Here is a 144,179-nt window from a genome sequence, read left to right as displayed (position 1 = left end):
CTTGGTGGATGTGAGCTAATACTGACTTACCAATCAGGGTGGATCGCATATCATTCTGGGTAATATTCTTAAAGATATAGATTCACTTATTACACACGGCGGCCAATTACAAATACAAACTCATTTTTTCAAAATGTTCACAAGCAGAATTTCATTCAGTATGCTGGATCAACTGGTTTATGGCCCATTCCTAGAATGGTTAAAACTATCAACCCCTTGCAGACCCTGCCATCCACATCAATGTGTAAAGGGCATCCTTCTTTTATTAATTGGGATCATTACACTGAGTGAAAATTTGTCATGGAATTTTAGCCTTGCTCAGTTTAATCCTAGTGGTATATTTACTCCTTGTAATATCTTTACACCATATAATATTAAAGTTCAAAAAGATAATTTTTGGATATTGGATCTTTTTGTAGCTATGATCTTGCTATTTAACTTGTTCTCCTTTACGCTATCAATGAACATGAATTCCTCTTGTAATAATAATGCTTATTACTAAGTAAGCATCTGAAATTAAACAAATATTTCACCCAAGTATTTTTAAAAGAAGAAACAAATGGAATGCCATATGTAGAAGTAACAACACTCTCTGAGTTACTAGATTTTAAATTAGAAGAGTAAGATGTGCTTCAAGCCCTAATAAAACCCCTGGACCTAATGGATTTTCACCATCTGTATTGACAAAAATGAAAGATGCCATCTATAAACTCTTGTTACAAATATTTGTGCAGTCAGTTGAGAAAGGAGAACTAATGGAGGACTGGAAAGTTGCAAATAGGATTTCATTCTTCAAGAATGGAGACAAATTGAAATCTGATAATTACAGACCAATGAGTCTTCTGTACCATGCAACATTATGGAAATTATATTAAGAAACAAATTAGAAATGCACCTGTATGAAAATAATATACTAAATAACATTCAGCATAGGTTTATGACAGGAAGATCCTGCCATACCAATCGTTTAGACATTTTTAACAGGCCTGTGGAATAGTTGATAAAAGCAAAGCGTACTTTAATTAGACTTTCAAAAACCCTTTGATATGATCCCACACCAAATATCAATTCTGAAACCACAAACTTGGGCATCAGAGGTAACCTATAAAACTGGATCTCAAGTTGATTAACCGGCAGGAGACAAAGAGTACAGATGAATGAGGAGAATGCTCCTCAGTGGAGTCCCTCAGGGGTCTGTCCTTGGACTGTTACTTTTATTGATTTATATTAATGGCTTTGATAATGGTAAAATTAGGAAACTTGTGAAATTTGCAGATGCCATTAAAATTGGAGGAGTAACAGGCATCAAAATAATTCAAAAAGACTTGGACAAGCTTTAGAACTGGAAAAATGTAGTTTAATAAGTGTAAAGTTCTACACATGGGAAACAGGAAAGCTAATTATAAACACAAGATGGGAGATGGCATCCTAGAAGAAGAAACCTCTGAAAAGCATTTAGGGGCTTATGTTGACACAGCATTTTTATCATCTAAGCAATGTGCAGAAGCAATTAAAAAAGCAAATAAATCGTTGCAGTATGTTGTTAAAACTGTTGAATGTAAATTGATGGATGTTATGTTCAAACTATACAATGCAATAGTGAGACTGCATCTGGAGTATTGGTCAAAAGAGACATATCAGCTGAGCAGTGGGGAGCAACCAAGTGCATCCCAGGACTTAAAGATGTGTCATACTCTGACAGACTTAGCAAATTAAAACTGTTTAGTTTTGAGCAGAGGAGACTGCCTGGAGACCAAATCCAAACCTTCAAAATCCTCAAAGGCATTGATAAAGTAGATCCAGCAGAATTCTTTCAGCTTAAGGGTGAATCATGTACTTGAGGACACCAGAGAGAAGATGTGCATTTAAGACTATAGCCAGGAAGCACTTCTTTAGGCAAAGAGTTGTTGGAATCTGGAACAAACTACTGAGACACATAGTTGAAGCTGAAACATTGACAATGTCTAAGAAGTATCTGGATGAGATAATGGGAGAGCTCTACTATTAGCTAAACAAACTGGCTTGATGGACTCTCGTTTTTTTTTTCAGATTCCTTATGTTCCTTTGTAGATAGATAGATAGATAGATACTTAGATACTTTATTAATCCCAAGGGGAAATTCACATGTATCTGTTATTTAGAAGATTATGCAGAGAAATATATTGCTAAGCTTCAATTGTTTTAATGTTTTGTCTTATTTTTGTATTCTTTTCAGAATAAATACAACTGTGGCCCCGTTATTCTTTGCAGATCAGTTCCTCCAGATATCAACCATCCTGCCATCACAATATATTTATGGGTTAGGAGAACACCGAGCTGGCCTTCTTCACAGTGTGCAGTGGAATACCTTAACGTTTTGGGCAAGGGATGTGCCTCCAACGGTAAATTAACAATTTATTGAGTGTGCCTGAATGCTGGTGTAGCATTTTTTGTTGGGGCTTATACAACACAATTGCTGGTCCGCCTCTGCCTTTGTAGGTTTTTTAATTTTATTTTTGGTTTGTTTTTATTCTTACTGTTCTGTAAAGATCAGAACATTAACGCATCACAATTCTGGATCATTGATTGGCTGAAACACAGTAGAAAAATGACACTGTTGAGTAGGATGTTAATTGTAGTTTTTACATTATAACCTCTCCCTAACTTAGATGGTTTACATTTAACTCTTGTGTGGAACATCCATTGTACTGGACATTTGTTATTTTCTCTAAGCGCTTGTATGTGTTGTTATATAAGCACCCTCACTGCTGAATTTATGCATTAGTACATACAGTGGTGTGAAAAACTATTTGCCCCCTTCCTGATTTCTTATTCTTTTGCATGTTTGTCACACAGAATGTTTCTGATCATCAAACACATTTAACCATTAGTCAAATATAACACAAGTAAACACAAAATGCAGTTTTTAAATGATGGTTTTTATTATTTAGGGAGAAAAAAAATCCAAACCTACATGGCCCTGGGTGAAAAAGTAATTGCCCCCTTGTTAAATAATAACCTAACTGTGGTGTATCACACCTGAGTTCAATTTCCGTTGCCACCCCCAGGCCTGATTACTGCCACACCTGTTTCAATCAAGAAATCACTTAAATAGGAGCTGCCTGACACAGAGAAGTAGACCAAAAGCACCTCAAAAGCTAGACATCATGCCAAGATCCAAAGAAATTCAGGAACAAATGAGAACAGAAGTAATTGAGATCTATCAGTCGGTAAAGGTTATAAAGCCATTTCTAAAGCTTTGGGACTCCAGCGAACCACAGTGAGAGCCATTATCCACAAATGGTAAAAACATGGAACAGTGGTGAACCTTCACAGGAGTGGCCGGCCGACCAAAATACCCCAAGAGCGCAGAGACGACTCATCTGAGAGGTCACAAAAGACCCCAGGACAACGTCTAAAGAACTGCAGGCCTCACTTGCCTCAATTAAGGATTAGTGTTCACGACTCCACCATAAGAAAGAGACTGGGCAAAAACGGCCTGCATGGCAGATTTCCAAGACGTAAACCACTGTTAAGCAAAAAGAACATTAGGGCTCATCACAATTTTGCTAAGAAACATCTCAATGATTGCCAAGACTTTTGGGAAAATACCTTGTGGACTGATGAGACAAAAGTTGAACTTTTTGGAAGGCAAATGTCCGTTACATCTGGCGTAAAAGGAACACAGCATTTCAGAAAAAGAACATCATACCAACAGTAAAATATGGTGGTGGTAGTGTGATGGTCTGGGGTTGTTTTGTTGCTTCAGGACCTGGAAGGCTTGCTGTGATAGATGGAACCATGAATTCTACTGTCTACCAAAAAATCCTGAAGGAGAATGTCCGGCCATCTGTTCGTCAACTCAAGCTGAAGCGATCTTGGGTGCTGCAACAGGACAATGACCCAAAACACACCAGCAAATCCACCTCTGAATGGCTGAAGAAAAACAAAATGAAGACTTTGGAGTGGCCTAGTCAAAGTCCTGACCTGAATCCAATTGAGATGCTATTGCATGACCTTAAAAAGGCGGTTCATGCTAGAAAACCCTCAAATAAAGCTGAATTACAATAATTCTGCAAAGATGAGTGGGCCAAAATTCCTCCAGAGCGCTGTAAAAGACTCATTGCAAGTTATCGCAAACGCTTGATTGCAGTTATTGCTGCTAAGGGTGGCCCAACCAGTTATTAGGTTCAGGGGCAATTACTTTTTCACACAGGGCCATGTAGGTTTGGATTTTTTCTCCCTAAATAATAAAAACCATCATTTAAAAACTGCATTTTGTGTTTACTTGTGTTATATTTGGCTAATGGTTAAATGTGTTTGATGATCAGAAACATTTTGTGTGACAAACATGCAAAAGAATAAGAAATCAGGAAGGGGGCAAATAGTTTTTCACACCACTGTAAAAGTAAATATTGGAATGGTTGTCATATGTGAAATATTTATATTGGTGTATGTAACAACATATAAAATGTATCTCTAAAAGCAGTGGAGGAGGAGTGGTGGTTAGACAACATTTGATATTAATGATATTATTTGACTTAATGATAAGCAGTGTTACTTTCAAGCATCTCCACTACCTCCAAACTGTCAATGCCAAGCCAGAAGGTTAAGCAAAAACCAACAAACCTGATGAACTGAAAAGTGTATTGTATTTCTAAAATTATATATTGCATGTGTTGAATATGCCATATAAATTATAATTTTCAGTAAGTTGGACGTTTGGGAGACAAAGTCAGAGGGGTGAGATTGCATTGGTTTGAACATGTGCAGAAGAGAGATGCTGGGTATATTGGGAGAAGGATGGTAAGGACAGAGCTGCCAGGGAAGAGAAAAAGAGGAAGGCCTAAGAGAAGGTTTATGGATGTGGTGAGAGAGGACATGTAGGTGATGGTGTAACAGAATAAGATGCAGAGGACAAAAAGATATGGAAGAAGATGATCCGCTGTGGCGACCCCTAACGGGAACAGCTGAAAGAAGAAGGAGAAGAAGAAGTATGCATGTTTATCAGTTGTTCCTCGATGTACTTGATAAGGTGGGGTGATTGAGTTTGCTGGGCTAAGAACAATTTTGTATCTAAATACAATTTGACTTAAAATACTAAAGATATATCCCCAGATGTAGTACCACACATCTAGTGATTATAGGTTTGAAGATTTTTTACAGTTGTGTACAGATAGGAAGCTAGTGATTCACCATTTGCTTACAGTACATCCAGCTAGCACCACTATCACCACAATAACTGATTTTATTTCAAAACCAACATACAATGCTACAATGTGTTTTACATTTTTATTTTAAAAAATACATTTATTTTTCTGCATGTCTAGTGTGGTTGATGGAAGGTTTGCAGGTTCATAAGTTGAAATGTTGCCAACCTGGTTGTCTCTGTTTAATCAAATTAGAATTGTAAACAAAACATGCACTTGATGGTGCCAAAACAAATAAAAAGCTCCGTATCAAGTGACAGCTTCTTCCTTGAACCGTAATTTAACCCTAAGTTAGCTGGGGAACTGGAAGGGGCGGAGTCAATTGTCCTCAATGGGAGTTATCTCAGCGCTGTGGAGCAAATAGAAGAGCATAAGGTTAGCGCCAGCACCCCATTTCAACTCAATATGGTAGTACATACCACAGAAGGGCCCGGAGAATGACCCACTGACCCACATGCATGACGCTAGCTGTAGGTGGCCATGCAGTACAATGCGCAGAAAAGACTGCTCATGTCTTGTCTAGATCTCAGACGCAAACAGTTAGGACAACTTCCCCAGATAATCTATATATATAATTCGCTAAGGCAAGACACCCATGGAAAGCACGCCGGAAGGGGCATGGATTCACTAAGCCGCCGACAAGTAAGACACCTTTGGCGCACGCAGGATGGAGCCTTGCCCACCAACTCCTAGACCATTGGATACGACGACAACTCTCAGAGTCACGCCCACCAACTCGGACGAGACGACACAGAAAAAACGGCATCATTTATATTCGTCTGTCGTAGAGGCCACATGCAACTCCGACTCGGAGTCTCCGAGCCACGTTGACTGTTCATAGAGGCGTGTTTCTCGCGGAGGTGAATTGCCATATGCAGCGTGTAAAACGGTTTGCGAGGGGTATCCCATGGGATTAAACATTCTCTTACAACTGAGGTTAAAACACAATGAAGTGAGCAGTCTTTAAAAAACGAGTTTTCGGTTACGACGTACGACCGCGTGCACCATAGCAAACTGTTTTACATGCTACATACAGCAAATCGCATCCGCGACAAACATGCATCTTCTTAGATGCTCCTGCACTTTGTTCACACCCCTCTCCCAACTCGCTACTACTGTGGTCGGGTGTTTTGGTTGATTATATATAGAAAGGCAGCCAAAACCGCACAGAACAATGAAAAGTCTACGTGAGTCACAGGTGCATCTGGACTGTAAAAAGACGACAACTACTCGAGTGACGAGTTGAAGGTGGGCACATGAGCAAGCAGTGCATACTGAACGAGAAATCAGCAGACTAGCATGACGGAGGGAGAGGAGTGGACGTCCTTCTCCTCTCCTCCCATTCCACCCTCCGCGCCTGAGCGCCGCACAGACGATTGTGTGTTGGTTCATTCTGTGCATTGTTACAATGTTGCTTTTCTTGCTGATTTATTACATTACCGATTTTTCAAATGTTAATTTTCTCCCTGTGCTTAAAAAACATTAAAAAACCGGACTGATTATGCGGTGTATGGTACGCTGCGGGTTAGCTAGTATTTTTTAAAATTGTTATCTTATTTTTTTTGACTGCATTTAAAAGTTATGAAAAATCTTTTAATAAGATACAACACATAATGTCTCGTAGACAAATGTAAAAACTAGTAGCAATGAGTGAATGAATCTATTTTAACCCATCAGATTCACCAGTATCTAAGGTGATTCTCAAGGTTATAAGGCCTTATAAGCCTTGAAGAGCCTGATACTTTAATATCAGAAGAGGTCAGAGCATGTTGTGCGGCTGTAGATGAGCTGTGAGCCTGGTTGGACATTGTGCTCTTAAACAACAAAGGTTGTTTTTCATCATTGTCCTTGACTGTGTACAATGTAAGCATCTACCAGAATATAAAAAGAAATGTAATCCAGAACACATTATGACTCGATTTTTGCAATATCTACAGGGCACAAGCAATTCTACAGAGCTCAAAATAAACACAATTATTACCTGGTGTATAAAGAACATATTAACAGGTTGTATTGAAAACATGCAAAGATGTCAAATAAGAAAATGAGACTTTGAATTCTAAATTATTACCTGCGCCTACAGATTTTGAAAATAAAGTTTGCAGGTATAATCAGTGTTTAGTTGGGATCCTGGAGGAAAGAGAAAACTGGAAAACCAAGTTAATTCATGTCCGTATTTTTCACATAAACCCAAATGTTATTAAGGAAAATCCAGAAATTGATATTGCTTAGCTGGTAAACATTTTTTTTTGGTATTTGGTATTAATCCCCGATGGGAAACTGTCTTTTCACATGACCTTTAGGGGTCAGAGCAGAGGGTCAGCCATTGTACGGTACCCCTGCAGCAATTTTCAGGTTAAAGGCCTTGCTCAAGGGCCCTACTGAGTAGCATCCCTTCTGGCAGCAATGGGATTTGAACTGGCAACCTTCCAGATACCAGCACTGATCCTTAGTCTCAGAGTCACCACTCCGCCACTTTCTTGAGAGATTTCTTGGCTGGCACACTCTTTTATGAAGGCAACCAAGTCAGCATTTTTTTTTATTTTTAAAGCTGATACTGCAGGAATGATATCTTCTTGTGATGCCATTAAACAATGGCAAAACATGTCAGGAATACACTATAGCATTATATACCCATCTACAAAGAGGGGTAATAGCCCTGTTTCCACCTAGCTTATTAGTGACTGGATTGTATTTGTATGGAAGCCATGTGTGTTACAATTGTAGTTAGTTAAGTATCTTAACTAGATAATAGTCATTCCCGGAGTGCAACCTTGAATGAACTGGTGCGAATAATTGGAAAGTATCTAATACTGTAATTACACTGTGAAGTGCATGGGGTCATCTCATGTCCTATGTATTTAGAGGCAGACAGCATGAAAAATTTGTATTAAGAACAAAAGTTTAAGGTCACATTCTTATTACCTACTTTATCAGCTACAGAGGTGAAGGGTGAGACACTGTGAACGTGAAGATAATTACATAGAATTTTTATTAAATTGAATTAGGAGTCCCTTTCTGTGAGTACTGAGGATCAACCTGCTTCACCTTTGTTCAAAGCCCAAGTCAGCTAACACATCTTAAAAGATGCAAGCTATCCATCCATCCTTTATCCAACCCGCTATATCCTAACTACAGGGTCACGGGGGTCTGCTGGAGCCAATCCCAGCCAACACAGAGTGCAAGGCAGGAAACAAACCTCTGGCAGGGCACCAGCCTACCGCAGAGATGCAAGCTATATATAGTATTCTCTTTTTTAACGTTGTTGACTTTGAATCACACCGGCCTCTGTGCATCTTCAGGGGAACTGTAAATTGCCTATAATTAAATTAAGTTTAGTCTCCAGGCAGTCTTTTCTGCCATATTTCATGCATCAACACTAAATAAGTTACAGTTAAAACGTATGGAAAATAATGAAAAGAGAAAATTACACAAACCATCGCAGAAGCAAAAAGATACCAGTACTTGTTGTGCATGGCCCTCTAATTTGGTTAATTTATAGGAACAGTTTCAATATCGAGAAGTGCTGAGAGTGACAATGAGTGTGTAAAAAATCATAAGCCAGTCAGAAGCAGTTAGCTAGCATGCTATAGTGAGGGAAAGTGGAATAACTAGATTAACAATCATTATTGCTAGATAACTGCTTGATTTACATGCTGCCTCTGGGTATAATTTTACACCAGCGCAAAGTCTCTTTTCATTGCTTTGCTGAAAGAAACATAGCTTTATTTCCAGATCGCCCCAAAAGAACATGTGGAGTTATCACACGCCACCAAATTCTTGAGAGATACCCGGTACTTGATGAGATAATCTATTCTTCTGGGTACTCCATGCCAGATAAAAAAAAAATCTGGTTATACTCATATTACTTTAATTGGCTAAATTCCAATATCCTTCAAAGTTATAAGCCTAGCTGTTGTGCTTGACCCCACTCTGTTTCCCATAGACTGTCTAAGACAGCTTTCTATCACAACAAGAACATTTCCATACTCAAATCATCCCTGTCAATTCAATGCTGAGAAGGTGGTCAATGCTTTTACATCATCTGTAGTTTTAAACTTTTATTACTAAAGCTGAAAGGTTTGACATACTTCAAACACAGATGAGATGAATCCATAATCATTTCTCTAAGCAAAATCTTTTAAACACATGCTAGATTTAATACAGAAGTCATACTTAAACCTGATATTGAAGTATAGCATGGACTTCTGTGCTGAGTTTGCAAAACAGATTTTTATGTGTTAAGAATTGAAGGACAAGAGTACACTGTATGGATGCTTGCATCAATGTAGGAACCTTTGAAAAATTGTCTAATGTAATGCTGTGGAAAAGCACAACATCTGCTAATGCGGCATACAGGTGCAGGATAAATTAGCATGTTTGGCAAATGGAAAATCCCATTGAACTTACATTGCCTACCACTTGCTTTAACTACTTGGTAAGTTTTGACACTAACAGCTAAAAATGCAGGAACAAAATGAGCAGATATGCAGTGTGGAGGATGGCCGGCCGTTTATACCGGCCAATACCCCCAAGCCGCCAGGTGGAGCCCTCCTTGCAGCATGAAGGTCCCCAGAAGACCAGCAGGGCATCATGGACAATGGAGTTTTTATGCACAGCCCTGCTGGATGTCATGGGGGCCACTAGGAGACGCTGCAGGGAGGAGTAATGGATATTTTCCCTACGCCCCGGAAGCACACGTGGACAAGAGGAATGATGTGCTTCCGGGGTGAAGAAAAGAACTTGTACCTGACCTGGAAGTGATTGAGAGTCACATGGACTGGGGATTAGGAACACTTCCGGGTCAGGAGATATAAAAGGACTGTGGGAGCTCCCAGACGGCGAGCTGAGCTGGGTTGAAGGGTGGCAACATGTCTGGAGGATTGTTTATTAGTGATTATTGTGTTTGTTTATGAGTATTGTGGAGGAGAGGGTGCTTTATGCACTGTGGCGATTAAATAAAGTCAATTTGAGGACATTTACCTGGTGTTTGGAGTCGTGGACAGGGGTTCAAGGGAGCGAGAGCGCCCCCTATCTACCACAGCAGAAAGGTCTCAAATTATGAATGATTTCCATCCCTGTGGGTATTCATAACTCGAGTTTATATGTAAGTTCAAACTTGCTCTGACAAATGTATGTTAAGAAGTATTGGCCTTTTTAGCTGGTTATTAATTTACTCGCATATAAGTCGGGTCTTGAAACCTAAAAAATCGATCATAAAATCAGACCCTGACCTATACGCCCGTTTAAAAATGCGACACTTACATTTTTTTTACATCTTCTTGCCTCCTCCGATCTCAGACCAGTTTCTCAGACACATCGAATTTTGTTTGCGACAACGCAGTTACCAATTTCTTCCTCCACTTCAACGACTTTTAATTCAAAACCAGCTTTATATTTTCTTCTGATCGAACGCTTCATCATAGATAAGGAATGCTCTTACGATAAAGGTGTATGAGGGTGTGAGATATAAAAAACACAAAACAGTGTAAACGTCGCTTCGAAATTGTTTCGGTATTACTGTGTGGTCAAGCAGGCAGAATACATAGGGAAAAAAAGGCAGTGTGTTCCATGGTTACTCTCTCAAGTAGACGTTAGCATATCATAATCTCCTGGATCAATATCGTGAGTTTTCCGGATTCGACTTTTACGACGACATTATAAAATACCGGAAATTACAAGGTAAAGTCAAGCCCTGACTTATCTGTGGTAGAACTCAAACGTGAGTATATACGGTATATATTTTTAACGTATACATTTATTGTTATTATTTTGATTATTTTTTTTACCAGCATTAAGCTGCAGTTGTCACAACACTTAACTAGTGATAATCTGACTCCAATTCATTATTAATATTTAAAGATTACTTTTGCTGTGAATTATGAATTGATTATAAGTTGTTGAAATGCTTGAATTACCATTGGCTTAGTGTTGTTTTTGAACCTTTATGTTATATACCCTTAGGAAGAAATATGATTATTGCTAATAGTCACTTTTTATATGTAACCTCAGAGGTTAAGCTCTGTTTAACTAACATGTGCTTTATACTGAAACCTCATGAGCTAAATAACATTATTAGCGTGTTTTACTTAAATAATATTCCACATGCAACCTAACCTCGGAGGGTAGGGAGCTTAACTTAATATGTGTTACATGTAATTCAAAGCCAATACTCACCAATTATGAATATTCAGAGGCTGAGTTTCCAGCATGTGTCCACAGAGAAGAAATGTTATACCTTTCCACTGTTAATGCTCTTTATAGCAGAGTCAATGATCTGACATGGTTTGCAGTAACGTATTTAGTTCATTAAACAGCAAACTTGAAATTATATACAGTACAGTAACAGAAATAGTATTATTACATGCATACATTAAATGGTGGATAATGGTTAAGAATGGTTAAATACTGATATGTATTTTGAGAGATTGCCTTAGAATATTCCAGATTGCCCTTGTGTTCCAGTCTTCTTATATTCTGTTGTGCAGCCTGAGGCAAGTTCTCAGAATAGTTTTGTACCAATTGAAATCAAAGAATGTGATGCAATTATGAAAACCTTTGCAGGTCAGTAATAATAATAATAATTCTTTGCATTTATACAGTAGTTACCAGATGGAATGAGGTACGAGTCTCTGACTCCTGTAAATGCGTAGCAGTGATGTCCAAAAAAATTAAGACAAGTGTGTTGTGTAATCAACAGTTATTGTCTTCAAGAAAGGGCTAGAAGCTAAACTGAACATTAGTGTATCTTCCAAGGAAGAGACTGCTTTCTTAAGAGTCTCTAGGGATGATTACTTAGTTGTCTTTAATTGTCCAGTCTCCATCGTGGTTTATCTGAAGCAGGAAACAGTGTCTTTGATTCACAGACAGGGTTGCTACTGATGCAATGCCTAGAATAGGCATCTGTCCACTGGTCATTTTTGGTTAGTCAATTATTAAAATATTCCCCTGTCCACATTTGCTCCAATTTCCATCAAATGAAATCAACTAAAAATGCATAATGCTTTATTACCTGTTTTGCTGAAAAACATTTCAGACTTTTTAATAAAATGAAAAATGAAAGTGAAGCAATATTACTGTATTTACCATATATACTCATGGATAAGTTCTCCCACGGATAAGTCGGGACTTGATTTTACAGTATAATTTCTGGTATTTTATAATGTCGCACGTATAAGTTGAATGCAGAAAAATCTCGCTATTGGTGCAAGGAATTATGATATGCTAACGCCCACCTGAGAGAGTAACCACAGAGCACACTGCCTTTTTTTTTTATGTGGCAATGCGCTGTATCAGCATGTGCTTCTAACCTCACTCTCTCTATTGTGCCTACATGACCACACGGTAATACCCAAACTATTCCAAAGCAACGTTTGCAGTTGTATCTCACACCCTCATACACCTTTATCGTAAGAGCATCTCTTATCTACGATGGAGTGTTCGATGAGAAGAAAATATGAAGCTGGTTTTAAATTAAACATTGTTGAAGTAGCGAAAGAAACTGCGCTGCTGCAACAAAATTCGATGTGTCTGAGAAACTGATGTGAGATTGGAGAAAGCAAGGAGATGTTAAAAAAAATAAAGATGTGTCGCATTTTTGAAAGGGTGTATAAGTCGGGGTCTGATTTTATGATCGATTTTTTAGGTTTCAAGACCCGACTTATACGTGAGCATATACGGTAAATCATAAAACACAAGTAATCTAAATTAAATTGAACCAAGGGTGTGTGGCGCTTCCGATATCTATGCAAAAGGACGAAGGTCCAAGTCTTTAGAGTCCTGGTGCTTCCTGCCTTGCTATATGTTTGAGAGACATGGATGTTATCCAGTGACCTGAGATGAAGACTGGACTCCTTTGGTACTGTGTCTCTCCGGAAAATCCTTGGGTACCGTTGGTTTGACTTTGTGTCGAATGAGTGGTTGCTCATGGAGTCCCGAATGAGGCACATTACCTGCATTATGAGGGAACGTCAGTTACGGCACTACGGCCATGTGGCACGTTTCCCCGAGGGTGATCCAGCTCGTAAGATCCTTATTGTTGGGGACCCGAGTGGCTGGACCAGGCCAAGGAGTTGCCCACGTAACACCTGGTTACCGCAGATAGAGGGTCATTTCCGAAGGGTGGTACTGGACTGTGCGTTTGCCTGGGAGGTTGCAAACCGGGATCCTGAGTTGTTTTGTTGTGTAGTGTGTGTGGCAACGCACTGTACCAGTGTATGCTCCCCAACTTGACTTGACTTGACAAGGATATGCACATCATGTTGTATCTGTAGAATTACCTTTAAGAAGAGACTGCTTGCATAAGGAATAAATACAAACGAAAATTTTAAACTGAAAACAGTTAGGTACTCACATTTAATGTATGTTGCCTCGCAGTAAGAAGACCAGGGTTTGCGTCCCAGGACTTCACTACATGGACTTTTCATGTTCTCCTCATGTCTGCATGGGTTTCCTCTGTATGTTTTATTTTCCTCCCACAGTCCAAAGCCATGCAGGTTAGGTGGATTGGTGATGCTAAATTGTTCTGTGTGTGTGTGTGTGTGTGTGAGTGTGTGTTCGCCCTGCAATGGACTGGTGCCCTGTCCATGGATTATTCCTGCCTTGAGCCCTGTGCTGGCTGGGATAGGTTCCAGCACTCCTGTTCAGAAATAAGTGGGTTAGAAAATGACTGACTGGCTTAATGTATGGCTTTATAAAGTAAAATATAAATTATTGTCATTGGCTCTTTTAATTATTGTGAGTAAAACACTAGGTCTATATTACCCATTTCTTCCATATGTCATTTTCCCCTAAACCCTCCTATCTGTAGCCGTTGCTAAGTAATGCCTATTATTAAGCAGTCATAAGATGAAGGGGACCTCTGAAGGTGCTTTGGCTCAAGCACCGTGTGTTCTCACCTATTGTTTGTAAAAGTCCATCTATAGTTTCCTATGTTTTGAACTTTTTTTTCTTGTGCTTTTTTGACCTTAGTTTAGTTTCTATTCTCAAGTGTTGTCAAATTTTTGTATCTCTTTTCATTTGTTGTGAATTCAGTTTGTTTGGATTAGTGTTTTTGTATTTGACTGTTTTAACTTTTACATTGTAATCTATTACTTGATCAGTGTATGGTCTCCTGTCTGCTTAGTGGTGCAAATTTCTTAAGTTATCATCTTAATTTAATTAGTTTTAATTTAATTTAGTTTAATTTAATTAGTTTTACTTTAACCAAAATGTATGCTTCATCGTAGACTGGTATGGAATTGTATTCCATTTTGGGTGTGCAATGTCAGTTGTGCCCTATGGAATGGTGCTTAGTGCTGCACTCTCCCTGCCTGCTCTTGTTTGATGCAGAGCTGGCACTGGAGCTGGCTGTGTTGTGTGCGCTTCCATTCCTTTCAATGCTTTGAGCCAGTGCATGTCTGACAATTACTTGGCTAGATTGCACTTTTATTGTGCCTGTTTTATATCAAATGAGGAAGTTTAATTATTTGTTGCAAATCCAGCACACTGTACATTAGTCTTCCTTTGCTCTATTTTTCAGGAGATGACAAACCTTTACGGAGTGCATCCATTTTACCTGGGCATTGAGCCAGATGGATCAGCCCATGGAGTTTTTCTCTTAAACAGCAATGCTATGGGTGAGTTTACAAACCAGCACAGATGACTTTTTTGCACAGTTAGTTTTCATTTTCTGATTTTGAAGTATCTCAAAAAGAGCCAAAAGTTAGCATATATTTAAAGATCATCTTGAACATCTACTTAAATGATAATGTAACTCAGAATAGTAGCAGTGTACAGCTTCTCAAGAGGATGAGAACGGCCCATTTAACCACAGGCGTACCGTGCCCTCCATAATGTTTAGGACAAAGACACTGTTTTCCTTGATTTATTCCTCTGCTCCAGTTACAAATCAAACAATGGTTAAAGTGCATATTGTAGGCTTTCATTTAAGGGTATTTGCATACATTTCGGTAAACCATGTAGAAATGATAACACTTTTTATAAATGGTCCTCATATTTTAAGGCACCATGATGTTTGAGATACAGTAATGGTACTTTGTCACATATCCCTTGCATACAATGACTGCTTGACATCTGAGTTTCATAGATAACACCAGATGCTGAGAATCCTCTAATGCAGCCATTTTCAGATCCTACTTGTTTCAGGGGCTTGTCACCTTAAGTTTTCTCTTTGGCATATGGAAGGCCTACTTATTTGGATTGAAATTAGATTATCGGCTTGGCCATTCAAGACTTTTCCTTTTTTTAGCTTTGAAAAACTCAAGTGTTGCCTTAGCAGTATGTTTGGATCATTATCTTGTAGGACAAAGCACCAAAAAATGAATTTGGAGGCATATATTGGAACTTGAGCAGAAAAAATGTTCCTATACACCTCAGAATTCATTGTCAGCAGTTCCATCCTCCATGAGGATAAGTGTGCCAATACCTGTGGCAGCCATACATGACCAAGCCATAACATTCCCCCCACCATGTTTAACAAATGAGGTGGTATGCTTTGGATTTTGGGCAGTTCCTTTTTGTCTCCACACTCTGTTCTTGTCTTCATTATGATGCAGGTTCATCTTTGTCTCCTCTGTCCACAAGACATTTTTTCAGAATTCTGCAGGCTCTTTTAAGAACTTTTTTTTCACAATCTAGAATCTGATTCATCATGTACTGTGGCCTAACTAGTGGCCAGAGTGGCCACTGGTTTTCTTCTGTGGATAGTAGTCTCTAACACATCCACATCTGCCACCTGAAGACTGTTTCTGATCTGTCTGATGGGCGTTTGGGTCGTTTTCTTTACCATAGTGGGGATTCCTCTGTCATCAGCAGTGGAGGTCTTCCTTGGCTTACAAGTATTCCCCAACGTAATGACACGATACATTTTAAAAGTCTCACATATCATCATCTTCTTTTTTTTTTTTTTTGCACCTTCACAACAGCATCAGAATGTACGGCAGCATATTTGAGCCACAGAGAAGAAAATTAGAACATGGTGAAAGTCTATTTTGTGATTAAAGTGGAAATTTTGGCTTTAATCTCGAAATGTCCACTTTAATCTCGTAGTTTATCATTAAAGTAGACTGTCGTAAATGTCATTTTAAAACCGACCCAGTTAATCGCTATGTGCTTCTGGTGCTTTCTCCTGAACTGACAGCAGCAGCAGGCAGCAATTGCCACACAGAACAAATTAAATGAGCTCTCTGCACATTTAGAATCCTTAGATTTATACTTGATATCACTTTGATGATGAAATGCATTAAAGTATGTATGTTACATTTTACAAATAAGTCATTAACTTCATTTAAATAATAAATACTGTTAATAATTATACATGTAGGGGTGGCACTGTGGCAGTGCAATAGCGCTGCTGCCTCGCTGGGAGTCACGTCCCTGGTATTCCCTGCCTGGAGTTTGCGTGTTTTCCTGATCGGTTTCCACATTGTGCTCCAGTTTCCTTCCAACGACATGAAGGTTTGGGGATTTGGTGACTCTAAAATGACACTAGTGTATGTGTATGCTTGTGTTCACCTTGTGATGAGCTATTGCCCCGTCCAGGGATTGTTTCTGTCTCGCACCCAATGGAATCCCTGGACTGATGGATGTAATCATTAAACATCCTTTTCAGAGATATTGTGGAAAGGTGTCCTCAGAATGTAATGGATGTTTCAGGCCATTCACAACACAGCGAACCTGAATGTTTTCTCACCTTGATGATATCTTGCACTGCCACCTGGTGGAATCTCCCAGATTTACGTAAAGTATGTGCGCAAGTATAAACAGTACTTTGCTTGCGTAGCAGTAGTGTCCGCTGGAGCACGTGTCGCGTTGCGTGAACTATTAACCCGGCCTTAGACTTTCATTGGCACAACCCTTGTCCTCATGTTGAACAATGGCAAATGCAGACTCCTCGGCGTAGAAGCAAGCCGAGGTATCTTATGAAGCAACAAAACACGCCTGAGTATTCGCAAACACCTGTGACTCCAATTGTCACAAACATTTTGGTGCACTGAGATGGGTGGGGGGAGCCATATCTAAACAGTCATTCCTTCATGGTGTGACCAAAATGTATACCCTTAAAATAAAGTCTGCAATTGATTTGTAATTTTAAACTGTGGAGCAGAAAATAAAGGAATTTGTGTTTTGTTCCACACATTATGGAGGGTACTGTACATTGATTTAGTGAGGCAGTAACAACATACAGTAAGTGTTAATATTACTCTTGTTTCCTCCTACATCCACATTTGGGATATAATTTGTTGCTGCTAGGTTATGATAAATGTTTACTGAAATTTTTCAGGTATGGAAGACAAACATTTTGAGGTAACGTTGTTACAGTCATTACTCATGGTGTCAAAGAGTGGCAATATGTTGCATGTTAAAAACACACACAAATAAGAGTTTCACTGTCCTCTGTACATAAACCTTTAAACAATTTGTGTATTTCCTTGATGTATGTCATTGTAACTGAACATCTGAAGACACCACACAGCATTTGTGCGTTTAGTTTTTCTTCCTCCTAATACAGTGGCCTTTATGCAATTTTTATTTGATATACATGTTTTTTCTTCATTATTGACAGCGATTTTCATTGCTTTTTAGATGTTGTTCTTCAGCCTGCTCCTGCTCTTACCTGGCGAATGATAGGTGGAATCCTAGATTTCTATTTCTTTTTGGGCCCTGACCCTTCTTCTGTGATTCAGCAATACCTTGAGGTTGTAGGTATGTGAATTTTTTGACCAGACATTTTTTATGGATATATTAAGAATATAATTAATTTTTTCATATTGCTGATTAAGGTTATCCATCAATGCCTCCATTTTGGGCTTTGGGATTTCACCTGTGCCGGTGGGGATATAAGACAAGTAACAAAACTTGGGAAGTAGTAAGAGCTATGAGGAATTATGGCATTCCACAGGTAACCAAAAATTCTACATATTTAATCTGTTCACAAATGTTTATGAAACATTTTGTACATTCTAACTTTTGGATATGTGACACAGTTTGCCTAATATTGTATTTAAAAATCTAAATTTATAGGCATGGTAAAAATTACTATATTAAACATTGTAGCAAAATGTGAACCAAAAAGCAGAATATACACCAAATAAAATTTGAAAGAGTAGAAGGTGTATTGGGGTCTTATATAGGCTGGTTATTAGAAAATATTCTTTGATTTTCAAATGTATGCTTATAATTAGCATCATCTGAATTTGTTGAAAAAATTGTTTATTTAGGATGCCCAGTGGAATGATATTGATTATATGGAAGGCTTCCGGGATTTCACCTTTGATGCTCTGAATTTTAATACCCTTCCTGAGATGGTGAAGGACCTGCATACACATGGGCAGCATTATGTTATGATTGTGGTAATAATATTTTAATCTTCAAATTAATAAATACATTTTGGGTGGTAGTGGGGTGTGTTGTAAAATTATGCTGCAATGTTGCAACTGGGAATGGTGTCACACCTCAGTTGCCTGTGTTCCAGTAAAACATTCTAAAGTCAATATGGACACATCTAGGAAATCCTTTGTTTTACTCGCTCCATGAGAATAAATAGCAGGTGATAACAATGCTTTATACAGCATTTTGCATATTCCAAACACTGTAGTAACATGTCCACGGATAGAGATTGAACAGTACTGTGTGTGTGACTGATTTAATGAGACACAAATAGACAGAAGTGCTAATAAACAATATAATACTACAACTTTCACTAATGCCTGTGGTGTTTGTCGTCATTTTGGATTCATGTCATGTCCTGAAGTCAGACAAACTTGGACTTGACAGATGAGCCATATGTTTCCAAGATGAAAATCCAACTTAAGAGGGTGTTCCAGTTGAAAAGTCCAACTAGGAACTCTGAAATTGTGACTTCCCACTTCAAATGGAACGCAGCATTAGCTCTGATTTAGATTTAATTTAGTCAGTAATGGACAATTCTTACATACAGTTGTATGGAAGAGTGGTCCGAGATCAGTGTGTGCAGAAATACTGTTTGTGAGCATTATTTATGTTGTGATTGACTGCACTCTGAGATTATACATCATGAATTTTAACAAAATACTTTTCTGTTACAGGATCCTGCTATCAGCAGCACTCAGCCCACTGGCTCATACTGGCCTTATGATGAAGGGTTGAAAAGAGGTGTTTTTATCAATGATTCTGATGGTGAAACTCTTATTGGAAAGGTACTGTAATAAAGCTCTTTTTTACATTTGGAGCCTAACAGAGTTATCTGATTATATACATTCTTACTTACATGGGCCCACATTGTCAATTTGTGAGCCTAACAAAGGTATCTTATTATATAAATTCTTAAGTGGGTCCACATCATCATTGGATCCTCATGCATTGTCTGTTGTAACTGTTTTAGTCAGGTTGCAGTCCAATGTAGAATCTTCTATACCAAAGCTCACACTTTCCCCAGTTACTTAAGATTTCAATCAGGCCTTTAACATATGGTAATTATCAGACTTATTAATGTCATTTTAAACTCTAGAGCAGACGTAAAGGCTGCTACACTCTCTGACAGGCTTTAATATCAGGAAATATTTGACTTGTTATGATTTAAATGTACTGGGAAAAGGAAACCGCTGGTGGTTGTCAGATCTAATCATTTTTAAAATAATTTCCCCAAATTAGATTTTTAAATCTTTGAAGTTAACAGTTGTTTAAATAACCTGCCTTAGATAGTCTCTTCTCCCTTCTTTGTAACTTGAGCATGTGCTTCTCCTTTAAAATCAACCATTTGTTTATGGATATTTTTCCTTATATCATTTGTATCCCTCTTTATATTATTCTTTAGCTCCTTTATGTCCCCCCTAAGATCAGTGATCATTGCAGTGATTGTTACCTTCAGCTCGGACTGTTCGTTTCAGTCTTCTCCGTGCTCCACGGATGTGGTAGCAATCCCATTTGGAGTTGGTGTCGCTGGCTCACGAGGGGTAGTTGACAGCGTAGATTATAAGGCCATTGTCAGTCAGCAAGTACTCCTAGCTGGTGTCACGAGACTGTCCGTCGAAGCACTCCTAGGCAGACGTCCCATAAACCAGGGACCATTAATCCTTTAGCGCCTCCTGGTGGCACCCACAGAATCCAACAGGGCTGTTCCATGGGAATACAGTTCCCAACATACCCTGTGGATATCCGTAGTGTTATCGTCACCCAGGGACACCTCCACCTAGCGTTTTAGAGGAGAAAATAACCTGAGTAACTTATCTTCCCTTGTCCTTCCTTTGTACTGGCATCCCTGCCATTTAAGGATCCTTTATCAAGTCCTTCCGGGATGCCAGCATATCCATTCCTGCCCATCTCTTGGCTGTGACAGGGACCACCTGGCCGAATTGGTGGGCCAGCCCCTGTCCATGTAAGGAATCTCGAACACACCTGGCCAGGGCACCAACCCATGTCTGTCATCCACAGAAAAGGATAAGTTCTGTATTCTTTAAGTCAAAGTAATTTCTTCACAATCATGGTATATATTAATTTATCACATAAAATTGTGTTCCAAAGTGAATCATTTTTTATACGTTTTACAAATACTTTGTTCTTACAGCCTACAATGGGTCTTAAGGGTACCCAGTACTCTTACCATTACTACAACTTACTGTTATATACTTTGTATACTGAGCCTCTTTCTTCAATACCTGATTCTTATTACTTTAATTCATGGAACTTTGAAGCCCATTTATTACACACTGCATTCAGGGCATCATGTCATTCTGTCAAAGGCCATAAACACATACCAGTGCTTGCAGGGACGGTATATATAATTTATCTTTAGCTACACAAATTCACATTGAAGAGTGAGATGGAGGTTAAAATTTACATTTGCCATTTTCACATTTTTATCCCCTGGCCTTTTTTGTGTTTAGGTTTGGCCTGGATTGACTGCCTTCCCTGATTTCTTAGATGCTGCAACTCAACAATGGTGGTATGAAAATCTACAGATGTTTTATGCCAAAGTACCCTTTGATGGCTTGTGGATTGTAAGTAAACAATCATATTCCTGTTCTGTATTCTGCTATTGGAAACATAATATGAATGATTTTTACTACACAAACTAAAGGTCTAGAGCAGGGGTGGGCAAACCTTTTGGCTCAGGGGTCACATTGACTTTTAAAATTTGACAGATGGGCCGGGCCAGCACTAGATGCATACATATCAAACATAGACATAAAAAAGGCATTACAGTGTTAATATTTACATTCACTTTTAGTAGGAACAGTGTTGTTGATCGCCCTTTTTTGCCAGTGGATCGAAGTCTGGTGTTAGTTTTGTTGTGGCAATTCTCAGAACAGATCTGAGGTGTTCATCGCTCAGCTGGGATCTGTGGAGTGCTTTGTTGGAGTTCATCACACTAAAAGTCTCTTCACACACATACGTAGAGCCAAACAACACCAGCATCCTCTTTGCCATCTTCTGGATGTTTGGAAATTTGGCTGCGCTTAATGAAGCATAAAACTCATCCAGTTTAAGAGAGTTGAACTTCTCCTTTAAGACGGTGTCACATTGAGATCAATCAGTTCCAACTGCAACTCCTGTGGCACTGTTTCAGGGTCTTGTGTGAAGGAACATGACACCAGCTGAAGTGACTTATAAATTTTTCCAAAATCAGTGAACCGACGGTAGAATTCTCCATGCAGGTCGTCCATTGATTTCCTGTATTTTTTCACAAGTCGAGGGGCCTCTTTCAGCGTAGCCAGTGTGGGGAAATGAATGAATGAGTTGTTTGACATTTGCTTTGAGAATAAAGCTAGCTTGGTTTTGAAGACTCTGATGTTTGTGTACATTTCATGCACAAACTGGTCTTTCCCTTGTAGCTTCATGTTCAACTCATTCATGTGTGTCAGTATGTCCACAGCAAAAGCTAAATCACAAAGCCAATCTGTGTCACTCAGCTCAGGAAAATCGTCAGCTTTCTCAAGAAGCTCCAAAAATGAGATAATCTCCTGTTTGAGCTCCCACATTTGTCCACATACTTTCCCCAAACTTAACCAGCAGACATTGGAGTGTTAAAGCAAGTCCTGGGGCCTCATGTATAATGCCGTGCGTAGAACTCGCACTATAACATGGCGTAAGCACAAAAGCCGAAATGTGCTTACGCACAGAAAAATCCAGATGCAGGAATCTGTGCGTACTCCAACTTCCACGTCCTTCCGCTACATAAATCCCGATCAGCGTGAAAACTAACGCTCGTGCACGCGCATTTTGTAACGCCCCAAATCCTCCCAGAATTACACCTATTTGAATATGCAAATCAATATAAATCGCCCTTAAGCGCAGCCTTCTGTGAAAAGACAATGGGAAAAGCACGGGGAAAATATAAGAATTTCAGCGAATACCAAGTGGAGGCAAAGGAAAAACATACTATTTGTTCAAATAAACTGTGGTATAATCAACAAAATGAAGTTGATCGAGTGACATAGCGTGTTGGAGAAACTTGAAAGCTCACATTCACAAAATCGCACAGTGCCGGAAATAAAAAGAAGTCACATATCAAAGTTGCCGTGAAAAGAAGAGTTGTAAGCCCACTGTCTGAGTGTCATATGAAAGTTTATTAGGGTACAGAGAAAAAAGGCACACGGTGGGGAAAAAGCACGAAATATCAACTTCAATCTCGACATTTCCACTTTAATCACGAAGTTTATTTTGTCATTTAGTAGAACATTATAAACTTCATCTTAAAATCGTTTAATTAACCAGTTTCTCAAAATTACATCGTAATTAAAGTAGCACGTTAAATGCTTTGTTTTGTATTTGATCTTCTACTCGTATGTGATCTATGTGTGTGAATCACTACTTGCTTCTTAAACCGGCTCCCTTCCTCCAACTGGACACAGAGTCCATGACATTCGTGATATTACATTTCTCTGAATAACTAAAATACTGAGATGTATACGTGATGTAATTTTCATGAAGATAGGAGTTAAAGCACGTTATTAAACATGTGTTTCATGAGCCTCGTGCTCATGACAAGCATTTATCTTTTGTCGAAATTTGTCGCTGCGTTTTTAGCTGTGTTGTTATTTTCTCTTTCTGTTTTATATTCAATATATATTGGCGTGGCCGCCACAAGAGTCCTTGCTTTTCTTTCCCCAAGTAACCGATCGCCACACAATCAGCTCTGTAATAGACGTTAAGCCATTTGTAAGCTTAGCGCCGATTCTTCAAAACGTTTAAAGAACATTGAAATATCTTCGTAGTACATGTTTAATTATTCTATCCTTCACGACACTCCCAGTGAAGAATATAGATTATTTAAATGAAGTTAAAGTTTTATGTGTATAATTTAACAAACATATTTTGCTGCATTTCACCTTAAAAATGATATCGTCATCATATGTAAATACGCGCTTTATAAAGTGGCTCAGGTTGTGAGATATTATAACTATAGTGCAAGTTTACAGTGAGGTGATTGTACTTATAAGTACAAACCGTTCTACAAGGAGCAATTGATTGAGTGCATTTAAAGTTCTTGGGATTAAACTGTTTCTGAACCGCGAGGTCTGTATGTGTCACGAAATATGTTTTCGTTGCTTATTTATTTATTTCATTTTGTCCGTAACATTCCTGCAAACCGTCATGAAATACGGCTTGAAATAAAACTGTCACTTTCACTCGTCAAAGTTGAGAGGGTGGGCTCTAACACGCCCTCTAGTTACTGATTGGTGAATCGATAGCACAAGAATGAATTAGAAAAATGCTTACTACTGCCGATGAAGTGGATTCTGCGAAGATATTACGTATTTCAGAGAGAGAATTGAAGATTTATCGGAAGAAATTACAATGTTGGCGGCCCTTTTAGACTCGATATAGATGAAACTGTTTTGAAATTATCGAAGAACAGGTGGAACAGACTCTACTACACTCCAGTTCAGGTGATGCAGTGCCCTGCTCTGGACGTCCATCCTTTGACATTCCAGCTGAGTCAATAGAACACCTTCTGTTATGCGGTTTAAAAGTACAACAGATTGCAGATCTGTATGATGTATCAGAGAAGACGATCACAAGACGAATGAGCCAGTTTGATATACGGTAAGCTGCAACGGCTGTATTAGTTTAGGTACTTTGACATGGAATGCCCAAAGCAGCTCCACCTAATATTTTGAACTGAACAACTTTACCACTGATCAGAGCTGTACAGTTGTTTGAAAAAGTAGCTGCGAATATGCAACTGACTTTCTACTCGTAAAACAAGGGTCAAATACTCAGTTCTAAAAGGGCCGCCAACATTGTAATTTCTTCCGATAAATCTTCAATTCTCTCTCTGAAATACGTAATATCTTCGGCAGAATCCATTTAATCGGCAGTTGTAAGCATTTTTCTAATTAATTCTTGTGCTATCGATTCACCAATCAGTAACTAGAGGGCGTGTTAGAGCCCGCCCTCTCAACGTTGATGAGTGAAACTGACAGTTTTATTTCAAGCCGTATTTCATGACGGTTTGCAGGAATGTTACGGACAAAATGAAATAAATAAATAAGCAACGAAAAACATATTTCGTGACACATTTATTTATTTATGCTCTCATTTCATGACATATTTATTTATTAAGGCTGTCATTTCATGACACATTTATTTATTTATGCTCACATTTCACAGTACTTTTATTTATTTACGCATTTATTTATTTATTTCATTTTGTCCGAAATATTCCTCCATATTATACATCGCGATTTGAACGTGGAAAAGTTCTTACGCAACATTTCTGTGCGTACGCACCGTTTATACATGAGGCCCCTGGTGATCAGCATCAATTTCTTCAAGAAACTTAATAAACTGATGATACTGAAGTCCCTTTGCTCGAATAAAGTTGAGTTTTACAACTGGCTTCACTACGTAGTCAAGCTGCAATACGGATTTACACAGTCCTTCCTGGTGGATTAGGCAGTGTAAGAAAATTACATCCTGCTTAGGGATGTCCTCCTTTACCCTCTCCTGGATTCTTTTGAGCAACCCAGCGTTTTTTCCAGCCAGATTTGGTGATCCATCAGTGATAACGTTGGCAAGCGTACTCTAAGGTAGCTTCTGCCTATTGATGACCCCCGACACGCTGTCATACAAGTCCTCTCCCCGCATTTTCCCCTTTAGGGATTCCATGGCCAAAAACTCCTCCGTTATCTCAAAATTGTCATTAATCCCTCTGATAAAGATTAAAAGCTGAGCATTGTACTTTATGTCATTACTTTCATCCAGTGCCAAGGAATATAATGTAAATGACTCCATTTTTTTGTTTAACTTGCTAGCTAAGTCTTCGTCAATTAGCTCAACACGGCGAGTCACTGTCCTGCGTGATAAGCTAATTTTTTCAAATTTGTTCTTGCTCTCAGGACACAAGATACCTGCTGTCTCTACCATGCACTCTTTGAGAAACTCCCCTTCAGAGAATAAGGCTCGCTGGTCTTTGCTAATTTGAATGCCAGCACATAACTTGCCTTCGTGCTTGATTCTTGGATGGCAGTTTGTCGGATAAAGGTGTTTTGCTGAGCCTGCAAACTAGCTGCCAACCTCTGAGCGGTAGCTGTCCGTTCTTGCGTTGACTGGTTGTTAGCATAATTAGCATGCTTGGTGGAAAAGTGACGGCTGATGTTGTATTCCTTTAAAACCGCAACGGTTTTTTGGCAAATAAGACATACAGCCTTTGACCGGACTTCAGTGAAAAAGTATTTAGTTGTCCATTCCTTATTAAACACTGGACACTCACTGTCGACTTTTTTTTTCTTTGGCCCACTCATTGATGCAGATGGGTTCAGAGCAGTAGCAGAGTAATAACAGAGAGTAACTCAGGCACCGCAAAATCAAGCCAATGTATCACTGCGCCTAATGCGCCACCTTTTGGAACGCCAGGCATTACAGGACAAGGTCAAATGAATGCAGTTATAATCATGATATGATTTGATTTGGGCAATTTTGTACCAATCTTCGGCAGGCCGGATTAAAAAGACAAACGGGCCAGATGTGGCCCGCGGGCCGTAGTTTGCCCACCCCTGTCTAGAGACTACATGAGAATTACTATTTAAATACTTACGAAAGCATGACTGCAACACTCATGAACCAAATCTCTTTATTGCTATGAATGTCTTAATTATAAAATATGTGGGGTTATGAAGAGGTCAGCAGTAGTTTAAGATTTAGTTCAGGTTATGTTATAAGGTTTTTAATCATCTTTTGATCATGACTTTATTATTGTGTCATTAATTTCAATAATGATAGGCTGGAGCTCAGTAAATGTTTTTTAAAAAGTACATTTTCGAAGATCATCATTTTTATCCATCTATCGATTATTGAATCCACTTGATCCAGCTCAGTGTCACTGAAGCCTACCCTAGCAGCTTCAAACAAAGGGCAGGAATTAACCCCTGGATGGGGTGACTTTACAGGTAGTGCACACCCATGCACACATCCAAACTCATTTGGGGTCAGCTTGAGGTGGGTATCGAAAAATGGAGCTCCCAGAGATAAAAACCCCACAAGGACAGAGAAAGTCCCTTCAAATGTCACACAGACAGTGACCTGGCCGGTCACTATTTGAACTCAGGATTTTAGAGCTTTGAGGCAGCAGCATCAGCAACTACTTTTTCAAAATTTGATTGATTACGAGTATAATGTAGGATTAATTCAAATGTTTATGTACACATTTTATAAATTAGATGACCCCTCAGTACAATGATAAAAATACTATGCTGATTTGTTTTTTAGGACATGAATGAGCCATCCAACTTTGAAGATGGGTCAATTAAAGGATGCCCATCTAATGAGCTTGAAAATCCACCCTATACACCAGGTATAGTATAATTTAAGAGGAATGTATTTCATATACCCTTCAGTTAATTACTGATGTGCCTCTAAAACATTTTCACCCCCTGCATGTTTTCACATTTTATTGTTATACAACGGGGTGAGCAGCGTTAGTCCTAGAGGGCCACAGTGGCTTCAGTTTTTTGTTCTAAACCTAACTGCTTAATGAAAGACCAATTCATGCTGATGAAGCACTTATTTTTCAGGGAACATCCATCCATCCATCCATCCATTATCCATATATCCTAACTACAGGGTCACAGGGGTCTGCTGGAGCCAATCCCAGCCAACACAGGGCACAAGGCAGGAAACAAACCCCGAGCAGGGCGCCAGCCCACCGCACACACACTAGGGACAATTTAAGATCGACAATGAACCTAACCTGCATGTCTTTGGACTGTGGTCGAGGAAACCGGAGCACCCAGAGGAAACCCATGCAGGCACGGGGAGAACATGCAAACTCCATGCAGGGAGGACCCGGGAAGTCAACCCAGGTCTCCTAAATGTGAGGCGGCAGCGCTACCCATTGCGCCACCGTGACGCCTCAGGGAACATTAATTTGCTTAATTCTAGTTGTCTCGCTTGCCTTTAATTGCTTATTTTAGTCTTAAGTATCTGAATTCCCTGTTTTTAATTGCTCCTTATTAGCAATAAGGTGTGAAGGACGAAGGTGACAGCAGTTTTCCACTTGAGAAAACTAAATATTCCATTAGAATATTTAGAAGGAAAATGAACAGAAAAAGTAAAAGACTGAAAATTTCTCATCCGTTTTAGGCTTCAAATCATTTGGATGATAATCTTGGAAAGGAAAAAATCTATGATACAAAAATGACTGCATTGCAGAGTTAAAAGTTTAGAAGCCATATCTACTCTCTATATATAAAATCCTAAGCCTAAAAGTGCAACGATTTTGTGCAACGATTTTATGTGACATTTTTATGTCACGCTTTAAATCAGGCTTATTTTAAAACCTACATATACAGGTATATATGTTTGGTATCATTCTTTTCAGAATTTATCAATCTTTAATTTGATGTTAGATTTTCAGATTCTTATTCTGTTTTTAAATTATAAACTAAAAAATATCAAGAACTCACGTCCCACGAGATGAGACTTAGTGCCAAGAGATTTAACCACTCTCAGGGCAGGAAATAAAAGACAAAGAGTAGGACAGCTGCTGTACAGGCTTTTAAATGTTCGAATCCATGTGAGATGCAGATCACGCAGCACGGCAGCAGCAGCAAGCCAGCATCTGATTGAGCAAAGAGGAGGTTAAAAAAAAAACTGTTTTTGGTTCCCATTGTGTCACCGTCTAAGAGGGGATTTCGGAGGAGCGACCGCATCTCCTTGGGGTGCGTTCAGCCCCCCTTTTCACAGTGTGAGCGGCAGAGATGCGAAGTGGCTGGCATGTAGCGCAGAACTGGGGGGTTGGCGAGCAAATTGAGCAGGGGGCAAACCCCTAGTAATTACAGTAAGTAAGATCTGTCATTGGCAAGGATTGTTTTCTAATTAACCATCTGGGTTGGAACGAAAACCTACTGACATCTGAATTGATTGCACATCGGGACACTGCAGTTTCTCACCATTCTTATTTACAAAACCCCTAAAGCTCTGTCAGATTGCATGGGTTTGTGAGTAATCAGCTTTTATCAAGTCCACCGAAAAAATTCTCAGTTGGACTAAGGTCTGGACTCATTTTGAGCTTATCCATTCCAGGACATTAACGTTGTTGATTTTTAAGCCATTCCTGTGTAGCGCTGGCTTAATGCTTGGGATTGGTGTTTAACTGGAAACAAATCTTCTCCTAGGGTGCAGGTTTCTTGAACACTGCATTAGGTTTTCCTCCGGGGTTTCTCTCTGTTTTGCTGCAATCATTTTAATCTGCTCTCACAAGCCTTTCAGTGCCTGCAGCAGAGAAGCATCACCACAGCATGATGCTGCCACCAGGCTAAGGTGTCACCAGCTGCACTCGGGTCCCAATCCAGGTGGTTCGTTGTGTGGTGGGTGAGGCAACGTGCTATCAGCTCATGCTCCCAACCTCCTCCTCCTCCCAATGTATATTCAGTGACTTGAATATTTTCTTGTATCCATTCCCAGACATGTGCTTTTCAATCACTTTTTTATTGAGTTGTTTAAGGCAATCATTTGTCTTCATTGTGTAGGTTAGGCCACCATACTGACTCACCACAAGCTGGACCTTCCAGGTAAGGTGGATTAAGACTACAATCAGTTGAAACCATTGAGTACAGACAGCTGATATCTATTTAAGTAATTATATGACTTTCAAAACAGTCTTTGGACTAAGGGAGGAAACCAGAACACCCGGAAGAAACCCATGCAGACACAGGGAGAACATGCAAACTCCACGCAGGGAGGACCCGGGAAGCGAACCCCTGTACTAAATCTGGCTTTGCATTAGCTGTACATGTGAGAAGAAAAGAAAAGCAGATTTAAAATATCTGCACAGACCACAGTGACATATTAAACTTATATTATGATTACATATGCACGGACAACAAAACAGTGACCCGGTTAAGGGTTTGCATGGCCACATAATCGGGTTATTTATCGTGAAATTTACCTCATTTACTCAGGTTTGTCAGAAGCCAATCACCCGGCTTCTCTGACTGGAGTAAGGGTTTACATGGCATTTTAAAAATTAGGTTTCCGTGAGTAATCAGGTTGCTGAAGCCTATTGATGATCTAGGTGTGTTATATTATGGAATACTTATGCAGTCATTTATTTAGGGTTTTATATTTTTGGTTAGTTTAGACCACACAAAAGTCTTTTTTCTTTCGATCAGTGTCAAAAAAGCCAAAATAAATCCACTGTTATAAAATAATGAAATGTAAAAACTTTGTGGGGAGTAAATACTTTTTACAGGCACCATGATTATACCAATCATTCATTTACAGTTTCACTGCATAATATCGTGAGGCGTAAGCTTGGTTCAGATTTGTGAAGTCAGCAAAATAGTGTGGATATTTGGCACACACTGGACAGATCAAATACAAATAGAGCTTCATCACACAGTTAAATTCTAGCCACATATTCTTCTGCTTTTCTCTCTACTTCAAGTTATACTCGTATATATGTCTTTCTTTTTCTTCATAGGAATTCTTGGTGGAACTCTAAGAGGAGCTACTCTGTGTGCCTCAGCAAAACATAAAACAGAAACTCATTACAATGTGCATAGTCTGTATGGCCTGTTTGAAGCCAAAGCATCTGCCAAGTAAGTTAATATAAAAACCTTTCATATTTACCATGAAGTATCAAAAAATGATTTAGTGGACAAATATACAAGCACAGTAATTGACTTTTAATAGCAAAATACAATGATGGTGAGGAGTGGGGAACTGAATAAGATGCTGAATAAAAATTGTGCTGATAAAAAAGCAGAATCATAAAAAAGATCTTGAAGATTTAATGATGTTTTATATCTTTAAATAGGGAACTAAAATCTATTTTTTTTTCAAAATATAACATGTTTCTTTTATTATCAAGCCTTAAAAGGTTATAGTGTGAGCACTTATTTGTAGCTTTCAAATTAGTGGCATTACTAAACCCCCTTATGATTTTTTCCTTCTTCTTGGAGATGAATTTGTTTTTCTGTACGTTTTGATTTTCTTTTTATTAGGCAGGCAGTGTGGTGTAGTGTTTAAAGGCTTTGGACTCCAAACCCTGAGATTGCGAGTTCAAATCCCATTACCTGAGCAAATCCCTTCACCTGCCTGTGTTCCAATTGGAAAACCAAAAAGAAACGGAGCCAATTGTTTCAAAAATTTTGTAAGTTGCCTTGGATAAAGACATCAGGCAAATATGTAAATATTACCATATATACTCGTGTTTAAGTTCTCCCACGGATAAGTCGGGACTTGATTTTACCGTATAATTTCCAGTATTTTATAATGTCGTTCGTATAAGTCGAATGTGGAAAACTCACGCTATTCATCCAAGAGATTATGATCTGCTAACGCCCACCTGAGAGAGTAACCATGGAGCACACTGACTTTTTTTTATGTATTGTGCCTACATGACCACACAGTAATAGCTGAACTATTATGAAGCGATGTTTGCACTGATTTGTGTTTTTTGTACTTTGTATCTCATACCCTCATACACCTTTATCCTAAGAGAATCTCATATCTACGATGGAGTGTTCAATCAGAAGAAAATAGATAGATAGATAGATAGATAGATAGATACTTAAATATAAAGCTGGTTTTAAATTAAAAGTCATTGAAGTGGCGAAAGAAATTGGTAACTGCGCTGCTACAACATTCGATGCGTCTGAGAAACTGATGTGAGATTGGAGGAAGCAAGAAGATGTAAGAAAAAAAAATAATAATTAAGTTTCGTATTTTTGACCGGGTGTATAAATCGGGGTTTGATTTTATGATCGATTTTTTTGGGTTTCAAGACCCGACTTATACGCGAGTATATATGGTAGATATGTGTGACTTTCCGTACATAATGAAACCTGCAATCCAGGTACTGTTTCATTTTTTATCAAACAATAACTGAGTGCTATTAATGGGGAAGAACCATTTTGTAATCTGATTGAAGTTTTTTGATGTTGCTGTATAATATACTTTTTTCTAAACAATCTAACAATGCTCATACATTATAAACGTTTACATGTTTCTGTATTTACAGTAGTTGTGTTACATTTGCAGTGCTTTGAAGAAACTGTTGAAAAAAAGACCATTTGTGATTTCAAGGTCTACATTCCCTAGTCAGGGTCTTTACTCTGGACATTGGCTTGGGGACAACAAAAGTCAGTGGAAAGACTTATACATGTCTATTTCAGGTAAGGCTGAAATTGAATGCATGCTAGGCCAGCTGATGCTTTATCAGTGTTGGGATGTCAAGATAAGGAAGCACTCAAATGTGTTTTTCTATTGTTCATTACATTTAAAGTTCACCATAATACATTTGATTATGGCTTTTTATAGTGTTATCAGATGCACCTGATGCAAAAGGTACCAACAAATCTCTTTGGTTCTTTCCTTAATTTCCTTGGCATTAACCTGAGCATGACTTGGGCTCAGAATGCTACTGTACGTTATTACAGTTAACCTCAAGTTTAACTCGGGGTGATATTTAATGTTCCGCTTTACAGTGTAAAGCCCGAATATCTCTTGGACAGTTTTCTTCTGGCATCTAGTGGATGAAGTAGCATTGTGCTCCAAAAAATTGTAAATATTTCTATGTGTTTTGCCATTCTAAGGTAACTCATCAATATTCAGTGAAGCCTTCAACCAAAACACTATGGCATGTAAATGAGAAACTATAAATATCCAGTTTAGAACAAACTGAGAATGAACCATTAGTTGAGTCAAGGAATAGTGATGAGAATGTGAATTGGTCATCATATAGTGAACCTGATGCATACGGCACTGCACGACTGAACTGCCATTGAATTCAGCCCAGAGAACCTTCACCATGGTGCAAGTAGCTTTGTGGCAAAAAAGGCACAAACTAGTGGAAGGACAAGAAAGATGTTAGCCCTCTAAACACTTTTCTTCACAGTGTAGCAACTGTCAATATGTGTTTTAGGTGAAACATGGAAGTCGCTAAGCCATGTGCTGTGATAGCCTACAATAACACAAGGGGTGAGCTGTTCAGACACTGACATTCTAACCTCTCGTGCAAATAAGAGAAAAAATATAAGAAAAATGTGCAAAGAAACACACTTTTACTGCCCCAATTGTGACACTGGGCCGTGTGTTGGTGACTGTTTCAAAGAATATCACACAAAGCATATACCTTTCCTCCTGTATTAATGTTGATGTTTGGTATTTACATGTTTCTGTTACACATAATTACATTTTTTCTTGTGGGAAAAAAATCAGCGTTTTTGGAAAGTTTGGCTCAACTCAAGAATATTGAAGAGTTAACTTAGAGTGGCAAAATGTTATAGATATTTTCATGATTTTCTGCAACATAATGTTATTTTATGCACTAGATGGCCGCAGAATACTGTCCTAACTGTTATTCGGGTTTTACACTGTAATGCATATCATTGAATGTTACCCTAAGTCTGACTTGGGCTTAACCGTAATTATATAGAACTCTGAGCCTGGGTCACGTTTGTGTTAATTATTATCACACGCTCAAGGTTATATTTCCATGGGAATCAAAAGTGCACTTTCTAACAAACCAAAATACTATGAATCATGTTGTCCTTTGTTTCATAATTCCCAAATTTTGTTGCACTCCTGTTCAGCTTGTCAACCCTTTCGGGCTTAAGGTCTATTACCTGAGATGTGTCAGCTGCAAAGTATGTTCCATACATATGGGTTGAAGAACCTCAAGGGTGGTGCCTCATCTATAATTGACCCTGCATGTGACTATAGTATGACGTCTTAAGTCTCTAAAGCCTGGCTATTTTAAAGATAGTATGTCTGGCTTTAAAAATGCTTTTGTTGATTATTCTCTCTTTTTACAGGAATTTTGAATTTTAATTTGCTGGGGATTCCACTGGTTGGTGCAGACATCTGTGGATTTGGTGATAGCACAAGTGAAGAACTGTGCATTCGCTGGATGCAGCTTGGGGCATTTTATCCTTTTAGTCGTAATCACAACACCATTGAAGTTCAGGTGATTTTCTCTTCTAAATTAAAGTAGAGAAAAAAATAGTAAAACCAAAAGAGAATTTCTAATTGCTTAAGAATTAGAGCATTATGGAACTGTCACTAAGTCAGCAACTGAATCAACCTCTTTAGGTGCTGTCACATGGCATTGCCATTCTCTGTTTTATTGTGTTATATCATCAGTCCTCTCAACTTGTATGTTCTTATTCAAGGTAACAGGCTGAGCCAATGGAAATTTGCCAATCAACTTAATCAGTGAGCCTTTGAGGTATGGTGCAAACAGTACTAGCTAGAGAAAACGTACCCTGACATCTGGCGGACATGTAAACTCAAAACAGAGCATGCCAGAGCCAAATCTGGTACTGTAATGATAACTGCTATGCCACTGGGCCAACTACTTCTGATCTATTTTTTGGCATTTATGAATTTTCTTTTACAAGCCCATTGTACTTCTTAAAAACACTGAATATCTGAAGTTAAATCTATACATATAAAAGTGAAAGCCCTCACTGACTCATCACTAATTCTCCCACTTTCCATATAGGTGGGAAGCTGAAATTTCGCATGCTCATTCCTTGCAGTGTACTTACAAAAGTTGGGTATGTTTCATGAAACGGGTGTACCCCCTAAACTGTATATATAGATAGAGGAAACCCCTCCTCACTATTTCTGCGACTTCCAATATATGTAGGAAGCCCAAATTTCCTATACTCATCCTTTACACTGTACATACAAACGTTAAGTATGTTTCATTTCGTGCTGTGCCCCGTAACAAACTTTTGAAAATAACGTCTTCTTTTTGGCGGTTCTCACCATTATGCCGTAAGGAAGTTTCGGAACTGACCTCTCCTTTTGGGGGTTTCATTCCTTATTTCCGTTAACAGAGGATTTACTTCACGGCAGAGATGCACAAGGGCCGCCCCCGGTCTCCCTTTCTTTTTCTGCACGGCCACTGTCCGTGCACCTACCATGTGGTTGGCTCCTTGCCTATATACTTTAATGACATCCCACGCTCATGTGCCTCCTCACTCGCTTCCTTACTTTCCTCAGCTGTTCGTCGTGCTCACTGCTCCCTTCTTCTTTACACAACTGTTTCAAGCCTGTTATTGTTGGCCTTGCTTCACGTCTTCCTGCTGGTGACTCCTGCCTTTTCGTTTACTCTACGCTTCAAGGCTGACATTGTTGGATTTCCTTACTTCCTCACGTCTCCCTCCTCGTGACTGTTGCCTTATCTTTTACTCCACCACTTCAAGGTTGTCATTATTGGGTTTCCCTACTTGCTCACGTCTTCCTGGTGCTGACTTCTGCTTTTTATTCCCTGCTCCACCGCTTCTCGCCTTCCTTCGCACTTTCTTTCTCAACAGGTGCAAGTTTACCCCGAATAACATGTCTATTCCGGTGATCACTGTCGATCACAATTTCACCGACCCGTACCCAGTGGTTTCCAAGCTCTGAGATTGCGTCTGCCTTTTCCATTCTCTCTCTTACTTATTGCATGGCCATATCAGTCTCAGCCTTGATATCCGCAGAGACATTGTGTCTTATGTACTGAATGACTGGGACAGGTTCAAGATGTGGACTGATGACGGTACAGGAGACAACTATACTACACAGGACCACTATAGCAGTGAAATGCTTACGTTCTCAACCTATGGCTCTGCATGTGAACTGATGGGTGCCACGGAATTGTTTTGTTGTCACTTTCAAATGTATAGAAATGGGGAAATATTTTACACCTTTGGACAACTGGGAATGCCTGTTAAACGACATTTACAATCATAAATTAAACTCTTTACAATGATCAAATTCACTCTCAATACTAAAATAAGCCTACGGCAATTGCATTGATAATCATGTCACGTTATTTTTAAGATGTTTCCTTTTCTTTTTCATAACTTCTTTAACACACTACTTCTCCGCTGTAAAGCGCGGGTATTCTGCTAGTATAACATAAAAGCAGGAGTACCTACAAACTGTGCGTTTGTTAGGCTTTGGTAAGATGACAATGGAGAAGCGAAAAACAGACTTCCATTCATATTCACCCAGCTTTATTTCACTAGAATATAATTATATAAGTAGAAAAAAATTAAACGTGAACACCTTACTTTTTTGTGAAATGTATTCATATTCATGTTATTTTAATCTGCATAAATCTTTAGTCAAAGATGCCTTTAAGATTGTCTAAGTTTTGTTTATTTTTGCAAATGCTTAATTTTTGAATTAAGTAATTATATAGTAATATGTTAATTATAATAAATGTGATCCCAGAGGTGATGAATGTTGTTAAAATAAATTGTCAGCATTTTAGAATATTATTTTGTGTACTTTAGCCTTTGAAGTAGCTAACGTAACCAGTCAGCATATTTCTACAGTTTTAAATCTTATACTGATGTGCGCATTGAAGAATACAACTAATAATACTTTTATTAATATATATTTCAACTTCCAGCCTAACTGTGTTCATTGATGCTAAACAAATTTTGGTCATTCTGCTGTAATGTGGTAAAAATAGCAATCAGTGTTAAAGGTTTGCTTATTAACAATGTAATTTTAAATTTTGCAGGCACAGGATCCTACAGTATTCAGCCCTCTGGCACGTGAGGCTATGAAAGATGCCCTGCTTCTTCGTTACAGTCTTTTCCCTCTGCTGTATACTCTGTTTCACCATGCTCATATTAAGGGTCACACAGTTGCCAGGCCACTCATGTTTGAGTAAGTTTTTAATTCACCTATACACCTATTTTTGCTTTTAAAGCAAACACATACAATTTGGTTTAATATTTTCTCTTTCTAGTACTTCATTTACAGATCTAAGTCATAATATAATATAGCTTAGCATCATCAGCATTTGAATGAAATTTAATTTGATAAGAGTTTATAGTGATAGAATGGTAGACAGTGTTGTAAATTGTGTACTGAGATTTTTCAGCTAAGAAAGATGGATGTTTCAAGGTAAGGTTATTAGTTACTAATCATGGTGCTGGAAATTGGTGACATTTTATTAGCACATGCAAGTAAGAATTTCACTGTACTCTGTGCATGTGATAATGATGATCCAATAAAACTATAATAGGGTTTCCTTCTACCAAGTCTGTCTGAGCCAGCTGTCTAATATATACGTCTGGAGACAACCATAAGTGAAATTTGCTTAAAAGAGGGTAGAAACAATTAGACGGCTCCCTGAGTGTCACATTTCTAAACCAATCCAATGGCTCATGAAGGTGGCGCTCACAATAGGGCTGGTGATTTTGAACTGCAAAGAGATGTGGTGCTCTTTTTAAACTGGTCTGACAGAGAGAAAGCTTCTGATTATGATAAACTGTCTACTGCTGAAAAGTTTACTAAAAAAGACCCCTTTAAAACTTATAAATGTGTTTTCACATGTGTAGAGAGCACATTGCACAAGTTAAAAATTAAATGTAACCTATTTTAAGTGAAAAACCATTCTGTAACATCAGGTTATACATTGGCATTCAAAGACGTCAATGGACAAGTGGTAAAAGTGTTCTGTTGTTCACAGTGATAGATAGATAGATATTTTATTAATCCCAAGGGGAAATTCACATACAGTACTCCAGTAGCAGCATACTGATAAAAAGAAATATTAAAGAGTGATAAAAATGCAGACAAAAGGTAAAACAGATAACTTTTATATACAATAACTTTGTATAATGTTAACGTTAATCCCCCCCGGCTGGAACTGAAGAGTTGCATAGTGTCGGGGAGGAAAGATCTCCTCAGTCTGTCAGTGGAGCAGGACAGTGAAAGCAGTCTGTCGCTGAAGCTACTCCTCTGCCCGAAGATGATCCTGTTCAGTGGATGCAGTGGATTCTCCATGATTGACAGGAGCCTGCTCAGCGCCCATCGCTTTGCCACAGACGTTAAACTGTCCAGCTTCATGCCTACAATAGAGCCTGCCTTCCTCACCAGTTTATCAAGGTGTGAGGCGTCCTTCTTCTTTATGCTGTCTCCCCTGTACACCACTGTGTAGAAGAGGGCACTCGCCACAACCATTTGATAGAACATCTGCAGCATCTAATTGCAGATGTTGAAGTACGCCAGTCTTCTAAGGAAGTATAGTCAGCTCTGTCCTTTCTTGCACAGAGCATCAGTATTGGCAGTCCAGTCCAATTTATAATCCAGCTGCACTCCCAGGTATTTATAGGTCTGCACCCTATTCACACAGTCACCTCTGATGATCACGGGGTCCATGAGGGGCCTGGGCCTCTTAAAATCTACCACCAGCTCAGTTATGACAATAGTGTAGGTGTCAATGTAAGTTTGAGAGAATTGGCAGCTATGTTTGTGAAAATATGAATTGCAAAAAAAAATTTGATGTAAATGGTGTGTCACACTCCGTTAAAAGAGCTGTCTTTAAGAGAACTGATAACAAAGAGCTACAGGAGATGCAGATTTTAGTACTCAACACACACAAATCAACAAATCTGCCTACTATCACCAGTAAAATCAGGCAGAAGAGTACACAACATCCACCTTCTGACCACACGTCTAATTGAGTAACTAAGGTATGTTAACATTGCTGTCTATTTGGAAATGCAAGCATACCGTGACAAAATATAATCACAAGATTTTACCACGAAATTTATGCAATTATATGCATGAGTTTACATACCCAGGCAGAATTTGTGAAGCGTGGCGGGTTCATGAGGTCGCTGGAAAGGGGTGTACTGCTGGTTTGACTTTGTGTCAAATGAGTGGCTGTTCACTTAGCCCCAAATGAGGCACATTACCTGCATTGTGAGGGAGTGTCAGTTATGGCACTACGGCCATGCTGGCACGATTTCCTGAGGGTGATCCTTATTGTTGGGGACCCAATTGGCTGGACCAGGCCAAGGGGACACCCACGTAACACCTGGCTGCGGTAGATAGATGGTCATTTTCGGGTGTAGGGGGTTACTGCACCATATGTCTGCCTGAGGGGTTGCCTCATCATGTGTTGAGTGTGGCAATGCGCTGTACCAGTGCATGCTACCCAACCTCTGACCTAATCTGACCTGTATAAATAGTCAATATAAATTCATACAGAGCTGCACTGACTTTGCTGGATACCAGGCCATGGGAAAAATGAATGAACTGTCAAAGCACCAGCGAGAAAAGTTTGTAGATTTGTATAAATCAGTAAAAGGATATTAAAAGATATCCAAAGATCTGAAAACGCCTGCCAGTAGCATTCAGACTCTGATAAAAAATGGAAAGTTAGAGGTTCTGTTGTTACCAAGCCATGGTCAGGTAGACCAGCCGAGATTTCAGCCACAACTGCCAGGATCATTTATTCAGCTGCCAAGAAAAAACCACAAACCACCTCAGCTGTGATACAGGCTTCTCTGTAAACAAGTGGTGATGCTGTTTCAAGATGCACAGTAAGGAGGCACTTGAAGAAAAATGGGCTGCACAGTTGCAAGATAAAAAGCCTTTACTGTGCCAACACCATAAAACAGCCCATTTACAATATGCCAAATAGCATCTAGACAAGCCTCAAGACTTCTGGGACAAAGTCCTTTGGAGAGATGAGATCAAAATTGAGCTTTATGGTCACAACCATAAACGCTATGTTTGGAGAGGATGCAACAAGGCCCATGACGAAAAGTATACCATCTCTGCTGTGAAGCATGGAAGTGGATCTTTCATATTCTGGGGGTGTGTGAGCTACAGTGACACAGGTAATTTAGTGAAAATTGATGGCAAGATGAATGCATCATATTACCAGAAAATAGAGGACAACTTGGATTCATCAATCCGGAAGCTATGCATGGAACACACTTAGATCTTCCAACATGGTAATGGTCCAAAAGACAAATCCACGTTGACCCTTCATTGGTTACAGGAGAAAAATGTAAAGCTGCAGGAGTGGCCATAACAGTCTCTTGACCTCAGTTTCATTGAGCCACTTTGGGGAGATCCCAAACATGTAGTTCATGCAAGGCAACCCAAAAATTTATGGGCGCTGGAGGCATTTCGCCAAGAAGATTGGGCAGCTCTACCACCTGAGAAAATCAAGGGCCTATCACAAAAGACTGCATGCCATCATTGATGCTAAAGGGGGTAATAAACAGTAGTAAGAACTAAGGGCATACAAACTTTTGAACAGAGACCATCTCATTATTTTCCTTATTGCTATGTTTTGTTTAATGGTTGTGCTGTTCTGTGATGCCTTATAGTTTAATTTGGATTCCACTAAAAGTAAATGAAATGTGTTTTGCCTGATCAGCCATCTTTTCTTAAAAGTATGGTACAAATTGTACAAAATATGCCAGGATATGTAAACTTATGAGCACAACTGTACCTAGACCACAATGCATATCTAACCTCTATTTGCTGTTTTGCAATATTTAAAATGACAGAAAGATAATACAGCAGACAGATAACTGATGAGTGTGTGTGTGTCTTCTGTCGCAGTGCTCATTAAAATGTACAAATTAATCATTGCGCTTTAGTTACCTTGTGCTACTGGGCTCCTTAATGGATAACAGCAATTTTAGGTTTTTATTTTCACTCAATGCCAAGTCATTTATTCAATTTCCTTTGCTCTCTCTAAAACCCCAGCAGATTAAAGTACATGTACTGAAGAAGTTGGGGATGGGTGTTTTCGGAAGAAGCCCCATGGGCATAGCCTATACAGAGGTAGATTTCACTGCTTTTCACTCCCAGCTTTTTAAACGAGTTATTCCCAGATGTGTATTCTTGTTTTAGAATCACTTCTGGTCCTGCAAGACTACCTTGCACCCAAATCTCTGTTTTTCCTCTATTACTCTCATACTGTTTTTTTGGCAAAAGATTTATCTGCAAAATTGTCCTTGCTTTGCAAAGTATCTAATGATCCCCATCCTACAGAGAAAATATAGTCTATGGATTTCTTATCTGCAAATATTTAGTAATGTTGAAGTAATAGGATATGCCTCCAGAACTCTCCTGACCCATTTAGTAATCCACTAATACCAGACGTAAGCTAAACTCTGTAGTATGTTTCTTCATTCTTCTGACATTTCTTTTCACTCTGCCTTTCACAACCTTTGCAGATTAAAATTAGAATAATCTAAACAAGAAAAGGATATTCAGCCTGAGTTAATTCTCCTAAAAAAGCATCAAGTCTAATTTTTAAAGTCCCAAAAGTCCTATTGACTACCACACTACTTGGTTGCTTATGCCAAGTGTCTGTGGTTCTCTGTGTGAAGAAAAACTGTGTAATGTTTCTGTGAAATTTACTCTTAACAAGTTTCCAACTGTGTCCTTGTGTTCTTGATGAACTCATTTTAAAATAACAATCTTGATCCACTGGACTAATTCCCTTCATAATTTTAAACCCTTCAATCATGTCTCCTCTTAATCTCCTTTTGCTTAAACTTGCAAGGCTCTGCTCTTTTACTCTTTCTTCTTAATTCATCCCCTGTAGCCCTGGAATCAGCCTAGCTGCTTTTCTCTGGACCTTTTCTAATGCTGCTATGTCCTTTTTGTAGCCCAGAGACCAAAACTGCACACAGTACTCCAGATTAAGCCTCACCAGTGCATTAAAAAGCTTAAGCAGACCCTTCTTGGACTTGCACTCCACACATCAGGGCACTATATAATCTGACATTCTGTTAGGCTTCTTAATGGCTTCTGAACACTGTCTGGCAGTTGATAGTGTCAAGTCCACTATGACTCCTAAATCCTTCTCATGAGGTATACTCTTGATTTTCAGATCTCCCATTGTGTATTCAAATCTAACATTTTTACTTCACATTTACTGACATTAAATTTCATCTGCCACAAATCTGCCCAAGCCCATGTACAGTCAGTCCAAGTCCCCCTGCCAATTATCTACCAATCCACCTATCTTGGTATCATCTGCAAATTCAACCATCTTGTTACTTACATTCCTATCTAAATCATTTATATACTGTTTATATATATATATATATATATATATATATATATATTAGAAATAGCAGCGGCCCTAGCACTGACCCCTGTTGAACACCACTCTTAACGTCAGCCAATTCTGATGAGGTTCCTCGCACCATCAACCTCTGCTGCCTGTGTCTGAGCCAATTCTGTACCCATCTGAAAACATTACCCTGAACTCCCACTTCAATAAGTTTGACGCCCAACCTCTCATGTGGCACCTTATCAAATGGTGTCTGAAAGGCAAGATAAATTCTATGCCCCCTGCTCTTTTTTTTCCAATGACTTAAATTTTTTATCAAAAGAGAATAATTTCATTGAGTTACTTAGAAAACAAAACTTTTCAGCCACATGATGTAAAACCTCCAGACTTAGTTAATACTGGAAATGAAAATTCTGTTTTATTAGTTTTATTTTTTTAAAAATGCCTTCATCCAAAATAAATAAATGTGTTTATTTATATATCTATACACTTTTGTAGCAGGGCAGTCCCAAAACTTTTCGCTTTGTATACTTCCAATTATTAACTTTTTTTATTTCCACTGGCTTGATTCCATTGTGGTATATCACCTGTTTAATGCAGAGCCATAAAGCACTACACGATACAGTAAGTTGTCCCAGCTCCCTTCTGTTGATGAATTGTTTCATTTGGAAGGAGAAATGCAGAGCAAAATAATGGTGGGGGACTTTCAATTATACCATTTAATTACAACAAAAAAAAAGGCTGCTGGCAATAAAGAAAACGGCAAGCAAAGGGAGTGCCTTTACATTCCAGTAGCTGTCTAGGCTTGATTCTGAATGCTTATTGGGAAAAATCTGTCTCCTCAAGAAGCAGGCCTTGTAATGAATGTCGACTTCCAGGTTTAACTCCGTTTATGTGGCCGGTGGAGTGGAAAGGGTTGGCTTTCTGGGCTTTACCTGGAAGTGAGGTCACTGCTCCTGCTATATCTTGTCTTCTACACTATGCAGGGAAGAGGAGAGCACATGAACAATCAAGTTACCCTGCCCTTTTACCCACTTCGCGTGGCTCTGAAGACACTTCCTTGGTGTATGTGCTGGAAAATAACAGATACTGACTTAGAAAGGCAAATAGCATTATTAAAGATCTCTGCCATTATGCATAGTCCCTTTTTTTCCTTGTAAAGTCTGGATAACAGTTGTGATAGAACGGGGGCGCCAGTGAGCCCCCAAACACGAACACACAAGTACAGTCCCGGGTTCAAATAGATAGGTGTTTATTACAAAAATATGTCACCAGAAGCACCAGAGCATAAGTTATCTCTCCTGCAATCACCTTTCCTCTCTCCACCACGCTGTCCTCCAGCAGGGGTGTGTTGCTTGTCCTCCTCCCAGCTTCTATTCGCCTGAGGACCCGGGAGTACTTTTGGTGGCAGGACTACTGCCCACTTCAAGCACTTCCAGGGCGCACAAAAGTCCCACGTAATAGGGAGGGCTATTCCTTGCAATGCCCTCTTGTGGCACCCACAGACCCCAGCAGTGCTGTGCTGCCAGACTGCAACTCCCGGCATTCCCTTCTGGTTCCGAAATGGATGCAATATGGAGGGCCACTGCCTCTAGCGCCTGCAGGGAATAAACAACTCTCATAGACAGTCTTTCTTTCCCTTTCCTCTTCTTCTTTTATCCCAGCCAGGGAAGGTACTAGAAACATCTCTGGTCTGCTCACCTGCCCTTTTTCCCAGGAACTCCTGTCTAGGTAGGGAATCTTTTTCTCTGTTCATGATGTCTGTCCATCTACATGGGAAATTCGGGTATGGCACCATTCTCTTCTTTGGCCAGGATGCCTGTTAGTCCTGTTGGAGCCTTCTGTCTGTAAGGAGCCATTCCCTTTCCTGGTCGGGATGTCTGTCCAACCCATGTGGCACTTACACAGTACATGACAAGTAGTACTCAGCACCAGTAGATTCAGGAACAGTTTTATCCACAGGTGATAAGACTGTTTAGCAGCCACTCATATTGACAACTGTATGTGTTTCATCTGATGCTGATGTTCTATTTAATGTATGATGTTGTATTCTTGATTTGACGTTAGTGTTATGCTACTGTAACTAGTCAGTGACTGTGTATAATATGTACACTTGACAATAAATTTGAATTTGAGTGTGGTTTTGAATTACCCTATAATGTTCATGATCAAGCCTGAAGGGTGAGAGTAGATTTAGTGATCTCAAGAGGTTAGATAATATACAGAGCTAGTTCAGGAGATCACATTATGTTTAATAAAACAAGAAACCAAATCACAAGTCAGAAAGAAACAGTCTTCACAAGGAAGTAGTACTATTTATTGACAAGTAAGATGTATGCCAGCTTTATAAAAAACAAGCAGAGCAGTTGGGAATTCTGCACCATTTTATTTCATTCATTTTGCTTAATGTTCTTTAAAAACCTGTATGCAACAAAATCAAAGTATTATACTTTTCTAATATCACAATATTCAATAAAAGCACACATTATTTGATTTTCATTAAGCATGCACAGTATACAAGCATCATTACTTTCAGATGACAGGATTATGTTTGAATGTAATCGTTTTATTAGTTGCTGACCGAAGAGAAGATTTGCCAGTGTACCACTGTTCTATTGACTGACATAACCCGCACAAACAATCACAATCATACAAGCTCTAATTTAGAATCATACATTAAACAAACATGCCTGTTTTTGGGGATGGAAAAGAAAACCAGGAGTAACCAGGAAGAAATATGCATGAGAAGAAAACACATAGACACAGGGAGAAGGTGGAGACTCCACACAGGTACAGGATTTGAATCCAGGATGACGCATCTATCTGTGAGTCAACAGTGCAAAACATTGTGACATTGTGCTGCCAATGTTTGTAATAGTGTTGCTTTAAATTGTATTCTTGTGAGACTTTTAAAGTCTCAAACTCCATAAAAATTATGCAGGATTAAGCAACATCAAAAACAGATTTATGAGTGTTAGATTGATGGCCATAGTGACAGAGTAGCTTGTAAGACAAATTAGAATTAAACCATCAAAAACAGTTCTAAATAATAAAGTACTATCTATCTATCTATCTATCATATAGTGCCTAATCTATCTATCTATCTATCTATCTATCTATCTATCTATCTATCTGTGAAAGAAGCCCAGGTACAGACAGACACCAAGGACAGAAAATGTTCAAATGCACACTCTTATTTATTTCGCAGTTCTTACTTGCACACAACATAGTGCCCAAAACAGTCACAACAATTACTCAGTCCTTTTACTTTCTTTTACTTTGTTTGTTTGTTTGTTTGTTCTGCTGCCTGTACTCCACCCTGAATGGAGTGAGGTGGCCCCTTTTATAATGCACCCGGATGTGCTCCAGGTGCTCCCTGATGACCTTCCTGCAGCACTTCCTGGTGTGGCGGAAGTGCTGCATACCATGGCTTCTGAACCATCCAGATGCTCCCTGGCATTGGCCACATGTCCCCACAAGGTTCCCATGCAATTCCGGAGGGATGCCCTCTTGCATCCTGGGGTAGAAATTGCCCCTCTCCCGGTCATCCATCCATCCATCCATCCATCTATCTATCTATCTATCTATCTATCTATCTATCTATCTATCTATCTATCTATCTATCTATCTATCTATCTATCTATCTATCTATCTATCTATCTATCTATCTATCTATCTATCTATCTATCTATCTATCTATCTATCTTCATGGAGAATCCACTGCATCTAGAAAACAGGATCATCTCCAGACAGAGCAGCTTCAGCGACAGACTGCTGTCACTATCCTGCTCCACTGACAGACTGAGGAGATCGTTCCTCCCCCACACTATGCGACTCTTCAATTCCACCCAGGGGGGGTAAACGTTAACACTATACAAAGTTATTGTCTGTTTTGCCTGCATTTGTATCACTCTTCAATTTAATATTGCTTTTATTAGTATGCTGCTGCTGGAGTATGTGAATTTCCCCTTGGGATTAATAAAGTATCTATCTATCTATCTATCTATCTATCTATCTATCTATCTATCTATCTATCTATCTATCTACGTGTATAATACAGTGCCCTATCATCCATCTATCTATCTATCTATCTATCTATCTATCTATCTATCTATCTATCTATCTATCTATCTATCTATCTATCTAACATTGATAGATGCAGAAATTCATTGAAGAACTGTAAGACTGCTGATCTTTAAATGGGATGAGTCACATTAGATACCTTCTGCTGAGATCAACTATGTTATTGTGTAACTACCTGGTTACATTTAAAAAAGACAGACTTGCTTCCCACTGTTTTAGATCATTCTATCCCAGGATTTGTTTTTCATCATTAGTAATGAATTATATTATTTCTGTATTTTGGCTGTGCAGTTATTACATGTTTTGGATACCCTTGAATTTGTTGGGCTAGTGCAGGGGTGGGCAATGTCAGTCCTGGAGAGCCACAGTGGCTACAGGTTTTCATTCCAACCCAACTGCTTAATTAGAAATCAATCCTTGCCAGTCTCACATCTTATTTAATTCTATGGCTTGTTAGTCTGCAATGTAAGGTTCTTACAGTATATCATAGATTTTTTACTTTCCAAGGATATCATCCAAATGATTTGAAGCCTAAAACAGATACTTTTCATTGTGTCACATTTTCTATTACATTTTTATTTAATCAAACAGTGCATGATGAACACACACAGATGAAAATGAAAACAAACTTGATGGAGAACTGCTGGCTGTTTTGTCATTTACATTTTATTGCTAATAAGAAGCCATTAAAACAATGAATGCATCTGTTTAAGATTGAAATAAGCCATTGAGGGTGGAGAACCTTAACAAGCGAGACCACTAAAATGAAGCATCAAAATGTCACTTGAGCAATAAGCATTTCATCAGCAATAATTGTTCTCTCATTATGAAACAGGGTTAGAACAAAAACCTGCAGCCACTGCCGCTCTCCAGGAGTGACATTGCCCACCCCTGGGCTAGTGAATGGTAAACTGAATATGACAAGTAGCCCCTCTGTCTCTGTAGGTTTAATGATTAAAATTTCAGTACATCAATGAATTATAGAACTGCATCTGTAAAATACCCTTCATACTTCACACTTCATTCAGTTTATATTTCAAGTGTGCAGATGCATTGCCATACCAGAACTGTTATGGAGGAAGTGATGATGCTTTCAGTAACACCTCTTTAGTACTAGGGTGTTGTACCGTGTTAGCCATTATGAAGGTATTGAGAAGTCATGCAAAATGCCACCTTTTATTGGCTAACTAAAAAATTACAATATGCATCTTGCCTGAAGAAGGGGCCTGAGTTACCTTGAAAGCTTGCATATTGTAATCTTTTTAGTTAGCCAATATTTTGTTTGATGTAACACCTCTTTAAAACTATCAGCACTAATTTTGGGAGGGCAGGTTAAACATTTTAAGTTGACGAGAAAAACCATATGCTGCTGAGCTTTTCTGACCAGAGCAGTTGTGTTTTCATCCCATTTCAGACTGTGTGTGATAATGGTGCCAGGAAATGTAAAAGATTGCACCCAGTTCACACCATTATAACTAGGGAAGTATTAGGTGAGGAGTATCTCCTACAATCTGCAATCATTTCTACTTCTTTCAGGGAATTCAAGTTAAGATTGTTGAGGCTGCACCAACTGACCAGACAATCCACCTCCCTCATATATGGCATCTTATTCCTGTCTGTGATCAGTACAATAAGTAATTTGTAATACTGCTTAGTTAAGAAGGAATTGCAAGAGTAAATTATGAAAATGTGTCATAGTCAGCGTTCAGCTTCAGCTTTGGCCAGAACAAATATATGGCCTATTTTCATGTTAGGTACTAATGATTTTTATGCTTTTGCCTTGTTTTGATTGTTGTCTGAATATGAAAAAAATACACAGTATATACACAGTATTGTGTTGAACTGCTTTCTTATTACTCTGAAAAATTTCTTTGAGGTTAGGCGTCACCTCCCTCCAACTCTTAAATTGGTAGATAATTGTGGTGTATAAAATGGGCTTGAAAATAAAGAGTGTGTGGATCACGTATATTTTATTTTAAGTTGGCTATAGCTAATGAGGTTCTATTTATTTTCATATGACAAATAATTGTACAGGCGGCACAGTGGCGCAGTGGTAGCGCTGCTGCCTCGCAGTTAGGAGACCCGGGTTCGCTTCCGGGGTCCTCCCTGCGTGGAGTTTGCATGTTCTCCCCGTGTCTGCGTGGGTTTCCTCCGGGCGCTCCGGTTTCCTCCCACAATCCAAAGACATGCAGGTTAGGTGGATTGGCAATTCTAAATTGGCCTTGGTGTGTGGGTGTGTTTGTGTGTGTCCTGCGGTGGGTTGGCACCCTGCCCAGAATTGGTTCCTGCCTTGTGCCCTGTGTTGGCTGGGATTGGCTCCAGCAGACCCCCGTGACCCTGTATTCGGATTCAGCGGGTTAGGAAATGGATGGAAATAATTGTACAGTATTTATGTTGGTTTTGGTATAAGCAATTTATTCAATTGAATGTACAAGTTTATTTTTATTTATTTATTGATTGATTGATTGATTGATTTGATGTTGTGAGGGATGGCCAGGGCCATTACCTGCCCGGGATGCCAGCTGGGTGGAAGGACTGAGGGAGAGAGCACATTTGGGACATTATCTTCCCCAGGATGCTAGAGGGCAGTCCCTCTGGGTTGCTACAGCACAACGGATCCCCCCAGGGCATGCCGGGAGTTTTGTGGATGGCACCAGTGGGTGCTGCACATACAATTGAGCCCTTTGTGGCACTGCTTCCGCCACACCCAGAAGTGCTGCCGGATGAAGGTCAAGGAACACATGGAGGACTTCCTGGTGCATTATAAAAGGAGCCGCCTCACCCCTAGTCGAGGAGCCAGAGTTGGAAGGAGGTTGGCAAAGCTTGCTAGAGGGGGAAGTGGAGACAGAGAAAGAGGCCAGAAAAAAAAGAAGGGACTGTGTTAGATTAGATTACCTAATTCAATATACCAGAGGTCCTGCCCAGGAAATGATTAAGTGCTGTGCGTAACTGCCATCCAAAGATCAATTAGGGTAAGTCTCCTCTGAATTGGAAAAGGGAGTACTGGGAGTATTTTTGCTACAAGCACTTCCAACACTGCTGAAAAGGGGATTCAAAAAACCTCAGTCAAAAAGTCTTTAATTGCTATCTGTACGTTTAAAAAGCCTTATGTATTCTGCCGTGGCCAGCATACTCTGAATGTAGTAAAATCAAAAAACTGCCACATAAAGACAGAATTGACTTTCGAAAATTTAAAGGTAGGGCGGCATGGTGGCGCAGTGGTAGCGCTGCTGCCTCGCATTTAGGAGACCCAGGTTCACTTCCTGGGTCCTCCCTGCGTGGAGTTTGCATGTTCTCCCCATGTAGTCCTCCGGGTACTCCGGTTTCCTCCCACAGTTCAAAGACATGCCAGTTAGGTGGATTTGCGATTCTAGATTGGCCCTAGTATGTGGGTGTGTTTGTGTGTGTCCTTCGGTGGGTTGGCACCCTGCCCTGGATTGGTTCCTGCCTTGTGCCCTGTGTTGGCTGGGATTGGCTCCAGCAGACCCCCGTGACCCTGTGTTTGGATTCAGCGGGTTGGAAAATGGATGGATGGATGGATGGAAATCTAAAGGTTTATACTTTCTTTGTCTCCAAAAGGAGCACCTTGGTAAGCATGGTAAAGAAAGAATGAAGTGTCAGATATGATCTTTGCAGCACCCAGGTATCTTGTAGATCAAGAAAGAGGAAGGAGTGTCCTCCACTAAAGCTACATCCAGTGCTTATACTGTGAAGTGTTATGGGGGCAAAAGAAAAGCGCTTCCCCACTTAAATAAAAGCGTGTTGTGTTATAGGACTGGATTCTGCGTCTGTCTGTGGCAGGGTTGGGGAGCTGTATGCCCCCAGGTGGTTCACAATGTATTCTCTATCCTGTGAGTCTGTATTCCTGTTTTTTATATTTCTGCTGCTGTATGTGTTTTGAATTTCCTCATGGGATTAATAAAGGTATATCTAATGGAATTAAATCAAATCTAATCAAATCAAATCTAATTGAATCTAATCTGATTTAATGTTCAGGTTTCCAACTGATGTGACTACATACTCAATTGATCAGCAGTTCTTATGGGGAAAGAGTCTCATGGTGATTCCTGTTTTGGAAGAAAAGGCCACTTCAGTGACTGCTTATTTCCCAAAAGGAGTGTGGTATGACTTTTACACAGTAAGAATCATTCTTTGTTGACTTGTTTGAACCTATGTGTGGTGCGTATATGTGAATGGATTAAAATCTATAAATCATACAAATAAACTTAGTGATATAATACAATGTTTACAAAAATAATTACTTTTCAAAATACGGGTTTTTTGTTGCCACATTTTTTTGTGTTGCTATTTATAGTTGTGGAAGGGCATAGTCCTACGTGGGAAGTTAATTTTAACATTTAGAGTTAAAAAGTAAAGCTCAAAATTCACATTTGTGCTATATGTGCATATTTTTAGATTTACTGTATAACATGGAACATGAATTTGCATTTTTACCATTAACTGGTAAAATCTATTATTGTATATTAGCAATTATGTTTAATATTTTTTTCTGCTTCAGTGCTCCTCAATGACAAGTCATGGAGAAAAGGTTAAACTGGAGGCTCCCTTAGACAAAATAAACATTTATATACGGGAAGGGGCTATAATTCCCACACAGGTATGCAACTGAAGCATTGGCAAAATTCTTTTTATTCTTGCAATTCATCTTTACAGTCCCAAGATGTCAATTTTACTTTTGTATATTAACTGCATGTGAGAGAATATCAACGGTGCTGCTCCTACAGTATTTGAGTACAGTGAAGAATGCTGGTATAGTACTTTTTTATTTAAAGAGCAAAACACAATTCAATCAAAAGAAAATTGCAAATGTAATCCATCAAACTCAACAGTCAGCCCCATCTGGCTCAGACAGCAGAAAGTGGTTATTCATATAAAATAAGACAGGAAATAAAATTAAAAGGTTCAGCTCAGGCCTGGCATTCTTACTTTAGAATTACATTTCTAAATTCCTGCCAAATTCTGAAAAAAGTCTGAACAGATCCCAGACAGTGAATTTTATCTTCCAATTTAAGATAATATAAAACATCACTTTCCCATTGACTTATGGAAGTTGGATTCGGATTCTTTCAGTTGAGTAAAATTAGTCTATGTGTTGGACTGGCATAGTGCCCAGAGCGGGTTCCTTTTTTCCTTTTGCTCACCAGATAGACTTTGTTTCTTTTCAGTTCTGATCAGAAAGAAGAAAAACAGTTATATGAAAGTTCTGAAAATGTGCCCATATGTTCTCCTGTGCTCTGCTTGTTTTGTATGGCTTGGTATATTTAAATGAATGTCCTTTCCTATATGCCTATCTGAATCTCCTTGGTTTGGCAAGTGATGGAAACATTGATTAAGTGTGCAATAATGAAAAATAAACCATAGAGCCTAAAACCTGCTCTATTTCAGGTGGATCCTTACATTTATAAAAGGGCATTTACTAATACCACTTGTCTCCCGTCATGTTGTAGACACCCAACACTACTTTATGGTCAAGCAGTGGTAACCCCCTCCACCTTACTGCAGCTCTTTCTGAAAATGGAAAGGCCGAGGGTGATTTGTTCTGGGATGATGGAGTCAGCCTAGACACATATGAAACCAGCAACTATACGTATATAGTTTTTGACGTCTCTCAGGTAAGGAAACGCTTATTTAGACACCTGAGATTCACAAACGTTATTGTTCACAACTAAAATAATGGAGAATTGCTGATGTTTCAGTGATGTTTCTGTTTGATCCTACTTTAAATACTTCCTGAAAATGTTCCTTGAATTCTAGTATGCAATAAATAACTTTCTTATTAAATGAATTCCCAGCCAACTTGAATTGGATTAAGTAGGTTTGAGAATGCTATGTTGTTATTAACTGAAGTCACCTCATGAGGCTGGGTTTGTGATTGTGACTCAAACTGAATAATTTTATGACGAATCTCAGAATGAAACAGATAAAAATACAAGATGTTTTGAGCAGCATTGTAGCTTACAACTGATGGGGTGGACAAATATGAACACCTAAAAGTTACATAGAAGGCCAAGCCGTTTTTCACCAATGCCAGTGAGTTTACCAACCTCTGATATCACTTGTGCAGTATTCTATGTGTCACTGAAGGCCATAAATACCACTGTATTTGGAATCCTATCACTTGAATTATAAACCTTTGCAAATTCATACATTGTAGATTTAGTTTTGTTATTGGTATTTGTTTTTTAAATAGGAGCATTAAGAAATGTTAATAAAATGGGCCATTCTAACAGTTATTTGTATTTGATTGCTCATTACAGAGTCTGCTTTTTTCACTTATTCAATATAATTTAGACATTTCATTTACTTGTTACAGGTTAGTTCACATGTCACATTACTCAACAAAAGTAAGAATCCAAACTATTGTTTGCTAAATTAAAACATTTTTGAACCACTTTACAGGTCACATTAGTACACATTAGTAAGTAAAGCATTTTCCACATGCAGTATTAATGCAGAGGCAATTCCAGTATCTCTTGTAGATTAGCATAGGCCAGGGGTCTCTAACACATTGCTCGTGAACTACTGTTAGCTCGCAACCCCTTTCCAAGTAGCTCGCCAAAGGGTTAATGAATCCTACATAAATTTGAAGACTTGATTAGTCAAATTAGGGGTGGGCGATCCAGTGGCGTAGCTGGGGCAGGGGGTCCACCCCGGGCGGCACATTTTTGGGGGTGGCATTATTGGCCACAAGGCTCAGTACAGTACAATTCGTGTGTAAGCAGCAGGGTTCGGAAAAATATCACTCATGTATGAAAAAAAGTCAAATTCTCTGATTTGTAACCACAAATGCTTGAAAAATAATGTTCAGACTGTCCATCTGCATCAGACACAGCAGTTGAAATGTATGAGGCAGTGACAAAAATAAACATAAATGTTACACTGATAATAATTTCTAGGAAGATAAACAACTAATTTACAATTTATAATTTTGTTTCGTTATTAATCCGAATGCGTTCTTGCTCTGCGCAGAAAACATCCCCACCTATTGCTTTGGTTCTGGTTTTCGTAGCGTAATTATATTAAACTAATAATTAGAACATGGCTTATCAGTGCGTCTGTACTATATTCTTGTCTAATTGATGCTTATAAATGTATATAAAAAATTATTGCTGTTTTTTTATATATGAATAAATCTATGCAAAATGTATCTTAATTTTTCTCTATACATCATTTTAATTTTCTATTTAAATAGTTTAACATATTCAGATATGTTGGAGGGCGGCAAATTGAAGCCCCGCCCCACCCCAAGCAGCACGAACTCGAGCTACGCCACTGGGGCGATCTTTCCAAAAAATCATATCACGATCCTTTTAACACAAAATCACGATCCACAATCTGAACTGCAATCTCTCTTTTCAATGTGGCATACACTTAAGAGAATATCCGGACTCAAACTCATCAGGACCTAAGTAGCACTTTATTTTAAATATCAAACAAAGTTGAATTCAATTGTTCTCTTGATCGCTAGCTAAGCAGAGTTCACATAGCGACATGAGAGAAGTCGCAAAATCAACCGGAATGTTCAAGCAAATTATAGAAAACAAAGATCTAAATCCGTAGTAGTAGTTCTCTTGTGAAAAGCAGACAGACATACATACTGTACAGACAGAGAGACATTGGATTTTATATATTAGATTTAATATATTAGATTTTTGTATTAGATGTTATATATTATATATTAGTAAATCTTCAAAATAATGTACAGTTAAAGTCTCAACAGCATTTCTGGAGCTTAGTAGAGCCAGATAACTAGAAGAATCTTCACCAAGCAGCTCTGAAAATGTCTGCTTTGTTTGGGTCTCCATACCTCTGTGAGTCTGACATGAATGTCATGAAATCAAAGTTCAGAACAAGACTGACAGACAAACATTTAAATGACTCCATAAGAGTGAACATGAGTGGCTCCACTCCACCATACACCTCAGTGCCAGTCATCTGACTAACTAAAAAGCAGATCACACAGGCAACTGGACCTGTGAATAAAGTGACACAGTGACATGTGACAAAATGACAAATAAAGAAGGCATATCTGTGGATTTGGAATTGCATTGTTTTGTTTTAATTCAATAGTGTGAGATCCACTAGAAAATCCATACAGACATACAAAATGCACTTCCAGGTGAACTAAATATTTTTTGTGAAGTTTTAATGTAAAATGTGAGTTGTGGACACCAGCATATTATAAATGTTCAGGCAAAACAAGCTTATTCAATTTGTTTGGGTTGAAATAAGCTATAAGAATAAACGTTAGAAAACATGAGTAGCTCTCGGCCATTTTCATTTTGTAAAAGTAGCTTTCAGGGGAAAAAAGGTTGAAGACCCCTGGCATAGGCCAATATGCCATTAAAATAAAAACCAGAATCACCTTTTCCAGACCAAAGTTTGTTGTTTAATTAGTTAATTGTTGACATATTTTAATTTTTTAATTACTGGTTATATAATGCACATTGCTGATGACTGTGAAAGCTACTAAAGATTGATATAATTTAATAATACATTTTAACAATGAAGCTGTTTAGATTTCTGTGGTAAAACTAATTACTCAAGCATGCAAGTTAAAAAAATGTTATTGAACCTGGCATTAAATAGCCACTCTGAGACATTTATAAGTTAGCTGCTTTACTAAGTTGAATTTAAAACACCATCATATTATGATGTCATTTCTGCATGACACTTTCTGACAGTGTGTGATTTGCAGTTTATTTCATAAAGTATCTGACCTTAAATGCATATGGTTTTTCTTTTGGTTCTAGAATATGTTTACATCTAAAGTACTCCATGAAAACATTGAAGCCACATACATTATTGTGGAAACTGTAAAAATCTTAGGAGTTAGACAGCAGCCATTTAATGTGACTGTGAATGATGTAGAAACTCCTTTCACCTACTTGCAGAATCAGGTAAGTCTTTTTAATGGATTATTACTGACAGTTATCAACCCAGACACAGGGGATGCACCAACCAGTGTGTTTCTTCATACCGGTCCCAAGCCCAGATAAATGGGGAGGGTTACGTCAGGAAGAGCATCCGGTGTAAACTTTTGCCAAATCAATGTGTGGACAACAATACAAATTTCCGTACCGGATCGGTCGAGCCCTGGGATAACAATGACTGCCACCAGTACTGCTAGCCAACATGGTGCTGGCGGAAATTGGGGCTACTGTTGGCCGAAGAAGAAGAAGGAGAAGAGGGGAGAGATGGGTGTAACAGAACAAGATGCAGAGGACAGAAAGATATGGAAGAAAGATGATCCATTATGGCAACCTCTAACGGGAGCAGCCAAAAGAAGGAGAAGATTACTGACAGTTATCTATATTAGTGGTCTTTCTAAAAATTGTCAATATGAAATCGTCAAAAGTAACTGAACTAAAGTTCTGCTTCATAACTTTTTTTTTTTTGCAGGTATATTTTATATAGAGACTTAAACACACACTGCAATACCAAATTTCTACTATTACATCAAGTGTAGTTTTGGTGTATCAGAACAAATTAATATTTTGTCACCAAATATAAAGCTATTAGATCTGTTTCTAAATAAAGTCTTTCTTGGTCATTCTTATTAATAGTAGCATCATGAAAACTGGTCAAGCCGCAATTTGTTCAAAATGTGAATAGATCAGTAATATACACAAGGATGAGCCAGACAAATGAGGACAAGCAGTCTGCAAGGGGTTGGTGCTAAGTGTACGAGTTATTTTAATTAAACCAAACAGTGTCCAAATAAGTTCAGTGCATCAAAATCTTGATCTTCAGTAAATAAATAATCTATTAAAAGAAAGGTGCCACATGGAGGTTAAAATCCAATCCGTATTAATAATCCACTAAAAATAAGGTTAAAATCCCAGGTAGGTTTCTTCTTCTAAAACAGACACGAGTCCCAATGCCTCTTTCTAAAATCTGTCTGACAGGTGCAGTCATCCAATAAATCCTGGATTTCTACTGCCAGTCCTTCAGAGTCTGTAAATCTGAACCCCTTTCATGTTTCCCTTAGTACATCTACTGGCATCAAAATGGAGACATCATACAGCGGGGCTGCTGCTAATCCCAGCCAACACAGGGCGCAAGGCAGGAACAAACCCCGGGCAGAGCGCCAGCCCACCTCAGACCGCTCTCATTATAGGATACAATTTCTATTTTGAATATGTTTTTATTTATGCAGTTATAGGATTAATACACATACTTCAACTCTAAAAGAGTACCTGATAATAACAAATACTCTGCACAGTAGTTGTAAAATATTGTTTTAATTCATTTATTAAATGAAAAATGAACACAAGTGTTATTTTTGTCTGTGGATAAAATAAGTGCTCCTTTGGCTATAATAGCTGGTATTACCCCGTTTGATTGAAAAAAAATCAAGTAGGCATTTGTTACAACTGTCTTCCAGTATTTAACATTAACTGGGAGAAAGTTTGTTTTTATTCCTTTATGCAGGATACTTCAGCTGTGCAATGTCTAAGGGGTGTCTAGTGTGCATAGCCCTTTTCAAATCCCCCCAGGGGCATTGCTATGCGATTCATATCCTCCATTCCTTTTCTTTTAGCCAATCCCTTGGTGGATTTACTGTTATGTGTATTGTCATTTTCATATTGGAAGTTCCCAGCTGGTCTCATATTATGCTCAAGCACCCGCTAGTACAATGAAGAATTCATAGTGGATTCTGTGATGGTGAGCTGCCCAGGCCCTGATGAAGCAAAGCAGCTGAAAAACCATAACATTTCCACAAACATTCTTTACAGTTGGTATCAGGTTCTTCTAGTCAAATGCTGTCTTTGGATTTTCCCAAGCTTGTCTTCTGGGACTGTAGCCAAATATCCCTATCTTTGTATCCTATGTCCAGAGCACATTGTTCCAGGACTGTTGGTCTTTGCCTACGTGTTCATGAGCAAAAGTTAGTTTTGCCATGATTCTTTTTTTATATTTTTTTTTTATTTTTTTATAGGAATGCTTTTTTGAAATAATACTATAAATATGTATTTTGAGTGACAGGAATAAGCTTCGATACTTCTTTACTTTAATGACAAGGTGTAGAATAAGCATTTAAATTGAGGAAGTGGATTCTCTTCCCTACGGAAGCTGAGAGAGGACGTGCAATATTGTTATTTTTTTTCATTGTTTCCTCAAGATAACAGACTAATTTTATTGAGATCTCGAGAAAACGAACTTTGTTTTCTTGAGATAACTGAATAATTTTATTGAGATCTTGATAAAACAAAAGATTGTGTTTTCTCGAAATTATGAAATAATTGTATCTAATATTTAATGTTTAGCTTATTGAAGCCACGCCCTATTCGACGTGCTGCCGTGTTACGTGATCTGCATGTCGTGCTGCACGACGATCATTTAAAAGCCTTTACAGCAGCTCGTGGGATGTTAAAGTGTCTCAGAGAAATTGTTTGTAAGTAGGGTGTGACATGCAAGTAGTCTCACGGGACCTCAAAGTGTCTCTCCGAGATGACCAAGTCTTGACTCAAGATTTTTTTTATATAATAGATAGATTTATTTATGTATTTATTTACTTATTTTTCCTACTATTAAAGTTTTACTGTGTTGCCAATGCTCTCTTTGTCATGGGTGGGGGTTGATTTGATGTGAACTTAGTGTTGTGAAGTTTGACTTGCTTGTATGGAATGTTATTTGCTTTTAATAAATTCAATAAAATGCTTAAAAAAATAACAGACAAAAACCTGCAAAGTTAAACAAAGCAAGTTAGGTTTTGAGTATTATATCTACATTAAGAACTAGTAATACTGTGCATTTCTATAAGAGTTTATAGTATTTAATGCTAAATACAAAATGCTAATTATTTTCTTAAATTTTCATTTTAGGTCCTAACTGTGGGAAATCTCACCCTTAATCTTAATAAGGGATTTACAATCAAATGGATGTAAAAAGTGGAATTTATGCCCTGCTATATGCAGAACTAGTTGGATGCACTGGATCTTTGCTGCTACACTTTCTTGCAAAACTGAAATTTTGAATGTTTTCAATGAACAAAATGTATGCAGTATGTATGTTTTCATGTAGTTATTCTGCTTTAAGAACACTGTAGCTGTATAAAAATAATGCAACTAGTAGATTTAAAAACTCAAATTATGTTTTGATGCTCTCGGCAGAAATATATGTGAATGTAAGATTAAATTAGCACATGCCACTGCTTCATTATGTGAGAAGTCGGCTTTCTAGTTTAAAGCGATAGAGTATTTCAGATTCTCTGCCTTGAAGCATCAATTTACAATACTATTGCACCTTACAATTTCTGTACAGTTTATTTTTAAACAAGGTCCTAATGCTGTAATTCAGGGTTATTCACTTATAATTTTGAGCCAGATTTTCAAACCATGAAATACATATGATATATAGACATTTTCAGCAGCCAGTGAGCAGCAGGAAATAACACATTTTAAGACAACACAAATGAATGTGTTGGAAACCAAGTAATGTTTATTCATTGTTTCTCTTTTAAACTTGGTCACATCTCACACAGGCACATCAAAAACAATTTAAAAAAAAAGCTATAACTGAAGAGAATCTGAAGGGGTAGCAATACTTTTTTCCCACTTTTCAAATAAAAAAATAAACATTTTGCTCATATCTGACCAAGGCACATCTCAAAGTGAATAAAAACAAAATAGTGCATAATGTTAGCAATAGCATTTGTTTCCCTTTTGAAATAAAATAAATATTTTGGTCATATATGACCCAGGCACTTGACAAAGTGCATTTAACTGAATAAAAAAGATCTATCAGTGCTATCAAAGCTAACAAGTGATAACGGTGACTAACACACATGAATACAACGTCTGCACGGGTTCATTTTAAATCACCACATGTGTGACAAGGCATGGCTTTGTTACACATCCCACATTATGTTGATATTGTGACATGTAGGAGGTGGAGCCTTAGGAGAAAGTGCTTTGTGAGGGCTCAGGGCACCTTCCTAAAGAGATAGGGTTGGTCAGGGTGAGAGGGGAGCAAATGGTAAAAGGGCAGGAAGAGGCTACCTTTTTGTTTTTTGGTGTTTTGGAGGTGTCCCCGTACACCCAGACAAGGAGTGGTAATAATAATAACAATTCTTTATATTTATGTATTGGTTTTCTGACTAATCAAAGCACTTTGCAAACTCCACACAGGGAGGACAGGGAACGCGAACCCGTGGTCTCCTTACAGCGAGGCAGCAGTGCTATCACTGGGCCACAGGGAACCGCGGCACACCAAATAAAAAAACAGTCAGCATTTTAAAGATTTCTCTAGAGAAGGTATTCAACAGGTCGTCATAGTACAGGGTGTCCACAAAGTCTCTTTACAATTTCAAAACTTTATTAAAAAAAACAAATGAATAGACAAATCTGTGGAAATTATTACAAAATGAGGAGTATATATTGAAGTTTTTTTTTGCCTCATTTAATACAGGTCGGGCACCATTAGTTGCACGAAGCACATCAAGACGGTGTTCGATTTCTTGCCATGTTCTCTGTAGCATAGCGTCATCAGTGGTGGCAATGGTATCAGTGATCTTTTGCTTCAGGTCATTAATATCCCGTATCTTTATTCGATACACAATATCTTTAACATAACCCCACAGAAAGAAGTCCAGGGGAATGATATCTGGTGAATGAGGTGGCCAGGGAATTGGGCCACCCCATCCAATCCACCTGAAAATGTTTGATTCAGGAACCAACAAACGTGCAGTCCCCAATGTGTTGGTGCACCATCTTGCTGGAAAATGATGGTTGGTTGAAGGTCATCCAGTTGTGGTGTCACATATTCAGTCAAAAGGTCAAGGTAAACATTTGCATTAATTGATCCGTCATTGAAGAAAAATGGACCAGTGATTCGACTGCACATCATCCCACAGCACACATTCACTTTTGGACTATCTCGGTGAAGTTCCCTAGTCACATTGGGGTTTTCTGAACCCCAGATTCTCACATTGTGTGTTCAGTTTCCCTGAAACATTGAAGGTTACCTCATCACTAAAACAAACTTTGATAACGACTGAGAACATAGGACAAGTTTGATTAACATATCTCATCAATTGCCATTTTAGTAATTTCTTGAAATTGTAAAGAGACTTTGTGGACACCCTGTATTATAAACTACTACCACTACTTCTAGACACACAACAACTTGCTGCATTGTGGGTTGAATGTTGCTAGGCTATGTGGAGTGTTGCATTCATGGTCTGTACTACTGTAGGAATTTCTGATGGCTCACAAAATGTGTTTTTCTTAGTTTTCTGGACCCCATGTGGCCCATGAGCCACCATTTGAATAGGCTGGCTCTAATTAGTAGATAGAAATACATGAATAACCATTTCTGTGCTTCACATTTAAGATGCAATCCTGTGCCAGTTGGCATTGCCAACCAATCGCATCCTGAATACAACCCTATTTTCAGAGGCCTTCTTTCTTCCAGTATTCACATACCTTTCCTACTACAGCCCAAAATCTTGTCGTCAGATTCACTATAATGTTTTTTTCAATCAATCAATCAACATTTATTTATATAGCACATATTCATACAAAAAAAATGTAGCTCAAAGTTTGACCCTGGTAATGCTGTAGCATATAGTGATCGGTACCCATGAGGGATTCAGTGTCTCCTACTAGGTGCATTGCTTCCGGTTGTACTGTAAGCTTGAGAGATGAATGCAAATTCTGCAGTTTATCAGGGATTAGTTAATTGAGAAATTAGTTGAAATCTACAAATGTGCAGCATCTGGGCTTTTAAATGACTGGAAAAACTATTTATATATCGATTCATTATTTTTGTACCAAAGGCTTGTTTCCCTACTGAAACACTGATAAGAGATTGCTTTAACAGCAAAAAAATGTATTTTCGTAATAATAAATATTACATACTAAATCCAAACAGACTTAATGTATCTAAATGCCATAAATCAGTTTTTTGTTTCACAAGATGTTTAGCTTTCACATGGCAGTAGTATTACCACTACTTAAGAAATATAACCCTACAATCATGGCCACATTTTTTTAGTTTTGCAGTTTTTGTCTGTAAATTAAAACCTGTATGACTTGTTTTTGACACCAAATGAGTGATGCCTTAAAAAGTGGTTTTTGCTTATGTTCTTTGAAGTGGCTTGTGGATGCTAAATTGTCTCACCTTTGTGTGCACATTCTCGGCAATGCACACTGTTAGTGTCCCTTCAACATGCATTAATGCCATGTTGCTGTCACTGACCAGAAAAGACTCTGGTGTCCTTTAATGCTTTAAGACAAACATTAATCAGAAAATGGACAAATGATACAGAAATGTGATCTAGTTATGTTTAAATCAATAACATGTTCATGTACACAATTACTAACAGTTTATAGTACAATATACTGAGACAAAAATATAAAAATGTGAAATAACAGATTCAATTAAAAAAGGTGTTTTTCCCAAAAATAGTTGTACCTCATTTCAGGTCTACTAACTGGTTGGGCTTTGTGCATTTAGAAAAGTGGCCTTCAATGTCTTGGATCCTTGGTAATCAGCATAATGATTTCTGTGAATTTATTTTAAATGCTAATTTTTTATTTTTCATTTTCACTTTCTGTGAAGAAGCAAGATGTCAAATTCAGTTGCATGGAAGGATGTGTCATAACTTGTATAATGGTGTTATTGCTGTAAAGTGTGCAGAATATGCCGGAGGCTGGACAGAATACTTGAAATATTACATCTTCTTTAAGAAAATAAATAAATAAATAAATAAAAGTGACTTTTTGCTTCATTGTATATTTGTGCAATAAAATAAACAATGGGGAAATATAATTGGGTGTTTATTTGAACTACATGTTTGTAATGTTTAAGTCTTTTTTGAGTCATGGACCCCTTTAAGAATCTGATGACAGCTATGGACCCCCCCTCCCTAGAAATATTCACATAAACACAACTTTGCATGCAATGAATATAATGTACTTTATCAAGATTTGATTGTCTCATACATATGTGACCTACACAAAGTATTATTAAACTTTAAAGTAAACAATCTAAAAAACACACTCCTTTTTTATGCAAAAAGTAATGGCCACTCATTATAATTATGAAATACTAGGGGGCTTCGCCCTCTGCTCGCCAACCCCCCGGCCTGTGCTATGCACCAGCCACTTCGCCTCTCTGCTGCTCACGCATGTGGTTTTCACTTTCACCAAACAACAAATCTTTTAATTCTCACGGATATGCCTCTTCATTGAGAAGAAACACTATGTTTCCCTGATGGCAACAGGAATTAGATGATCTACAAGTCGTTTTTTAATTCGTTATGACGTTCTACTTTATCATCTACTCTTTATCTTTTATTTCCGGACTCATACCTGGTTAAATCTCTTGGCTCAAAGTCTCGCCTCATGGGACAAGAAAGTACCTCTCTGAAAAAGTCACTTCTCGTCCCCGGCTAAAAAGTCTCGTCTTGTCCCAGGATTTTTTTATATAACAGAGGGAAAAGCCTCTTGTGCAAATTAAAACAGATCTACTACTACTAATTTTTCTACTACCATTACTACTACTACTACATCTACTCTAAATCAACAATGTCGGGCTGTATAGCAAATATAAATATTAATTTTTATCTGCCCCTCATGGACTCCATGAAACCCATCCCCCTGGTTTAAGCAATGATATGGAAAACTACTAAATTTAATTATGATAGGATTCCTAATTAATCAATCTAACTGTAAATCCCAATACAGTGTTTTTACATGCATATTAAATAAAAACATCTACATCAACATAATTGATCCAAAACTTGAAATTAGAAGCACAAACAAAATGTATACATACAGTCCGAGAGTTCAAACAGCAGTCAGAATAATACAGTAGAAACATGGTGATTTTTCAGAACCAAAAGAAATTCAAAACCAAGGCAACTGCTTGAAAGATAACGTGTACAATGTTTTCATGACCATGAAAGTGTAGTCCATATTGATTACATGCCCACAAGGCCCATATAGCCAGTTAATAGTACATGGAGTTACTTTGGCATCTCAGGAAAAAATAATGAGGGTAGCTGCTGGGCATCATCCTACTTTGTTATGACAATGCATGGTTGGCAAAGGTTTATCTGTGAAATTGTGGTTTCAAGGTGATACCACACCCATCCTATTCTCCAGATTTGGTACCATGTGGCTGAAGGTCTACATCAATGCAGTTAGCTGTGCCAATAAGCTACAGAAGAGTGGTTGAACAAACAAGGCAAGACATTTTATTAGCACTCATGTGGATTATGTTCAAAAATCAAAATTGTTTTATTTGTGCTTCTCTTAATAGGTCGAGCTCAAAACATCTTGATCAGTCCCCATATATGCACTCATTTGACATATGACATGGCATTTTCACTGAGTTGTCAGCTATTTGAAGCACCTATCTAGTAGCAGGCTGCACCTACATTGGCCTTCAGAACAAAGTGAATTTGTCTGGGCATGAATTCACAAAATACCAATGTCGAAATGTTTGTGTTGCGCAGTTTCTGTATTTTGAATGGCTGCACAGGCTTTCTGTAAACCACTCCTTCCACTTCACCTCAATGAAATAGGATAGGGTTCAGATCCAGGGACCATGCACACCACCAAATTAATGAAAACTTGTCATGTTCCCAGACCAGTGACAATATATGTGCTTTGTTACATGGTGCATTATCATGCTGGAAGTGTCCATCTAATTGTTGATAAACGGTAGCCACGGAAGGACCAACTGGTTCAGCAACAATGTTCAGATACACCTTGCCATCCAGATGTTCTTCAATAGGTATCGGGCACTTCTTAGAGTTTGAGTGCTCTTGAAAAACAAAAAGGGTGTGAGGCCTCCTAAAGATTTACAGAGAAGGCCCAAATCTTCACTGGTTTGTTTGTACATTGGTCTCACCCCAGGCAGCTTGACACCAAATTTGACAGGCAGACACAAAGGGGAAACTGTCTTCCAAAATTCAACATACTTCTTTAAATGTTGCAAAATATATAAAAATACACATAACTGCTGTTCAAAAGAGAGGAACTGTAAATTCTCCGGCTTGATTAGGAAAGTCCCACACTAAATGTTTATAATCAAATTAATTTATTTTTTATTTAACAATAAGATGTTAACCTGCATCCAGCCTTGCAAAGCAGGTCATCCAACTTGCAAGGAAAAACTTGGGGGTTGCTGGCAGGATTGGCACTCCAGCCATTGTAAAAAATCGCTCACACTGTTCCACTCCATTCGAACTAGTGTGGTGCACATGTTCCCAACCACTAACAAAAAAACAAAAAAAAGCAAAAAAGCTTTGTCTAAAAGGCAATCCAAAACAAACAAATCCCAAATGTAATCCAGCAATCGAAAGCCAAAAATTTAAGCGATAATTTCAAACAACTAGAAAATCAAACCTCATGATTACATGAACACTTCAAATGACAATGAGCCACTGAAGGGTCCACTCCCCAGCCTCCCTGTATATTGGTTGAGTGTGGTCCTCCAGATGTGGCATTAAGGTAGCACTGCCTCATTTACAAAATACAAGGAACACAGGAATAATAATTAATAAATATAAAGAGCAATATTAAAATATACATAATTAAAAGGACCATTCAAAAAAATAGTACATCAGAATTAATGAAGATGACAAAAGGTCTATATACAGTATATGTGAGGCCCAGGTTGCCCACAGCTTTTAAAATGTCCTTCTTGAACCCGGGATATCAGTGAATGAGACACATTACAACAAGAGGTAGGTACAAAAGTGCAAAGTGCAACCAATTCAGTGTTCACAAACAAAGTGCAGTTCAGTCTGTCAAATAAATAAAAAATATATAAAACAGTATTCTGTGGTGGTTAAAATTATTGATTCCAAAATCAGGTTAAAATACAGCCAGGATGAGTCCTTTAAAAAACACACACACACACGTCTCAGTGAGCCTTTCCATGTGTCCTCTGCTCATCCTTCCTGGTCTGCTCAGCAGACAGAGATGCCTGCCAACAAGCAAGGTCAACCATTTAACTGGCTCATGTCCCCATCAACCCTCCATTGGCATATATGAGGACCCTGCAAGTCCTGCGCTCTTCTCCCAACATCATTCTTTAGTGTTTGTGAGCCTCTTGGAGTGGATGGTCAGTCCTGCCTCTCTTCAGCGTTCAGCGGGAAAGACCCTATATGGAACACCACCGCTTTGTACAGGGCATGTTCCCAGAATGCAAACCCTCTGCACCAGCTCTGCCTTTACCCGGACTTTTTATTACAGCTTGTTTTCTCCCGTTTCAATTTTACCTCTCAACATTCTCTTTCTTGTCTTGTGTTTTCTAGATCATTCTTCTCAGGTTCTCTTCATACTATTGTGGGTGTAGCTGCCTTAATTACGATCCTCAGAGTGCTAATGAGGAAACCATCTGAACTGACTGCATCTGCATGTGAATGTGTGATCAGCCAATTTCCTAATAAATGCTATGCTAGTGAGCACACCTACACGTGACAGGGCTACAGCGTACTATTTTTTTAAACCTCGCCCACTGCCATAGACCCCAACACGATTTATCATAATATATAATGCAAAGTTGCATGACTCATTCACTCACTAAATCAATTCATACACTCCAACAAAACACTAACTTCCATTTGGTTAAAGGGCTGCATTTTGGCAGGATTGTACATCTAAGCCAGTACATATCTGCTAAGAAAGGACATATTACATTATCAGTATTTACAGGAGTCCATTTGAACATCTGGATTCCAGTCCACCAAGGCCTCGACCTTCGATCGTTGCCAAGGTCACATTGCACTCGGCCCCTATTCCTCCTGCAGGTGTTGACCCTCAACATTGAGAAGAGAAAATTGAGGTGGTTTGGGCATCTGACTCTTGGATGCCTCACTGTGGAGGTTTTAAGGACATGATCAGCTGGAAGGAGACCCTGGGGAAGACATAGCAATTGCTGGGAGGATTATAGCTTCCAGATGGCCTGGAAATGCCTTGGGATCCCACAGTATGAGCTGGCAAGTGTGGTTGGGGAAAAGGACGTATGGTCCTCATTGCTAAGACTTTTACCCTATGTGACCTGGCTTTGGATAAGTGATGGAAAATGAATGAAGGAATGTTTAGGGAAAAATTATACAATTTGAAAAATATCCCAAAATATCAAAAATGTTTTTTTACTGATTTGATTTAAATTTAGTGACAATATAGAAAAAAGAAAATTAGAATGCACTTTATTATTTGTTAAAATGTATTAATATTATGATAACCTGTATGTTCTGTGCAGTGCTGAGTGGGGGTTTTATGTACCCAAAGGGCGAAGCAGAAGCGATTGACAGCAGCAGTAACCAATAAGCTGGACGAATAAGGACTAAGGAGGAGGCGGTGCCCTGGACATTAAAAAAAAAATGTGATAACCTTTGCCGTGTAAAGTGAAGTGTAAAATGGAAAGAGAAAGTCTGACTAAGTTCAAGGATAATGCGAAGTTCAATTGCTAGCAAGCATGCTACTGTATAAACATTCAATACTGATCAGGAGCCAGACTGAGTCTCAAAACCGGCCCGGGCATCCTTCAACGAGTGAGGAGATGACGAGGTAGACCCATTATTCATTTTCATTTTCTTAAAATCTGTGATGAGTACGCGGCTCGCTAGTTGGTATGAGCCTATGATACTAACTCTATCTGATAGATAGATAGATAGATAGATAGATAGATAGATAGATAGATAGATAGATAGATAGATAGATAGATAGATACTTTATTAATCCCCAAGGGGAAATTCACATATTCCAGCAGCAGCATACTGATAGAAAAACAATATTAAATTACAGAGTAATAAAAATGCAGATAAAAACAGACAAAAACTTTGAACAATGTTAGCGTTTACCCCCCGGTGGAACTGAAGAGTCGCATAGTGTGGGGGAGGAACGATCTCCTCAGTCTGTCAGTGGAGCAGGATGGTGACAGCAGTCTGTTGCTGAAGCTGCTCCTCTGCCTGGAGATGACACTGTTCAGTGGAATGCAGTGAATTCTCCATGATTGACAGGAGTTTGCTTAGTGTCCGTCGCTCTGCTACATATGTTAAACTGTCCAGCTTTATTCCTATAATAGAGCCTGCCTTCCTAACAAGTTTGTCCAGGCGTAAGACGTCCTTCTTCTTTATGCACACCACCGTGTAGAAGAGGGCACTCGCCACAACTATCTGGTAGAAAATCTGTAGCATCTTATTGCAGATGTTGAAGGACGCCAACCTTCTAAGGAAGTATAGTATAGTATAATTACCTCCTGATCATAAAAAATTGTGGAGGTAATCAAAGCTCTTCTAATAGACTAGGTTACCCCCAATTTATATTTTAATAAAATAAATTATTCTATGGCGTAGTGATTAAGGCTTTGGACTTCAAATCCTGCTACCGACACTGTGTGAACTTGAGCAAGTCTCTTCACCTGCCCCTGCTCCAACTGCACACACACACAAACGCAATGTAACAATTGTATTTCACACGATGTAATTCGCCTTGGGTAAAGGTGTCAGGCAAATAAGTGAATGTAACATGTAAATATTTTAAATAGAGTCATAAGTAAATTACAAAACACTGACAGGACTGCCTATGGCATCGTTATGCATCGTAACCTCCTTTTTTATACATCTGTCCCTTAAAGTCGATCATCTTGGATTAACAATGATGCTCTCTAGCTTACTAAAGAAATTCTGTGGAAATGTCGAAAATAGATATTTACCTTATTAGCAGGCAAGTGAACAGGAATAACAAAAGCAATGAAATTAACGCGTTTTTTTTCCACTTACTAAAACTAATTGAAATAATTTAAATGGCCAGTAGATGTCACTGAACGGCATTTGACGCAAACGGAGAGCCATGTAAAAAGTGTCTACCAGTGTTGCCTTGTATTGCTTTTTGTTGTTTTACCCCTTTCTTTATTCAATGCCTAATAGCAGTACTCAGTCAATCCGCGTGTTCATTCTGGGCACTTAAAACATCCACCCTTTTCCTTGCCCAAGATAAACGCATTTCTTCATTTTCATTCTCCTGGCAGCTCGACAAACTTGTAAACTGGTGTCCAGGTTTCACTAAACAGTCAACCACGAAAACAGCTGACTAGCGCTCGTAATCCTGCTAAAAACCATTCACAAAATTCCATTTGACTTTCCATTTTGCCGAATTTTTAATAAAGGGGTGTAGCATTAACTATAATGTACATATAAGGGGCGCACCGGGTATGAACATTTACGGCAGAAGCCCTCCTGCAAAAAAAAAAAAAAGTCGAATGATCCACCCATTGCAAATGACTGTCTTTTACGGTTAAAAGTGTAGTTTACTAATGTTAATTGAACACATTGAAATTAAAAGGCTCGAAACGCGTAATATTTCCAACACCATTATAAAATATCAGTCAGCTAAAGCAGGGCAGTTGAAAACAGCAAATCGGGCAAGTAACACATATGGGGTATTCAGCGCATCTTTATAACATTGTAGCGTTTTGCCAAAGGGAAACTCGGAAAAGTTTTTTTTTTAATCGGACTACTCACTTTATCCCGGTTTTACATACGCATATGTTTTACTGTCCATGTTATTAAAGTTCCGTAGTAGCACTCAAACACTGTATTTGGTTCCGATTTCACAACTTGAAGCCGGTAGGTGTTACATCATTTCTGGTATTTCCGCTTCCTCTCGTGCCTGGACGATGGTTCCCTGGTTTGTTCCGATTATGATTAGTAAAGAAGATGGAAACATAGGCACTTGTCGGTGATTTTTAGCTGAACGGTACTTTTTAAATATCTATATTTTGACATAGTCTATAATGTATTTGTAAGTTGTTATTAAATGTAGCACGTACTACATAACATATGTAACTTTAACCATATTGGTTATATATTAGATGATTTTATTATCGCAAGTGCTTTAGAGTTGCAGGTTATCTATTTCGAAAGTAGAACACTTTAACCATAAGTGTTTGTGATTGTTTTTTATGTATGTTTTCATCGCGGTATTAAACAAGAATACTCCAGATTAATAGCTGTCAATCTGCACATGTAGAAATAAGAAGAAAAATATTAATGTTTTTATTTAGTTTCCTACTCTATGTATCGCACATTTACATTTTTTAATAGTAAACACATGAAATGTAGCCTTGTGGCGATCTTCACGTAGATTTTTCTCATATGACTGACACTGTAAATGATTAATTTTAACGCACTGTAAATCACCATCGGTCATACCTTACATGTTTGGTTTGGGGTTCTCAACGTTTATACCTCAAAGATCCCCCAGTAAACGAGACTATGTAAGTCCGTCCGAATACCACCACCCACCCCCATATTTCCTCACTTGCACTTCTGCTGCAGTCATGACGAAGCAGCTTGTTTTTTTTATTTAAATTTATTAGCAACGTCGTATTTTCTGCTAATGCAAACACTAAAAAAATAAGAAGCTATTTCAAAAACACTCTTCGTTTTAATTAAATAAGTTATTTTTACTAGTACTTGAAGTTCCTAATCTTAACATAAAACGAGTTGGCAGTTTTTAGGGATAAATAATAATCAGTTATTACCAAAATACAGAATTTGTTATTGCAGATATATTTCATAACAGAAGCTGCTGTCAATACTCCTATGGCTCAAGTATTACCTTTTAAATAAGCACGTAATGATTATGCATTTTTGAAAAGTAAAAAAAAAAAGTAATTTTTAAAATACAGAATTCACTGTAGCTTTTTCCATCCTTTAATCCCATACACTTTGTTGCCCTCTAGATTCAGCACTGTGACATTTCCAGCAGCATTAGCCACACCAAACATAAATGTGTTTTCTCTGCACATACAGAAATTCAAGTTAGTGGGGAAAAAAACAGAATTGTGTGGGTTGGTGGCATTGGTGAAGTAAGCCGCTAAAGGACCAGTGGCCAGCCTTGACACCTGCGTAGCTTTAATAGTAAACAGAGTGGCAGCAGTAGTGTGTTTAAAATTGACCTGCCATCTCCCTCAGGAGACCGTCATGTCTTTGGTGTCTTGCTAAAACACAACCTTTCCTAATGGCCGTGTGGCATATCACCTTCTTGTTGATTTTTTTTCATGTTTAGCCATTGTGAGTAGCCTGTTCCTGTTCTAACTGCAGACTACTAGTAGCTGCAGTGAGATGTGCTGTGTGTATTAACGCAAGTGGTCACCACAGACGCATTTTGATGGCAGGTGTAAGTGTATTTCTGCACAGTTATATATGGATACAGCCTATGAAATGAATTTTAAAAGGGGGTCTTTCAGAAAACTGACAGTCATTGCATGCCATATATGACATATTTTAGGTAATGATGAAGTGTTCTGCTTTGAATTACACTGAAAGCCAGTTTGTTAAATAATCTTAATTGACACATTTAGGCTTTGTTGTTTGAATTTTTTTTATTTAAACTTGGTATTGCTTTACCTTGCAGTAAATATAAATATGCTGTACATATGCATTTGCCACACAGGTAGTCTGAATTGCTTGGATAATTACAAATATTTAAATGAAATAAAACCTAAAGTATTTTTCGAACCCTATCTGTACATATTTTTAAAGTAATGGTTACTGTAGTTTTTTAGCATTTGAAATGTACTTCATAAATTTATTATTTATTATTTTTAGGTTATAACCTATTCACTTTCTTTTAAGTGAGTTAAGTTTCACCAGAATGAATCGACCAAAGCCTACAACAATTAGGCGGCCAAGCAGTGCTGCAAAGTCTTCAGGTGAGAGAAGTTGCTTTCCTAGCCCTATTCTATATAGTTGTGCCCCTTCAAAATGATGAACTGTCATAAAGTTTTGATTTTGTTCCTTAGGGCACCCACCACCTGGCGATTTTATAGCACTGGGTTCCAAAAGCCAGGCGCCAGAACCAAAAGCTACAACAGCTCTTTTGAAACCTGCCTCGGCAAGCTTACCTCCTGATCGTAAAAGAGAAGCACCTACAGCTCTCCCACCGCCATCTGGTCTTTCAGGACTCACCAAACGGCCAAAACTTTCCTCTACGCCTCCATTGAGTGCCTTAGGCAGGTTAGCAGATGTTGCAACCGCAGATAAACGTGCAATTTCCCCCTCTATTAAGGAGCCTTCTGTAGTACCAATTGAAGGTATGTTCTCACCTTTTTAATTGTATTACAGTATATTATTGAATCATATCTAATATCAGGTCTTTCCAGTTATCAGTGCAAACAAAATTCCTAAATCTGTTTTTTTCTCATCCTGCTTAGTCTAATTCAATGGTTGATAGCATCTGGAGTCTGCCATTATTCATTTGGTGATAAGGCAGACGCTAAGCTTGGACGCAATCACAGTTTGGGCCCACTTGCATACAAACCATGGGACCAATATTTAAAAAATGTATGTACACTGTTTGAATATAGAAGGAAAACCAGAGTACCTTGTTCAACCAGTTGTCTTTGTAAGTGACGTAAATAGTTGGCCTCCAAGTTGCTTTAAATCAAGTCAAGTCAAGTCAAGGAGCATGCAGTGGTACAGTGCATTGCCGCACTCACTACACGATAAAATAACTAGGGATCCTAGTTTGCAACCCCCCAGGCAGACGCACGGTCCATTCCCACCCTCTGGAAATGACCCTCTATCTGCCACAGCCAGGTGTTACGTGGGCTACCCCTTGGCCTGGTCCAGCCACTCGGGTCCCCAACAATGAGGATCTTACAAGCCGGATCACCCTTGGGGAAACGTGCCACATGGCCGTAGTGTCATAACTGACGCTCCCTCACAGTGCAGGTAATGTGCCTCATTCGGGACTCCATGAGCAACTGCTCAATTGACACAAAGTCAAACCAACAGTACCCAAGGATTCTCCAAAGAGACACGGTACCAAAGGAGTCCAGTCTTTGTCTCAGGTCCCTGGATAGCATCCATGTCTTGCAACCATATAGCAAGACAGGAAGCACCAGGGCTCTAAGGAGTTGGCCCTACGTCCTTTTGCATAGATATCGGGAGCACCACACACACCTTTCCAGCGACCTCATGAACCCCCATGCTCTTCAAATCCATGTACTGACTTCACAGGAAGAGTCACCAGAGACATGAATGTCACTGCCAAGGTAAGTATACCTCTCAAAAAGGTCAACACTCTCTCCGCAAACAGACACACTGCTGATGACTGTGCCTAAGAGGTCATTAAAGGCCTGTATCTTGGTTTTTATCCAGGACACTCGCAAGCGCAGACACTCAAACTCCTCACTCAGTCTCTCAAGCTCCCCGATCAGGGCCCCTGTTGACTCCGTGAAGATCACAGCATCGTCAGCAAAGTCAAGATCTGTGAATCTTTCTTCACCAACAGATGTCCCACAGCCGCTGGACCCCACGACCTTGCCCAACACCCAGTCCATACAAGCATTGAACAGAGTAGGAGCAAGAACACACCCCTGACGAACCCCAGAATCAACTGGGGAAAAATGCAGAGGTCCTGCCTTCACTCCGCACAGCACCAGTATACAGGCTGGCCATGATATCCAGCAGCCTCGAGGGGATCCCACGAACCCTCAGGATGTCCCACAGGGCAGCTCGATCAACTGAGTCGAACGCTTTACGAAAATCCATGAGAACCCTTAGTGCCAGGATGCGGTCAGAGATATCCAACGTCCTAGCCAGAGGATCAGCTTTGAACACCTGCTCAAAGTAGCCAGCCCAGCGGGTCACAACTGCAGTGTCATCCATATGGACCGTTCCATCAGCCACCCTGACTGCGACTCTCTGAGGAACAGATTTAGGTGTGCGTAATGTTTTGATTCCTGTAAGCAGAACGTGAGTTGCTAAACCACAGATGGTGTGTCACTTGCTCACAGATTCCTCTAACAAACGCCTCTTCATCTGCCCTCAGAGCCCTCGCAGCCGTCCTTCTCAGTTCCCGGTACAGACCAGAGTTGCCATTGAGCCGTGCGCTGCGACTCCTCTCGATGATATCCAGGGTGCCCTTTGAGATGAAACACCTCCTTCTGGGAACACCGGTAACACCAACACAACCCTCAGCAACCTTTAGGGTCTTGTCATGGAAGGTCTCCCACATCACATTAGGATCTCCAGTCGTTTCCAAATCTGAAAATTCCTCGCACAAACTGTGTCCAAACTCATTAGAAACTAATGAGTTTGCTTTTAATAATTTGATATTAAATGCACCTAACCTTTGGGAAATCTCCCAGTTGGTACTATAGGTGCTAGCAAAAACCGCATTATTATCATTCAGTCAGTCATTAAATAAATTGGTTGAATTGCATCAATCAGCAAAAGGGCCTGATGTGTTTATGTGTATAAGAATATGGCTTCTTCCAAGAATGACTATTTAGGAGAAAATCAGGACAATAAGAGGCTTTTGGATGATCTACATGAATTACAGTTTCCCACAGCTGAGTTGGGAGAGACTTTGAATATGAAAATAATAGCCTGGGTGAACAGCAAATTTAGGCTTCTTAGGAGAGTGGCATAATTAATTTAATTATAAAAAAAATAATATAATCTCAATTACAGTTTTTCAGAAGATATTTAGGATATCATGATAACTAATTAAAAGTCTATATTTTGCTGTGATTGTGCCTGAAGTGATTTCTCTGACCCATTTAAATTTTTATGTTTGGTTCAAGCATACACTGTACATTGTCCTGAGCACACTTCTGCCATTAAGTAATTTGATTTTAGCATAATACTATAGAACATATTTAAATGTCTTTCAGGATCAGCTTCAGAGAAATTAGATAGACCCATGCATGCTCCAAATTGCTGGAGACGTCCAGGCTAAAACTATGTTATAAAATGCACCATACTTGGGGGTTCATCTTCTCGCAGGCTAATGTCCTAAGACATATTTATCAATTCATGGGTTGGCTACAAAACAAAAAAGTCAATGTTTCAGAGCTTGCTAGATATGAATTAAAGAAGACCCCTGAGCCTTCTGTGTGTCATATGTATCTATAAGTAATAGTTCAAGGGTTTTACAGTTGTCAGCAGCATTTTTTACATTATTGACTAAAATAAACTCCCATTTAAATGTGAAGGAGTTCCATATTTTAACAAAATAAAATGATACATAATCCAATCAGTTTTAATGATCGTGGTATTCCTAATGCCAAATGTTGTTTTTATTTAAAATAAAGATGATATGGCATTCCTGTGATTTTATAATATAATGAAAAGGTGTCATCTGTATTATAAATTTGCCTATAAAGTACTTTACTAAATGTGTACTCTGTGTAATAACTCATTTTATGTAGGATTAATGGACTTTAGGGGATTGTCTTCACATGGCAGTACACTACTTAGCATCTTCATATGGATTTCTTTGTGATTGTTGGCACTGTTTTATAAATTCATAGGTTCTATTATAAAACATACTTGTTTCTTCTTGGTAGCTGTAGTCGGAGAACCTTCAGTCCTGCAGAGAGTCTTCTTGTAGTTCATTTTTTGTAAGACCAGAAGTTGTACTAATCTGAAAATGTAATCTTGTTTGTAAAAACTGCTCACATTAGATTAAAGAGGATCACAACTGTTGTATGAACTGTTTAAGTCACAGTGACAGTATATTTTCTATCAGTCTTCACATACCATCCTTTTTGTGAGTACTTTCCATAGCACACAATATTGTGAAATGTATCAAAAGGTACTTCTTCTATCATTAATATTTGTTGTAATAATTTAAGAAGACCACAGACTAGAGTAACAAAAAGATACAAGAAAGGTGATACTGATCTTCATAAATAGATAGCAACCTGTAATAAAAATCTAGTTAAAGTTGTATCATCAGCACAAGAAAACATACATTTCTTTAATTCCAGTAGTATGTTTGTTAATAACCTAGTGAATATACTGTAATTATTGCTTTGTTTCACAGTTCCTCCTGCAGTGCTTCTTGATGAAGTTGAAGCTGCAGAATTAGAAGGTAACGATGACCGTATTGAAGGGGTGTTATGTGGGGCAGTAAAGCAGCTGAAGATGAATCGTGCAAAACCAGATATTACTTTGTACCTCAGCTTGATGTTTCTTGCTAAAATTAAACCCAATGTTTTTGCTACAGAAGGAGTGATTGAGGTGAGTAAATCATGGAGATATTTTTGTCTTATTATATATTGGTAATAGTTGTTATTTCTTATATATTCTGGTAGCATTTGTTATTTATCTCAACTTTGGGGGCAGTGCCAGTTCAATGCAGGACCCACACAAACACAACCACCCTGCCACATTCACACAACAGAAGGCCAATTTAGATTTACACGTCTCTCTAACACACATGACTGGACACCATTTTAAACCCTAGCTTTTAAAATCATTAGGCAGCAGTTCTGACCTTTTCCCTATTCTTTGAGAGAATCTGTTTTCACCGAGGTACTCTGTCATGCACTTTTGTTTAATGTTCTTTGCATATTTTATGGAATACTATCAGTTTTATTTGTATTGTGTAAAATATAAATTGCAAGCAGCTTTAATGGTCCTTTTTAGGACTACACATTGCAAACACTTTTCCCACACCTACCTACATTTTTGAATAAATATGTATTTCTTTCATCATAGTGCATGTTTTTTTTTTCTCTGTAAACTGAAAATTTCATTCCCAGCTAGTGTGATCACTAGCCTCTGTCCTTTTACACTAGTTACATGGGTGGGAACTATCAGTTTGCCTGAAAATTTCAAAATTCATTATAACACAATATTCTACAAACTCCACACTAACAACAACCAAGTACAGATAAGACTGGATGTAGCACCACTAACCAATGGGCAACCACTACTACCACCAAGAATGCTGGCTAAAAAGCCTGGTCAGTACATTTGTAAGAGTGTGAGTCCAACAGAAAAACGTGTGTATATCATCCCAAACTGTACACAATACTGTATTCATTTTAATGTTGTGGGTATATGGAGTCTAAAGCATACCAGTCCATCATAGTAGGGAAGTGTGTGTATGTATATACAGTATATACACTTATATGTTTAATTTAGCTTTCTGATGCGGTAATGGTAGTTTTCTTATTATGTTGTGTTAATGGTACAAGGATAGAGAGCTACTTCTGTAAGTAAGCTTGAGTAGATTAAAACATTTTTTTTTACATGTAATACTGTAAAGTGATAGTAAATTTGAGTAGTACTCCTTCATTGTAGACTTCTTTTTAATTTAAAATATTGCTTGTAATGTATAATGCTTTTCCAATGTGTGACTAAGTTACAGTCAGGCGTTATTTTCCATTTCTGTAATAACCAGCCGTGTCTTTTGTAGGCCTTGTGCAGTTTGTTGCGACGGGATGCATCCATCAATTTTAAAGCTAAGGGGAACAATCTTGTTTCAGTGTTGGCTTGTAATCTATTAATGGCTGCCTACGAGGAAGATGAAAACTGGCCAGAAATCTTTGTAAAGGTAAAAATGAGAAAAAAAAGTTTTAAAGTTTTAATTTTAGCATAGAATTTGAAAATAAATGCAATAAAAACTTGATATTCTCAATAGTTTGGTGTTGTTTTTTGTGATAACTACAATGTAGCCCATTGAAGGTATGTTTATATGAATATCTGCATAAAAAGTTGACTGGTTTTGTTTTAGGTTTACATTGAAGACTCTCTTGGTGAGCGGATTTGGGTTGATAGTCCACACTGTAAAAACTTTGTTGATAACATACAGACTGCATTTTGTACAAAGATGCCTCCAAAAAGCATGCTGTTACAGACAGATACTGGCCGATCTGGTGGCGACCTTAGTGCAGGTACAGTGTGTGCATGTAAGAGCTTTCACATATTTGTAATACCTCAAATTTAAAAAAACAAAATCATAAAACAGCTTCACACATGCTTTTTTAGGAAGTAGTCCCCACCCTTCAACTCCTGATGATGATGACAACCAAGCTGAGCTACTAATTGCTGAGGAAAAACTTAGTCCTGAAGAAGAAGGAACAATCATGCCCAGGTAATACATTGAAAACACTTTTTTATAAACTTATATTTGGTGTTGTATTCTTTTATAATAAAAAAATAAAAATATGAATATTTTATACTTCTGTATTTTATTTTATTTATATTTTATACTTATAGTGTTGTACTCTTTAAAATGAAAATAAAAATATGATAATTTTATACCACTGGCATTGCTGTTATTCACTTTTTGTGCGTTAGAATATGTCAAAGCTATTTAGTACGTCTACTGACAATGCTGCCCACAAGATCTATGACTGAAGTCCACTTAAAGAAATGTAAAGCATCACAGACATTGTTAACATTCATTGTTTTTATTTCTTTCACATTGTTTTCCATTGATTTGCCTGGGAACGGCTGTGTTTCAAAAAAAGGTTGTGTTATTGTATCACTCTGCAGTAACCATTTTTCTAGTAGAGTGTACATTCATGTGTCTGTCAGTACCTTTGTAAATTTGAAGTCACCTTAGTTCAGAGATTATAGGCATGGGTTTACATTATACTGCATCTCATGGCTTGTTTTTTCAATTCATGTACACTCTAAAACTTTTTATTGTTTATATTTTCACTGCTGTGTTGTGTTTAAATGTTTCCTTTTAGGTACGAAGAGTTATCAGAAAGTGTAGAAGATTATGTTTTGGATGTCTTGCGAGATCAGTTAAATCGGCGACAGCCAATGGATAATGTATCCCGTAATTTATTAAGACTGCTGACAGCTACATGCGGGTACAAGGAGGTTCGACTGATGGCTGTTCAACGTCTAGAGATGTGGCTGCAAAATCCAAAGGTTTAAACATTTCTTAACTTTTTACCCTTTTAAAAAAATATATATATATATATACACACACATAATAATATACATTTTTAAAGCTTCATTGTCTCAGGCAGAGGTATCCTAAGATTCTTTTTCTTTGACCAGCTGACTCGTCCAGCGCAGGATTTGCTTATGTCACTTTGCATGAACTGCAACACCCACGGGACCGAAGACATGGAAGTTTCTTCAAACCTTATTAAAATCCGACTGAAGCCTAAAGTCCTATTAAATCATTACATGCTGTGTGTCAGGTAAGGCAAAAAAAGTTTTTAGTTCTCCAAATTTCTGAATGTGATTTTTTTCAACAACTTATCTACTTTAGTTTCAGTCAGACTATTTACTGTAATAATGTTAAATATAGTCCTTTTGAGTCTACAATAGAATTCTGCGAGTTGTATTTTTATTTATCGTTATCATAAAGGAAGTATTTCTCTTCCGTGTGAGGTCAAATATTTTGTTAACTACAGTCACAAAAATGTTTATATAAAAAAAAAAATCATGATGCAGCACAGTACATTTTTATTGTGTTTTCACATGCATAGTCAATCCACACAAGCAATTTATGTGAAATTTGGATTATGAATAGAGCATTATAAGGGTACTAGCCACAGTTCCTGTCAAAGACAGGTAATGTAATAAAAATATTTGCTATCTGTTGCCCCAAGTGTACCTTTAGTGTCTTTCCTCTATATTTGCATGTGTGAATGTCTCTTAACTGGCACTCCCTCTCTCAAGCACGTTCCTGTAAAGCCTGCTTTCTTAGACTTGACATTACTGTAAAGACATCTTTCTTGTCCCTTTTGGTTTTATACTTGCCTTTTTTAAAGGCAGTGCTCTTGGCATGCCTTGTGCGCCTTTATGCCTTCCCATGTGTCTCACATGTGTACTTCCCCTTTTGTCGCATCGCCATAGCCAAACTGAGAAGTCAGATCAGAAGAGGGACCGGACACACAGACCTAGTGGGTTTTTTTTTTTATAGTAGATAACCAACAAGTCTTGCTTGTCCACCTGTTATGTTTAAAATTTGCTTTTCTCTTTGCAACTTTTTTTCTACAGATTGGGAGAAGACTGACTCTAGTTCATGACTAACTAATATCTTGTCTTAGTTGTAGCATTGCAACAGTTGGTTTGGCTCTACTTTTATTTATTTAAAAAAATGACCCCTGGAAAGGTTATGGACTAATAATAACTGCATTGCTGCAAACAGAAATAATTATATGACTTGTTTTCAAATCTAATGACTAAATTAAAGAATTTGAATGTGAACAACATAAATAACAGTGTTAGTTTCAGCATCTTATTGATGACAGTCACAGATATTAATAAGGGTCTATTTAAGAAAATGAAATTAAAGGAAACAGGTTAACCTCTACTTATTTTATGGTAATTACTTTTTTCACAAATTAAAGATATATGTAAAACAATGATTTAATGTTGTTTCTATAAATGTTGAAATTCACTGTATATGCTATTGACGTGTCATTGTAAACATTATGGTCCCCTCCAGCACAGCACAGCCTGTTCAGGTTCTCTCCCATTGTATTATTTTGGGTTTCTCACTGATAAGTGACTAGGTAAACTGCATTTCATATTTCATTGTGCTTGTTTTATTGCAAAACATATGTTTAAGTTTATTAATGGAGACACACGTCTAGATGAAAATTTATAATATAAACTCCCCTCTAAGAATTGTATTAATATTGTAAATAACAATATGTACTACTACTTATTGTCTAAAACAGGGAGCTTCTAAGTGCACACAAGGACAATCTTGGGACAATGGTGAAATTTGTGATTTTTAATGAGCTATCAAGTGCAAGAAATCCAAATAACATGCAAGTCCTTCATACAATTCTATTGCACAGTCCTGAACATGCTCCTAAGGTAAGCATAAATATGCAAGTTTATAAGTTGCCATAATGTTTGCTATTTTGAAACTTGTGAGTTAAGTTGTATTTATTAAATGAGAAAGTGAATTATGTAGAATTATTTTTTTATTATAATGTATTAAATGTGTCTTTTAAGTTCAACATATATAACATGTTCAAGTAAATGTTATTTTTTTTCTCCCACTTTAAACATATAAAAACGGTAATCGGATGTCTTCATTTTTATGTAAGTCAGATAGAGTAGTCTTATCAAGTTGTCTTATAGAAAAAATCTTTATGGAACTTAGTATGAAATTTTTCAGGTGTGGTACTTGTTTCTCAGCACTGAATTTCAGTGTTTACCTTGTGCAGCCTTGAAACTCCTTTTTAAATCAAGTGTATATATAGTTTTGATTTACTTTATGTTCTTTTCTTTTGCTTCCCCTTAGTACCTTGCAATGGTTTTTCAAGATTTGCTGACCAACAAAGAAGATTATCTGCGAGCTTCTCGGGCTCTTCTAAGAGAAATAATTAAGCAGACTAAGCATGAGATCAATTTTCAGTCATTTTGTCTTGGATTAATGCAAGAGAGAAAAGAACCATCCTATATAGACATGGAGTTTAAAGTAAATTTATTTTTCAATAGAAGCTAATTCTTCTTTTACTCCTAGATTTTAGATAACTAATTAATTGACTGTTGTGCATTGACTTTTTTTATTCTCTGTATAGGAACGTTTTGTAATCCAAATAACAGATCTTCTAACAGTGTCCATGATGTTGGGAATCACAGCTCAAGTAAAAGAATCTGGAATTGCCTGGGATAAAGGAGAGAAAAAAAGTAATTACTGTTTATCTTGTATTGGCTTGTGTTGAAAACAGAAAATGACATATATTGAGTGTTTGTAACATATATAGTGTAACAGCAGAGTTAGGCTTCTCAGTGGTGTCATTGAAATCCAAACTGAAAATCTAACCATTGTTTGATATGATCGAATGGTAAACTTTACACAGTATACCACTTTTATTACTGCACAGTTAGCAGCAAAATGTACTAGATTCTTGTGTTTTAGTCATACAAGGGGTGTGCCCGGTGGCCCAACTCTCCTGTTGATAGCTTGCTTTGCTTGCTATTGGTGCATGGTGGAATTTTTGGTTAAATGGAAAAAAAAGGGTTATGTAACCCTATTAATAATATTTCATACAGGGAGGACCGCGGATGCAAACTCATAAGCTTCTTACTGCAAGACAGCTGTGCTACCATTGCGGCACCTGCGTAGCTTGTTGACTCCTAATATACAACTCTGTCAATACTGTTCTTAGTGGAGCAGATCACGGTATAATTGGTTGTATTGACGTGAGAGTATCATTATTGTATTTTCCTAATGAAGACAAAAAATTGATATATACATGTATACTATATGACGGCTTTGAAGAAAAATGAGCGTTGCATGAAAACGTTGCACAATTTAGCTAGAGAGTAAATGTAAATTATTTTTGCCATTAGAAGCAGTACATAAAGCTAAGGTTCACTGATTTGAGATTATTAAATGAAAAGTTTGTGATATTTTACTTGGACATCAGAATTCTTATTCAAGTTTGCCATCATTAAAAGAGCAGTAAGGGTGTATTATACATAGAAATTTGTGCACAGCATTGTGTATTACATACAGAACAAAAATCTGTATATATAATTCACTAAGCTGCCGACCATGGCACGCAAGACAGAGACCATGGGATATGCACAACAGAGCCCCGCCCGCTCACTCACAGAGCCCTGCCCACCAACTCTAAGACCATGGGATACGCACAACAGAGCCCCACCCACCAAATCTAACCCTCCTCCTGCGTCATGGGATACGCACGACAGAGCCCCACCCGCCAAGTCTAACCCTCCTCCTGCATCCACCCTCGCAAACTGTTTTACACGCTGCATACAGCAATTCCCATCCGTGACAAACATGCTTCTTCTTAGATGGTCCTGCAGGAACAGGGAAAGAACCTGATTCATACTATACTAAGAGCATAGTGTTTTTGTTGGTTTGCCCGCCTGCCCGCCCGCCTGACTGTTACCAGCATTCACCGCAATGTACTGGAGTTTAAAACTATTGCAGCTGCTACCTCACAAACTGTCCTCATTCCCCGGATTTCCCTGACCCCATCAGATTTAAATTTGCCTTTTTCTTTTACACGCAGACAATTTCCTGACCCCATCAGATTCAAATTTGCCTTTTATTTTTACACGCAAACAATTTCTTGTTAGATTTGCCTTTGCAATGACAATTAATAAGACACAACTGTCACTCTGTAACAACTCAGCGCGCAAGCTATATTAAGCATCACCAACGAAGACTCGCTACACCTTAATGAACAAGTGCTGAAACTTATCCCTACCGACGAAGTGACTTTCACCAGCGTTGACTCCATCGTCACAGACAATCCTGCAGATCAACTTTCATTCCCCAAAGAATTTCTTAATGGTCTTACTTCCACTGACATTCCTCCGCATAAACTTAAAATTAAAATTGGTTCAGTCGTTATGCTTCTCAGAAACCTCATGCCAGCAAAAGGTCTCTGTAATGGCACTAGACTTTCTGTTACCAGCATTCACCGCAATGTACTGGAGTGTAAGACTATCACATCTGCTATCTCACAAACTGTCTTTATTCCCCGGATTTCCCCGACCCCATCAGATTCAAATTTGCCTTTTACTTTTACATGCAGACAATTTCCTGTTAGATTTGCCTTTGCAATGACAATTAATAAGACAGGGCCAAACTCTCAAAAAGATATGCATGTATCTGCCAAAACCAGTTTTCAGTCACGGACAATTGTATGTTGCTCTCTCCAGAGTTCCATCTTTTCATTCACTCATAGTTGTATCCTCAAACCCACCCCATTTGGACAACTGTGTCTTTCAGTAAGTGTTCACCCATCAATAAATAATTATGCGGCGTAGCGGGTTGGCTAGTTCAATATAAGCTGCATACAGTGATAAATAAAATGTACGATATTTAGCAGGTCTTTGTTCATAATTTAGATATTTTTTGTCAGGTAAGGTGTAGAAGCAGACGACAGGCTAAGATTTGACAACTTTGATAATAGGAGATTGTTTAACCATTCAATCCAAATCAGCCAGCTGTCTCTTCTAATATAGATCATAGAGATTCGTAAAGATCTGGAAGAAATTAGCTTATTTCTTAGCGAACTGCTCATGGACCACACCTGACCATTCTCAAGAGGTATGGTGATTGAGTCCAGCACACACATGCTGCAGACGGGCTTGGACATTGTACTGACGCTAGTGCCCAGCTCTCAGGAATATAAGGAATCTAACCATGAATGTCTCCAATAATCTGATGATGTCACACATTACTTTCACTTTCTTAAGCTCTTTATTTGATGACTTTCTAAGCCAGACTGGATAAGGAAGCATAATTCGTAAAGGATCTTTCTTCATCAATAACACTTGCTGATCCTAGTGATCAAACGCTCAGGCATAGAAACTCAGACTCTTTCTGACAAAGTTTTAATTTTTGCAAATAAAAAAGAAGAAAATTAACACCTAAAAATGCGGAATTATTGCAATTAGCATTGAAAACATAATTCGCAAATAGTTTAGAAACTTTCTGGACCATGTGTTAACATTTTTTGTCATTGCATATTTGCTTCTTAGATCTGGAAGTACTGCGTTCATTTCAGAACCAGATTGCTGCTATCCAGCGTGATGCTGTTTGGTGGCTTCATACTGTTGTACCCACCATCAGTAAAGTGGGCCCCAAGGATTACGTTCACTGGTAAGCTTACTAATTTCTCAAAAATAGTATGAGTCAATTTGAGAACATTCATATTTCAGTTTCTATGTAATATGTTTGATACTGCTTAAATGTTACTGCTTAAACAGTGTTTTCCCAAATATTTACTGTGATATAAAATAAAAGGTTTCACTTTGATGCAAAATTAAGTCTTAAGTACTAGGGAGAAATAACACTGCTTTTTCCACAAGGTCATAAAGAAACCACTATGTGACATAATTATTACTGTATGGGGCCTAGCTAAACACTGGATTTTAACATATTTAAACAGGTGTTGTGACCTGCCTAGCTGCCAGCATTGTAACCAACGAATACTCAATAGGCAAAGTTTATGCTGAGGCTATGTCCATGCTATTTTTTTTCATTTAAATATGGCATTTAAAAAAAATAAAAAAAAATCTCTGTCCACGCTACGGTTTTCCCTTTTTTTTTTTTTTTTGAAACGACAGAAAATGCATATGATGTAGCCGTTCGCCTACACTAGACATGCACATGTCAGTGGATTAAGGAAAAGGAAGCACCCTACATGCTAGACATTTATTTGCAGTTTGTGTTTTCAAATGGAGAACAGCAATGGTGAATAAGAAAGGACGCAAAATTGAGAGTAAGGCACATGTATAATTCAAGCTAAGTGGTTTTCAAAACTCTTTATTGTAGTTTATACAGCTTTATTCTATTAATAAAAGGTAAACATAGTCTGCGGTCATATTTTACACATTCATATTTGTTTGTGGCTTCTAGGGTACGAAATTAGAATGTGAATGTGTTTGGTGATGATGCTAGCAGATTTGTTACAGATATTAGGTACAGTCATGGCCGAAATTATCGGCACCCCTGGAATTTTCTCAGAAAATGTACCATTTCTCCCAGAAAATTGTTTGCAATTACAAATGTTTTGATATACACATGTTTATTTCCTTTATGTGCATTGGAACAACACAAAAAAGCAGAGAAAAAAAGCCAAATCTGACGTCATTTCACACAAAACTCAAAAACTGGGCTGGACAAAATTATTGGCACCCTCAACTTAATATTTGGTTGCATGCCCTTTGGAACAAATAACTGAAATCAAGCGCTTCCTATAACCATCAACAAGCTTGTTACACCTCTCAACTGGAATTTCCGACCACTCTTCTTTTGCAAACTGCTCAAGGTCTCTCAGATTTGAAGGGCGCCTTCTCCGAACAGCAATTTTGTGATCTCTCCATTACTGTTCAATCAGATTTAGATCCGGACTCATTGCTGGCCACTTCAGAACTCTCCAGCGCTTTGTCTTCAACCATTTCTGGGTGCTTTTAGAGGTATGTTTGGGGTCATTGTCCTGCTGGAGCACCCAGGACCTCTGTTGCAGACCCAGCTTTCTGACACTGGGCCCTATATCGCACCCCAATATCTTTTGGTAGTCTTTAGATTTCATGATGCCTTGCACACTCTGCTCTTCTTTCTGTTCTCCATGCTTAGTATGGCACACTCAGACACACAACAGAAAGGTTGAGTCAACTTTTCCCCATTTTAACTGGCTTCAGTTGTGATTGCTATATTGCCAGCACCTGCTTCTTGCCACAGGTGAGTTCAAACGAGCATCATATGCTTGAAATAAAATGATTTACCCACAATTTTGAAAAGGTGCCAATAATTTTGTTTGTCCCATTTTTGGAGTTTTATGTGACATGATGTCAGATTTGGCTTTTTTGTCTGTTTTTTGTGTTGCTCCAATGCACATAAAGGAAATAAACATGTGTATACCAAAACATTTGTAATTGCAACAATTTTCTGGGAGAAATGGTGCATTTTCTGGGAAAATTCCAGGGGTGCCTATAATTTCGGCCATGATTGTAATGGAGGTGTTAGGTTTGTGAATGGAATGTGAGATCATTGTGTGGTATAGAGATGGAGAGGAAATCATTCAGTGCAACACCCTTTTTCACCATAAGCCTATGTCACATGATGTGACTTTTAAAGCAATTTTTAGTCGTATCCTTCATTGACTATACATGATCTTAGCTAATCGGAGGTAGACATGCTCCCATGAATGCGACATACCCAACAACCTTCTCTATCTTGTCTAAGACTCGCTTCAATAAAATCAAACAGGTTTGGTTTTATCTTAAGTTGGAGGAGCAGTCTATCTGATCTGGAGAGCTGACAACCAATCAGCGCTCAACCAGAAGTACAAAACATAAAATGTAGAATCAAGGAATAAGGAATACATGTTTTGATCCTTGCAGCTAGAAGATAGCTTGTCTATCTGATATCTCATGTTTTACATACTAAAAGAGAATGGGAAAAATAAAAAGGGCCAAAACTGCAGCTGAGCTCACCACACCTATTAACCCTACATACAGTGCTGGCTACGTCAGGCTGCATGGAGGCTATGGACCTCACAAACAAAAAAGAAGCTTGTCTCTCTGATGTCAAATGTTTTATGTATCATAACACAAAGAAAACTGAAAAAGTGTTGAGATTGCCCTTCATACAGCACCAGCTCCATCAGCCAGCATGCTACTGGCTATCAGAGAAAGGGTTGAGAACTACTTTGCTAGAAGATCGGCACTTAGTTGAAAAATGGGCTGCAGTTCTTCAGTTGTCTAATTTGACATGGTAAAGCAACAAGATTAGTGACTGCGGTTGGCAAATCTGACATACTCCACAACAAAAAGTTGTGTAATGTTACATCAACGTTAAGAAGGAAGTCAAAAGTGGTTTCTAGTTTAACCTGATTTTTGCAAGATTACAATACAGTACTTCTTAGGGAAAAAGACAGAGGCATGATAAATATGTGAAGATTATTTTGGGGATGGCTATTTGTCCCTGTGGCCACATATTACCTAATGCTGCATTTTTTAAAACAGTAAAATGTCATTGAACAGTTATATCACTCTTTTAACATCAATGTTTAAAGTCTTTTTATATATTTGAATTTAATGTGTTAAATATTGAAATAAGACATTACTAAACCTAGAGGATCATTTTTATTAAATAGTTTAAATAAAACACTTGCATTTTTGAATGATCAAGTACTGGAATTTAAGAATAATTTATAATTTGAGACTTGTTAAATTATGATTCTCTATATTTGGCACCATAACATGTGAATGTGCAGTGTATTTCTAGTAATATTTCATCCTTTTTTTTATTTTTAAGCCTTCACAAGGTACTATTCACAGAGCAGCCTGAAACATATTATAAATGGGATAACTGGCCTCCAGAGAGTGACCGAAAGTAAGTTTAATAGCAAGGTTTGTATATGACATAAACCATTAACTCTGTTAAATCACATCCCTTAACATCTTTGTACTCATTATTAAGTGTTTGCTTTAAATAATTCACATTGTGTAGTACTTAATAGTATTAAAACTTTACAAATAAGCTAAGGTAAAGTCAATAATGTGAATAAAACAAAATATTTTCCTATGAATACTGGGAAATTAACACAGACTCATATTAGAAAATTTCAATATTAAAACATTAAATGTAGAAATAATATGCATGCTAATTTGATGTAGTAGTCCTGTTCCTTAGAGGAATCTTACTCTCATTAATAAAATGTATTAGGGTAAAAATCTGAAGGCACACTGTTATGACAGGAGTGAGTTTGTGAAATTTTTCTTTAGGGTGATATGTTCTTCTGAATGCTGATATTGCATTGCAGCCCCTAAAAATGATCAAAAATGCCCATACAAGAATTCATCAAATGAAAAATATTACATAAACATATGCAAAGTAAAAGTAGCATAACTTAAAATGGATAAAATATACATACTGTAGACATACAAAAAAATCATTGTCCATGCAACAAAAAACTATTAAGCTTTGATTTAAAAGAAGCACTTAAACAGTTTTAGTTTCAAATGCTTAAACTTTTTTTCTTTTCTCATTGTGGCTATAGCTTTTTTCTTCGCTTATGCTCAGAAGTCCCTCTCCTTGAAGATACACTGATGCGCATTTTGGTCATTGGTTTGTCACGTGACCTACCACTTGGGCCTGCCGATGCTATGGAACTTGCTGATCATCTAGTAAAGCGGGCAGCTGGTGTACAGTCTGATGGTAAAAACATTTATTCTTCCCTTTTACTCCAGACCAGTATATGATTTGCAGTGATGTGGTTTTCAATTGAAATATTAAATGTAGTTTATTTTTGTGTGCCTTGCCAACTTCAGTGACACAAGATAACAAACATTATTTAGGTACGCACACCACTGTTTTGATACATATCTTTTTGTGTGTTCTAGGTAATGGTACATTTAAATCCTTAGTACTTGAATGATGTTTCAGTATATAGTGTTAATTATGATACATTTTTCCTTGTATATAATGATGCTTAGAAAATTTGTCAAGGTTGGCGTAATAGGCACAAAGCGGCTTTAGAATGAGTGAACTCCTTACCATGGAAATATGTCTTTGCAAATGTTATTCTGTTGTCATTGTTCTTTATTGCATATTTTTTCATCATGTTTTCATTTTTTCATGATAATTTTAGATCTAGAAGTTCTGAAGGTTGAACGGATTCAGCTGATTGATGCTGTTCTTAACCTTTGCACCTATCATCATCCCGAGAACATCCAGCTTCCCCCAGGGTATGATAAATAGACTTTCTTTAGGGCTACATTGATATTCTCCTTAAGGCTTATGCCTTTTTCGCGTGGTAAACATTTGTTTTCCTCGGTGTCCAAAATGACATACGTTTGATGACTGGCCAAAAGATAAAATGAGTGGGAATATGCCTTCAGATAGCAACATCTTTCAAAAGTAAAGAAATTTTCTTATTGGAGTAATAAATTCTAATGGTGTGTTTTTCATGTGCATCATCCACAGTTATCTATATCCTAATCATAATTATAGGTTTGTAGCATAAATAAACATCATAATTTAAACAAAAACCGAAGAAAGTTTTTTTTTTTTCTTTTTTTTTAGTGAAAACAGCATATACAGATGAACAATAGAAAAGCTAATAATTGAACCTAGACTTCTGGTAATAGTGATCAAAATATGCTTAAACACATTGACAAAAGCATAGTTAGTACCGAGGATGCAGAAAACAACAAAAATCTTGCATAGGATTAATTATTTACAATACAGAGGGAGAGATTTTACCTCAATCTGAGTCTCTAAGGACAGACCTAGAAAAGGGGTACTACAGAAACACTAACAGGTCCTGGTTGTTTTGCAGGTTGAAATGGTTAAGCAGAGATACCAAGATGAGAACCTTTTAAATTTACTTCTTTGTAAATGGAATTTTGGGTATAGTCACACATAATGATGTTTTGCAATTGTAATTACCTCATTTCATTTCGTGGCAGTAAATAGTAAAACGTAGTTCTATTAGTTGTTTCTTGAGAGCATGTCACAAATTTAAATAATGCTGACCTGGTTCATTTGAATTTTGTTTCTGCAATATGCCTGTCATTTTACTTTTTTATTTTTTCTTATTTATAGATACCAGCCACCTAATCTTGCAATCTCTACTCTCTACTGGAAAGCCTGGCTTCTCTTACTAGTTGTTGCTGCATTCAACCCACAAAATATTGGTAATGTTGTTTTAATTTAATTTTCATTTCCTGATATTTCCTTTTTAACAGAGTTAATTGAAGAGCAGGTTTTAAAATTGTGGGGATTTCGTAATTCCAAAATTCTTCTGTGTAACACTATGCACAGCTTTCATGTTTATATTCTAGATGTCAAAATATTCCTTTCTGTTAATGAAATAATTACATTGAAATGATATTTGTTGTGAAAGAGATCTGAATTAAGCAGTTACAGTTATGTACGTTGTGGGTTTTTTTTTTTTTGTATAAATATTTTTTGTTTCTTTTTATTGCTCTGCCCTTAGGCCTTGCAGCTTGGGATGGTTATCCGACTTTAAAAATGTTGATGGAGATGGTAATGACAAAGTAAGTAGATTGTGGTTGAACTGCATATTTAAAAGGAGTGCTCAAGTATTTATTCTGATGTTAACATGCACCTTATAGATGTTCAAAGTACAGTATAATGGTTTTCAGACTGTCCCTGTAGTAATAGTTTCACAGGTTTTATCTCACAGCTGAAGCCAAGACTGTTTTGCTAAAACACAAAAACGGCCTACATATGGACATTTCAATATTTTCTACCATGAAACATTAACTAATCTTTGAACACATGTTCTGTTCATGACATATGTGCATTGCATGATTTGCCAAGGAGTTTTTAAAGCAAAATATACTTTTGTACTGATAAAGATAAGGAAGTTGGGTGCATGCACTGATTACAACGCATTGGCACACCCACCACACGATGAACCACCCGGATTGGGACCCAAGTGCAGCCATGCAATGGGTGACATCTCAGCACCACACAGGAACAGTATGAGGTTTTTTATAGTGGCTGGAGTATCAATCCTTCCACCAACCCCCAAATTGTCCTTTGCAAGCCGGAGGACCTGCTTGCAGGGCTGGATGCAGATTAATGTTATACCTAGGATGAAACAATTGCAGGTTAAGGGCAACAGAGTAGAGTCACTTCTAGCATTTACATGATTCGAACTGGCAACCTTCCAATTGCTGGTGCAGATCCCTACCCTCAGATCCACCACTCCACCTCTACTTATAAAGTGCTACAATAATATAATTTTAACTCAGTTTTATTATTTTTGCATCGGTGTGATATTTGTGTAGTTTGTAACTATTTTTGTTTTTTGTTTTTTTTTTTTAATAGCAACTACTCATACCCTCCTTGTACAGTGGCAGATGAGGAGACTAAAACAGAAATGATTAACCGAGAGTTGCAGATCTCTCAAAGAGAAAAGCAGGAAATTCTTGCTTTCGAAAGTCATCTTGCAGCTGCCTCAACAAAGCAAACAATTACAGAAAACAATAGTCTGCTGCTGTCACAGCTAACCAGCCTTGATCCGCAGTAAGTAGCAGCTTCATCTGTGTATGTGCTTCCTTAGTATATTGCTGTTCTGAATTAAGGCTGTGTTGTGCTCTGCTAACTTTGAAAATTGCGCTTGGTAAAGTTGGTTTTACTATATTTTGCATTTTTGTTTTCATAATCATATTTTTTCTTTAAAACATCATTGTTATTTTCATCTTGATGAGAATCACAATAGCAACATGCCGAAGTGGCTAGTCCTACCTATCCTTGACATCTTCTTTCAGCAACCCCTAGGGAATTCCCAGATGCTAATGTGCAATCTGAGAGATAATGTATAAATACCTAAGAAAAGTCTTGAGCCTACTCCTGATTTCTCTCAGTGGGCCACGGAAATTTTGAACAGGAGAGGAAACAAAGACACATCGTTGGCGGATTCCAGTCCAGCCCTCAAAAGGTGAAGCAAACCAATATACAAATGGGTAGATTGAAAATAAGAGCTAATAGAACCCATACTGGAGTCTTTGTCACTGTGATGTGGTTAAAATAAAATAAAAACAAACAATCAATGTAAAGAGAAAATGAACAGACCTAGGAAGAAATATAAAGAGTGTAGGAGGAACAAAGCTAAGTGAGCCTTCGCAGATACACTATAATCCATGTGCCTAAATAACTAATAATTATTCACCAATACGTACAATTGTGTACGTACAATTGTGTCTAAAGTGCCATCACTTTTTTCATTTCCCTCTACAACATGTCAAACAAGTAAATATTCACTTACATTTTTACACCAAAGATAGTTAAGGATAATTACTTTTTGTTATAGTTTTTTTAGGAGCACATTTCTTGTGCCTTTAAAACTTTTTTATGGCACATAATAATGCCCAGGGTGGCACGGTGGCGCAGTGATAGTGCTGCTGCCTTGCAGTAAGGAGAACTGGGTTCGCTTCCGGGGTCCTTTCTGCATGGAGTTTGCATGTTCTCCCCGTGTGTGCGTGGGTTTCCTCTAGGTGCTCCGGTTTCCTCCCAAAGTCCAAAGACATGCAAGTTAGGTGCATTGGTGATCCTAAATTGTCCCTAGTGTGTGCTTGGTGTGTGTGTGTGTGTGTGTGCCCTGCGGTTAGCTGGCGCCCTGCCCGGGATTTGTGCCTGCCTTGCTCCCTGTGTTAGCTAGGATTGGCTCCAACAGACCCCCGTGACCCTGTGTTAGGATATAACGGGTTGGATGATGGATGAATGGATAATAATGCCCTTGTATATTTCACATTGATGAGCAAAAATGCACAAAACATTAAATTGTCCATCATTCTAACCAAACTACTGTATGACCTAAGCCGTGCAGTACATTTTGTGCTTTGTGTTCTCTGCAAACAAAAGAATGCATATGATCAGGCAATTTTGAAAAAAAAAATCCTGCTTTTTACTCCTTATTCTGGTATTTCTAAGATACATTCAATATTAAAGATTAAAATATAGTCAGCTTGTTTATAGCTTTATTGGTGCAGTTTTCCTATGGCTGCTTTCATCCTTACAAGGAATAAATATCTAATGAGTAATGAAGAAAGTTTCTTGTTCGTAACAATGCAATCACCAAGTGAGAATAAGAGTAAATATGTAAAAGCTACAGTTTTGGTGATTAATAAAAAAAAAATAATGTGTGAACATGATTTGAAAAATTAAGAAAAAACCCTTAAACAGTAAATTCTAACTTAATCCGGAAAACAAATATATATCAAGGTTGTAAGAAATGTAGCAACACTGTCACGTCATCCACATGTAGTTAATGCTACTATTCTAACTGCAATTGGTAAGGGAGAGGACGTTTTCATTCCATGTATACCTACGATTTCCAATGAACTCCTTTTCAAATTCAAATAACTTCAATTTCCAGTATGCCTTGCATTTGCGATGTCCATAAATAAAGAGCAAAAGCAATCACAGTTACTGGAATTTATCTAAAAGATCCTTGCTTTACACATAACCAACTATATGTTGCCTGTTCCAGGGTAGGATCAGGAAATAACTTATATGTTCTTGCTCCTAATGGCGAAACAAAAAACATCATGTATCATAAGGCACTTTATATGATTTGTAGCAACTATAATTCATTATTTGTTTAAAGTGGCAGTTTGACTTTTGAACAATATTCATATAATAAAGTAATTGCCAAATAATAAATAGAAACTGTTTCACTTTTTTCCAACCCAAGCGACGGCTACCCTGGTAGTTTATATCATATGACAAAGAAACTATTTTGTCTGATTTGGTTGGCATTGTTTTATACCATTAGCCACATGGGGGCAGCATGCAGCAAAAAAAGTGGCATTGTGTCTGATTTACCTTATTGACAATGAAATGCTGGTACTATATGGAATCATTTGGTAAACAATGTGAACCTTAAGAATCCCTCAATATATTTTGCTTTGTTATTCCTAGGGGTCCTCCACGCAGACCACCTCCTCACATACAGGAACAGGTTAAGAGTTTAAACCAGTCTTTAAGGCTTGGACATCTTCTGTGCCGGAGCCGCAGTCCAGACTTTCTTCTCAACATCATTCAGAGACAGGTACAATAATAAAACAAAATACTTTCTTAATCAATTTCAATTCAGTAATTAGTATGAATTGTTTAATAGCTTTATTTCTCTATATTATATCTGCAGTTATAGATATGCAGAGTTTTACCTTTTACCATTTCTTTGTTTTTTTTTCTTCATAAAAATAAAGGCCTCATCACAGTCAATGCCCTGGTTGGCTGATCTTGTCCAGTCAAGTGAGGGATCTTTGGATGTTCTTCCTGTGCAGTGTCTGTGTGAATTTCTGCTGCATGATGCAGCGGATGACACTTCATCAGTTGAGGAGGATGAGGAGGGAGAAAGCAAAGAACAACGAGCCAAAAAGCGCCAGGTAGTGGCCTGAATTATGTTACTGGACCGGATTAGCCTTGTCAATCAGACTTACTATATATTTAGTGGGCAACTGTCTGTTAAAAATTTTGTTAATATACATTTATATGCTTAATTCTTTCTCATCTGACAGAGACTTCAAAAGCAAAGACAGCTCCTCGGTCGCTTGCAAGACCTGCTTTTGGGTCCCAAAGCAGATGAACAGACAACATGTGAAGTTCTTGACTACTTTCTGCGTCGTTTAAGCTCTTCACAGGTTGCATCAAGAGTCCTTGCAATGAAGGTAGAATTAAACAACATCGGTTATTAAATTGTATTAGTTTTTAGTGTACCCTAGGCAGTCATGTCTGACACCACATAATACTGTTCTTGTTCTGAACCAGTAGCTTGAATTTAATATAAGAAACAAATAATTTAAATGAGTTAAAAGACAATTCCAACATTCTGAGTGGAATTAAAATAGGGTGTATTATTTCTTATGCTTCTGGTTAAATAATTTTTACATTTACATCATAATAAAATGTAGCACAGTTTGATAATATTAAGTTTTTTTTTATTTGTTTTGTTTAAAGGGTTTGTCTTTAGTGCTTACAGAGGGTGCATTGCGAGATGGTGAGGACCGAGACCATCTAATGGAAGATGATTCCAGAGACTCAGAGTTGCTTCCACGTTATCAGTGGCTGCTACAGGACTTGCCAAAACTCCCCCTTTTTGACAACATTAGAGGAATGACTTCAGCAGCATTGCAGCAGGTCATTCAGTTATAAATTAATTATTTTAAGTACACAATATACTGTATACTAATAGGTTGAAATAAACCTCAAATGGCTTATCTTAGCATTTGATTTAGCCAAACACCTTTTATAACAAATTGATTCTTTTTAGGTATCTGGAAATATATTGTTATATGAAATATATGCTTTTACAGAAACTTTTTACCTATTAGTTAGAAGTACTCCCTAAATTTAATTGTAGTTTTTCAGTCACAGGTCTGTACTTAGCCTAAATAGATGCATTGGGTATAAAACCTAATAATCTAAATACATTTTTCTGATACTTAAGCCTTGCCTCTGTTACTGTAAACCCAAGCTTATAGGAAAAGAGGCAATAACATTGTCCTTTCACAATTTTGTATTGTTTTCATTCCTGTAGTTTTGCTAATGTAATTAGAAATCTGATGTCTAATGTGAAGATTAAAATAAAACAAATGTAGTTACCCACAAACTGCTAAAACTGATTATTTTGTTATGTTGCTGGATCAAACTTTGTTGTACATTACATGAATCACACAAAATGAATGACGATCTTTATTGTTATTATTTAAAGTGTAAAACTTTTTGGACCAGAAACATTTAAATAAGCTTTATATCACAGTTCTTTAAGGTAGGCACAGAGGTATTTATTTATGATTTGTCAAAGTGTTTCAGTCAACATTCAGTTTAAGTTATTTAATTTGAAAAGATAATCTGTTTTTATGAACTGCATTTTTTCTTTGATTCAGGCTATTCACATGGAAACAGATCCACAGACTATTAGTGCATATCTGATATATCTGTCTCAGCATGCTCCAATACAGGAACAAACACTTCATAATGATCTTGCTTTGGTAAGAAAGTATGCATGATGTATGGTTATATTAGTTGTAATCAAATATTTAAAAAATGTTTTTGCAACTCTGTCCACATTAATTTGGATTATTAGCAAATGCAGTCCAACTCTTTATTTTGTGTGTGTCTTCCTTATCACTGCCAAGGTCACAGGGAGTGGAAAATGTTCTGGATGTAGTGTGATAAAGGGTACAAGGTATTAACTTCCTGTGAATAGAATAACACTTTTATAGAGGACAGACACAAACAACACTGATGCATTCTCATCAGTAATCCTCACAGGAATTAACCCATGCAAAACTATGGGCAAAAGGTATCCTTGACTACTTTCTCTTTGTGATACTGTAGCATTACATGACTCGCATTTTAATTTTAAGTCTTTGCGAAAAGGAATCACCTCTTGTATGTACTATATTATTGCAAGTATCCGAACTTAAGCTTATAATGGTAAGCTTGTAATGTATCCATCTGATACCAGATGAAAATATTTAACCTGTATGTACTTGTTTAAGTATCCCAATACAGCATTGCTACAAATCTATTAATATTTAACAAATGGTTGCTCAGTATTAATGTTGAGTTTTTGTTAGTTGAAACTACTTTAAAATAGTATCTTTTACCAAAACAACTCATAGTAAATAAGGAAATATATGTTATCTTTGAAAAATTTGACAATTTGAAAAATGTTAGTTTACACTTACTAGGGATAAATAAACTTATTCCAAAGTGAACTTTTTAATTATAAAGTGTACATTATTTGAATAGCAAGAATAGAATGGAATGGAAAACTGAAATGCTGTACTTGTTTGTTATGGCTTATTTAACGCTGCAATGGAAAATTTTAAGTTTTGTACCTTACTGTATTTTATTGCAATTCATGGTAAATTAAATGCCATAATTCTCTTAGAAGTGACATTCATCCTTTTTGAAGCTATTAAAGTATCATTTGATATTACTTCAGTTTTGCCTAAAAGCTCTGATAGCCTAATTCTGGTCCATCCAAGAAATGGTGGTTACAGGTTAATTTCAAATACTGTTAGTCAGAGGCTAGACTCTATTGTTAATTAAATAAAGGTGTCCTTTTGATTAACTTCTCACTACATAAGGTCACTTGTAATAATATCGATGTAGATATTAAATCAACCTCAACAATGACAAAGGAATTATTATTAGTTCAGTCAGATCAGATCGCTTAAAAAAAATACATGTTTTCTTGTGGAAGACTATAAACAACGATGAGAAGGTCAGGACTGGTTTATGTTATCAGTTATAGGCTAAACCCATGATGGACAATGAACATTCAATTGCCATTCTTTAATGTTCAGATCATATCTAGCAGTTTCACCCAGACCTTAACCCTAAACTGGGTCACGAGTCACTGCAAAGTCAATAGACCATGCCATCAGTTTGTGTGTAACGATTAAAAAGGTGCTTAATATATTTTATAATTTAAAAAATTTTTTTTTTCTTTTTTTGAAGGATGTAGCCCGTCTGATTGTGGAACGTTCAACCATCATGTCACATCTTTTTGCAAAAAATTCTTTTCGGTCAGAGTCGGATGCCGTGCTCATTGCTCTCATTTCAATTTTTTCTAAATACATTAAGAGAATGAGGAAAACTAAAGAGGGAGAAGATTTATACAGCTGGGTGAGTTTTTTTAAGAATATTATGACTGAAAAGAATTTACTTTGAAATTTTTAAAAATATATAATTAAGGTTCTGGAATGAGGCATGATAGATATGAACCAGTAATACATTAATTTGCATTAAAATATTTTCTGCCAACACATTTTATTAAATTCACTATTAGTATGCATGCCATGTTTCTGTGTATTTTCAGCTAGTTATGTTGGTTACTTCTAAAATATTTGGTAAGCCATGATTATCAGATACATTATTTCTGCTTCCTTCTCAGTCTGAATCTCAAGACCAGGTCTTCCTACGCTGGATAACAGGCGAGACTGCCACCATGCACATTCTTGTAGTCCATGCCATGGTTATTTTGCTGACTCTGGGTCCACCTAAGGGTATGTGTGTCTTAAAGTCAAAGTTTGTTGGAAGTTTAAACAATTTGTTTATAATTACATTAACCATTCTTCAAAGTATATGTAAAGGCCACATAATGCAGACTGTTTTACACTCATCATAATAAAATTGTTAATGATTCCCTGAATTTTCATTACTGAAATGTTTCAATAATTTTGAACAGCTTTTTATTCATAACATGTACATTTCTTAGCTTTTTTTGCTACTACCCTTGCTTAAATTTGAAAAGTTAACTAATACTCTGTTGCTTTCATAGGTGAAAGTGATTTTTTCAGTCTTCTTGACATTTGGTTTCCAGAGAAGAAACCTCTGCCTACTGCTTTCTTGGTTGATACTTCTGAGGAGGCCTTGTTACTTCCTGATTGGCTGAAACTTAGAATGATCCGTTCAGAGGTTTCACGTTTAGTTGATGCAGGTAAGCAGCCAAACAGATTTTTCTTTTCTGTGTGTATTTGCATTTGCACAAGAGTGTTTATTTCAAATGTATATTTTCAGTGGTTAAACAGGAATAGCGATGAAAATCATTTTTTTGTATGAAAGGGTGTCATTTTTATATTGACTTTGATTGTAAATCAGTTTGTTAGGTAAACTGTCCTTGCCTAATTTAATGTACCAAGTCAAGGGTAAAGGCAACAAAACTACATACAAGCCATACAGGCCCAGGTAATAATAATAATAATGAATTTTATTTATAGGGCACTTTACATTAGCAGTAAATCTCAAAGTGCTAAATAAAAACTTTAATCTCTGTTTTTATCTTGCTTTGCTTTTGTTTAAACAACAATAATTATAGCATTCTTGTTAATAAGCCTTCCTAAATAGAAAAGTCTTTAGCTGTTTTTTAAAACAGCCCACAGCCTGCTGTGTTCTTATGCTCTCTGGTAGGGCATTCCAGAGCCGTGGAGCAGCGGCTTCAAAGGCTCGGTCATCCATTGTGTGAAGTTTGGTCACAAGGGGGGGCGAAGGCGGTAGGTATTTGCAAAACGGAGGTTTCTTGCAGTGGTTTGTAGTGTAAGGAGTTGCTTCAGATATTGTGGAGCATTTCCATGGATACACTGGTGAGTAAACAAACAGAGTTTGCATTAGATACAGAGGTGGATAGGGAGCCAATGAAGTGACCGAAGGATTGGTGAAATATGTCCGTATTTCTGCACCCTCATCAGGATTCTTGCAGCACTATTTTGAATTTGTTGGAGCTTTTGAAGGCTCTTGCTGGGGATCCCGATGAATAGTGCATTATAATAATCCAGCCTGGATGAAACAAAGGCATGAACCAGCTTTTCAGCATCACAGAGGGAAAGGTAGGGACAGTGTTTGGCAATGTTTCGGAGAAGAAGGAGAGCAATTTTACAAAGGTGATGGACATGTGTATGAAATGACAGATGGGAGTCTAACTTGACACCCAGATTTGTAACAAAAGGGGAGAGGGTAATGGTACGGTCAGAAAAGGAAATACAATTTACAGAGGAACGAAGTTGATGGGGGGTGCCAATTAAAAGAGCTTCAGTTTTAGTGCTGTTCAGCTTGAGGAAGTTCTTGAACGTCCAGGCCTCAATTTCGTCCAAGCAGGAGGACAGGGTTGATGGAGGTGTAAGAGAAGTCGAATCCAGTCTCACATAGTGCTGCATATCATCGGCATAGCAATGGAATGAAACTCCATGCTTGCAGATGATGTGACCCAGGGGTAGCATATAGATATTAAAAAGAGTCGGCCCAAGGACTGATCCTTGTGGGACCCCACAGGTGACAGTGTGAGTATGAGATTTAGCATCCCCCAAGGCCACATATTAAGCCCTTTCTAACATAGGACTTGAACCACTCCAAAGCCAGAAAGTCCGATTATATAGTGAAGATGATGAAGGCAAATATTGTGATCTGCCGTATCAAATGTAGCTGTGAGGTCCAGGAGGATAAGGAGTGATTGGGAGCCCTGGTCAGCAGCCATCAGGAGGTTATTGGTGACTCTGACCAGGGCTGTCTCTGTACTATAAGTACTATATGTACTATAAGTTCGGAAACCAGATTGAAATTTTTCAAACAGATTGAATTTTTTGAGGTGATCCTGAAGCTAAACCAAAACAACCTTTTCCAAAACCTTAGACAAAAAAGGAAGTTTGGAGATCGGATGATAGTTTGCTATCACTTCAGGGTCCAAAGAAGATTTTTTTAAATGAGGTCTAATTTTTGTGGTTTTCAAAGCCAGTTGGACTAAGCTGCTCTTGAGAGAGTGATTAATGATATCAGCAATGGGAGGGCTTAAGTCTGATACAAGTGGTACAATTCAAAATAGACCTTATCCTGACCCCAATATGATTTCTAGAACTAAAAGTTCTAATTTTGTGCTATATAAAGGATTGGAATCCCCTCACCATGTACCCTTTGGCCAACTGAGTATATGAAGACTTCCATTTCTGTTTGGTATTGTTGTGATAAGTGCTGACGTGTAGTTCTTCCTCTAGATAATTATTTGAAGATATGGAAATGTGTTTTTTGAGAAACAATTCACAGTGTGTTTGTAAGGTATGATTCTGATATTATCAAAATTCAGCAACATACGTAGTCCTGTCAGTATTTTGTTGCTGTTAAGTATCAAATACTAGTAACAGCAATCCAGTAACCTCTTTGGGTGCCATTTTGGGGAAAAAAGCCATAGCATATTTGTGGAAAGAGATTATATGTACTTGGCTAGAGTGGAGAAAATGTCTTATGTTTAAAAATACAGCACTAAGTATATACCTTTGTCTTCTGCCTTTTACATACTGTATGTGGCAGGACCGGGCCAAGGGGACTTCCATGTAACACCTGGCTGCGGCAGATAGTTGGTCATTTCCTGGGGAGTGGGACTGGACTGCATTTGTGCCTGGGGTTTGCCAACCAGGATCCCGAGCTGTTTCATCGTGTGGTGGGAGTGGCAATGTGTGGTACCAGTGCATGCTCCTCAACCTGACCTGACCAGTCTGCTCAACCACAGCAGCACTGTGTGTTTTAAAGTCCAAGATTTTAATTTCTAAACACTAACTTAATGTGACTAGACATGTCCCACACAAAATAACTAAAACTACAAAAAAATGGTTAGACAAATCACACATTTAATTATTTACAACAAGCATGTTTACACATTTTCATGTGAAGAAATGTTAAAGTCATTTTAATTACCGTAGTATTTTAATAAGTTGGACTGAAAGAGAATGATAGTGGGCAGTTAAAAAGATAGTATGTACCTTTACATTGCCTGGACATTATTTTGTTAAATTTATTAAACACATCGGATTGAACGTTGTAACTAGTGATAATCGTGTTAGTTGTTTTTCATTTTTTCCTGTAATTGTATTTGCCTGACTCTTTTATGTTATTATGCTTTGATCACTTCAATTTGTGGAATCATTTCAAACACACACTGTAAAGTAGTCTAAATAAAGTGACTTTTTTGAGTTACCTTTATTCTACTCAAAGATTTTTTCTCCTGTATTGTTAGCATAAGTTACTTTGCAGGATAAATGAAAAATGGTATAGACAATGAAACCTGATTTTTATTTATTTATTTTTTTTTTTTTACTGACGGTAATAGGATTACAGCTATGTGAAAATTAGGAATCCAAATTTAAAGCTAGCTTTCTAATGGGTGCTACAGTGGAAGCAGAGTATGTAGGGCTTTTTGTATTTTCTTTTAAGCTCACCTTCACCTGCTCTGCTTCTGCAATATGTTTTTGTTTTCCTTTTAAAGTTTGGCAGATGTTGGGTTTGCTACAACTTGCTTTAATAAAATAAAAAACACAGCATTTAAAAATACAGTAGGTAAGGAAATTCACAATAGCAACTGGACAACATCCTTAAGTCTGCATTCTACTTAATCAGATTTAATTTGCACAACTAACTATGGTGATTAGTACAGATCAAGCACCGCAGTGTAGATCAACCAGCTGACTGAGTAAAAAGAAATCATCTGTCCTGTGTAGAACTCTACTAGAGAGCCAAACTTTGAGAAACAACACCATCATCTCCATGTCTCTAATTTAGAATCACTTCCTCATAAATGTTTTGGGAGTATTATATCAGTATTTGAACACTTTGTTTTGGACATAAAACAGTTGAAAATGAAATTACTAATAAAACATTTTAAAGTTAAATGTATTGAGATAGTTCTTAATGTTATCGTTTTCAAATTTTGGTTAGTTCCTGGTACATGGGATGGGTGGAAAAAAGTGTTTTTTTGTTTGTTTTTTTACTTTTTGTTCTACTTTATTTTAATTCAGTAAGGAATCATTAAGTTTACAAAATTTGATTCAAATTTTTGGTTCATCAAAGTAGCCACCTTTTGCTGATATAAGAGCCAAACTGTAGTAACCCATTCGATTCAGAATGCCAGTCACTCTGTGCAGGTCACAAGATCTTTCTTCAGCAAAAGAACCCATTCTTCCATGTTTGAAATTTGGTGTTGCACACTGAGGAACCATCCTTACACCAATTCGATGGTGTACAAACACACTACGTGATAAACCGAAGATTTCAAATTTCATTTCTTCAGTCCATAAGACTTTCTTCCAGTCTGCAGTAGTACACAGCCAGTATTTCAAGACTCTATTTTGTACTTTAAGGAATGGCTTTCTTACTGCCTTTCGCCCTGGTAAACCTGCAGCACATAGTCTCTAATTATCAGTAGAAGCCAAGACTTGGCCTTTTTGGCAGCTGTTAAGCTGTGCCTGAAGCTCTTGTGCTGTGAGGTGACTCTCAGAAACTTGTCTTCTGATTGGGTTGTGACTTTGGGTCTGCCAGATCTTTTCCTTTCAGACTTTCTCCCAGATTCCAGTTGTCTTTGGATTGTGTAGGACACCACTGTACTTACTGACACTTTATTATTTATTTATTTTTTTGGAAATTTTCTAAATGAAAAGCCTACACTTCTAAAGGTAATAATACTCAGCCTCATTTCATTTGTTAATTGCTGCTTTCTTGCAATTATACAGTGTAATACTGTCCAAGTAGCACTTCAGATGGTGAAGTAAACCGTCTGTTCCAACTCTGCGTTAAGACACACAGAGGGTTTTGGGAGAAGTTGGGACACCTTTGTAAATTGTTTGCTTCAACTATATGGCTTAATTTACTTTAATTAGTGCAGAACATCTGTAGGATCTGGAAAAAGTATAGGATGGATTTTGGGCAAAGCATTGAAGGCTTTTCCTTTTTTCCTTCTTCTCTCTTTAAAATACTGAGCCTGAAATTTTGATGTAGGCCTCTTGCCTTTGCTGGAATAAACATTTTATCTGAGAAACTAACTGTGCTACCCATATAAGACGGATTGAAATCTATTTGATCAATGTAGACCTCAGAATATTCAGTACAGTGCTTCATCTATTTGGAGTGAGATTTTTAGTGATTTGTAATGCATAAAATAATAAAATGCATTGTATTTTGCTCTCCAGCAGATTACACTACCATTACATTACACTAATATATATATATATAATATATACATCAGACTTCCAATATGACTCGGAGTCCTGCCACGTGCAAAAGTTTGCTGATGACACTGCTATTGTGGGCTGCATCAGGTGTGGGCAGGAGGAGGAGTACAGAAAGTTAATCAAAGACTTTGTTAAATGGTGCAACTCAAACCACTTACACCTTAACACCAGCAAGACCAAGGAGCTGGTGGTGGATTTTAGGAGGCCTTGGCCCCTCATGGACCCTGTGATCATCAGAGGTGACTGTGTGCAGAGGGTGCAGACCTAGAAATATCTGGGAGTGCAGCTGGATGACAATACTGATGCTCTATGTAAGAAAGGTCAGAGCAGACTATACTTTCTGAGAAGGTTGGCATCCTTTAACATCTGCAGTAAGATGCTGCAGATGTTCTACCAGACGGTTGTGGCGAGTGCCCTCTTCTACGCGGTGGTGTACTGGGGTGGCAGCATAAAGATGAAAGACACCTCACGCCTGGACAAACTTGTTAAGAAGGCAGGCTCTATTGTAGGAGTAAAGTTGGACAGTTTAACATCTGTGGCAGAGCGACGGGCACTAAGCAAACTCCTGTCAATCATGAAAAATCCACCGCATCCACTGAACAGTGTCATATCCAGACAGAGGAGTAGCTTCAGTGACAGACTGAGGAGATCGTTCCTCCCCCACACTATGCGCCTCTTCAATTCCACCCAGGGGAGTAAATGCTAACATTAATTGTATTTTTATTTTTTTTATTTTTTTATTTTTATTACTATTTAATTTAATAGTGTTTCTTTGTATCAGTATACTACTGGATTATGTGAATTTCCCCTTGGGATTAATAAAGTATCTATCTATCTGTCTATCTATCTATCTACAGTGGTGTGAAAAACTATTTGCCCCCTTCCTGATTTCTTATTCTTTTGCATGTTTGTCACACAAAATTTTCTGATCATCAAACACATTTAACCATTAGTCAAATATAACACAAGTAAACACAAAATGCAGTTTTTAAATGATGGTTTTTATTATTTAGGAGAAAAAAATCCAAACCTACATGGCCCTGTGTGAAAAAGTAATTGCCCCTGAACCTAATAACTGGTTGGGTCACCCTTAGCAGCAATAACTGCAATCAAGCGTTTGCGATAAAAAAAGATGTAAATAGGAAAAAGAAGCAATTAATTAAGATTCACTTCAATTCTAGATTTTGCATTGTTCAAAATAATTAATACTTGTAATCAGAAAAAAAATGTTATAATTTATTAAGTCTAAGAGTGTTTGAAAATCTCATCTAAAAACATAACAGGTAGGTTTGGATTTTTTTTCTCCCTAAATAATAAAAAACATCATTTAAAAACTGCATTTTGTGTTTACTTGTGTTATATTTGACTAATGGTTAAATGTGTTTGATGATCAGAAACATTTTGTGTGACAAACATGCAAAAGAATAAGAAATCAGGAAGGGGGCAAATAGATAGATAGATAGGTGTGAAAAACTATCTATCTATCTATCTATCTATCTGTCTATCTATCTATCTCTCTATCTCTCTATCTCTCTATCTATCTCTATCTCTCTATCTCTCTAGCATTACTTTTAAGAATTCAATACCTATTGACACATAACAGAGACACAGCAACTGAACTGACACGCAGATACACAGACACACTCACTTGTCCTTTTATTAAAGTGGATATTAAATTGATTGGGAACAATGTCAACAAAATGATTCATAAAAAGCATTTGAGCTTGGTTCAAAACATCAAACCAATACCTGTCCATATAAACAGTACTCATGGTACTGAAATGAATCTTATGACAGTTTATTATTGCAAAAGTTAAAACCTACAAGCACAGGTGTTATTTAAAATCATCAGTTATCATGTTAAAATATGCAAATTGCATTCTCATTTGTTTATAGCACTGCAGGATCTTGAGCCTCAACAGCTGTTGCTCTTTGTTCAGTCTTTTGGTATCCCAGTCTCTAGTATGAGCAAACTATTACAGTATTTGGATCAAGCTGTATCTCATGACCCACAGACTCTGGAACAGAACATAATGGATAAAAGTAAGTTTCTTTTCCATTCTAATTAGTTGAAAACATTTTATCGATCCTCTGACAGTTTATATAGCGTATATTGTACAGCTGCTGTCTAATTTATGAAATATTTGAAATAAAACCTTGATATTATATTTTATGGTATAAAACCTTTATACAGTACTGTAGGTGAATAAAATGTATCTTTTGTTCCATTTATATCAGATTATATGGCACATCTTGTTGAAGTGCAACATGAGAGAGGAGCAACTGGTGGACACACTTTCCATACACTGCTGAGTGCGTCTCTGAATTCCCGTAGAGGTATTTGACTTGCAGATTACTAGATTACCTTTTGAGTTACAAGTTCAAGAGATCTTACAAACACAAACATATTTGGTGTAGACGTTAAGTTATGGTGGCTGGGACACTGACTTTTATACCTCATGGTTTAGACCCCCAGACTTACTTACAATGTAAGAATTTCACTTTGCTCTGTACATGTGACAGTAATGACCCTATAAACCTATAACCCAAATCAGAGAAGTTAAACTACCACTGCACTAGTTTCCGAACTATAGAGCTTTTTACTCTATAAAGCACTGAACAATGAAATCTGCATTTTGCTTGTTGAAAATATAATCATTTTGCTTGCTTATGGCAAAACACTTTACAATCATTTGTCTTAATACAGTGACCTTGATATGAGACAATTGTTTTATAATGTAATATTCTCCTACACAAATCTAAATGTTTAAAAGTGCTTTTAGTAAGAGGAGAAAGCGATTGAATCTTTGAAGACACTTATAATTGTGTGTAATTAAAATGAATCAAGACATCCTAATGATTTTATTTTTTTTCTTTTTATTTAATCAAATGTTCATTTTGATTAACTTTTGTATGATCCAGATACATTAAAACAGTCTTTTCTAATTTGTTCTTAATCATACTATAAACAATCTTTTATTAATTTGATCTTAATTATAGTAGTTGATAGGATTGTCTACAGTAATTATATTAAGGTGAAAAAAAATCAATTTCTTTTCTAGTATACATTACATGAAGTATAATTAGAAATGTAATTCAAGACCCACGAAAACTTACTTTTTTTCCCTTAACTAAAATCAGTTTGGTGATATGAGAATGAAATTAGGCAGTTGAGAGTAAAATTGTTTAACATGCCATAAATTAATCTGTTTCCATTTTGACCTGTCATGTTTTTAGATGAGATTTTCAAACACTCTTTGACTTAATAAATTATAACATTTTTTTTCTAATTACAAGTATTAATTATTTTGAACAATGCAAAATCTAGAATTGAAGTGAATCTTAATTAATTGCTTCTTTTTCCTATTTACATCTTTTTTTATTACTCTTTTTCAATTTTTCATGCTCAGAAAGTGCAGACATCAGTCGAGCAAAGATAAAAGTTGAAGCACCTCAGGGTCCTTTAAGGGTTCGAGCTTCAAATCAAATTCCTGTTATTGGACCTGATGATGACCTTGCAAATATGTTTCTTCAGGTATAGAATTTGTGGTTTAGACTGAAAAAAGAAGTACAAAGTACTGTTGTGTGTGTTTAAATCCTAAATGTAAAAACTGGTATTTGCTCTTGTAGTTATAATATCTCTACATTTCTACTTTAGAGGTTTTTTTTTAGTAAAGCATCTTCTTTTGGTAGACTGATTTGATATATAAGATAAAGATATTTCTTTGATCTTTTTTTTTTTTTAACAAGTTTGCGAAATAGTAAGGACTTTAATTTGGAATCCATCACGAGAGAGATTTGTTTGTGATCAGCTTGCATTTTTCTTTCCAGTTGTTTCCACTAAATGCTGATCCACGGTGGCAGAGCTCCAATCCTCGACAGGTCTCTTTGTCCCTTCAGCAAGCTCTCGCCCAAGAACTGGCCCGTATAAGGCAAGGAAATACTCAGGTGACTGGAATTGCTGTTCGTCTTCTTCAGGCCATTGGAGCACTCCTCAACTCTCCACATGGCGGAGCACTTGTAATGGCCATGCATCGAAATCATGTCATGTCCTGTCCATTGATGCGTCAGCTCTATCAGTATCAGGTAAAAGAATTGATAAGTATCTAAATGTCCACGTTATGGTCAAAGAAAATAATTTACTTTGGAGAAAAAATACTTGATTTAAACTGAAGTCTTAGACATGGATTTTTGAAAATTTTAGTTTGTTTTTAACTTTTAAATGGCAGATAATGGAGCCATATTGAACCTACAGTGTTGAGATGTATAATGATTTGTATGAATCAATGAAATTTTAAAAGGATTTGGCTTGGCTTGTTTATCACCTTGAATTGTTGCCATATAATAATTACTTTTCTGTTTTTGTTTCAGCGTTGTGTTCCACAAGACATGGCTTTCTCTTCCCTGTTTTTCAAGGCTATCATGCAAATGTTGTCCTGGTTGGAAAATCCTGTCTCTGAAGCAGGACCACTTCGTACCCTGCTCAAAGCATTTGCTGCCCAGTACTCCCTTAAACATCGTCTCAGTGATGGTAACTTATCCCCTGCCTCAATTCCCCAGATATTTTTTTGGAGATCAACAATAGGCACAGCTTGCACTAGTCTCTTACCAAAGTACCTTGTAATCATCTGAGAAGTAGGGGCAAGCTTCTTCAAAAGCTTAGTGATATTTTGTAATAGGGCTGGGTGATTAATCGAAAAGTAATCGAAATCGACATTCAGAACCTATAATCGATCAAATTTTTCCAGGTCGATTATTTCGATTACTTTCCCTTTAAAAACACTACTGCGTATGGAGTCACGTGACCCCGCTCCATTACGTTACGTTTTTCCGCCGACATGTCGAGCATGGAGAGCTTACACACTGACACAACTAAGCAACAAGATCAGCTTGTACAAAAGAAAAACGCAGTCTCCGTCATTTGGACACATTTTGGCTTCAGTAAGGATGACATCGAACAAAATGAAGTCAGATGTAGACACTGTAGAAAAACAGTTTCGACGACCAAAGGTAACACCACCAATTTGTTTCAACATTTGAAGCACAATCACGTTACTGAAGATGAACAGTGCATGGCTCAAAAAAAACAAAAATAGACTGACAAGCGCCCAGCAACAAGTGCCTCCGCAAAGCAAATGTCGATAACACAAGCGTTCACAAATGCCACACAGTATGAGAAGAGTTCAAGAAGATGGAAAGAAATAACTGACGCTATTTGTTATTACATCGCAAAGGATATGACTCCCTTGGCTACAGTGGAGCGAAGCGGGTTTAAACACCTTGTTAAAACTCTCGACAGAAGTTACACTGTGCCATCGCGATCACATTTTTCTAAAACTGCTCTGCCAGACATGTACAAGACATGTTGTAAAAATGTAGCTGCTGAACTGAAAAATATTCAACACTTTGCAGCCACATCTGATCTCTGGTCAAGTAGGACGATGGACTCATTCTTGAGCCTTGCTTTGCACTACATTGAAGACGATTGGAAGTTGCGCCAGAGATGCCTTGAGACGGCATATTTTCCAGCCAATCACACGGCAGATATGATTGCGCAAGGTCTGAAAGATATGCTTTCTGAATGGGACCTCGCAGAAGAAAAACTTTCAGCCATTACGACAGACAACGGTGCAGAGATGAGCAGCTATTTGGTGTCCCCCATGCTGGATAGTGAGGCAAATCCACTGGACTGGTGGAGGAAGCATCATGTACACTTTCCCACTCTAAGTAAGGTGGCAAAAAAGTATCTCCGCATACCAGCTACTAGCTCCCCATCAGAGCGGGTTTTCAGTTCGGGCGGAAACATTGTTACATGCCTCAGGTCCTGCCTGAAACCTGAAAAGGTTAACATGCTTGTGTTTCTTAGTAAGAACTTAGAGTAAATTCATGTTCATATAGTGACATGACAAGATCGCTAAGATCACCTCATGCAACAGTGTTTAGAGAGTTCTATTTTCATTACAACAATCTGTTGTTTACATTGATACATTGCACATTAAAATATTTGTTTACAGAAGATGCAAAAAAATGCACTGTTTAAAATACTATTTACAGGATATATAAGAGTTATTTTATTTAGAAGAGATACTGCAGTGGGGATCGATCTGTTCTTAACTCTATTTTTCTTTTTGTAAAAACTTGTCAGTGAACTATGAGGGCAAAAAAATACAAAAAATAAATAAAATAATCGTTCATTAATCGTAATCGAGTTAAAATGTTCAATTAATCGAGATTTTAGGCCAAATCGCCCAGCCCTATTTTGTAAGAATCCTGTGATAACAACTTCAAATAAACGACATTTTTTTCTTAAGGTAGTTTACAGCAGAATCGTGTAAGAAGTTAACTATTTTTGATTTGATTTGATGTTTTTTCTGAACTTTTATTCAGAACTATTATGGACTGGGGGCGGCGCGGTGGTGCAGTGGTAGCGCTGCTGCCTCGCAGTTAGGAGACCCGGGTTCGCTTCCCAGGTCGTCCCTGCGTGGAGTTTGCATGTTCTCCCCGTGTCTGCGTGAGTTTCCTCCGGGTGCTCCGGTTTCCTCCCACAATCCAAAGACATGCAGGTTAGGTGGATTGGCGATTCTAAATTGGCCCTAGTGTGTGCTTGGTGTGTGGGTGTGTTTGTGTGTGTCCTGCGGTGGGTTGGCACCCTGCCCAGGATTGGTTCCTGCCTTGTGCCCTGTGTTGGCTGGGATTGGCTCCAGCAGACCCCCGTGACCCTGTATTCGGATTCAGCGGGTTAGAAAATGGATGGATGGATGGATTATGGACTGTGGAGCGTCAGTCCTGGAGAGCCACAGTGGCTGCAGTTTTTTGTTCCAACCCAGTTTCTTAATGAGAAGTCAATTATTACTAATGAAACATATTTCTTAAGTGACATCTTTATGCTTCATTTTAGTGGTCTTGCTTGTTAAGGTTCCCCACCCTTAATTGCTTATTTTAATCTTAAACAGCTGCATTCAGTGTTTTAATGGCTCCTTATTAGCAATAAGATGTAAATGACAAACCAGCCAGCAGTTCTTCATCTAGCTTTTTTCCATTTACATCTGTGTGTGTGCATCATGTGACAGACTGAAAATTATACGTTTTAGGCTTCAGATCATTTGTATGATATCCTTGGAAAGGAAAAAACAAACCTGTGATATAAGAACCTTACATTGCAGACTAACAAGCCATAAAATTAAATCAGGTCTGAGATTGGCAAGGATTGGTTTCTAAATAAGCAATTAGGTTGGAATGAAAACCTGTTACTATAGTGGCTCTCCAGGACTGACATTGCCCACCCCTTCAACTAACGTATCCATATTGTTTATGTGGTTTTAGGGTTACTAAATTTCAGATATTACCAAAGAAAATATAGTTAATAGTATATTTGTATTCTGTTGTGAGAAAAAATCAAATCTGTTTTTTATTTTAGCGGAAATCATTTGGTTGTCACTGGCAGTGTTCACTTAGACTCAAATACAAGTCTCAGATTCCTCCTATTCTTTCATACACAGATAAAAGTTTATGTGAGTTTACCTTCTAGCTTAATGTGCAATATGTTTAGAAAGTGATTTCTTCTCTTGTCGAGCAGAAACCAAATAAGTCTTAATGCATAAGATGGTATAAACAATTAAAGTACACCCTCTTTAAGTCGTGTAGTTTCAGATATTGGGATATGAGTAATACAGTGATTATCTACGTTTCATCAACTCCTAAAATTAGATGAATCCAGTAAGCGGCACATAATCAATTTTGTTTTACCATTATTTCTTCAATTTACGATAAGTTAATATCCAGAACCCATTTGTGGAAAAGTAAGTACTCCCTTATTGTGTAAGTTAAGAAGGTAATTGAACCAAAGGTTGCTAATCCGTGCTGTTGATTAACTGCTAATAGTGGAGTGCTGCCATTTCTCCATAAAAGCAGACATTTTGGCAGTTCAATCTAGAGCATGTGGCTGTGTGAGAATACCATGCCAAGGGCAAGATATCTGCATCCTGTTATGAATCTATTTTTGATGTGTTACATCTGAATTAGAAAGCTTATGTTTTTTCTTTCAGATGTTATTATTTGAAGACAACCTCTTTTGGTTTGGTAATTATTTGTAGGTTTTTAACATTTCTCTTTGTTACAGCCCCATTCCTTTCCCGTGTTATTTTTATTTCCATTTAAGTAAAACCTTCTGAATTTGACTTCTGTATTTCACAGTTCGCAGTGGATTCCTCCATCTAGCAGAAACTCTCCTGTACCGCAGGGACTCTGATGTTGCAGTGCGGACTATTATTGCATCTCTCAAATCTGGAGAAAGGTGCAATGCTGAGCCAGAGTTAATTGGGAAAGGTACTGTATACACAAATGCTCTTTTTCTCTCGGTGGGAGGTCTGGTTTGCTGTTTATTTTCCTTTAAAGCTCTGTAGGTTAAGTACAACATAGTACCCTTTCATTAAAATAATATTGTACTACGTGTGTGCTATTATTTTATACTGTTAATTATTGTTAGTGTATATTGTAATTATTAATGATCATATTATTGGTTTATATTGTTAATTAGTGTATATTAAGTTATTTATGATAGTTGATTGTTTTCTGATTTGTCCCAGCCCAATGTAGACTTACTGAAAATGTAATGGCATGAATACAACTAAGACACTCTTGACCTTTGGGTGGCTGCTAGTTTTCCTGTTTGGCTTAGCAACAAATATTTGGATAATTATCAAGCTTTTCTATACCAAATTGTTCACTAACTAATATTAGTCTCTGAACACCCTATCAAAAAGTTTCTGCTTCACTAAGTTAAAGTTTACAGAAATAATACAAGTATTTTTATAGTTACCATTATATTTTTTAATTTGGCTGCCTTTTTGTCTTTGTTGAATAAAAACATAAATATTATGCCTACAACTAAAGTTAATAATTTAGAAAAATTACATGACATGTGATGAATCTCAGAACACTGATTTATAAACACAAGGTGTGCTAAGTATTTTTCTAAGTAGAATTAGCTGCTGTCTTTGTCTCTCTTAATTTGCTTTGTAAAATGAGAAATAGGTGCTAGTTGATAAATCCCATAAAATAATTCAGTTCCCTTCAAGTTTAGCAGGATATTGTGGATCCATAGGACTGACCATGCAACTGTTCATCAAATTCTCATGCACCTTTTCAAATCAATGAATTTTCAGTTTATTTTGATTTTTTTGAAGTTACAGTTATGCTTACTAATATCACCACATATTACATGTTTTGTGTAGATATATCAGTAGAATCAGCTGATTGATCAGAGCATCACTAATAATTACACTTGTATATTTCATTTCTTATAAAGTGTATAGTAGGGCTTGATCTAAAACAACCCTTTACATGTGCTTATGTTTATCAAGAAGAGGCAAGGCTAACGTTCTTAACCAGTTTGCACACAAAATCAACACATTTTGCTAACAAGCTAATTTTTTTTTTACTAAGCACCTAGGGCACATTCTTCTGTATTTGTTCTTTTTTAAATGTGAAACGCTTTACCAAACACATGTTTGCACACTCAGACAAGAAGTGTCCATTCTAATTGCAGGACAGAAATAAAAAAAGTTCTGAGCTCATTCTGTTTTAATTTCTGTCTAAAATGCACCCCTCTTTTCTTACACTGTGCTGTTCCTCTCCGTGCACAAGACAGCTCTTCAGATTCATTTTTCTCACTGCATTTTCTTTAATGCAAAGACTTCTATTCCTATCTTCACTCTCCTAAACTCTGCCTGTCTGCTGTCTCTTTACATGACATTTGGCAGCAAAATAGCATGTGTGATTCCTCAAGTACTGTAATATACTGCATAAACTAGCATTATAACTAAATTTATGTAAAGCTTAGAAAATAAAGTGTGTTTTTACCTATCGCTGAATGAGTCATTTGAGGTAAAAATTGGTCAATCTTGATCAGACCATCCATAATAATTACACTTGTATATTACCAGTTCTTGTAAAGTGTATAGTAGAGCTTTAAGAGCAAACATTGCTATTTGAATATAATTTGAATTTATTTAAAAAAAGGTCTTATTTGAATACAAATGCTGGCATCTGATTGTAAAAGTATAGTTGTTTGTTTTTCCTGCACTAATTTTGTCATAGAGATTCTCAAGCTGCACTATGCAAAGCAGGTTTTCTAAATGCTTTTCTGGTGCCCTGAAAGTAATCCTTTTGCATCTGATTCTGTCCCATTAAGTCTTAAACCTGAGATCTCTGATTGTTGTTTAATGCTCTGTCCTTCTAATTAATGCAAATAGAAAATAACTCCTAATTCATTTTACTACAATGCTTTAAAATCCCCACTTCAAAGAGCCAACGCATTGCTCATTTACTTTGCTCGCTATTCTCACCCTGTGATTACTTGAAGGAAAAAACAACTCAGGCATGATGAGACAGACACAGAGAATGACTGAATGTGGATTTCAACTTAAGATGCTGGATCAGTGAAGTTACAAGGCTGACCACTGAGTCACCATGCCTTCTGGAAACATCAGAAAACTCTGACATGTTTCTTGTTTTGAATGATAAAGCATTTCTCTGATTGTGTTACCTAAAAAGATGATTACCTTGGTATGTGTGGTATTTTATTATATATTGCTTGGTGAGAAGGGATGTTCATAAATCCAGCATGAAGGTAGTTTCAGGTCTGTGGTCCTTTGTTGTGTTTCAGCATGTCATTATAGTTTGTTTTTAGAAATCTGCTGTCAGACCAAACCATTATGGACAAAATTAAAGTTTCTTTCAGTGACTGTTCTATGAAACTGTACAAGCACAAGCCTGAGGGTTGTTTAAATAGTTTAAGCTAAAAGAAAAAGCTTTATCTATCTATCTATTATCATCTTAATTTAAATTATTTCTAGTATTATGTATTGTACCTTATGTATTAAATTTTCTTTATTAAAAATGTTATCAACTTTGCATGTTCTTTTTGGGTGATATTAATATAGTTATATTATTTTAGTTTTACATGGTCTCATTGAGACAACGTCTCCATATGTAGAGGAACTTCTGTCCCTCCTGCTTACCATTGGCATGGAAACACAGTTGAAGCACCCAGTTACTATGGTAAATTCTTTTCTTCTTCAAGAAGGTGAAGATGTTCATTGCAAAGTGGAGACTGATTCTAACAGGTACATGGTTAGATGTTTGTGAAATAAGTTATTTTGTCTAAAAAAGCAGTTAACTCTTCAAATATAAGTTAACCATATTACTTTTAAAAATTGACTCTCATCTGTTCTAAACTAAACTCTCTGATAAATTTCAAATTGCACATTTCCAAAATATGCATAAATCTCTTTAACATATTAACTTTAAAAATATGTGGTTCCTATAAATATACTCAAATAATGTATATCAACATAAAAATGTTACTCATCAATATATTTAAGGCAAATGCATCCTGAAAGTAGCACAGTTGCTTATATCATTTTGCTTTGAAAACTACCACCCTCACCACATTTATATAGTTAAAAGAAATAATATAATTTTAGTTCATATGCAGACATTATGGAAGAGGGTAGTCATTTTTGTTCTTTTTAATTATAATTATCCAAAAAGAGTTTATACATATAGCTGAGAGCAGGGAGGCTGCCTTCTTTCAGCATAAGTGGTTGTGTGAATTTCCCCCAGTGAATGCATTTGGCTTTACAAATGAACACAGCAGTGATATTGGAGATATCTGTCAGACATTTCTTTTGATTATTGTTTGTATTCTGGCATAGGTGCCATTTTATTTAAATAATACTATTAAGTTACCATATGGTAATATGAATAAATTTAATTGTTGGAAGTATATTTCAGTATTCAATAATCTTCTTTTTCCTATTATTATTTATCTAAATAAAAATTGTGCTCTATATCATTAACTTACCCTTATGTCAGTCTATATTGAAATCATTTTGTACATATATTTTCATGAAATAAGAAATATTTTTTATTTTCCTGGTTCAGCATTGAACACTCAAAGATGGTATCTGCATCTGGACTCTTTGTAGACTGGTTGGAGCTTCTTGATCCTGAAGTGGCATCTCTCTGCCCTGAAATGCAACTTCGTCTCCTTTTTGCATGGAGTAAGGTTAGCTGCCATTTTACTATAGTTGTTAATAAATTTAAAATATTTTTAGTCAAACAAAAAAGTAAACCTTCTTTATAATAAAGTTTATACACTAGACAAAAAGGAAAGATTGTTGTTTTAAGCAATGTCTCTGACTTGAATATAATTAATTACTAGGAACATTGCCCCCTGCTCACTTCGCTCGCCCACCCCCAGGTTTGGATATCCAGATATACAATTTAAAGAGATTCTTATTTTCATGGGAACTGTTACATACTCTTTTAATTCTATGTTGCATCGCTTCTCCGTGATCATAAGTATACACCTGACCAAATTGTGGTTTCTTCTAAATTAAATTTGTCGTAGCTTTAATTGTTGCGGGACCACAGCTTCTCATAGCATATGGTCCGTTAATTGTGTAAATCTACGTTTTGAGCACCGAATGATGCAATCGCGAAAAGTTTATTTTAGACTCGGATATTTTGCCTGTAGTGTTTATGGATTTCACTTTCACCAAACAACAAATCTTTTAATTCTCACGGATACGCTTCTTCATTGCTCTTTTTGCTGTTCCGTTATTTCATGAGTAATAATTTCCGTTTCTGCTAATGTGATCTTCCTTATTTTGATACTTTTGAATTTTACTACTTTCATATTCTTTAACTTGATCTACATGTGTATCACCCCAACATATTTTTTTTTGAGCCTTTTGAATTCCACTGCTTTCATAATATCTAACCTGCTCTTCATGTATATCGCACCCACATTTTTGAATGTCTTTATGAAGTCTTTTATTTCTGACCCCGATTGGACCTACAAGGTTTTTAATTCCACTTGGTCCAGGCTGATTATTACTTTCCTTATTTTCTGAATTTGCACATAGATTATTATTATTCTTTTGTGCATTCTTTTTTGCCTTCTCTTTTCGATGCACTGCTCTTTCTTTTTTGCTTAGTTGTTGACGTGCCATCTAGAACGTATAAAATTTTTAAGAGCTGGGAACACATAAAGTGTGTCTGCCAAACGCATTCCAACAACTAAGAGGTTAGATGTTCGTGATCTTGTTTTAATTTATTTGTAATTTGGGTGTGACGTGCAAAAGTCACCATCTCATGGGTCTTGCTTTGATACCATGCATGCATTTTTGACCATATATTGAATACTGGATATTTTAGTGACATTGAATATGCATAGTTGGCCTTTAAATGTGGTTAGTTGTAGAAAAACTGGAATTTCGCAATAAGCAGATAATTCTTTATTTGTCCCATAGAGGAAATGAAGACTTTACAGAGTCTCATGAAAAACAGAAATGTTATAATCAACAACCAACCCAAACACATATACACAAACTTCTGGTTTGGCTAATGCTAAGAGATTTCTTATTTGTCTAATAACAGGCTTGTAGATGAGAGAATAGTATGGATCAGATTGTGGTCATATCTTACCAATTTTGCAAAAGGTTTACTTTTAAAAGGATTTTATCTTTAAACAAACTTTTGTTTTATATGAAGGCACAAATTACAATATGCATGAAGAAGATAGGAGTTTTTTTATAGTAAGCCATGCTTTTGCAGATTCAGTGCTTTTTGATTCACTACAGATTGATTCCTTAAGACTCTCGCTGCATAGAAAATTGTAATTGAACTTCATTGATAGAAATATGGCGCAAGTAAAAAGTTTTTATTTGCAGAAACACTGATTTATAATGAAAGTGATGAAGTGTTTACTCCTGTCGTTTAACACTAAACAAGTCTTTTCCTAATCTACAGATTTCAATGTTTGTACAAGACTGTCGCATGCACAAAGAAAGATCTGTTGCTTGTATCAGTTTACTGAATATTTGTAATAGATTTTGTACCATTATACCATATCACCCAACTTACCAGTATTTAAACTTGTTATTCACCTTCACGATCTTTGCAATGATTACACAGAGTAAATAATTTTTTTATATTGTTGTGTTTTTTATTGCTATGAAATTAACAAACAACAGTAAAGAAAATGAAAAATGAAACTCAAAAGAAAATATCAGCATTTTTGTTATAATTGTGTTGTGTCAGTCATGCATAATGCCTCTTCTAACAACATATACAGTACTTATTTTGAATGTAGTTGTTTTCACTAGGAAGATTTATGTCATCTTTTTTTTTGAATAACAGGGCAAAGGTAATATGCCATCTTACAGACCCTACCTTTTGGCACTTTTGACACATCAGTCCAACTGGAGTACCTTACACCAGTGCATTAGGATTTTGCTTAGTAAGCAACGTGAGCTCAGGTGAGTTTGAAATTTATGTCTGAGGTTTATTATATTGAATGAAAGGATGTACTGGACTCATATTGACTTGCACTTTACTCATAATTCATTTTATGTGATCTTGAATCTTTAAGAAATGTTAAGGTGATGATTGTACCATTATTTATTTGCCTTTTCTAGGCTTGATCCATCATCATCCTTGGATTTTCTTTGGGCATGTATTCACATTCCACGTATTTGGCAAGGCCGTGACCAGAAGACTCCGCAGGTTAAGAATAAACTTTTAGTGCACCCATTTCACACCAGTGTAATATGAGCACTCCATCAGTAGTGTATTCAGCGTTAATTTATATTTTTTTTACCTTGTATTTTCTTTCATTATTATTTAATTCATGAAATTTTAGGTAGCCTTCAAAAAAGACAATACAAACCAGTCCACTCAAGTGTTTTTGTCAGTTCATTTTTTATATGCTGAATACAGCATCTGTTTTGAATGTACTTATTCTCTTATGTTTGGTTTTGACATAAAGAATTAGGCAATCATCCATATTCGGGTCCATTGAACCAAAGTCTCAGATACATTTTACTTGAGTCTTAGTGAAATATAGGTATAGTTTATGTGCGAATGTGCTATATGGAAATGGATAGGTGTCTCTATGTGAGTGAGTGTGCATTTGTTTTTATTTTACTTGTGGGGGAATTTAACATAAACTATCCACAAATGCAGTGTGTTTAAAATTCATGAGAAAGACATACACTTCATTATGTTTTGCATTGCCATTTATTGTTAAAAATATGAATAATCTCAGAATCAAGGTGTTCTGTGTTGCCATTTTTCTGCTATGACTACATCTTTTAGCAGATTGACACCACATCCAGGTTAGATGCTGCCTTGTTTCCATGTCCTTTGGGATAACTCAGTCTCCAGCTTCCTGTACACCAGCTGAAATATTGCTGTTCTCCAGTAGATGGCACATTGTTGATAGTTAATATTTCACATCATTCAGTTTAAAAGTGTATTTTTTAATTTGACAATCATTTTGAAAATTATATACGAATTGTATATCTGAAGTGTATTTGATATTACTGTAACTCAGTTTTTTTTAAAACTTTTAAACGTATAGGTTGTCATACTGTAGCTAAACTTTGATATTCCTATTTTGACATTGTTAATGTCAATTTATGTGTTTATTTAATTTCTTGCACTACTCTCAGTGGTACTAAAAATATACTTCCATCTTATTGATTAGTTATTAAAGCTTCTTAATCTTTTTAAACACTGGCATTTAAGTGTATGAACTTTAGTTTCAGTTCCTCTTGTGCTATCATATTATTAACCTTCTTGAGAATCATTAATAATCTTAGAAATGGCTACAAATTGTGAACAATTTACTAAATATTAGCATTTTACTTGACACTGCCTAAACTATTGTAAATTTTTAAAGAAGAATGTCTCATTTTTTTTTTTTTTTTTTTGCAGAAAAGAACAGAGGAGTTTGTTTTGCGTCTCAAACCTCCAGAGTTGATCAGCCTTGTTGATCTTATCTTACTGGAATCTGAAATGAGTGACAGTAGTCCGTCAATAAGCAAGAAAACACTAGATGAGGCTTCCTGTTCATTGATACAGTCTCGACTACCATTACTGCATAGCTGTTACCATGGAGATCTGGAGAGTGTCAAGAAAGTATCTGAATATTTGATAAGCTGCATCAAGAAATGGGGAGACAGGTATTGTGGCATGTGATTGGGAAAAGTTTTGTTTGAGTGCTAAAAAGATTGAACCAACAGTATATTGTTGTGACTATACTTCTGTTAGAAAACTGCGAAAGACAAGCTTCTAACATATCATTAAATGCATTTTCAAGACTCATATTATTATTTAATTCTGCTGTACCAACAGTGTTGCAGGGGTTAGCACTATCTGTTTGCAGTTTGTGCGTTCAACCTATCTTCACATAGAATTTCTCTTGGTGCAGTCATTTTTCTTCCACATCCCAAAAGTAGGTAGGGTTAGGATAGTGGGTCTAAATTAGCCTTTTACAAATGAGTGTGTATGTGTGTTTGCACAAATATGCCTTGTCCAATGTAAAGGTTCCTGCCTTCTGCCTGGTGCTACAGAGGTGGGCCGTGCTAACATCTCTGCTTCAGCTTTATTCCAATTAAGATTTATGTCCAGTTTCAAGATTTATATCCAGTATCTTGCTCTGTGTGGTATGGCATGCTGTTTACTTGTTTGTGTGGATTTCATCGTCAGGACCCTGGTCTTCTCTCGTATCCCAAACAGTACTGTTAGAAATTTATGAAGTGTCTGTATCATACATGTGCGTCCTGTGTAAAATATACTAGAGTATTCTAAGGCCATCTTCTTCCTTGCATGTAGCTCTATCTATATATGTACAGCATATTGTAATCAAAAAAATTGTTTTCAGGATACAGATAGGTGAAGACATTTATAAGCTATTGTAAACAAAGAGGACAATGTAAAGCTTTGCAATTTCATATAATGCAATTAAGTATCTAAAAAACAAAAACCTTAACTGGACAAAAAAATTTTCCTAAAAGTATTTTATGTAGCCGTTTAAACTCATTACACTGGTAAAGCTTGTAGTTAAAATGATTTCTTTGTTAGACTTTTGCAAGGTAAACAAAGCATGTAAATATAGATTAAAATCTTGGGAATGTTTTGATCTTGAATTATTATAGCAAGTGAAGAATTTTATAGTTACTGTTATAAAACACATTGATTAAATAGTATTATTATCTAAATTTGTTTTTTTTAAATATCGTTTACTTTTTAGAAATCTTACACCTTTGTTCAGCCACAAATCTGGGTGTTTATGCTACTTGAAGGTCATTTATTGTGTAGAACCTTTAAATTAATAGATATTGAACCTTATTGTTTTCTGTAGACTTTAAAGTTATGATGAATACAAAGGATTTTAAAAGAAATTGTTAGATTTGAGCAACTTTCTGTTGTGTTGTTGTTTTTTTCTGTAGCATAATGAGCAAGCGATGCCAGAACCTCCTGCTGCAGATATACCTACAGGTACCAAAGGTGATCCAGCATATAACCCTTCCAGATGCCATACTTAATAGTGAAGGTGCAGCAGAAGGCAGCATCTGTAAGGTGTGTTTTCACTAAGCTGTGGTATGCAGTAATAGTACATAATCAAGAACATAATTTATTAGATCTTGTGTTGCTAGCAGTAATTCAAGATGTACTTTGTTTTTCACTGTGCTGCTTTAAAGTTGTTAGTAAATATTTACACGTAATCTAGAAAAAAGAAATGAACTAAAGAGAATGATCTGCATGATTGAAGAATATAACTGGCTCTAATCAGTTGTACCATTTAAGGGCAATTATTGCAATCCCCTTGAACAAGTTAACTTTTTCATCCAGTGAAAAGAAAAAAGGTTTTAAATTATTGGGAAAAAAACTTACAGGGAATTTATACATAGTCTATTGTTCTGTAATAATGAATATTTAAGAACAAAAGAGGAAAATTGTAATTAATGAGCACAAGAGATATGTGATAGTTGTTTAGATTTAAAATTAATTCTTGCATTTTATATAAAGTTTCATCATACAGTAAGGCAATTTTTATTTACAGACCACAAGATTGGGATTAAAAATATATAATACAAGCAACACTTTATTTCTTACAGTGTATTTTTGTACAAAGAGTGTCTGTCTAATTGTGAGAGTTAATGATTTGTTTGCTTGTCCTATTTTGTTTTTCTGTGCTAGCTGGATGTTTTGGTACATCGCTTATTTACATTACTTGCAGACACTGGAGACTCGAAGTCAGCAGAAAATCGAATGTCTGATGCCAATATGGCTTGCAGAAAATTAGCTGTGGCACATCCGGTTCTCCTCCTGAGGTTCTGAGTTTTTTTTTTTTTTTATTGCTTTACTTTTTCATTTATCTTCATTATTATTTGTGATATCTGGTGTTTTCTTTGTGAAATAGCCAGCAGTGTTTTACAGGCACAAAGTGTTCACTAACCCTTTGGACATGGCATGTTCATATCTTTGCCCCTTTTTTTCATACCGTTGAAATTTTATGTAGTTAAGAGATCAAGTGCACTGATTATATCAATTAAATCTGTTTGTTGCAAACCTCATGATGGCTTGCTAACTTAAATGCCACTTGTCATGCTAAACATTTCCTATTTTTATTATTTTTAAAATGTTCTTTTATTCACAATTTGATCCATTATAAAATGATGTAACACTCACTACTGAGTTTTTGATCCCTTTTTGTGCAGTATGTTTTTGAATATGTTTGGTGTCCCCCCTTTCAAACATTTAGATTATAATTGGCATAACTTCTTATGTATAAAAAATATAATGAAATGTAAGAGCGAAGGCCAGCAACCCTAAAATTCAATTAGGCTCACCAAATAACAGATTACTATAAATGGATTTCAGGAAAATTGCTGTTTTGGCCTTAGCTAAGAAAATGTTGGGTGTGTACTTACTTCTTTAGGAAGATTATACCCTTAATTTCTTAATGTTTTCATTCAGTTAAGATTGTAGCCTCTTTATGCCATCTTATACTTAATGCATTAATTTAAAACGGGACACAAAAATAGATAAAGGGTAAATTAAATTTCACTGAACCTGCCTTTTTAAATTTTTATATTAATTTGTGCTCTTCTTGGAAAGGAAATCTTTGTTGCTGAATCCTCTTGCCCCATTGTATACTTTTTATTATTGTTACTGCTATTGTACCTTTCCTTGCATTTATATTTCATTACAAAATTGCAAAGCCACGTTAGCACTTTGCAATTTTTCTGTCTTATGAAACACACATTCATGATTGTTGTCATATACTTTACTGCAGTTATGAAGGACACTTTTGTTTATTCTTCTTCAAAATTTGTACTTACACTCTTCTGTCCGAAAAAATTGTATGGTTTAAAATTGCAAATGGTTGGACTTTGATTTGGTATAATATTTTTAATCATAGTTTCTGTATTTCTTTAGACATCTGCCAATGGTGGCTGCTCTTCTACATGGTCGCGTTCACTTGAACTTCCAGGAATTCAAACAGCAAAACCACTTAGCCTTTTTTACTCATGTGTTGGCCATTCTGGAACTGTTGCAACCAGTTGTGTTTCATACTGAACATCAAGGAGCACTTCAGGACTGCTTGTTGTCTTTTATGCTGGTCCTTCAGGTAGGCTCATGTCTACTTTTTTTTCTCATACAGCAATAAGCCAAAAATAAATTACTCTAAAATCTTTACTGTGTGTTTACCTTTTCTTTTCTGATATATAATCTGACTTTTTTGGAGAAGTCAAAAGTGCAAATTAATGCCAAGAACTGGTATGTAACTGCTCCTTTCCATTCCTTCAGCACAGCAGTTTGATTTCTTCAGATAATGTTTTGTTCTTTATTCATTGAATTGAGTATTTATATGTTTTTTCTTTATTCAGTGATTGAGTATTCTATTTTATTATTTAAAGCTCTGACTTACTGTATTTTAGATCTTACTGTATTTTCCTTGAAAACTAAATCACTAGTCTTGTAGTAAAGAATATTTCCTTTATTTGTCTCCTAGAACTTCAGGAAGTGTGCTCGTCTGCTTACCACTTTTATTAGTAAATTTGTCCAGTTTATTCATAAGTATATAACTCAGGATGCTAGTACTGCTGTTCCATACCTTCAAAAGCACTCAGACATCTTTCTGTGAGTATATCTTGTTTTAAACCGCTAATAATTTATTATTGAAGGCTCATTCATGATACTTTACTTTGAGAAATTCTTTGAAAAATAAATAAATAAACCAAATTGGCTTTCGTTTATCTTGTTTGGGGTTTAGTCAGGACTAACTTTTGTAGAATAATAGTGTACTTTAGACTGATTTTATTTATTGAACAAATGAATCTACAGAAAAGTATTGCTAATATATGAATATAATATATGATAACATCTACATTATTTTTCTTTTCAAAAGTTCTTTTTTTTTTGTTTGTTTTTTTATTTTATTTTTTTTTGTTATTGACTGACAGAATTTAATTATTATACACACCAAGGCTTGTATTATATAGGTGTCCATTAAAATGAAAACGTATTAAGAGCTTTGGTGTTCAGAAGTACAAGTGTTTGTGATGGTGACATTGCTTTCTGTGATCCAGATCACAAGGCCAAGAGAGGCTACCATCTTAAAGCAGAATCCCGGAGCCACATTTGTAAACTTTCAGGATACACAGCATGTAGTTTTTTTTGGTAACACTTAAGTTTAGGTACTGCAAAAAAATGCCTGCATTACTCATATACAGTTACAGTTAACAAGACATTAATAAAGACTTCTTTTGGTCTTACTAAGATTTAAAAGTATCTGTAAAGTGGTTATTCACTTTTATGCAGTGTGGCACATTGACATGCTGTTAAGATTAATGGTAAGTATGAGGGAACTACAGAAACTTGTCTCATTTAAGTTGACTTTAGCCATTGCAAAGTGAAGTTATTTTAGTAGGCTATATTGTAGGCATGAACACTTTTATGCTTTGCAAGTTACTATGACCAAAAGAAAATTGTTACTGTCTTGTTATAAAATAGTAAATCAGTAATAGATACATTTTTGCAGTACCTAAACTAAAGTGGATAGTGTTAATACAATCCTAACAAGCTATAAAGAACATTTGGACTGTTCCTTATAAATTAGATAAGAGTTTTCCAGTTTTAAGTATAATAGGACATCCCTTTTGCATTATGTTGTTGTAGGTGATTTAGAACTCTTCTGTAGTTGAAGAAAGGCAGTGTACTTGCATCTTAATATATTGTAAGTTATTGCAGTAGATTGTTCATTAGACAGTAGTGTTCTATCAGGCATTGCCTCAGACACTGCTGTTTGAGTTCGGGATTATTGAATCCAAGACCAATAAATAAGCCCTCAGATAAGATCTTGATCCAGGACCAGTTCTGATTTTAGTATACTTTCAGATATTTATTTTTGTTTAACATTTCATGAGATATGCCATTTTAATAGGTTTTATCTTAATGCGTTATTCTTGTTTATCAAATTATCTGCTTGCATATTGCTTTAAGAGGCTGCAGACATTTCAAGCTCACAAAATTTTTAGCTTTGATGTTAGCTGAAAAATAATAAAGCACTTATGCTGCATTATTTTGCACCTTTAGGTCAGCTTTCGCTTGTTTAATGCTGAGTGTTCGGAAATGGCTTTTTTATTTATATTTGTATTTCTGAATATTGCACAGAGATTTAAAATTGTATAAATAATAACATACTATTATTAAACTTGATTAATACAATCCAGGGTCACGGGTTGCCAAAGCAAATCCTGGCAACACTGAACACAAGGCAGGAACTGGTCCTAGACAGAGAAGGGTGCAAGTCAATTGTAGGTCTGGCTAATGTGCACATTCTCATTCACACTCATGCAGGAGCCAATTTGGAGTTAACCTAATATGCACATCCCTGGATGAATAAGGGTATTATCCTAGATTACCCTAGTTAAAGAAGAGTATTAAATTTTGTAGTTGTCATTAATTTATGTTTGAAAGTTTACTAGCACCTGAACAGTTGCCATATTCAGATGTTCACTTATCATGACTTAATCAGTTTTGAGGTAGTGGAAATTTTGGGGTGGACTTACTGGATTTTACACGTTTCAGAATTGAAACATGTTTTTATTTTGGTGCAGAGGTTTGTCTTCAGAAAACCCTGACCTCATGCAGCTGAAATCTCTTCTTGCTGTCCTTACTCTCCCTGTGAAAAGTGGACCTACAGACAACAGTATGGAGGACAGAGAAGGTGAGAGCCAACATAACTATTCTGGAGCCTAAATCATGTTTGCTTTAAATCCCTGTCTTTAGCCTAATTTACAGATATTGCCTTGTAACCTACTAATGTGACTATTATTATACTACGATTAATTTTCTGTAATTTGTCTTGAAAAAGAATTGCAGAAAACAGTTGACTGCTAGTGTTCTACCAATAACATGTTCCCTAATTTTGCAGTAGGTTTTGAATCAAATGACAATAAATGAAAATACAACTCAACTGGATTCTTGAAAGACTTTACAGATAAACAAATAAATACTGTATATACCATTGTCATACACCAGTAACGGCATACTGCATAGTAACGTGCAGTGAATCCACTTGACTTGACCATACATCACACCCGTACGCATCCACCATACAGCCGCCCTGCAGCCTGCTACCGAGAGTTGATTCTACAATAAAATAAAAAGAGTAATAATTCAAAAATTCTTTGCTTTTAATGTAAAACTGTAGTGCAGAGTTTCAGTGTAGTATATGTTTACCAAATTTAAGGCTACAGGTTATTTGATTTTTCACCTTGACCTTTGGGGTTGATCTTTTGACCTTGGAGGTCAATCATCACCCCGACAGTGGACAGTAGAGGTCACGTAGCATATGTGTACCAAATTTCAGGTCAATAGGTCGAACGGTTTGCGAGCTACAGGTGATTTAAAATCTTGGACAGACAAACGAACAGCCACGGTACCGTATTATATAAGAAGATACCGTATATAAAATGTTTATTAATTAAAATTAATATATATTGCTGCTAGTATATAGAATCATTGTTATGCTTTTATCTCATAAACATCACATGTATATGTGTATGATCTATTTAGAAAGAGATAGCAGATTGTAACATAAAAAGTCACACAGTAATGGAAATAATGAAAACTCAGAAGATCAGGTTAACCCTTCTTTAACTCTTACATTCTCACTATACAGTATATCAAAAACATTTCACATTACATGTACCATTATAAACTAAAATGTATTTATGGGAAATAAAGTACAGACAGGCACCAAATGATTACGGTGCACATTCTGTATCTCACAATCTGTAATATGTATTGTTAGTGCTTTATTATTAAAAATACAAAAATGTAATTTGCAGTATGAAACCAGTATAACATGGTAATTTTAAGGATGTTTGATATTATTTGAAAATTAATTTAAGCAAGATTTGCCCCAGGCTAATAAAGCCTGCTCCAATTTTGAAAGGGAGCAAATCCTCACTCTCCGTAGATTCGATTTATTCATGTGCGTCTTGAAAACAGTGTAACCTATTTTACAACATCAGCAGTGTATTCACACCTATTTGTGGCTTCGCAGAGTAGAAAAAAAATTCTCCGAGGCCAGCAGCAACATGTGCGATTGTCCCCTTTGAACAAGAAATTGGCAGTAACTGTAGAAATTTGCACTGATTAAGTCCCTGCCCTTTGTAGACATCACTCATTGCTACTACTAATTGCATGGTTTAGTGAGATCCTGGGAATAACCCTACCTTAGTCGTTCATTGCTTCTGGTCAAACTCGACTATCTAGAGGAAGTAAAATTTGTAACAAAGTTTCTGAATGTGAACCTACAGAAGGATCATTACTGAGCCTTGAGAAGTGAAAGCTAAGGGCTGGTGCATCTGCTCAACCCTTTGTCCCCCTGCCTGGCCTAGTCCAGCTCGCCTCCCACGGCTGCCTAACTCCCTCCCTCCCTCCCTCTCTCTGTTTTCAGCTGAAAAGTCCCAGGTATGTACTTGTCTGCTTCAGTGACACATTTTAATGTCTTAATTCTTGACGTTTCTGAAGTGCTAACAATTCTCTACGTTATGATTGCATTCAACATGTTCTCAGTGTTTTACGTTAATTATCGGTTTGCAGTATTATGTGTTTATTGTATTGGGTAGCAAAAGTGTACAGTGAACAGGGCCTGCTAGAATCCAACCTTATTTTCCTGTAGATTCAATAATTCAGTATCCGTGGTTTCCGTTTCTAGGTGGTGTTTTCAGGAATGTAACCCCTGTAGTTAACAAGAATTGACGGTACTAAAAGCAGTTAAAGATGAGAGAGCAGAACAAATTTCTTTAATAAGAGTGTGTGCATTTTCCTTTTTTAAATCATCAGTTCCTTTTATTTACTTAGCTGTGACTTTTTGTAGAAAAATTTGCAGTTGGTATACAAAGAAAATCAGGCGATTTGTTGAGAGTCATGTGATGAGACAATGGTAGGGGACTGAACCAGCTAATTGTGGCTAACAGTTCAATTCCATTGCCTTTTAGAATCCATTGACTTTTACTATACAAAGATTATTGTGGACCAAAGAAAGAACAACTGAGTCTTCATAACCTTTAAAGAATTTGAATAAAAGAATATTGATAATTTGTGAAGATATTAATGCAAAGGATTTGTTTTGTTTTCTTTTTTTTTTTTGAGTAACAGAGGAGTCAACCACGGGATCCTTGCCTTTGGTCAGCATATCTGCTTCTGCTTCATTAACAGCATCTGATGTGACAAAGTACTTAAAAAATATTTCCACGAATGAATCATTGGAAGGTAATAAAATGTGGATATGTTATTTTTAACCTGGCCTTGATAAAGGTTTAAATTTATTAATAATTATAGCAATAATAATTAAAGGGGCACCCATTCACCAGAGTAAAATTATTCCACACCATAGTATTACAGTAAATTTCAAGTATTTCTGACATAAATACACAGGAGTGTTAGTAAAGGTAAAAATTCAGTAATACTGTATATAATGTACAGCTGTTTTCTTTAGCTCAAGCTTAGAATCAGAGTGATCATTTATATTCATTTCTCAAGCAAATTATAAGATTAGAATTATTCATAAAAGATCATCTGTTAACCTCGAGCCAATAACATGGCCTTGGCCTTTCAGGATATTAGTTGTTGACACAACCATCTGTACGTCGTTCTTGACTGGGCAGCCCTTCAGAATACTTAGCAGTGTCTTAAAACTTTCACCCTAGGCACTTATACTTTGAGAGGAGTGGCACCTGTAGAGATACTTGGACGCTGTAAGCTCTATTATTTCCTGTCAGTGTGTCTGCATATTTCTTAGCATCATGTCGATATGTATAGTGGTTCTCTCTCACTCTGCCTTGCCTTATAAGCCATTTTTCTGACCCCAAGCTACACCTTGTGTGCCTACCATACCTTACCTGCACCTTCCTTGGACTAGGCACAGAAGACTGCCCTTTCCTTCAAATATACCTGGGCAACACCAGGTACTTCGGCTAATTTTCTGTGTGTTGTACTTGAAGTCCTTCTCCTTGAAATATTATCCATTTTTACATTTTTTTTCCCCTTCTTTTCCTGTCATTCCCTGTAAGTGATCTTACACTGTAAGACAGCCGTATGTGTCTCAGATAATTGTAGGTGCTATGGTTTAATCACAGTGTTTGAAACATCACTTTCCTTTAGCTCATTCACACATCTACTATAATTGGGAAAAAGTTAGTGTATTACATCTGATAGCCTCACAAGTTTTGACACATATCTGCATGATTTATACTCTAAACTCAAGTCAGCTGCATTACGAACTGTGGCATTTAATTTTTGTAGAATGTGGAAATGACCAGTTCTGTTGTCCATTCAGAAGTACAAATTAATCAAGCCAGACTTTGTCATTAATCGGAGTAAATCTAGTAAATAATTTCATCTGGTCTTCATTGTAGGTACACTAGAGGTTCTCACTGATGTTGATGAGAAATCAAAGCGAAGCCCTGAAATTTTACCCTACTTTATGGTAAGTATATTTGACTGCAACGTATTGCGTCGAAAGAATATTTTGGTGTAAGAGTTTCATATAGTGAAGAACATTTTTTTCAAACTGCACCATTGTTTTTAAACTTTATGTACAGTGTTGTGAAAAAGTAAGTATACCCATTGGTTTTTTGTTTGACATATGTGGACCTACCAAGATTTGATCTGCATTTAAATTCTATCTATAAATAGGGTGATATACTATAACAAACATTATGCCATAGTTACATTTTTTTAGTCCATTGTATACTTTAAGTAAAAATAAAAGTAAAATTCACATGTGGAAAAAATAAGTACACTCCTACATTTACCACTACCTCAAATACCTAAAATTAGAATCAGGTACGCATAATTAGAACATCATTAAAGATCATCTTGGAGGAATCGGTCTTATTTAAACCTCACACATTTAGTTCAGTTCCCTCTTTGTGATGACACATACTTCAACAACAGCTCTTACATCATAAGAGATCTCTGAGGCCTTCAGAAAGAAGTTTATAGATGTTTGTGAGTCTGAGAACGGATTTAAAGAGATATCCAAAAAATTGGAAGTCAGCCATTCTTTTGTCCAGGGGATCATGTACAAGTGGAGAAAATTTCAAACAACTGCCAGCAGGCTACCCCAGCACATTCAGCCTGAGAGTAGATTTCAAGATGTTGAAATAAGTTGCTAAGTTAACATCCTACTCTGCTCATGCATCATATTTATCCTCCAAAGTCTACCCTTACTAGAAACACATACTGCAAGAAATAATATATATTATTTTAATAGTGCATTATTGTCCTTAATATGTTTTTTTTTCCAGCTCAAAGTGAAAAACAGCCATCACGTATACCAAAGTTAGCTTATTCCTTTAAATCAGTAGTATAGTTTTGAAAGTGATAACTGCTTATTCTATGTGTTATTATTTATAATTAGAAGACAATTGTGGTGGTAATTGTAGTTTTTTAACCAAGACAGCAAATAATTTTTCTTCATCTGAGATTTAATACTAATCTTTACACCTGGCACTTGATGGAATTATATTTTAAATGCAGCACGAATTGAAAGAACTGGAAGGTTGTCAAAAATGATTTCAGAAATGGTGTTTGGTTGACATACTCTTTGGTTTGTATATATTCCTTCCATTTTTGTCAATGTTCAATAGTGGACTGTTTTGCTACTAGAAAAGCTTTGTCATTATTCAGTTAAAGAGATGAATTTAAGCCTGTATGCTGAAAAAAAACAGTATAGAACACTGCTTTGATCTCCTGTTATATTTGGTAGCACTTTGTCCAGCGCAATACTTCAGGTAATTCAGGAGATCTGTCCAATATGTCCAAAACAGAAGGAAATAAATTGTGGTAAGACACTGTTTAGCAAAGATTACTTTAGATAGAAATGGCTTTTCTTCATTATCGTTTCTTCTGCTATATGCAGCATATATTAGAAATGCTATGAAATTTTTTCTGATATCAAATTTCTCAAGGGTTTTATTGGCCTATTCGCAAATGATCACAGCTAACATTTGTTGGATTATCCATGGTAATGTTTTAAGTGCATAAACTAGGAAAGGACACATAAATATATGCATGCTAATCTAATCATTTTAATGGCAATGGAATTAGAAGGTAATCTTATCTGCACTTTTGTTTTAATTGTTGACCAATAGGTCACACTTTTCCAATTGCAAATTACTCACTTCAGGTTTACAAGAACAGAACTTTAGTATTTACAAATGTTTTCTGAATAAAATATGTATAGTGCGTTTTTATCATGTTTTTCCACTATGTATTTTAGTTACAAAATACTAAAGCATAAATTCATTCTGTGTAGCAGCAGCAGTCATTATTTAGTGTTTTAATTATATGATTGTGTTAGATTATCTGGATGTGGTTATACACAGCTGCTGTGTTGTATATGCTATTTTCAATATAGTACAGTGGTAATCAACGCCAGTGCAGTGCTGTCTATAGATCCTATCATACATACAGTAATCACATTGTTCCTGAGTGTTAAGTGATACTTTTGTTTTTATATGATCTTTTAGTTATCGTTATCAAAGTATAACCACAAGTAAAGTGTTACTCACTTCCATTATAACTATACACAGTGAGAGAATGAGAGAGGTGATGAAAGAATGACTCCAAATAGAACTGTGAAAACAAAGAGAATAAGCTGGAGTTGATGAATTAGCCTCGGGCTGCTAATGAAATAGAAAATAAAAACACTGGCAAGCTGTTTCCACTATTCATTTGAAGCTCTGATTGTAATCATACTGCTGTCTGTGTTTTTGATTCAGGTGTAAATGTTTGCCCAGCACATGCAATTTCTGAAAAAAATATATATATATATGGATTTTAACCACTCTAGAGAGAACTTTTTTCTCAGAATTTTACTTTCTGTTATTCAGCCTGTGTGTTTGTACAAATGGCTTTTTCTTGTTATAAAATGGCACCTCTTGTGCATTTCCTTTGCACTTAGATAAGTATGACTTAGGCTTTTAATTTTCTGTGTAGTCTTAAATATTTTAATACAACAGTATGTTAAGAATGTCTTAAAATTATTTTATTTCAGGCATTGAGTGTGTCAAAAAATGTATAGTTTTATCTGCCTGTCTGTTGAGGATTATTTTAGGTTAGTAGTGGAAGTGTGTTAGGCTATAATTAATATTTTCAAAAAGCCAAAACCTTAAATTTTGTTAATTGAAATTTTTTTTATTTACATCACCAGTGTAAAGGAGAGGAGGAGGTTATACTACAGATACTCAGCTTTGAGAAAAAGTGTGTTTTTTTGTTTTTGGGTTTTTTTTGGCATTTTTTCCTAGCATGCTTTGTTCTGCTATTCTGTCACAAATGTCCCTGAAATTTCACATTTTTAGCAGCTTTGTGTCGAAATAATCACTATAAGTGTAAAGCTAGGTTAGTGTCAAAAATAAAGTATATTTAGAACAATTTATATAGTGCCATTTCAATAGTGGTCACAAATCAATATTATTTTCCAGGTTTTTCTGTATGTCTGTCTTTCTCTCTCTCTCTCTCTCTCTGTACATACTGTATATATCTCTCTATATTTTATAACTAACAAAATACCCGCGCTTCGCAGCGGAGAAGTAGTGTGTTAAAGAAGTAAAGAAAAGAAAAGGAAACATTTTGAAAATAACGTAACATGATTGTCAAAGTAATTGTTTTGTGTATTTGGCCGCAGCGTCACGAGGTTGTTTTCGTCTATATATACACATACACACCTATCTACATTATATATACACACATACATACATACACACAGGTATACATATGTGTATATATATGTATGTGTCTATATGTGTGTGTATAGCTTTGGTCACTGAGTGCAAGGGAAAAATAATAAAATGTAGTGTATAAGTTATTAAACAGTAAAACATTAACGTTTTAAGAAGTAAAGCTACATTGAGCATTACTGGAGTGGTTTCGAGTAAACTACATTTTAACGACGGTGTAACACAACACGTAAGTAGTACTAACAGCAGCTAAAATGTATATGGATGATCTCTCGGTAGTAGATCCCTTTTGAAAGGCGCTACACGACGGCAGTGGTATAGAAATTACATTTTCTATGTGAACGTCCAAATTTCTGCCTCTGGTAATGTGCCTTACCGGCATTACCAGCAATTAAAGAAAATTAGTTTTGTGTCCTCTGCAGTGTTAAGAGAGAAAGGCTTTGGTTTGGGATAAAAGGAAAAAAGGTGTAAAGAAAGGAAAGTTGCCTTTTTCTTTTATATAGTGTAGAGAGATGTCTTCGCTGACGATATGAGCTACTTTTGGGGACAGTCGCGGTGGGTCTTGTGTAGACTGGTGAGACGTCCCTGCCATTAATTGGCTGTGATGGCACTGATGGTACTCCACTCCTGTGCGTGTCTTCATAATCCGAACTGATGACCTCATAATCATATACGTGCAAAAGGAAGTGCAAAGCGCCTTAATATTAGTTTGCTGCGGTGTAGAAAAGGGATCCCATGTTTGCACTTGTCTGGGCTATAGCTCATGGGAAGGGGGGAAATTTTAAAAGTGTTTACTTTCACTTAAGGCAGAAGCGCAGTCAGCGTCTCAAAGGCCGGCACAGCTACGCGCGCCGGCTGCCTGACTTTTGTAGTATTTTTGCAGTGCAGGAAACGCCACTTTTTGCAGACACGTTCACGTGAGCAAAACTCTTCGCGCTCTTTAGAGGTCTTGTTTTCTCTGCTTACTGCGTTCATAGTCCATTCACGTGAGCCGCTCGGAGTACATGCATCGAAGCTTCTGAGCTGTGCCTGTGCTATCTTCTGTGATCTCGTGATGTCCACAGCGTTATTTAATGTTAGCTAAGCCCCGGCACTTAAAAGTTTCTCACTACAGCAATTTTAACTCCGTTAAAAAGTGATCCAAAGTCTCGTTTATACCTCGTGTCTTCTCATTAAACGTGTATCTCACGAATAAATTATTCGTTTTTCTTCAGCGCTCTTTGGGGCTCTTCATTCCTCCTCAGCAAGCTTTGTCTCCCTCCTCCCGATTATGGCACATTGAGTAATGTCCACTGGCCCTTTATAAAAGGCACCCAAAAGTGCTTCAGGTGCTTGTTGTCCCACTTCCGGCAGCACATCTAGGTGTGGCGGAAGAACCACCCACATGGGCTCAGGAACAGCTCCAGAGGCCCCAGGCGGTACCTCCGGATTCCAACAGGGCTATAGACAACTCAATCTCCCATGAAGCCCTGCGGGAGTCCAAGGCACCACTGCAACCCATGAGTCTGCTATCTAGTATCCTGGGGGAGGTAACACCCTGACCAGGCTTGCTTCCCCAATCCTTCCAGTGAAGAGGTGTCCCAACCGGGTAAGGGTCCCGGCCATCAGTGACAATATATATATATAAATATATATATACATACAGTGGTGTGAAAAACTATTTGCCCCCTTCCTGATTTCTTATTCTTTTGCATGTTTGTCACACAAAATGTTTGTGATCATCAAACACATTTAACCGTTAGTCAAATATAACACAAGTAAACACAAAATGCAGTTTTTAAATGATGGTTTTTATTATTTAGGGAGAAAAAAAATCCAAACCTACATGGCCCTGTGTGAAAAAGTAATTGCCCCTTGTTAAAAATAACCTAACTGTGGTGTATCACACCTGAGTTCAATTTCCGTAGCTACCCCCTGGCCTGATTACTGCCACATCTGTTTCAATCAAGAAATCACTTAAATAGGAGCTGCCTGACACAGAGAAGTAGACCAAAAGCACCTCAAAAGCGAGACATCATGCCAAGATCCAAAGAAATTCAGGAACAAATGAGAACAGAAATAATTGAGATCTATCAGTCTGGTAAAGGTTATAAAGCCATTTCTAAAGCTTTGGGACTCCAGCGAACCACAATGAGAGCCATTATCCACAAATGGCAAAGACATGGAACAATGGTGAACCTTCCCAGAAGTTGCCGGCCGACCAAAATTACCCCAAGAGCGCAGAGACGACTCATCCGAGAGGTCACAAAAGACCCCAGGACAACGTCTAAAGAACTGTAGGCCTCACTTGCCTCAATTAAGGTCAGTGTTCACGACTCCACCATAAGAAAGAGACTGGGCAAAACGGCCTGCATGGCAGATTTCAAGACGCGAAACCACTGTTAAGCAAAAAGAACATTAGGGCTCGTCTCAATTTTGCTAAGAAACATCTCAGTGATTGCCAAGACTTTTGGGAAAATACCTTGTGGACTGATGAGACAAAAGTTGAACTTTTTGGAAAGCAAATGTCCCGTTACATCTGGCGTAAAAGGAACACAGCATTTCAGAAAAAGAACATCATACCAACAGTAAAATATGGTGGTGGTAGTGTGATGGTCTGGGGTTGTTTTGCTGCTTCAGGACCTGGAAGGCTTGCTGTGATAGATGGAACCATGAATTCTACTGTCTACCAAAAATCCTGAAGGAGAATGTCCGCCATCTGTTCGTCAACTCAAGCTGAAGCGATCTTGGGTGCTGCAACAGGACAATGACCCAAAACACACCAGCAAATCCACCTCTGAATGGCTGAAGAAAAACAAAATGAAGACTTTGGAGTGGCCTAGTCAAAGTCTTGACCTAAATCCAATTGAGATGCTATGGCATGACCTTAAAAATGCGGTTCATGCTAGAAAACCCTCAAATAAAGCTGAATGCAACAATTCTGCAAAGATGAGTGGGCCAAAATTCCTCCAGAGCTGTAAAGACTCATTGCAAGTTATCGCAACGCTTGATTGCAGTTATTGCTGCTAAGGGTGGCCCAGCCAGTTATTAGGTTCAGGGGCAATTACTTTTTCACACAGGGCCATGTAGGTTTGGATTTTTTCTCCCTAAATAATAAAACCATCATTTAAAAACTGCATTTTGTGTTTACTTGTGTTATATTTGACTAATGGTTAAATGTGTTTGATGATCAGAAACATTTTGTGTGACAAACATGCAAAAGAATAAGAAATCAGGAAGGGGGCAAATAGTTTTTCACACCACTGTATATATGTGTATATATATATATATATATATATATACACACAATATGTTTTTCTTTTCATTTACTATTGGAGATGCATTTACTTATAGTGATTTGCTTCAAGTTACACATTGAGTCAGAAGTGGAGACTGGCCATATTCTTTAAAGTCGATTGCTTACCTGCCAGGCTACAATGTCACTCTTTAAAAATGTTTAAGCTCTCCCTGTTACCACCCATCCCCCAGACACACACACCCTTTGCAAACAGAAAGTTTCTAATTGTTGCTTGTTTACTGTTAATTGAGATTTCAGCACACACATTGCAACCAAACTCATGCAGAAACTGCAGAACACTATAAAACAAGATCAAGGAGTTTGTGGAATAATATAAGAAATGTTTTGAAGTAAAGAACCTGGAGAAACTAAATGTTGAGTTTTTATTTTCAATAAATAGCTTGGTTTTATTTTTAAAAACAATTTTAGTGAAGCATAATTCGTAATGACGACTTTATGTTGCCCATGTACTTAATCAACTAGCAGGTCTTTTGCACTTGACGTTTATGCCCTTTACAAACCCAACAACCTCTTTTCAGTTGTAAAGAATGCTGATTGACAGTTGTAATTAAAGCTTTTTCATGTTAGATGACCATATCATTATATTTCATTTTCAGTTTCAAACCATTATGAACAGAATAGCCCTTTAGCCGCAAAGTTTCTGAGGCTGACTTTGGGAATTGTTTCACACAAGGCTATAATTTCATTGTCTTCCACAAGAGAAACTGAGTTATGCCTACAAAGCTTCAGTGACTTTTATGAGACATAAGCAAATTCAATAAATGTTTAAACTAACTTGTTTTTTGTTTTAAGTTGTTGTGTTGGTAATATTCAAATATATGCATAAGCAAATAATTGAAAGTGGTATGTTTTTTATTAGAATGATCTACAAAGACTGATGGCCTCCCCAGAGGAGCTGTGTCGCAACATGGCATTCAGCCTGGCCCTCCGATGTATCCAAAACAGTCCATGGTAAAGCAGACATATTTTATATTTTATTGATCCTATTAGACTTTCTTTTACAATTTATTGAAGAACATCAGTTATGAGAAATTGATATTCTTATTTTTGTACAATCTGTTTGCCTTAAAAATCCTTTTTTAATCAACCAAGTATTATTTTTGTATATAGCACCTTGCAGGTATCCTGGCTGCCTTCAATATCACAAGTGAGATGTCACAGGCATAGGAAGTGTTCTGTTTGGTTAGAAAGCAATGTTATATAAATGAATGTACAGTTGGATCAATAGGTATTTAGACAGTAGCACAATTTTCATAATTTTGACTCTGTACGCCACCACAATGGATTTGAAATAAAGCAGTCATTATGTGATTGAAGTGTATAGTAGACTTTCAGCTTTAATTTAAGGGTTCACCAAAAATGTCATATTAGCTGTTTACTGATGTCAGACATTTTTCTGCATAAATCCCCCTACCTGCTCCCCAGTTTCCAGGGGCCTCATGCTTAACGCCCAGCGTAGAATTCGCACTATAACATGACGTAAGCACAAAATTCGAAATGTACTTACACACAGAAAAAACTAGATGCAGGAATCTGTGCGTACTCCAACTTCCACGTTCTTCCGCTACATAAATCCCAGTCAGCGTGAAAAGTAACACTCGTGCTGTCCCGCCCCAATTCCTCCCAGAATTACGCTTCTTTGAATATGCGAATCTTCAATATAAATAGCCTTTAAGCTCAGCTTTCAGTGAAAAGACAATGGGAAAAGCACGGGGGAAATGATAAGAATTTCAGCGAATACCAAGTGGAGGCAAAGGAAAAACATACTATTTGTTGATTTAAACAGTGGTATAATCAACAAAACGAAGTTGATTGAGTGACATAGCATGTGGGAGAAACTAGAAAGCTCAAGTTCACAAAGTCACACGGTGCCAAAATAAAAAAGAAGTCACATTATAAAATTTGCCGTGAAAAGGCGAGTTGTAGCCCATCGTCTGAGCTTATTAGGGTACAGACAAAAACACAGTGTAAAAAAAATGACACGAAATATCAACTTTAATCTCGAAATTTCCACTTTAATCACGTAGTTTATTTTGTCATTAAAGAAGAACATCATAAACTTCATCTTAAATTCATTTAATTTACTAGTTTCTCAAATCCCATCGTAACTAGAGTAGCATGTTAAATGCTTTGTTTTGTATTTGATCTTCTATGTGTGTGAATCACTAAGTGCTTCCGTTCTTTCTCTTTCTCCAACAGGACACAGAATCCATTACATTTGTGATATTACAGCTCTCTGAATAATTAAAATACTGAGATGTATACATGATATCATTTTCATGATGATTGGAATGAAAGCATGTTATTAAACATGGGAACACGGTGGCGCAGTGATTGTTCATGTCTCACACAAGATGCTGCTGCGCCATGCGCGACCTTCGATGAAATAATTTATTGTAGCAGTACTGTCTCTTTTAAATGTATTAACCTGCAATTCCTGTCCTTACTTTTCTTTCCCCAAATACCCAATTGCCAAACAATCAGCTCTGTAATAGACGTTAAGCCATCTGTAAGCTTACAACGACGATTCTTCAGAACTTTTAAGGAACATTGAAATATCTTCATAGTATGTGTTTAATTATTCTATCCATCTATCCTTCCAGTGTCACGCCAGCCTCAGCAAATATACAGTGCGCAAGGCAGGAACAATACGTGAACTTGCTAGCACTGCGGCACCGTGAGGTACCGTGAAAATGTGCGTGGCTTTACGCCAAGTGTAGGTTTTATAAATCGCGATTCGAACGTGGAAACATTCTTATGCAACATTTCTGTGCGTATGCACCGTTTATACATGAGGTGCCAGGTGTTCAAAAGTATAAAGAGATTTGACTGACAAGCTGTTCCGTACCCAGGTGGGAGCAGTTCACACAGTATTTCATTAACTATTAAGCAGGTAAAGGGTCTGGAATTGATTCCAAGTGTGGAATTTGCATTTGGAAATTGTCAATGTGAACTCAGTGACACCGGACAGTCTGGAAAGCCACAGAAGACAACTGTTTTGCATGGTGAAATAGAACACCTTCTAAACATTTAGCCAAACCAAGAAAGAGCACTCTTCGGGTGATAGACCTATCATTGCCAAAGTCTACAGTCAGTGGAAGACTTCATTAAAAGTAAACACAGATGGTTTACCACAAAGCGCAAACCACTGGTAAACCTCAAACGTAGGAAGGACAGATTAGATTTTGACAGAAATCATTTTTAAAAGCCTGTCCAGTTCTGGAACAGTTTTCTTTGGAGAAAGGAAACTAAGATCAAGTAGCTGCAGTAAATGCCTGGCAAAGTATCACTAGTGTATAAACCCACCATTTGGAGATGGTCATGGGTTCCAGACTTTAGGCAGTCATTGATTGTAAAGGATTTTCAACCAAATATTTAAAATGGATCATTATATATCATTATGATTATAGTAGTTTGTCCAAATACATTTGAGCCCCTGAAAATAGGGGGACCGTGTATAAAAATATGTCTTTTCTAAACAACTTATTCCATATTTTTTTTAAACCCCTTGAATTAAAGCTGAAGGTCTATACTTCTTGATTGCTTTGTTTCAAATACATTGTGGTGGTGTACAGAGCCAAAATTATGAAAATTGTGTCACTGTCCAAATACTTGTTGATCTGATCTTAAGTATATTTGTTAATGTGTCCTACTGTGGATTTTTGCCACACCTAGTATGTAACCTGGTAATTCAGGCATAGGGTGTGCTTCTTAGCAAGCCTTTGAAATAAGTAGGTTTCAAATCTGGATGGATAAAAGGAGAAAGCTTTTCATCATAAGGTGAAAAAATTAAACTATGGTTTGTAAAATTAAAACATCAACTCACTGATATAATTCTCTAGTGTATTACTGGAGAATTTAAATGTTGGCATCAAAAGATTTCTATGGGTAGCAACAGCATTTAATTATGTATGCAAAACTTGTGTTTCAGTTAATATAGTTTCTTATACCATCAGAAGGAAATTTTAAACTGGAGAAAACACAACAGATACAGAATATGAGTTTCTGAGAGTTAACAACTTATGCGTTAGGCAAATTTAAGTAACAGCTGATAAAACTGAACCTTTTGAGCAGTAGTGTAGACATTTATGAAGTGTATCCACCATGATTTGTCAATTATTGTCATTTATGAGAAGTGTTGGAGCTCTAATCAGTCAAGAATAAAAACCTAACTCTGTCTCTAGACTATTGTTCAGAGTCTTTTCTCTTTTATGGTCTGATCATAGAGGCTGCAGAAGTCCACATAACTTTTGTCATTTCTTAATTGATTTATTTACTTTTTTTTAACTAAGCATGGCTGCTGACTTCCTGCCAACATTTATGTACTGCATGGGAAGTACTAACTTTGATGTTGTACAGACAGCTCTGAGGCATCTTCCAGACTACACCCTTCTTTGTCAAGGTAAACAGTGAAATTTAATCAATCCACATTTGTGCAAAATGTTTTCTCTTCCCCAGTTGTTCAAGCTGCATATTTGCAAAAATAATTTTTACCTGATTTCAGGAAAGCCATTTCTACATATAGTGAAGAACAAGTTTGCTTTTTTTCCTGCTTATGTGTACCTATAATACATAGTTAATGCTGTACCTTTTTTCATTATACTTGACATGAAAACGTTTTATAAACTTTAGGCTATTGACACTGAATAGTCATGCACTTCTGAATTTTCCCTATAAAAAATATTCTCAAACTGGACAGCAATCTTATTTTATTGACTTGATGAAATATAAAACATGACATTCATACTTCCCCCTTCTTATTGGACAGCAGAATGCAGAACATTTATGGTCAAATACAATATTTCACAGCATGTTATCTGTTGCAGTGAATTGATAGACTAAATACTGCAAAAGCAGTCATGGTTCATGAGCTAAACCTAACAGGTAATACAAAGACATCCAACACCTAACTTTGGATTTGTGCAGTAAAATAGAGATAGTGTACATAATAATACTAGCAATTAAAAGTTAGTCATTATCTCATGTAGAGCCATTATTCCACTCATGTTCATGGACAGATCAAATCACATGCGGCTGGCTGAGGCAAGTGCATTCATTTTTTAGAAAAGCTTCAAAGAAAGATTGCAAGTATGATAACAACTATCATTGTTCTGGATGTGCCTTTAAAAAGCCAAATTGAAAAGAATATGGTCATTTTGATCTGAGTTGTTGGCAATAATCAAGTTTTGTAATCTAATTCATGAAGCAGATTATCACTAAGACATCAAATTTAATATGATAATTTACTACATATTTGGAATGGAATATGTAGTAGAGGAAAATAAAAGTTAGCACTCGTAGTGTCGTCCCCAGGGAACTAGCCAACACCAGATGGGGTGCCAACCCTATCACCTTGAGCTCCTCTGCACTTGCACTCTGCTACTCCACAGAAGAATATGCGTGTCCAGTTTGGGAGTGGTCATCAAATGCCAAAAAACTCGACCCTGCGCTCAATGAGAGCTGTTGCTACATCACACGATGCCTAAAACCGACACCCATCAACACCCTCTACATCTTGGCCGGCATTGCTCCCCCAGACATAAGAAGAAATGTAGCGAGTAAACAGGAAAAACTAGAGGACCCCAGACACCCAATGTATGCCCAAACGCCTCAAATCTTGTAAAAACTTCATGCTGGAGACACCTCTAGGCCCAACAGCAACAAGATTGGACTTATGGAGCAAATGCAACAGAAACATCAACACAATCGACGGCATTAGCACAGAAGTGAGAGAACATCTACCTGCTGGAGGTGACCTAGACTGGCCAACATGGTTAAAGACTTAACTGCCTGCGCACCAGGACTAGCAGATCCAAAATCAACATGACCAAGTGGGGATACTCTGATGACAGCGACCTGTGCATCTGCGGGGAAAGACAGACCATGGAACACCTCCTGATCTGCTGATTCCTGGATAAACCATGGAGGACCTCACCGCGGCCAGCAACAAAACCATAGCTTGTGATCACCATTGGAATGGCATATGAAACTTTTGGTTTTAAGGACTCGAAAAGAAGACTACATATTTGGAATACCCACTTTATCTTACAACATGTATAGTATCACCTAGTGTTTATAATCATTTCTTATAAATTATAAGTATTTGGGGTACCAGCTTTGTCTTAGTCTGCCTTTTTAGGAAATTTCCCAACTGCCAATTTCTATTTTGTCCATGTTGATTTTCAAAGCAACTGTATATAAACAATGCTGTAAAAGAAACACTTTCAGCGTGACAGGCAGGTGTTGATGGCAACATACAAAAGTAACCTCTCGTATATTTTAGCATATTAAAAGTACACTTTGAAAAACTAGTGCCTTATGTCTGTAATTAGGTAAGATGGTTTTTATGCTTAAACATTTGACAATTAAACTGCTGAGGGCAGGTCATTGCTTCTGCCCCTCACTAGGTCAGCTTTTATGAAAAATTAAAAAAAAAATGTTACTTTTAAATCTATACAGTACCAATGTAACAAATTTACTTTCTATTTTTTTCTATTAGTATAATTTTTACTCATGTAAAATAACCACCCACATGATGTCAAGGGTAGGAATTATTTTTCATAAATGTGATTCACTCAACGGCAACCTTAACCATAAGTCAATACCAATGATGTGTGCAAAAGCCAAATACAAACTACGTTCAATTAGCTGACTTTTTGGTTAATTTTATCCTGGATATTACGGGGTCCTTTATCTAGTGATAAATAACCCTGTCATCATAACCATTAAAAAATGCATGAAGATGTGACTTTAAGATTTAACTGTTAAAGGAAACATACTGATTTCTTGAGTGTTGTTCCTGAGTTTGCGTATAGATTAAGTTCTGTAACTCCCTTTAATCTTGTCAGTTCTCAGATTTAAAGACAACAGAGGATCAGAGAATGTTTAGTGAAGGGCTATATTCCATATCCCAAAAATGAACTAGTGTGTAAATAGAACATGTTACAGTGTACAATATCTTATCCAGCAGTTAATTACAAACATCTACATTGTATTGTTGAGACAAGTCACATAATTGTACTGTAGGTTTAATAGCACTATTATTTGGATGTTATGTTTTCGGTCTCAAAATATTTTGTTTAATAGAATATATTACAAATAGTACAACTAATAATTATACATCCCTTGTGGATTTCAAGGATAAAATGTTGGAGGGGCTGCATTGTAGGAGTAGGAGAGTAATTAGCAACGTTTATTTTTATAGCTGCTTTTAATTTGTAAGTATAGCTCAAATTGCTTTGAAAGTATTACAGAAATAGTTATAAAAGATGCAACGTGGTACTTTTGAATTTTTAATGGTGTCAGTATTTGATTTGATAACATATATGCTGTGGTCTCTTGACCAGCGAGGAGAGCTGACTGGTCAGTGTGCTGGTGAAAATAAGCCTGTCTGGGGGAGCCAAGACAAAGATATTGCCTGGCCCCATATACTTTAAACTCTCCCAGTGGAGGAATTAACTCTGTGGTTTCTGACCAAAGTAAGTTGCTCTTTGGTAATACATTTTGTGTTTCATTTCACAGAACATGCAAGTATTTTGCTGCACAAAGCTTTCCTTGTTGGGATCTATGGACAGATCGATACAAGTGGTATGATCTCGGAAGCCATGAAAGTCCTTCATATGGAAGCAACCACATGAACCATTGTGGACGACTGGATTCATCTAGTTAATTGTTAAAATATTCCACTGTATATTTTTATATATAGTCCGATAATAGTTGCTTAAGTGTGGGTTGAGAAGACTTTACTATCAATAATGACTTTTTTTGTACTGGAAACTTTTTGCCATGAGTACAACCCAGGGTAATGCTGAAGCAGAATTACTCCAAAAGATGATTTTGCCTTTAAACAAATAATGTTTTGTACATAATTTTACTCAATTAAACTACTTTCTTCTGTAACCTTTTAAGTCACTTCTGTTTATTTTATGTATTTATTTTGAGACTTATTCCTTTAAATTATGTCCATTAAAATCTGATATTTAGCCATTAACATAAAGCCTAGACAAATAGACGGAATTTCCAGGATGTTAGGCATTAATGTTTTTGATATTTTCTATATTCATTATTGAAATTGGTCAGAAAAATTTGGATATTCCAGGTTGGAGTGAACAAATGGTGTCATTTAGAATTACAGCATCATTTTTGTAGAGTAATTGATAAAATGAGTAACATGATACATCAGTTACATTTATCTTTACTCAAATAATTTAAAGATGGCCTGCTCGTTATGTTTGACATTAAATTTACAGTTCTAGGATACTGTGCTTTAACCTAAGAGCATATAATATTTAAACATTAACAGTATGGCTGTCTCCTTGCCTATATTGAACAACAACTGTGCTGCCTTAAAACCTGTCTGTTTAATTTTCATGTTCATATTCTTTATCTTATCGTAGCACCCTGAAGCTAAACACTTGATTCTAGTTAGTTTTTTTTGTTGTTGTTAAGAAAGGTATGGACCAGACAATTTAAAATATTTATTTATTTTTTAAGTTTTTGCAGTTTATCAGGATTGTTACTAGATTTATCAATTTGTTGTGTTCATTCATTCATTATACTTTATCAAACTAAATTTAATTAAAATCTGATTATTATCTGGTTAGTTTATTTGTTAAATATTTTTCAGATACTAGCTAAGTCTAAAGCTAACTAAGTCAGTTCAATTTATTATTTTAAAGATGACTTGTACAGTACTTTTAAGACTAATGCTGTTTACTCAGATACAGCACTTGCTAGAATCTGATGTTTGAAATCATGTTTTCTTTTTGACATTGTATTGACTTTATAGAAGACATTACAATAAGTGGATGACAGAATGTACTGCCCCTTGTATTTTTGAATGACCCATTTACCATATATATATATATATATATATATATATATATATATATATATATATATATATATATATATATATATATAGTCACAAGAACGAGACATTGACAGATAAAGAGTTGGGGCAGCCACCCGTATATTGTGGTATCCTGGCTGCAAAAGTCGTTTTCTTAGTAAAATACAGGGCACTGAAGTGCATACAACCGAGTCCAAAACAAGACTGAGGAAACAAAGGAAAAGGGGGCAGGTTTTAAAGGGGGAGACAGGAAGTGAGGTCGTATGGATCTGGCACGTGGTCTTCCACCATTGGCTCGTAGCCGGAGGTGACATCAGAGGGACTGGAGCTGGTGTGGCCACTTCCATTGGCTCAGTCCCGAAGTGATGTCAGGAGATCCAGGTGAAATCCCCGGGATGGTCTACAGGCAAGGGAGAAAAGAGTCAGTGCACTCTGCCACACCCGGCATGCCTCGAACTGCCTTCACTCAAGCCCTTTAGCTGCCTCCCATGCGCGTGTGTGACAAGGCCCCCTTAGCCCAGACCCGGCGGGTCGGGCGACCTAACCGAGAGGTCGTGAACCCGAGAAAGAGCATCAGCGTTGGCGTGGAGCGCCCGGCGATGAACGGCGAAAACTTGTGCGGCTGCAGGTCAAGAAACCACCGGGTGACCCGGATTCGACTCCTTGTGGAGGGCCATCCACTGTAGGGTGCATGGTCCGTGACAAGGGTGAATTCCGCCCAACAGGTAGTACCTCAGCTGAGTAATCGCCCATTTAATCGCCAGAGCCTCCCTCTCCACCGCAGCATACCTGGTCTCCGGTCCAACAGTTTCCGGCTCAGGAACATGATGGGGTGCTCCACACCATCGACGCTTTGGCTCAGCACGGCGCCCAGGCCTGTGTCCGAAGCGTCCGTCTGGAGGATGAAAGGCAAAGAAAAGTTAGGTGCCATCAAAACAGGTGTGGGCGTAAGGGCCTGCTTTAAGTCACCAAATGCAGCGCCTGTTTTTCAGTCCATACCACAATGTTGGGGCCCTCTTCTTTGTTAAATCAGTCAAGGGCCGCTCTCTCCAAAACCGGGTACAAACCGGCGGTAGTACCCGCTAACCCGAAAGGCTTGGACTTGCCGCTTGG

The 144,179-nt window shown here is 37.1% G+C and overlaps 2 protein-coding genes across 3 annotated transcripts in view; both read left to right on the top strand.

The window, feature by feature from the left end:
* si:ch73-12o23.1 (lysosomal alpha-glucosidase) overlaps positions 1-58,003 on the top strand; it is a 68,162-nt gene extending 10,159 nt beyond the window's left edge. Inside the window, exons 4-20 of the mRNA XM_039775050.1 lie at positions 2,216-2,381; positions 14,710-14,806; positions 17,775-17,894; positions 17,972-18,090; positions 18,410-18,541; positions 19,256-19,366; positions 21,053-21,166; positions 26,880-26,964; positions 30,094-30,211; positions 31,656-31,789; positions 33,431-33,582; positions 36,139-36,287; positions 49,540-49,681; positions 50,063-50,161; positions 51,012-51,176; positions 54,318-54,464; positions 57,393-58,003. Coding sequence (XP_039630984.1) covers positions 2,216-2,381; positions 14,710-14,806; positions 17,775-17,894; positions 17,972-18,090; positions 18,410-18,541; positions 19,256-19,366; positions 21,053-21,166; positions 26,880-26,964; positions 30,094-30,211; positions 31,656-31,789; positions 33,431-33,582; positions 36,139-36,287; positions 49,540-49,681; positions 50,063-50,161; positions 51,012-51,176; positions 54,318-54,464; positions 57,393-57,455 — 2,113 coding nt within the window. The 3' untranslated portion in view covers positions 57,456-58,003. The remainder of the gene's footprint in view (positions 1-2,215; positions 2,382-14,709; positions 14,807-17,774; positions 17,895-17,971; positions 18,091-18,409; positions 18,542-19,255; positions 19,367-21,052; positions 21,167-26,879; positions 26,965-30,093; positions 30,212-31,655; positions 31,790-33,430; positions 33,583-36,138; positions 36,288-49,539; positions 49,682-50,062; positions 50,162-51,011; positions 51,177-54,317; positions 54,465-57,392) is intronic.
* Positions 58,004-68,200: 10,197 nt separating this feature from the next.
* Positions 68,201-142,114, top strand: ints1 (integrator complex subunit 1). 2 transcript variants are annotated; one of them, XM_039773965.1, is made up of 48 exons: positions 68,201-68,288; positions 70,172-70,248; positions 70,339-70,629; positions 74,373-74,569; positions 75,753-75,890; positions 76,071-76,230; positions 76,325-76,430; positions 77,035-77,221; positions 77,354-77,499; positions 78,991-79,132; positions 79,566-79,742; positions 79,846-79,954; positions 82,790-82,910; positions 86,073-86,150; positions 86,818-86,975; positions 87,409-87,505; positions 88,365-88,456; positions 88,759-88,819; positions 89,619-89,816; positions 92,214-92,343; positions 92,504-92,683; positions 92,816-92,965; positions 93,255-93,434; positions 94,184-94,288; positions 95,769-95,936; positions 96,205-96,316; positions 96,592-96,750; positions 103,694-103,840; positions 104,036-104,134; positions 105,208-105,332; positions 105,629-105,883; positions 106,169-106,328; positions 109,991-110,122; positions 112,755-112,923; positions 113,744-113,867; positions 116,006-116,124; positions 116,284-116,371; positions 117,584-117,831; positions 119,101-119,230; positions 119,852-119,985; positions 121,094-121,286; positions 121,671-121,798; positions 123,778-123,887; positions 126,332-126,445; positions 127,591-127,661; positions 135,075-135,166; positions 138,508-138,617; positions 141,737-142,114. In XM_039773965.1, the coding sequence occupies exons 2-48, from the start codon at positions 70,191-70,193 to the stop codon at positions 141,850-141,852; spliced, it is 6,564 nt and encodes a 2,187-aa protein (XP_039629899.1). In that variant the 5' UTR covers positions 68,201-68,288; positions 70,172-70,190; the 3' UTR covers positions 141,853-142,114. The 2 variants fall into 2 exon arrangements, with proteins under 2 accessions (XP_039629899.1, XP_039629898.1); XM_039773964.1 differs by having other exon boundaries at positions 70,145-70,248.
* Positions 142,115-144,179: the final 2,065 nt, after the last annotated feature.

This window comes from Polypterus senegalus, chromosome 13 (genome assembly GCF_016835505.1).
Source record: "Polypterus senegalus isolate Bchr_013 chromosome 13, ASM1683550v1, whole genome shotgun sequence".
NCBI lineage: Eukaryota > Metazoa > Chordata > Cladistia > Polypteriformes > Polypteridae > Polypterus > Polypterus senegalus.
This window is presented reverse-complemented; position numbering and strand designations above follow the sequence as displayed.

What these genes read in the sequence shown, in the direction of transcription:
- ints1 (XM_039773965.1), top strand. Translation starts at nt 70,191, where the DNA reads ATGAATCGACCAAAGCCTACAACAATTAGGCGGCCAAGCAGTGCTGCA. An exon ending in AACATCCAGCTTCCCCCAGG is followed by an intron (nt 87,506 to 88,364) that starts GTATGATAAATA and finishes TCTTATTTATAG; the next exon opens with ATACCAGCCACCTAATCTTG. An exon ending in CTTTTATGCTGGTCCTTCAG is followed by an intron (nt 121,287 to 121,670) that starts GTAGGCTCATGT and finishes TTTGTCTCCTAG; the next exon opens with AACTTCAGGAAGTGTGCTCG.